We start from the raw sequence: 144,179 nt of genomic DNA, 5'->3' as shown, positions 1-144,179 counted from the left end.
AGAGGGTTGAAAAAACAGATCTATCTTGGTACCCTGCATGAGAATACAGGAGCAACTACCCACCAGATGGGCCCTCGCAAAGTCAGATCCCTGCTAGGGTTCACAGGTGCCCCATAATCTATGGTATCAAAGGCTTCTGCCACCTAAAAGGGAGGGCCATGAAGTATATGACGCTATCTAGAGTAGGCATGTTTCACCTACACACAGAAAAGCTCTAGGAGAAATTCTGCCCCCAAAACTAAATCACTCCCCCCCGAGTTTTCCCTGGGAGTGCAGCTCTGCACTGCCCCTTAATGGGACTAACTTAATGGGATAACTGAGCAATATGAATGATACAAGGACAGATACAGTTGTATACGTCAATCAGTTTGGATAGTGTGGCATTCTTGGTGGTATAGTTGATTGTGGCTGCCATGTGAGTAATAGCCAAGATTGCCAGTATAAAGTACTGCACCAGTAATGGGTTTCAGTTAAATAGAGATGGGTTTGAATATCATTTTTGTCATGGATCTTAATTTTGAACAGGTAGAGTTTAAGGAAGTTGAAATTAAATTCTAGAATTGCAGTAAGTGAGTACATCACCATCTTGAACTCAATTGTGATAGTAGTTGTGGGAGCTCTTAAATAGCCACTGTCACAGCAATAAATTGGCCAACTTTGTGACAGTTTATGAAAATGCAGCCTGAAAAAGTACAGGTTTTAAATGTCTTTTGACCTTTTATCCAATTATAAATCAAAAGATCTTCACAATAGAAATAAGAATTAATTACCCAGGTTTCCCTCTTCTCAGGTTGGCAAAGCTATCATCTTCTCTCCTTGACATACTCTTTGTGTCAGAGCCAAGGATAGCAAGCCACTATAAAGCAGAGAAAGTAAACATTTGCATCTTCCCTCTTATTTCCAGGTTATCTTAACCAAGTTCCAGCAGATTCCCACTTTATACAGCCCGACTCCTTCCTCATCTAAAGGAAATTGCCTCCATTCCTGGCAGCAGGAATAACTTTTTTGGGGAGGAAAAAGTTTCCACTCCTCACACCTGGAACGATTTTAATCCTCTTGTTGCTTTGCAGGGTTCATGCACTACATCACACGCTGCCACAATAGCCTGTAGCCACTATTAGTTTGATCTGTAACTCAGAAACGCAAGGAATTGATCTTCCTGCTGCAGGGTTTTCTTGGCTATATGTACAGCTCTCTTAGTCTCTCCACTTCTGAGTAACGTGAGCTGCTAGTAATATGATCAAACCCATATTTTGTTCAGAATGACTTAATTCTATTGCAGTGCATTATGGTCCGTTCTTCACCAGTTGTTCTGGAATACCAAAATGAGCAAAACTGTACTTCTGTTTCTTGATAAGTAACGTTATGTCTTTCAAATATTTTGTTTCTATATACCTAGAAAAATAATCCACAATGATGAGCTAATGTCCTCTGAATGTACATAAATCTGCAGCTAGTCTCTTCCAAGATCTCTTTCGTAGGGGTGTTTTGTACGCTGTATGGTTCAACATTGTCTCTTGAGTTGACTTGTACTTGATCTCCTTTCAACAGACCAATATCATCAAATCCTCCAAGTTTTTCTACCTTTCTCACAAGGCCTGTCATAGCTGCCAGACTGTGGCTGAGAGAGCTGTTGGTCTGTGGCCATGATCACATGCACTCTGAATGCATAACTTCACCTTGAATGGTCCCTTACAATATGTGCTAACTATTTAAGCTAAATTATCTGTTCCACCTTATATTTAGCTGTGATACTCTGAGTACATTTCCCAGACATGAAGAAGAGCTCTGTATAGCTCTAAAGCTTGTCTCTCTCACCAACAGAAGTTGGTCCAATAAAGCTTGTCTCTCTAGCTTTTGTCTTCGTAAGTTTTTTCTGTGCTGAATTGGTCCATGCAGTTCAGAATACCTCCAGGGATAGACAGAGCTGTGTCAGGTGACTCCAAGCCCCCTATGTCTGGGAGGGTTTGAAGGTGATTGTAGGTCTCTTCCGAGACTACTGTGATGTCAGCTCCTGAGTCAATTTTAAAATCAATATAGTCTTGCCGTGAATATTCAGTTTCACCCTCCAAGCAGGCTCTATGTCATCACAAATGACGGATCTGAGAAACAATGGCTCTTGATTGTCTGTAATATGAGTCAGCTTCCTGACCGCTTTGGTGCGGCAAACAGTTGCAAAATGTCCATGTTTCATGCATATATTACACCGTGTGCCTCTAGCTGGACATGCATCATATCTTGGAGTATAACTTTTTCCACACCTTGTAAATGTAGGCTGGAATTTGTCTGTCTTAGTCTGGGAGTTCTCTCCTTGCCTCAGGGGTTTTATGATGACTTTTAATACTCAAGTGTCTGTTTATAGCTTCTAAGCTAGTTTCAGGTTTTTCAAGTTGCTCCTGCCTTTTGTTCTGTTTGACTAATTCTGGCTACTTTGGTATCTGTATAGCTGTGGTTAAGGTTAAATCTTTCTTCAATTGTAGCTTCTGGGAAAGGTTTTTATCTGTTAGACCAGGGTGAGAAACCTTTTTTCTATCACCGGCAGGGGGGAATTAACCTTTTGTGGGCCGGCGCCAAACATATTTGTGGTCCCCATGGAGGCAATGGAGCATGGCGAGGGGCCAGCCAGAGGCAATGGGGCATGGCATGAAAGAGGCGGCCCTGCTCCGCCCAATGTGGGGGCACTATTTACAAACTGGCAGTTGCCAGACGCACAGTGGCCTGCCCAGCCCTGTGCTGCCAGCGTGCCTCTTCCTCTTGGGGACAGGCCCATGCCACATCACACAGCCCCCCTGCCCAACACCCCCGGACTCCCTATGGCCAGAGGCCCCCCCGGACCCACTATGCCCAGCACCTCCCCCAGACCTACCCACAAATGCACAGCGCCCTGCACACCCCTGCCCACAGCCCCACCACAATTGTCCAGCACCCCCCACAGAACCCCCACTCCCTAGTGCCCTAACACACACACATCCTTCCAGTCCCTTCACAGCCCAGCACCCTCCCCACCATACTTCCCACAGACCCACTCCCCCCAAGCCTTGCCTCCTGGCTGCACTCACTGGCCCTGCTGAGAGGCGACTGTGTCTACAAGGCTGAGCTGGCAGCGCAGCCAGGGCTGGTCCTTGGGCCGGGAATCACTCCGGCCCCTCGGGAGTGGCACGATCAGCTAGGCCAGGGCCTGCTCCAGCCTGGGTCCCTCAAGACGCACTTCCCTGGAGGGGCCCAGCCAAGCCCTCCACACTGTTTCCCCCCCCCACGCACCTGGCTGAGACTGGCCAGGCTTCTGCACCCGTCCCAAGCAGCTCAGCTCCAGGGAGACAGGTGGGGCCTCACAGGTAGTGTGAAGCAGAGACTGCCCAGAGCCAGAGGTGCACTGGGGTCTGGCCAGGAGACTGAGAGGAGCAGGGGGTGGGACCAGGGGGCAAAGAGGATCTCTCGGCCAGCCAGCAGGCAGGCCGAGAGGAGCAAGTGGTGAGCAGGGGGAGCCAGGGGGTCTCAGGGCGCAGTGCAAACGGGGCAGGCCGAGGCCCCTCTGAGCATGGGCCCGGCTCCATGGAGCCACTGGAGCCATTGTAAACCCGGCACTGATCACCAGCGATTGACCCACAGAAAAAAAATCAATCGCGGGCCACACGTAAGTAAAAAGCAATTTGATTTAGGGTTTTTTTTTTTTAAGAGCGAGAACTATAAAACGTTTAACTCATCTGCTTTTTTAGTGTGACAGCTGAGGTTGCTTTTCCTTGGTGAGTCTTGTTATAGCTGCTGGCACTGAAGATGTTGCTACTTGCAACTGGTTTTCCAAATTCACATCTGGCGTGCAGGCAGCTCTTCGCAAGAGAAAGCTTTGAAAAGAACTGCTCACAACAGTATGTAGTACCAAATAGCGATACTATTTTCAGCGCATCTCCTCAAGTTTGGAAATTCAACGGCACCTACAGAGAGTCTGTAAAATTCCAGCAGAGGCAGGTTGTTGTATTTAGCCATAAATTCACTGTTGCTTTGCAGTTCTATGACATCCTGTTGAAAGTTTTCAGGTACATCGACTACTTCAACATTGAACGGTGTGGCAAAAATGTTTAATTCCAGTCCTTTCACTTTTAGGTCTTGAAATTGCTCACAAAATTTCTGAAGTAAATTTGCGCACTCCCTGGCATACTCTACTGTCAATGCAGGTTTTTCTCCCTGAAGGGTTGGAAAACGTGCCATGTTGCCCTTTTCCAGATGCATTTGCCACAGCTTTAACTTAGCTTTGAATGATTTTATGTTTGAAGGAAGAGAAGTAAGAAGCTGGTTAGACTCTTGCAATTTGACATTTAGGTCAGACAAGTATTGAGTAATGTCGACCATGAATACCAGATCATACAGCCACTTGGGATCACTCAGCTCAGCCACCAGTTTTCCTTTCATCTCCATGAAAAGTTTCACTTCATCCCGCAATTCATAAAACCGCATCAGCATACTCCCTCAGCTCAGCCATCGCACTTCACAATAATAAACTAAATCACCATACTCTGATTTAAAGTCTTTCAATAGCTTTTTAAACTGGAGGCTGTTTAATCCTCTACTTTTCATGAAGTTAATGCTTGATATTGCTATTGACATTACATTGTTCAGTGTCACAGATTCTCTTGATGAATGATGCAATGACACACAATCAACTTAGTTGGATCAAGGATGAGATGATCCATTTCTTTCTTGATTAGGGCAACTAATCCCATCTGAGATCCAACCACAGCTGGAGCATCATCAGTAGTAGGACCACTCAATTTTTCAAATGATAAAAGAAGTCTGTTTACTGCCGACATAACCTTCTCAAAAATATCTTCACCTTTCATGATGTCATGCATTGATACTAAAAGCAAGTCTTCTCAAATCTCAAAATCCGGTGTGATTCCATGCAGAAATATAGCCAGCTGGGCTGTACTCATTATGTCTTGTCTCATCAATAGCCAGAATAGAACTCAAAATCAGCCACAGAATCTTTGAGACATTTCAATATCCTCAGTCTTATCATTAATTAGATTTGACACTGTTCTGCGAGATAAGTTCACACACTCAGATAATTTAAATTTCTCTGGAGCCAATAAAGCTGCAGTCACAAGGATGCACTCCTTTACAAACTCTCCTTCTGAATGAGGCCGAAGTTTTTTTGCGATAAGTTCACCCACCACACAATGGGCTTACCTAGCACTGTCCATCTCCTTTCTTGGTCTTGTGAAAATTGCTTGCTGAGCATTCAGATTCTTTTTAAGTGCTTTAATTATGTCCACATGCAGCTGTCCTTCAAATTCTTTATATTTGATATGCTTCATGTTGTAGTGTCTTTCTAGGTTTGATTTTTTTTTTCATGACAGAAATTGCTCCTCCACAAATCAGGCAAATGGGCTTACATTTCACCTCCACAAAAAATAATCATTTGTCCATTTTTCATTAAAAACATGACACTCCACATCTACTTTTCTTCTTGTTTGCAGTAGCCATTTTAAACACCCACCCCAGTGTTAGACCAATAACTAGCCTGTCTCTGATATTTTCGTGTTTTGCATTCCCCAAATCATAATTTTCAGCTAATATATGCAGAACTTTTATAAAAAATTCAACATTCTCCCCCCATCTTTTTTTTTTAATTATCTGGTGAGAACATGCTCTTTCATAAACCACATTTCTCTGAGGTATAAAGTAGGCATCAAATATAACCAGAACCGTTTCATAGTCATCTTTGTGATTGTCTTCAGTAAAGTCACAGGATTGGAGAGATGCTCTGCCTGCTTCACGATAGCATAAATTAGAGACGATACCTGTATATTTCCAGTTTCTTTGTGGAGTTTGTTTGCAATTTGAGTTCATGGAAAATACTCCTTCCAGGATGTCCACTATGAAGGTTTGCCAAAGCTGATGTTCTCTGGAGCATTGAAGAGTGGCATGTCGATGAGAAACTGCAACAGTTGTTGCCGGTTTCCTTCTGTGTCTGTTCTTAGTTTTACTCCTGACACCATGTCATGTTCTTCTATTCCAGATATGGACTGCTCACAGTGCTTGCTTATGAACACCAGATGTGTTCATCATAAGATACTTTAGTGTTTTGCCAGATTGACTAACCTTTGTTTAAATAAGGCATCTTACACACAGTGCCACCTAATGGCTGAACAGTGTAATACAATTTAGCATTCCATTACAAGTTGCGCCTCTCAAATTTTTGTTTCATTTTCCAATTTAACTCCAGTAGAACCTCAGAGTTATGAACACCTCTGGAATGGAAGTTGTTTGTAACTCTGAAATGTTCATAACTCTGAATAAAACCTTATGGTTGTTCTTTCAAAAGTTTACAGCTGAATGTTGACTTAATACAGCTATGAAACTTTACTATGCAGAAGAAAAATGCTGTTTTTAACCATCTTAATTTAAATGAAACAAGCACAGAAACAGTTTCCTTACTTCGTCAAATCTTTTTTTAAAACGTTCCCTTTATTTTTTTTTTTAGTAGTTTACATTTAACACAGTACTGTATTGTATTTGCATTTTGTTGTTGTTGTTTTTGATCTCTGCTGCTGCCTGATTGTGTATTTCTGGCTCCAAATGAGGTGTGTGGTTTGTAACTCTGGTGTTCATAACTCTGAGGTTCTCTGAGCATATAACTTAGTGCTGCCTATGAATTGATATGGTTAACCTGAGGATAATTGCTTTGTTGCATAATTAAATGTTTTTGTTTGTTCAGCAATTTCAGCCTAGATCTACCTCTCTGAGTTTCAGGTAGTTATAGGCCTACAGCTTACTTTCAAAGAAGACAACAGATTACATCAGTCTTCCATTGTTTAGTGGGGATCTAGATAACATTTCTTGAAATTTACAAAAAGGAGTACTTGTGGCACCTTAGAGACTAACAAATTTATTAGAGCATAAGCTTTCGTGAGCTACAGCTCCCTTCATCGGATGCATCCGATGAAGGGAGCTGTAGCTCACGAAAGTTTATGCTCTAATAAATTTGTTAGTCTCTAAGGTGCCACAAGTACTCCTTTTCTTTTTGTGAATACAGACTAACACGGCTGCTACTCTGAAACTTGAAATTTACAGTAATCTCAACAAAATAAACAATTATTAGTTCCCTTGGCGTGAATGAGGTATCCTCTAGCACTTTCCAGGAGTGCTAGAAATATAGGCAATAGAAAAACAGAATTCTTTCTTGCTGAATTTCCAGCACTCATGATATAGTGCTTTCTTTTATTCTGCTTCTTCTGGGATTGGTTGAATAGGATGCCTCCTATCCTCCTTCAGCCAGAAAATGATTTCTTCGTTAATTTATTATTTGACTTGCTATTCTAGATATAATAGTTATTCCTGGAGTTTGTCCATTCTTTGTCAACTCCCTGCCCCCGCCTTCCAAATAGGCTCCATTCATTGTTTTGTGTAATTTTGCTATCTAGACCTCTCAAACGCTCAATTCTACAAAACCTTATTTCTATGAATAATCCTTAATCACCGGAGTCATTTCCCTTCCAAATAGGCTCCATTCATTGTTTTGTGTAATTTTGCTATCTAGACCTCTCAAAGGCTCAATTCTACAAAACCTTATTTCTATGAATAATCCTTAATCACCGGAGTAGTCCATGTAGCTTCAGTAAGATTGCTCATTTGAGTAAGGACTACTCTTTCTGTGTCTCTTTCATTCTAATAACCTAAGTTCAAGCTGGTCAAAAAGTAAATATGATGATGATGATGATGATTTATTTGCAATAAAAATCAGCTTATAAAGTTGTCAATCTAAAAATTCAAAATTTCAATAAGAAGATTGTCCCAGAACTTCAAGAAAATTTCACAAATGCTTCTACATATTTTTGGACCAATTCTAGCTATGGTATTCTAAAGTGCATTTATTAGAAAGTTGCTGTACTTGTACAGTACGTACTCTTATAAGTCTTGTAATATCATACTCTTAATTTGGTTTTAGGAAAGATGCTAAGTCTGAAGCATGTACTTGTCTATTGAGAGTACCATCATACTTTACGACTTCTCGCAATTGTCCAAGGATGGATTTTTATGCGGTTGTCTTTCTCCAGTCACAGGAAGCTTTTTCAAAAGCTGTAATAAGATTTCTGTCTCTAAAGGACCCACTGGGTTCTGTAGCTAGCAACTCTAAATCAAGTTGTTAATACATACTTGAAGGAAGCATGTTCCAAGAAAATGGTACTCTTCACTCTGATGTAAAACAATAGCTCACCAATATAGAATAACTAGTCACTACAGATGTTCAGGGATCACTGCTAATTATAAGAAAAGCTGGCAATCACTAGATTCTAAGCACCATATGTTGTTTCTCAGAAAAGTTAGGCTGCTCCCATCCAAGAGGCTGCCACCACTGTCAAGAAGCTAATACAAGAGTTAAGTGTCTCAGTGGACCTGCACTGGAGTCAAAGATATAACTTTGAAGCTGCCACTTTACAGACATATTCTAATGTTTGTGTGCCTAAGACCTAGACATGAGTACAGCAGCCCAAGTCAAAACCGTAGTGGGAGTTATTTATCATATTACTTATGACAGCAGTCTCACTAATGAGTATCTGTGATAAACTATCTACTGTGGGAAAATAAATAACACAGGTAACCCAAAACTGCTTATTATTAATACATATATTCTGTTTTTTTCCCTACACTTACAGTTTAACCTTAAAAGTGTTTTTAATTTGGGTGACACCATTTTTGACTAGCAGAAATTTCAGGTATGTTGCAACAGACGAATTTGAGATTGAGAAATACAACAATTTGTTACTACAACAATATGACCATCTTGTTCAGTGGCTTGTTTGTGTTCATGTCTTGTACTGCCTTGACCTTTCCATTGCATTTTTTATTAATTTATTTAGTTCACAAGCATAGAAATGTCCTGTCTGCAGATTACGCAGTCAGTCAAGGCTCTTTGACAACTATTTCTTCTTTATAAATTCATCTATATTCTATCTGCAGGAATAAGGGGCCAATTAGATTAGTCAGCGGCAAAATTCCCATTTACTTCCATGGGTGTAGGATTGGTCCCAGGAGAGATGCAAAAACAGGCCCATGAGTACAAGGTCTTATAGCCTTACAGCTAACGATATGCCAAACATATTACAAAGTATAATTATATTGAAGATTTCAAAAGGTCTGGTGGTAAGTGTCTAATGTAGTATAGAAACTCTGTACAATATATGCTTATACAATAGCCATTTCTATTGTAGCTTCGATGTTCTATCCAGCCTGTACTCAATATTTTTTCCTTATGTGAGATACCGTGTTTAAAAGCAAATGATAGTGCTCAACTATAACAATTTCAGTGAAGAATAAACTTAAATAAAAGAAGTAAATATAGGCCAGGGATTTTTAAAATGATGCCTAATGCACCTAAATACATGGTCTAATTTCCCCTTTCCTTGCAGTCCATGGGACAGCTGGGTGCACGGAAGATCTGGAAATAAAGTAACTTATTTAGATGCCTGTGTAAGGACACAGATGCCTAACTTTAGACACCCAGTTTTGAAAATGTTGGCCTGTTTTTAATCATATTTGTAATTCCCCTTTAACTTAAAAATGAATGTATTAATCTCATTCGGAAGGAAATGTTTTTGCTAGATTTAAAATAGAAAAAAATTATGAACAGCACTGACTAAATACAATAGAAACACTTACCCAACTCCGATCCTAAATATCAAGAAAAATAATAGGACAACATAGAAAGTTACAATAATAAATACAGTCACTAAGTCTCATCAAACAACATGGAATTTAGCACATCAAAAGTAAAACCTTTACCTATTATTAATTATGACAGTAATTTCTATCTCACAACATTTCACATAGCAACTGTTACCAAGAAGATCTGCATTTTGTGCTAAAGGTGCATCATCTCATGTGCTCGAGCTGAAGCAGCAGTTGCTACAGTTGCACCTTCATCAGACGCTTAAAACTGTAATGCTCACTGTTCTGGTTACACATTTAAGATTTAAAAAGTTTTAACTGTTAAATATCACATATTATGCCTCCCTTAGAAAACAACTCCTTTGTGCATATCTACCATATATTTTTATGATGGAATTCATTAGTAAGTAGTGCAATCAATGTTTGAGCTTCATTGTTCCTCCATTACTGATATTCACAACAGTGATGTCTTGAAGCATCTTTATTTCAAGATAGGTTTCAGAATAGCAGCCGTATTAGTCTGTATTCACAAAAAGAAGAGGAGTATTAGTGGCACCTTAGAGACTAACAAATTTATTAGAGCATAAGCTTTCTTGAGCTACAGCTCACTTCATCGGATGCATTTATTTCAAGAGTTGGAGAACATGTACTGCCATGAGACCATCTAATTCCATAGGATAGTCAGTGTCAAAATCAGGTGTAAGATGATGCAAGTTAGACTTCATGAAAGTTAGGCTCTCTTACACTCAATTTGAACCCCTTAGTAAATGGGTGAAAATAGGTCTGACAGTGTGAGAGCTGATATGTAAGGTACTCCAAAGGAGGTGAAAACAGGGGGTTATCTGCTTCAACTGACACCTTCTTACACACTTCTGTTAGTTGCTTTTCTTGCTAAACTTCTCTTTTCTGGCCTCATGTTGTGAGTTAAAGCAAATTAGACCAAATTCAGCATTGATGAATAAGGACTTTTTAAGTTGGTAAGCAGGAGACAGTGGACTTGAGTCTCAGTAAATAAGTAAATCTAGAGGGAGTCAGCGTTGGTGTAACACTGAGCAAACATCAAAACACTTAATGTATTTATGCTTGTGAGGCACTCGGATAGTATGGTGACAGGGCCTCAAATGTACCTAGCTAGACAAACAGACATGATGAAAAGCCAGAAGAAGGTGTAAGTTACTCCAGTTTAGATGGATACCAACTCTCTAAATTTGGGCCTCAGTTCATGCAGATAAATAACTATTGGAATATATGTTTATGCAGTTAAATTCTATTAGGCTTGTATTTTAAAATGTCATTGTTACTTTTTTTTTTTTAAATGAAATTCCTGAGAGAATTTTTCTGGTTGTTAAGCAGTAACATAGCTGTTTGTTACTATAGGCTTGTTTTCTGCTATGTGCACACCTCACATTATCTCTGTAGAATCTGGGTCTCTTTAGTTTTTCCCCTTATGCTTCCTTTAGACATACACACAACCAGAGGACTTGACCCTCCCGTGTAAGTGTCATTCCTCTGAAATCAATGGAATATTCAGCGCAACATTGATTTACACAGGTCAAAGTTGAAATGTTGTTGTTGGCTATATATGTAGTCCTGTTTTAAGGTTGTGTGTGATGAGAGTAACCTGTGAATGGGTGCACAGTCGCTTTGCATTTGAGTTACATTGCATACCCTAAGACAGCTTCTCTTTATTTAGAGATGTTTCAACTACCTGGTTTTTCCACTAATTAGGCAGTTAAACAAAGCTTAAAGGAAATGCTACAACTTTTTTTGTTTTTACTTAAATTTTTATTGTTGTTTTGCATGTTTGACAACAAGCCATCCATAATGCATACATAGTAACAGGATAAGTAATATTCCCAACAGTGCTAAGTTTGTCAGAAAAATAGTCTCCAAGGCTGATGTCAAAGCATTTACATAGACCAAAGAAAGATCTGCTACCTGCACAACTTTTGCAGAGTTCTCTAATAAAGCCCTCCTTAAAACAGGTTTCAGGTAGCAGCCGTGTTAGTCTGTATCCGCAAAAAGAAAAGGAGGACTTGTGGCACTTTAGAGACTAACAAATTTATTTGAGCATAAGCTTTCGTGAGCAGTCTCTTGGGGAAATTCTGCAGTGCTTATTCAGTCCTCTCTCTCAATCTAAACTCCCACTGGAAGGTTATTTGAAAATCAGATCTAACTTTATTTAGGTGCATAGCTATGAATTTAGGTGCCTAACATTTAGATACCATGTTTGAAAATGCTGATCTTCACACACGAGGATCAAAGAGAGAGACACTGATGATAGAAAAGACCTATTTAGATCTTTTTATCCAATCTTCTGCAAATGCCAAATTGTTAATAGCCTCATAAGAAGTTGTTAAGGAAACTATTAGCTAGTCATGGGTAGAAAGACAAAGTTCTGTCATGAATTAGAAACCACTTAAGTGATAGAAAACAAAATGTAGAAATAGCCAATTTTCAATATGGAAGGAAGTGAATATGACTGAATTTATCATAAGTAAGTTCAAGGTGATGTGCACTGGAAGGAATAGTTTAAACTATTCCTACATATTGCTGGGTTGTAGCCAATAAGGAAGAAATATCTAAGCATCATTGTGAACAAAATGTTCTATGCATCCGATGAAGTGAGCTGTAGCTCACGAAAGCTTATGCTCTAATAAATTTGTTAGTCTCTAAGGTGCCACAAGTACTCCTTTTCTTTTTGCAAAATGTTCTATGATTAGAGATGATGGAATACCAGAAAAAATGACTTGTTGAACAATTGATAAGTAACAGCAAATGTAGTCAAATTAATGTGATGAATAGTATTGGGCCAACTGTAACTACAGAGGTTTTACTACCTTAGACTTCAGACTATCTTACTCTAGTCCTGGCCGCTACTGGAGATGGGCTAATGGAGTAGACCAGTAGTCTGATACAGTATGGCAATTTCTGTATCACTCTGTTCTCTATTGTATGTCGTTTAATGCCTTCATGAAGTCCAGTTTTCAATTATTTCAGTAATGGAGATTTCCTTGGGAGCCTCTTCCATAGTCAAATAGATCTCACCGTTAGGAAACATTTCATGACATTCAGGCTAGATTTAGTTAAACTACCTAAATCTCTTGAAACATCCATAACGTAAGTAGAAATCTCTCTAGGACATTCTTGTGTGATTTCTGTATTTCCTGCTTCTTTCTGAGCCCAAATCATTCTGAAGGCAGCCTTCCTCAGGGTGTCTTGGCAATTCTGCTTTACCCAGTTAGAGACTGATTTTTGTACAGCAACTAAGTGGTGAGAAGGAAATGTGTCAGGGAGTAATCACAGGGGCCTGCTGAATAACAGCTTTCCCTTTCAGTCTGACTGTACCATTATAGGCAGTGTCCTGAACTGGAGACGTTGTGGAGCCCCCTATCCCAGTGTGGGATCAGGAGACATTGCAATCATATACATTTTCTCCTGCAGCTTCTTGGCATGCAATGTACCTACTGTATTTGGCAGCTTATGCTTCCAAAGCACATCAGCATGTTCTGGAGCATAGAGTTTTTAAAGTACAACACTAGCCCCAAATGTCCCCTTTGAAAAAAGTGAGGGTCAAGTTAAGTAATCCTTGGATTTTAAGAACATAAGATCAGCCATACTGGGTCAGATCCGTGGTCCATCTAGCCCAGTGTCCTATCTTCCAACAGTGGCCAATGCCAAGGGCTTCAGAGGGAATGAACAGAATAGGTAATCATCAAGTGATCCATCAACTATCGCCCATTCCCAGTTTCTGGCAAACAGAAGCTAGGGAAACATCAGAGCATGGTTTTGCATCCCTGCCCATTCTGGCTAATAGCCATTGGTGGACCTGTCCTTCATGAACTTATCTAGTTCTTTTTTGAACCCTGTTATAGTCTTGGCCTTCAAACTCTGGCAAAGAGTTCCACAGGTTGACCGTGAGTTGTTTGAAGAAATACTTCCTGTTGTTTGTTTTAAACCTGCTGCCTATTAATTTCATTTGGTGATCCCTAGTTCTTGTGTTTTGAGAAGGAATAAATAACATTTCCTTATTCACTTTCTCCACAGCAGTCATGATTTTATAGACCTCTATCATATCCCCCCATAGTTGTTTCTTTTCCAAGCTGAAAAGTCCCAGTCATTAAATTTCAAAAGTACTTGCTTATGAATGTTGAGTGGTTAGAGCTGACGGGTACCTTTTGGTTTCCTTCTGATTCCAGGTGGAGTTCTCCATGATTTGAGCCAACTGCAGCTGCCTGAATAGAAGGGAAAGGGCTACTGCTCCAAAGGACCTCAGGACTCTGCTGGGCTATGTACCTTCCAGTTGCAAGCCCATGTGCCCTCTGGGTCACCAGGTGGTCTGGCAGCCATTTTCAAATTCCACACTGTCCTCTAGGGCTAGCCAAGGCTCCATCTTCAAAGTTTGCAGCCATTTGTCTGTCAGCCACTATAAATTTGACACTAATACCTGAGGCAATTAGTACTCTTACAAACCAATGGTGAACTGCAGTTATAAACTGAGTTTAATATGTGCTGGGCACTGCTGCTATGAAATGTAAATGTAAAATGTTAAGGTTTATAACAGCAATATTTTAGTGAATAGGGAAGGGAAATGGACTCTCTCTGCAGCTGAGTAGCTTGCATTATGGTTGAAAGAAAAGGAGGGCTCTGGATTTTTATGTTTTCTTGTTTTTGTTCTTTTTCTCTGTGGTACTGGAAGATCAATTTCTTGGCCAGACGGAATACAGGAGAGAAGCTCACACTTTTGTAATTCTCTTTCACAGACAGTGAGTTTGTAAAAGAATTATGGGTTTCTGTAAATTAGGATAAATAACCTCTCTGAACTACACTAGTTACATACAAAACCATAACATGTCCTACAGCAATCTCTTTGCAGAGCTCTGGCCTACCTTGGAACTGCCAGTGATTGACTGAATGCTGTCACCTCTCAGAAGCATGGAAATAAATAGAAATACTTGTGAAATCTTCTAACAACAAAAAAAGTTCATGACATTTCCCCCCATCCAATTCCTGACATACTTATCCTTCAAAAATACATTTGAAAAATATGGGAGTGAATGCTCTGCATTCTGTATACTATAGATTTTGTGCAGTTATGCTGTCATGTAAATTACAGCAGTCTGTACAGCCTCCTGTCCTCTTTCTCTTTCAAGGAGACCTAATGACTGATGCCTCAGCAGGAAGTTGTGGTGATGGTGATTCTGTAGGTGGCACTTTCCTTTCTGAGTTCATCCTGAACCAATGCCCCAGGGCCTGAATGTTTGATTCTATAGACATGTACTGGGAAATGGTGTGGGGCTGCAGTGGGAGAGCAAGCAGGTTTTGTTCTTTAAGTCTACACCATGTCTACGTGAGCTCCCGGCCACACAGAGTTTGGTGCAGCCACAGCTGGTGCTGGTAGTTGACAGCCTGTACATAGAGCAAAGCAACACTACTCAATAGAACATGAAGACAGTCTGACCCTGCTGAAATGACAAAAGATTTTTAGGAAGGCAAAATATACACTGTGACAAAGCTCTGTCCTTGCCACTGTGGGTCCCACGTTTCCTGGCGGATTTCACTAGCCTCAGAGGCTCACTGTGACCCTGCACGTAACCCTTCTCTCTCTAGAGACAAGGGTCACAGTCTACTGAGCCATTTTCATCATAAGCCACCGAGGGAGGTGAGGAGAAGTTATCCTTCTTTGCATGGTCTCTGTTATCTCCCAGTCTCAGTGATTAATCAGGGGGCAAAAGGCAGGGGGAGCCTGGGCCCACCTTCTACTCCGGGCTCCAGCCCAGGGACCCTAATAATATCAGCTATGGTAGCTGACCTTTTAGAAACATGACATGTACAATTCCCTGGGCTACTTCCCCCACAGCAGCGCTCACTTCCTCAAGCTCCACTTCACCCTTACCTCAGGGCCTCCTTCCTTGTGCCTGATATGGTGTGTACTACTCAGCCTCTCCAACTGCGCAACTTCCTCCCACAGCTCCTGACATGCACACCCACCTGACTAACTGGGAGACTTTTAACTAGTTTCAGTCAGGCTCTGATTGGCTTCAGGTGTCCCAATCAACCTAGCCTTCTCCCTACCTTCTGGAAAGTTCTTAATTGGCCCCAGGGGTCTTAATTGACCTGGAGCAGATGGCATTTCACTTATCCTGGTACCAGGGATTTGTTTAGCCTGGAGCTAATATATCTATCTCCCACTACTTTTCCATAGCCATCTGGCCTTGCCCCATCACAACACTCAATATCCACAGAAGGCTCCCAAGGCACGTTACAGACTATGCCCTCATCCTGCAACTGGATCCACCTCTGGCCAAGTGTAGGATGGACCTGTCTATCAAGTACATTTCACCCAAACTTTATCTCCTGCAGCCATAGATGTCTTGCTCACTGTGGGGCACAGGGGCATCATTTGCTATGGAGAAGTGGGAGACAGTTACCATCCCCTGACTTTACGCCTCCTTGCCTGCTGGTGCTGCAATGTCTTCAGACCTGGAGGGGCTACTGTGGGGCAAGCTGGTCTGGGGCTCCTAACTGCTGCATTGTCAGTGCTGGTCCCCGCTCCACAGTGGCAGACAGGAAGCAGTGGCGTTGGCCTGGAGCTGAGTGCAGAGTGAGCAGGGTCCCAATCCCTGCCCCAGGCTGGCCATTGGTAAGACACTCCTGCTGGCCTTCTTTATTCCCTGGGAGAACACTGGCCTGCCACCTCTCTACCCTCCTCTGGGCTGGGATTGTCCTGCTTACCCCCATCGGAGCAGCCATGGCCCCCAGGAGGGAGGTGGAAGTGGGGATGCTCAAACAACTTTGCCCCTCCCCCTGAATTTTTCTGAAATGATGCCCCATTTATTATCAGATGTTCCCATTACTTTGGGGTATGCTCATTTATTAGAGTTACTCTTTGGGGGGGGAGGTCCTGTAATTCTATTAATGTACTGCTTATGTCAGTTGTGTGTTCATATGGAGTTCTACTCCTTCTATCTGCAAGTTCCCTCCCAATGGAGCTATCCTGCAGTATGTAGGTTCCCTAGGGCTTGGTTCCTCCAGCCTTAGAACTAGATAAACACACACTAACAGAGCAAGTCTGAGTGGACTGGGTCACTCACCACTCTTAAGCTGATCCCCTTATATGTCCCTGTACTCAATGGGCTGGGTTAAGCAGCACTTTCAAGCTGTCACCCTTATGTGCCCCTGGCCTCAATAGGCTGGGCTGAGCAGCACTTTCAGCTGCCCCCCCCATATGCCACAGGTTTAACACGTCCTTATCCCACCTTCACATCACAATTGTACTGGTAGTAACTTACTTGATGAGCAAACCCCACAGTATTTTTGGGCACTACAGGAATCTTTAGCTTAGGTAAAAGAAGTGTTGCTGCAGAGTAAATGGGGGAAGCTAAAAACACAAAAGAGTAAAGTTCAGAGAGAGAGAGAAGCAACCAGTTTAACCATAAAAGTTATTTATTGAATAATAGTGATAACAACACAAGGAGAGCTAAACCAACATAACATACACATAACTACACAAGAAGAGCTAAACCAACATACATTATTAAAGGTTAATACCTGAGATAGAAAGGAAAACAGAGAGAGAGAGAAAGAAGGGGATCTCACCCACTCCATGAGGCTTGAACTGGTCGGGGTTCCCAGATGATGGTGGTAGTTCAGGGTCCTGAGGGCAGGAGACAGGCATAGGCCCAGCACGATCAGTCAGGAGAAGATGGAGTCCCAGTGGAACTGATGCATAGTTTGGATCTAAGCATTAGAACACTGACTGGAGGGTGAGTAGGGATTTTTTGTAGAGAAAATACAATGGTTTAAGGGAGAACACTAGATTTGTTTATGGCTAAACTGATGACTCAAGGGTTTTCTTTAGGCTAGACAATAGGAGCTGATCACTCGTGGCTATGGGTGGTGTTCTCTTCCAGGGAACTCACAATGCAACTAGGCTGCTTCAGTATTTTGAATATCAATCAAAAATGTATTACTCGAATTGGTCTGATAATTGCTGAGCTGGGTGTGTGCAGGCATAGGTTCATTAACATCTGGAGCAGAGATTCCCATGGTGCAGTGCCTCTCTGCTTTTCTGATCCCAGAGTTCAGTGCAGTTCTCTGTTCTCCATTCTGTATGCAAATTGAGATGTCTCCCTGTCCCATCTTTCATGCAGATGAGGCGAGGGGAGTTGTGTCTGTTTTCCATTCTGTATGCTAATAGAGATGTCTTAATCTTGTCACCCTTGTCAGGAGGGTTCTAGGTGTGTCTCCCATCCTGCCTTCATTGCTCTCTGGAAGCCTTTTCTCTGATCGACTCATGAAAGATACCCCCCTCACCACCCGTCTCTTCTTGAACCAAAACCAGACAGGCTAGATACTCTGCCCTGGTTCCCCAAAAACACAGAGCTGACTGGTATCACTGTTGGGGTGCCTTGTGTCCTTGGGGTACTCAGGAGAACTTGTGGAGCACAACTGTGCCTGGACCCTGTCATGAGAGGGTAAGGAAGGGGAAGAATAGAGGGAAATGAGCAAGGCGGGAGTAGACTGTTCCTAGAGACTAAACCGCTCCTGCAAGCTCCAATCTCAGCCCACCCTGAAATGCTGAAGGTGGATGGAGATGCTGTCACTTGAAGAAGATGTAAAATAACGGTCCTGACCACAAGCGTTTTCATGACCATAACTTAGCCATGGCTTCCTGGTTAAATTCCAACTGGTAATTATACTTTTACTCAGCTAGGAAACTCTTCAGGGAAGGGGCCATCTTGCTGTTATAGATTTAATCTTATTTCTATTAATCCTGGAGACCCTTTCTTAACGCCATTGCATCTTATCAACATTCTTCCTGTGACTTTTTCCATTTAGGGCTTGTGTTCATAACACTGTCTTATAGTACATGTGCTCTGTAATAAAACTCTAATATTGTGGGCAGATTAGCTGTAGAATAATAAGCTTCATTACAGCTGGCCGTGATGCCAGCCTTTTGCTTTTATCAATGCATTAAAAGCTCTTCATCGGCAGTTATTACTTAAAGAGGGCACAGCAGCAATACTATCAGGTTGAGAAGGCACTTCCATTTATAATAAGCCTGTTCCTTTACATGTTCTGTGATTCAGTCATTGCAGAGCTCACTGCAGAATCTGCCCCATTCACACAGGACTGTGCGCCGTAACCAAAGCTTTTGTTTTTAAAAATCACATAATTCCAGCCTTTCTTTTTGTAAAGAGCCTATTAAAAATGGTAATCCAATGTAAAGCAATGCACTGATGTCTGCAGACAGCTAGAAACAGTGTTGGGCCTGATTCAGTTACTCAGTTCCTGGACTCAAGATAAGGAGGGGGGTCATAAGAGAGCCATTCAACCCCTTGTGGTAGGCCCTCTGCATTGTTCTCGATGTTCTCAACAATGGAGCTCGCATCTGCTGCCTTAAAGCAGCTTTAAGTCCACATTGTGCTGCTGGACTTACCAATGGCTGAGGATCTAACCCAGGATCTAACCTCTGTAAGCACCCTTTTCCCAGGTGCTTTTATTTTTCTTATAACTTTGCTATCTTTCAGTTCTCTGTTGAAGATCAGAGCTTTTAAAATGATCCTTTATGTCAATATTTCTCATGGATTTGAAACCATTTGGGGGCTAGTGGACCATTTGGGGATGTTTGACTGTGAGTAAGGGGTGGTTTTTGTTTTGTTTTTGTTTCGTTTTAAACCAGTGACCAATTTTTTCATGTGTTTTTAAAACCAGCTGAAAGTTGACTTTTTAAAAGTCACTTCAAAGTTGCTATAAATGTAAGCCCTACTGGAAAGCCCATTGAAGTCAATGAAAGTCTGAGTTGGTATCATGCCCTGATCACTCAATGCTTAGTGCTTTTGGAGAAATTTGGAATAGAATTAACAAACTTATAACAATTAGAAAACTGCACCTCTGAAGCAGCTAATATGAACCATTGTAGGGAGCCCAAAGGCTCATTACAAAGATTTCCCAACCTGCTCTTAAAATCCTGGTTATGAGCCTAAATCTGATGCTAATTAGAATGATTGTATTTCTTTCATCTTGTCTTTTATTTCTGGGTCAAACAGTGTTGTCGTCACTTCTGGCAACAAACACTTTTCTTTCCAGAACACGTCTCTTATCCTGCAGTCGTTGGACAGCCTGAGAGCTGTGCCTTGTGCCAGTGTTACTGAAGCAAGATGCCCTTCATTTTTCAACCAGAGTTTGAGCATATGCCAGTGTTACATGCACAAATCTGATTTATGGCTTTAGCTAACTGAGTGCACGTGTTTCCATCAGACTTGACTTCAAATAGGTGTACAGATTGCCTGCCAAACATATTGGTGGGTTCATCACCAGCCTTGCCTATCATCACATGAAAACTCCTCCTGTTCCAGAAGATGCTTGAGCTGGGAGTGAGTGGAGAGCCAATGGGATTGAACCACTGACTTCAGGAGGCTTAATGGCAGGTTGTTTTTCTTCTGCAGCTCACTAGAGGATTTGGTTGTTGACTGACAATCCTGTTCCAATACAGGGTAACAATCTCTGGGTTTTTAAGACTTCTCTCTTTTTCTCTCTCTTTCCCTCTCTCATTTGGTCAGTTCTGACACTTAAAATATACCGTGTTTTCTGAAAGATTTCTACCAGTATGAAAACAAGCCAGTGGCTCCAACTGGAAATTCCCCTACAATTAGTCATCTATCCCAAAATGGAAGAAACTTTCAAAGTGTAACATTTGGGGTGGGGATGTTGAGGGCATTGCTTGGGAGTGGTAGGTGACTGAATGGATGTAGAAGGGCAGGTGTCTAGGAGCAGGTATGAGAGTTTCTGACAGGAGCAAAAAACTTGGAGGAACTTATCCTGAGAGTAGAGGACTGTGGGGCACAGAGGAGTGGCATAAAACTGTGCTGTCTGGTCTCAGAATGGAAAGGATGTGTGAGGGGCAGGAAGAGAGGATGGATGGAGGCAGGAACTGGAGCTTGGATGAAGGGGACTTGGTACTACCTTTGGGCCCTCCTGATTCTGGACTGCTCCAGGGACTGGAACAGCCCCTGGTGTAGCATAGGGTGTCTGCACTGCAATGTAAATTCAGGGTACACGGGACTTGAGTCCACAGACTCAGTGTTTGTAAGCCTGGGTTTGAGCATGCACACTGAATAATGACATTAGGTTTAGAATTTCTGGACCTGTGCCTCAGACCTGTGCTCACACGTCCACAGTGCACTATGCAGACCTGAGTCACAAGCTTCTTAGTACCCTCGCCAGCTCTAGCAGTTCTAGCCCTTTGTTGATGGTGCACTGTGAGAAAACTTGACTCTCCATCAGCACTTTACAAGAAGTTGTCTCAGTTTGCCAGCTGAGCCATGTTTGGGGCTGCATGCTGCTGCCGGATGGAGTGAGGAACATGGATAAGGCACCTTTTTGAAGAACTTGTCCTGCTTGGGCTTTCACACTTATTTCAGGAAATGGGCAGAGCATCCATGAGATACTACTGAATGTTTTTGAGGCATTTTCGGATCTACTGAAGGCACCTCTCAGAGGCGGAGGAAGAGGAGGACAATGCAGACATGGCAGGCTGATGCTACTCTGAATATTTGTATAGTTGCTAATGTCCCCATCTAGCCTAGTGCTTCTGGAGCAGGGCCACAAGAACAGATTGGTGGGACCACAACTTCATGCAAACCTGGGATGAGCAGCTGTGGTTAAGGAACTTTCACATGAAGAAAGCTAGATTTCTGGAGCTTTGTGAGCAGCTTTCCCTGGCCCACCCGTGTCACAACACACAGATGAGGTTGGCCATGCCAGCCCAGAAGCAGGTTGTTAAAACCATCTTGAAGCTGGCTAGTCCTGACAGCTTACAGGTCCATTGCTAACCATTTTGGTGTTGGAAGGTCGACTGTTGTGACTGTGGCAGCAGAGGTTCCTGAGACAATCAGGAGTGATTTTATCCAAATATGGTGGGGATAAACAACAGCCCTGAAAAGACTGCTGGTTTCGAGAGAATGAGGTTTCCAAACTGTGCTGGAGCATTGATGGGACTTGTGTGCCTGTAGTTTGCCCTCCTCCAGAAGCACAAGAGTTTATAAATGGCAAGGTCACTACTCCATAGTTATGCCAGTGCTTGTGGACCACAGAGGCCCATTTATGGATGCCAATGTGGGTTGCATTGGAAAAGTTCATGATGCCAGGGTTTTCCACTGATTGGGAGTCTACTGGCCCTATTCCCACCAAACGTTAAACCGTGAAATCAGTGCAAACAAATTCCCTATGTTTTCATGTCACCTGCATCCCTGTTTCTGTGCCCTTTCTAGTGCATTTATCTTAGACTTGGTGCCACTGCAGGGAGTTGGAAGACTGCAGGGGGTACATTTAACCTGTTGAACTAGTATTCGGTTCCATTGCATGGACCACCTACCTGTGCTATTGTCTAATGCGTTTCTGGCCTGCAGTGCATGGGACTCAGTATGTGGTGCAGCAGTCTGAACTCTTGTTGCCATTAGTGCAAGCTGCCTCTCAAACAGGTCCTTCTGCTGCACTCTACCTTCCTCCTACAAGCAACATTCCTGCTCCAGAAATTGCAATGCAAGTCTCTCCTCATATGCTGTAATTCTCTCCGGGGGCTCTAAAAAAACCTCTCTGTGCCTTTCTACTGGCCAGGAATCCTTTTTCCATAGACAAGGGATGGTGGTTCTGTGCTGCTCTTTATGGCCTGTGGTTTCTCAATCTTTTCAGACATTCCACATTCTGGAGGTCACATCAATCCCGGAGGTTCCTGCATGGCAAAGGGACCTTCTAGTCCAAGCTAGCCATGGCAAGCCAGCTGTGTAGGGCAAGAGGTTTTCAAGCTTATGATGACTAAGCAACACACCTACTGGTGGAGTGGGCGGATGATCTACAGAGTGAGGCCTTAAAAATATGCCCTTCTCTGAAATGTGATTACTTATCTGGCGCTATCAGCACCTGGAATTGGGTCAAAATGCAAGGGGGAATCAAAAGGATGTTGCATTAACATCCACATGGATTACTCCCTCCCTATGGCTTACAAAACAGACTGAACTGCCTACATCTACCTAAGGACTACACACAAACACACTCCATAATATAGACTTGCAAAGAACTGCATAGCCTGAATCCTTTCCTCCCCCTTCCCCTCCTCCCCCCCAGCTTGTAATAAACATTGCATTGAGTCATAAGCCAAAAATTCCTCCCATTCATGTATTATTAACAACACACATGGAGCCAAACATTTAATCAGTTTCCAAGTATTTCTGCTTCTGTGTCTGCTGCTGGTTCTGTGGTGGGCTGCTCCTTCAGGGTGGGGTCATCCAGGATGTGCTGCAGCTGCTCCTGTGGCAAAATTTTCTCTGGGACAGGTGTGAGCACCAGAGTCATTTTGGCAGCCTGATCCGGTGCCTATCGGCTCCCCTCTGGTGCTGTACTAGATTCTGGGGTTAGACAGTCACCATCCTGACTGACCAGGCTATCATGAACCACTAGAGCCTCAGTGCTTGGCACAGTGCCCAGCACCCAGTCAAATGCTGTGTAAAAGAGATGGGATGACAAGGAGTTCCCATCCAGGGCATTCCGATGGTCGCTCTTGAGCTGCTTAATCCACTCCCTGTGCTCTTCCCTAATGCTGCCCGCTTGTCCACTAGTTCTTTTTACATGTTATTTCTAGTTCTTTTACTAATGTCAAACATCTTATTCGCCTTGCACCAGAGATTTGCCAGAATCTGACTGCTCCAGTAATCAAATATCTGCATGGTTGCCAAAGGACTTCTTTTTGTCAGTGCCCATGGGGCTAAAGCAGGAGACAATTTGGTCTGTGTGCAGGACAGTGGTCAGAATAAAATGGAAGGGTTAAAGGTAGAGCAGCAGTACTTGACTCAGGGCGGTTGATTCCATTTCCTGGGAGTTGATTTGCCACTCTTGGGATCGAAAGGATAGAATCACTAGGCCATGGGTCTGTGAGAGAGCATTGGTGGACTCTCAGGACCCAGGCCCAAGCTGCATCCATATTGCAACATGATGTATTTTGGCCCTGAGTCCCAGTGGGACTCAGGGTCTGACTCTCCCCCGCCCACCTCACCCCCCAGATGGGCCTTAGAGCCTGGATCCTGAGGATTTACTGGTCCAAATCAGACAGCTTTTTGTTTAAACAGAAATAGGTTTGGGGCTTGAGCCTGAGCCTGGGTTTACATTGCAGTGTAGACATACCCTTAGATATCTCTGGTGACCTAAGTTATGGCAGCCTCTCCAAGCTGCCTATGGGGAGCAGCACTGCACAGAACCTCTTCAGCACTGTGTGCTGTGGCCCCAACCCTGGCAAGTCCCCTATGCCAGGGCTTTTCAAGGGGCTTTCAAGAGATTTAAAGCTCTGTCTGCAATGCTTGCACTAGAAAATCCCACCCTCCCCCTTGATGGACACTGGGCTTTTAGGGATCCTTTACCACACTCTACTCTACTCCACTTTCATGTGGCATAAATAGGCTGGAGCAGAGTCAAGGACCATAGAATTGAATACAGGTGTATATGAAATTTATATAAATACAATTAGGAGAAAAAACCAGCAAAAATAAATGTGATGGACATGGCATAATAACATGTAATGGTAGAAAGGATGGTTACTAATCTATTCCACAGGTGAAGTCATCCTTAAAGACCCATTTCTCCCATGCTTCCAGCAGTGAATCTAATTAAACTTCTTAAGTTATCTCTGTCTGTTCCCCTCTTTCCCCTAAACACCATTTATCTTTCTGTCTGTCCTTAGACTCTGAGTTCTTGAGGGAAGATCCATCCCTTTTTGAACATGTGCAAGTTCTCGGCATATAATGGGAGCTGCCACAAACAAATACTAAATAATAATGACTGGGGCTGGTCCAATTTTTAGTGTTGAAAAAATTTCGGCTGAAAAAAATATGTTTTAAGTTTTTAAATTGAATTTTTTTGGTAGAAAAATGTCAGTTCCAATTAAAAAAATAAGTTTTTCAGCAGGAAATTTTGAAACCAAAAGTTGAAAACAATTTCCCCCATTCCGAAGCGCATGGAAAACAAAATTTTCCCAACAACAAAATTGAAAATGAAGGGTTTTTTTTTCTTTTTTTCAAAATTTCTCATTAGAAAAAGTTGGTTTTCTAAACCGCTGTAATCATGACTACTTTGTGCAAACCCCATTTTATCACCTGCCATGGATAATATGTAAACTTAATATTTGGAGCCAATATGAAGCCCAAGGTACAGAAAATTGGTCTCTGCAGCTTCTGGTGGCGTTGAGGAGGCAGAGAGCTAACCGATGGGAAGCTCTCCACTTCCCGGACACTCCTGCAACTCAGTGCCAAAGAATTAGTGGGGTCATAGCTTTGGCAGCAGGCTAGGTTTCTCTCTGGTTGAATCAGTCACACTGTTGAAGTGTCAGCATCTGTAGGCTTCCAGGGCAGTCGTGGCTTTTCTGGCCCCCAATATTTTGTGCTGGATTGGGACCATCGACTGAAGTCTGGGCATAAAATAGGAAGTTGTTTTGATCTGGCCTGGGACAATAGTTATCCATCGTACTGTCCATTGTACAGTCCATCCAAGTGCCAGTCACTATCTGTTTTATTAACTCCTATAAAGAACTTAGGTTTGGCTTCCTTTGAACTAAGCTGGGGTTTCATTTGATTTCAGCTGCATAGCCATCTCCGTGTAAAGATGAGGCAGGACTAGTTCCATGCCAAGAACCAGCCCACCCTTGCTGGAGACAAGAAAACAAACATTTTAACAGTATAATCAATCTTATGGAGCAGATGGATGTAGTAATTAGAGCAAAAACAATTTTGCCAAGACTATTAAAATTTCTCCAGTTTATCAGAAAGAGGGTGTTGCCACTGGTCAATAATTTTCTCATTATTGCAAAAACATTATTACTCGTTGACTAGTTTGTGGGAAATAGAAGAAACTATTTTTGGCTTTCTGACTTTGTTTACAACATGAGACTGAGAGTTGCAACCCAAAGGCTTAAAAAAAGCATGCATTTTTCTTGAATTCAAGGTGTCTTAAGACATAAAATAATGCAATATTGGTAGAGTGTGTTTTTTTCATTGTGCTCCTCCGCATGCTGTTTGGATGCATATTACAAAACTTAAAACAAACTGTTGCCAACCAGTCAGCTTCACACATTTTTCTCCCACTCATGTGCATTGATGAGATAAGTATCATAACTATGGGCCCAAATTTTTAAAAGGCCGGAAACCGCTTCTACTTAGAAGCTGATATACCAGCTGAATAATGAGCGGGCAAACCTTAATGAGACATGGGTGGAATTTTGGAATTAAAAAAATAAATTACACAAGGAAGAAAGATATATTAAGGCCCACAGTTATATAGGACTATTATAGATTCCAGATATCCATTTATTTTGTATCATAATGCCATTATATAAACCCATCGTAAGCTCAAACCTTGAATAGTGCACACAGGTATTATCACCCCATCTCAAAAACAATATATTAGAATTGGAAACAGTAATATTAAAATTGGAAAAAGTACAGAGAAGGGCAACAAAAATGATTAGGGGTATGGAACAGCTTCTATACTAGGAGAGATTAAATAGACTGAGACTGTTCATCTTAGAAAAGAGAGGACTGTGGGGGATATGAGAGAGGGCTATAAAATCATGAATAGTGTGGAGAAAATGAACCAGGAAGCATTGTTTACCCCTTCCCCTAACATAAAAGCCAGGGGTCACCCAATGAAATGAATAGGCATCAGATTTAAAACAAACAAAAGGAAGTACTTCTTCACACAACGCTCAGTCAACCTTGGAATTTGTTGCCAAGGAATGTTGTAAAGGCCAAAAATATAATTGGGTTAAAAAAAGAATTAGGTAAGTTCATGGGGGATAGGTCCATCAATGGCTATTAGCCAAGATGGTCAGGGATGCAACCCCATGCTCTGGGTGACCCTAAGCCTCCAACTGCCAGAAACTGTGACTGGACAACAGGGGATGTCTCACGCAATAATTGATTTTTTGTTCATTCCCTTTAAAGCATCTGGCATCGGCCACACTATCAGTAGACAGGATACTCAATGAGATGGATCATTGGTTTGACCTAGTGTTGCTGTTCTTATTTATTTATATTTTACTTTGTTTTTTCCCCTCCTCCTTACTTCATTCTGTTTCTTTTTCTGCTATCCTTCCAATTCCAATGAATTCCTTTCCATTTGTATGTGTTATTTCTATTGCGTTTTTGCTGTTTTATTATTGTATATTTCAATTTTTGTGCATGTATACACATGCAGTGGTACAAAGACATAAAGTTTATGTATAACAGCAACCATGTGGCACGTGTGTTTTCCTTGTAAAGGTGCTCATCCATGTACTGTAGTGTCCTTGAGGTAATTTTAAGTGTACATAGTGAGGGCAGCAATTTAAGATAACCTACCACAGTCCTCCCCTTCCTCAAACAATTTCCCACTCTACAGTTACAATTCCGCACACTTTCAAGTGCCTGGGGGGAAAAACAGATGAGCCCATTTATTTCTTGCATTGCAGCCTAACAAATCACCCAAGTGAGGCTCTGGCAGATCACAAGAAGGGGCAAATTCCAGACTGAGGGACCTCACCATTGGGAATTCCCTGCTGTCTAGTGCTAGGAGTTCAATGACAGTGGCAGAGAGCAAGAGTATGCAAATAAACAGCAACTGCTACAGTGGTCTGCAGAGGAAAGAGCAGGTGCTTCAACTAGCCAACCAATTCAGGGCTTTGTGTGTAGTGGATATATATGTATATGTACTGCATATTGTAAACAACCTATTACCAGTAATGAAAAAAATCAAATGCCATGGCTATGCCACAAGATGGCTATGACTTCAGAGCCATACAATATAATGCACCAGATTTACTGGTGCAGTGGGCTGTGCTTGGTGCAGAACCAGAGGGATTGGGGCAAAGTGGCCTCAAGGCATTTTTGCACAGCCTTGATCCCAGGGCCAGTTAAGGACTAGGCCAGTCCCCGGCCCGAGCTAGAACAGTGTGAAGGTTGCTCGAATTTTTCATGGGCTGCCCATGACCCTTAGTGGGGCTATTCCAGCTGCTAAGGATCAGCTGAATGCGGTAGTGTCCTGGCTGCTCCCCTTTTCCCTAGACACAACTCCTGTGTTGGGAGATTAGAGGTGGTGGCACAGTGCATATGGAACATGCATCCATCTTGAAAAAGGTGGAGAGATGTAGCTGAATCTTAATCCTTGTCAGTATAAGTACTAATTATTTGGATTACAGCAGCACATTTGCACCAGTGTTTTCTTTAAAGGTTTTATAACAGCTGAAAGTTTGCTTTGAGATGAAATATGGCATGCCAGGACTCAGAGCAGGTGCACAGTTCTGTTGCCATTCTTAGAAATGAATCATTTTGTCAATATTTTTTGTTGCTTTCAGAAAAAAATGCAGGTATGTAATTAAAATAGTTTCCAAAACAGAATGCAAAAAATACTTATTTACGCATTGAACAGTAACAGCTCTCTCTTTCAGGTAAACCACACATGGATTTATAGTTAGTACAAGGGACATATTTATTAAATTGTAGATAGATTGCAATTCTTCCAAAGGAGAGATATGGAATAGCACTAGCTTCTGCAGTGCAGGGCACCCTAGAAATATCTACAATAAACTGCAGTAGCCTATTATTTCTTATCCAATAGTCTGTATGTACTCATTTAATCATTTAAAAGACTACATTCAACTAATGTTAAAGTTATGACACAGGGACTGTCCAGGGCCCATTTTAAGAGGAAGAGAGAAAAATGTGGCAGCTCTAGAACTGGTCTGTTTCTCTGACAATTTTCAAGAAAAAAAAAAATCATTGTTTGAATTTGTTTTTCATTAACTAACTTAATGTTAGTTGTCAACAGGAAAGGGAAGGGACTACCCCCTCCTCCCCAAATTTAGTTTGTTTGGGTTTTGTGGGCCAAAAAAAAGGAAAATTTTAACAAAAACAAAAGTTTTCATTTCAGCCCAAAAGCTATTCTTTGATGAAAAAATTCAGCCAGTTGTAGGTGGGAGCAGGCTCTCTAGCAGGGTTAGGAGGGCAGTTTTGAAAGGTATTCCTACATTTTGGTTTGACTAGGAGCATTTGCAGTGAAGAGTTGTAGGAACTGAAGTTCTGCTGAACCTGCCTGTAGGAATGCAGGATTCTCTGTCCCAAAACCTCTTTGTGTGTGTGGAAAGAAGACTTGTTGGGTGTTGGAGTTGTCCTACATCTTACTTTGTACCGTACTGAGTGTACTTGTGTTCTAAAAATGTCCTTTCCCCTCACAGATGTACCATCTAGCTGTAGATACAGTCTCTCTATGCTTTGTAACCAAATAATTACTGTATATGGAACATGTCAGGAGCAGTGGTTGGTCAAATTCTTCTCAGTGATGCTGTACAGCATCTCACAGGATTACGCTAGTCTAAGAAACGCTGTACATTAGTAGTAGCCAACCTTTTTAGCCTGAGGGCCAAACATATTATTTCAACAGGTCAAGGGCCTGCAATCAATACTTAAGGAGATATTTTTGTATCCTGTTCTGCTCCATTTTCACAACTGCCAGCTGGTGCAACTTACAGCAGTCCTTACATGAGGTTGCACAAACTCATGCCGGGGTTGGGGCAAAGAATCAGGGAGCTGTAACTGGTTATTGGGTTTCAACCTTACCTCTTTTACCTTTCTGAGGCTGTCCTGGGAGTCTGGGAGGGAGGAGTGCCAGCTGGGTGAGTTTTAAGCAGGAGGCAGTGATAGACTCATATTCACAAGAGCAAGAAAACACAGAGTTAGAGCTCAAATCATTCTGTTATAATGTGATGATGTAACTAGACTTGGTCAGATATATAGTGTGGGAGATGGTGGAAGAGACAGTTTCCTCCCCAGCTTGAACTACTGAAAGGGCCTGGAACAATCTGCATTCATGCAATCAAAGACTGTGCAAAGCTGGTACCAGCCGATCCAAAAGAAATGGGGAAGGAGCAGGGCAAGCATAGGCCCCATTTCTGAGCCCCAGGTCCTAGAGCAGGCTGTAGCAGTGGTTGCACACTCCACAGCAGAGCTCTAGGAATGCGACAGCAGCCTGTGCGCTTGTCTACATACGGATGCTACATCAGATTAGTTTGTTTGCTCTAAGTGCAGTGAATTAACTGTAGCGAACTGAAGTACATCTACACCACTTTGTTACATTGGATTAAAGTACTTTCCTCATTATGCATTGTGTAGTCCAAATCACTTTTTCTAGATCAGCCACTACAGTAAACATGCCGGCCATGCAACATGTTTGAGCGTTAAACTCCCTAGTGCTGACGTCTTGAGCAAAGTGGGGGAAGATCCCTGGGGAAGAGGAAGAACAAGCTCTGGAAAGATGGTTTGGAGGTGGCAACCGTGGCTGATGGTTGTGGGATTTGATACTGCAGGGAAAGAAAACTTCATAGCCTTACATCGATGGTACAAACAGCACTTTGAGCATGCCAGAGGACAAGGAAGGGGGTTAAAAGCTGAGCAGGCAGAGAAGATCCTAGCTCCACTCAACATGGCAGCAGACAGTGGATACCTAGAAACAAGTGATTTAACCCCCCCTCCCCCCATACAGTTGTATTTAATACAGAACATAATCCTGATACAGCTCTGCGGTATTTTCAGGCTGGCTGCTGTAGCACTAACCTCCACTGCAGTTTCAGTATGGCTGTCCGCATAGGGTTCTTGTATAATCTCTGAATCGGGTGGGTCATACGGTTCTTGGCTGCCCAGAAAAACCTCCTTTTGTGTAGTCCCCATGGTATGTGGGCCAAGTTCGCTTTCCATGAGAGTCAAGGGGGCTCGCTGGAAAACTGTCACTTGCAAAAATGCAGTCCAGTTCCTCATAGTATGGGCCAGTACTGGGATCATTAGTGGAGGTTCTGTTCTCCTCCCATGTCTTCAGGTATTTCTGCCAGACCTCCTTTGCTTTGACTCTGCACAGGCATGGCTCAGGGAGGGATCCTCATCTTCATTTGCTCCGACAGGGTTTTGTAGATGTCTGCATTGCTATGACTCTTCTTGAGATGAGATTGGATGTGCAGTTCTCCAAAGAGGGCAGTCAAGTCCGGGTCCATGCAGAAGCAAAGTACGCCTATCTACTCTAATGGCTATGTGATTCCAGGTGTGTGAACTCATGGCTATGATTGATTGACTGCCAACACTTTATCAGAAATGTGACAAGAGCGCCCTGGAGCAGCTGAGACCACACAAGTATAGACAGGCTGATACAGATGTGAAATAGTGCAGTATGGGATAGTTGTAGTGTAGTTGCCTGCAGCGGAGTAATGAGGAATAGGTTCACACAAACTCTAAAGTGAACAAACTCCCTGCAAAGTTCCTGTTCCAAGGAAGATTACTGTCTGTGACCTAAGACACCAAATAACTGGCTTTAAAAAAAGGTTGGGGTTCATGCAAGTTACTTTAAGATGAACAACCTGAAGCTACCCTGATATAAAATCCCTGTTTAGAAAAGCCGTTAGTGTGTCTAGTCCAATGACCCTTCCACTATGGGCATGTGAGACATAGCATAATATTAAGTAAAATGATGCAGCGTAAAGTCTCTGCAATACTTGGATATACTAGGGTGTGTTGTATATGCTAAATAACCTTCAACACTTGATGATAGAGGTAGGACTTTCTTGGCACCTGATTTACAGTGACCGCTGTTAAGTGTGGGAATTTCATAGAAGAAAGGAAGATTGGTAGCAGTGTTTGATACTTGCCCAGTGCACAATCTTGGCATTAACTCAGAATTTCACTATCTAAATCAGGCTCTCCATGAGTTGGGAGCTTTCCTTTCCCTTTGTCATGCCCTCCTAGTTCAACAAAAATTCAGCAGAGAACCTTACTGAAAACCCCTTTTGTTTTTAATTATTTCCTGCATCTTCTCTCAAAACTTAAAAGAGCAGCTCTTCAAAACACAACTTTAAAAATCTCATATGATAAGAAAGGAGGGAGGCCTTAACTTGGTAATGAGCCTTCAGTATATGTGACTGTGAACACTGATTGACCAAAGCCATATTATTTGGAGCCTTTTTTGTTACATCACAGCCATATAGCAAGTCCAAGGGAATGCATACCTGGGACTATATCACAAACATGTAAATCCTACCATGTAGCATAGGGAAAAGTGGGGGAAAAGGCAGTAATAATATTCCATTTTCTGTCCTCCTTTTTATTGCGTTTTTTTTTTGTTTAAGTCAATGCTCAGCTTTTGTAGCTAAAGCTCTTAGTCTTATCAATCTCCCTTCTCTCCTGCCTACTGTGTTTTGCAGGCATTTGGTCTTCTTTACAGCTTAAATGTTAGTCACAATAAACATTTTTCTTAGTACATTTTAATGATACAACATCCGAGCCATAGTTGTATCATTGCTAAGCTTTAAAGATCAACTTTAGTTCCAAAGCCCAACTGGGACTGTTTTGGCGCTCCCAATTCAGTTTCTTAATAGTACTTTGACCTTAAAGCAGCTCAGTTATTTGAAAGATACATCAGCTGGGCTGGGGGGGGGGGGGGGGGAAGAAGAGGACCAAGGTAATGGGGAAAAGGCAGTGCAGTTGTGAACAAGCACTTACAAAAGCAGCATACAGAAAACCCAAAAGGAGAATTTATTCGCAATAGGAGGGAAAAGCAGTTTATAAACTTGATGGTATTTGCTCTTATGGTATTATGAGGTGTGGTATCTGCTGCCTAAACCAGGGCATTAGAAATACGTACATAGTAATTTATAGAGTGCCAGGATATATGTTCCATAAACAACTGCCCCTCCCATCCCAATCACACCACAACATTTTAAATTATGCAGCCATCACTGGTACACTTCACAGGCCGACGAAGGCAGCTGATGTCACCCTTCACACTAATATGCTCAGGACCTGATTCTCCTCAGACTAAGTCAAGTCCATTGATTTAGCTAGTTATTCCTGATTTACACCAGTGAAAGGCCCTATCCACACTAGGGATTTGAACCAGTAAAGCTTGCCCCTCCTTGAAACCTGGGGGAGCTCCACTGGTGCAAACAGTGGCTTCCTCGGTCTGCACGAATGCAGCTAGACTGATTGCTGGCTGCCAGTTGCTATTATGGCAGCCACTCCCCTCAGTGATAGCAGAATCAGGACCCTAAAGAGAGCACCAGGAGACCAGGAATGCACACATTCTTGTGTCTGACTCATTTTAAGCATGCAGAGCAAAAAAACCCTGTTTTGCTATCTACCCTGTCTCTCCTTAAAGAATCTAATATTGTTATGGGGGAAATTTTCACAGACACAAATGACTGACTGCCAGTTGTAGCTTGGCAAATTATAATGGGGAAGATTTCCCAAGTTTTAGTTATTCTAGAATGATTACATTGAGTTTGCAAACTCATGTTAAAAATGGAACTCACTGGGGTTTTTGGACTTTTTGTTTTGTTAGGCTAATGAACAATATGTAGTATTGTTCTTCAACTGTAGCATTTGATTTCGCCTCCCCAGTACAGATCGTACAAGCCTAGGCATGAATTCAATGGCTATTAGTTATTACGGCTCTAACAACCACCTTATTAATGATCATTAAAACTGCTTTTGCCTAGTAAGGGATTGTTGTACACAAAGGCCACTTTTCCTATTTATTTTGTGACTATTTAATGTTTATACCTTAGTGTAAGGAACAGTGTTAGCATAATTCAAGTACTATAAAATAAAACCAGCTGCATCCATTATACGTGCATTACTGCCAGGAATTGTACATATGTTTTTGTCTGATAGCCTCTTGACTCAATAATATCCTGCTATCTCTGCTGGGCAGGCAAGTTTTTAACCAAGAAAAGACAGGTTATGATTTTCACAGTCAGACTGTTTCTTTTTGAAGTATGTTATCCAAATTCCAATTTTAACAAGGTCATCTTAAAAAAAGTGTTTGTGATTTTAACAATTGAAAACATCTTCTAAGTGGCGGCAAGAAGATACAACATGCACTTAGAACAGAGATATTTCTTTAGGATATACACATAAGCAGACAAACCCTGCCATATCATACCATACAAACAATTTTAATTGTGTAGTTACAGTCAATAACCACTCCTAGTCAGAACATTTCTGCATGAAGAAAATTGTGATACACTTATAAAAACAGCCAGCTGTAACAAAATAACTGGTGTTTTCATAGCAATAAACTCATAAAAAAGAAATACACCTTTATACAGAAAATTTATACAGCTATAGCTTTAAAATTGATTGTAAACCAAAGGAAGACACATTGCAAACATCAATTATTTTCACATTAATTGCATAAGTTTCTAAGGTGATCTATTAGTTTTATTTACCTAAGCTTATTTGCATGATAGTAAAAATTGCATACAACAATAAGAGTGAAGCTTATAGTATGAATTGCTTGAATAACATAGAGCACTTTTTATAGGCAACTGTGTAAAGCACATTTTCTCTATTTAAAACTTTTAAGACACTTTGTTTTACTGCCCATCAAAATACATTTATAAATAGAAAAAAAATCAGTATGATAACAAGAGAAGCAATATTACATTTAACGGAAACTTCCCAAAAAATTAATTACAACATGACGCTGCAGGATCTACAAATAAATAATGAGGACTAAATTGTGTTTCACATTTTTTCATTTTTTTAAAATCATATAACAATGAGAATAGAAAAAAAATACAGTGACCTTTATTTCCAAAACAAAAACAAATCTGAATTACGGCAGTGCCATATAATACAAGGCATTTGTTGGCATATGTTATCTTTAAACTGCATTCCACAGTCTATAGTTCTTTTGTAACATACAATAGATTAAGAGTAACAAACTCTTTTCTTTTTTTTAAATAAACGTGAGTTTCCAAAGACCAAGTGTGGAGTGTTACAGTAATAATTAAAAAAAAATCAAATCACAAAAGTTGTAATGCTTGTCTGAAGGCTCCGGAATCAAAATCACTGGTATCATGCTTATTGGGTACACCACAGTGTAGCCAGTGAACACAAATTAATATCAAACAATCCTCAACGCTTCATCTGTAGCTGCAAAGCAGTTTGTAAAACAGAGTAAAACATCTAGTGCAGTCTGCATTATTCTTTTTTTTCCCCCCAACTTTTGTGCAAGTTTTGGAAGATTCATTGACCAAACAATGAATAAGAGAGGTTTCTGACACAATGCAAGATGGAATTTTCGTTTCATTATTAAATACCAGTGGCACTGTTGAATGAAAATAATACTTTTTAGATCAGTCTTTCAATTCAGCATTAATCTCTGTGTTCCCTTCTACTGATAATTCTTCTTCTAATTTCACTGAAAAAAGTGTGTTTGCATTTTTGTCTTGGATGCTATCTTCTAAATCCTTAAGCAACTCTTCCTCCTTGTATTCTGCAACATCCACCTCCAACCCGGAATTGTCCTTCAGCTTCCCATGGTGCTTGAGATAATATCGCTGGTTCTGAAAGAACTTGATGATGGTGTACTTGGGTAGGTCAAGCTGAGCCGAGAGAGTCTGGATTGCTTCTTCGTCTGGATATAGGCCTACATCTTGTATGAAGCTCTGTAGGATTCCCAGGGCTTCAACAGAAATCTTTGTTCGTGGTCGGGGTTTCTGACGATTTTCATCCTCAGATTCAGCTGGTGATGCCACTGTTGGTTGCCTTGGTGGTAGTCTGGGACCTGGCTGCTGTTGCTGCTGCTGTTGCTGGAAGACAAAGTAAATCATTTGGTAAATGTATTTTTGCTGCTATTTTTATCCTACCCCCAAAATCCAGATATCGAAATATAATTTGTCAAGTTAAAAATAAAGGCTCTGGAGATTTGAAAAAAAAGACTTACTACTACCCAATGAGTCAGAATTAAAATGCAAATTAGTTCCCCTCTCTGTGAACGGGTGGCAGGAGAAGGGGAGGAATATTGGTAAAACACTCAGGTCTTGTCTAGATTACGATTTGACGATATGGTGGTAGGACATGTTAGGTAACATGTTTCGAACTAACATTTTAAGAGTTAAGTGCAGACGAGGCACGCTAACTTGCATGTGTGTTAAACTGGCAGAGTTAAAGCCTAGAGGTGGGACTAGGATTTAACATGTTCGAGTCTACACTAGGCTTGAAAATGTGTAAACTAATATATTCTATCTTATTCTGACATAGCATTTTAAAATCCTCGTCTAGACAAGGACAAAAAAATAAAAAAAAATATTCAGGAGCTTGGAACTCCTCATTTCTAATCATTACCCTGACAGTACCTTTTTGTGTGACCCTGGGAAGGTCTCTTAACCTGCCTGTGTTCCAATATCTCAACATACAAACTGGGAATAAACACATACTTACCTCAATTAAGTTAATATTTATACAGTGCTAAGATACAAAATGCTAAATAAGTTGCATTATTATTACTAGAACTGAACATCCAGCATTCCAAAATGTCAAGCAATAAAGTGACCCAGGATGCATATCACAGAGGAAGATGACAAAGCAAATCATGATGTAAATAATTAACAAGAGTTTAAAATGAAGATCTGGAAGCAAAGAATTCAAAGACATTTTAAAAAGGTGATGCACTGAGCCTTAGGGACAGAAATGTTTTTCTTATCACCGGCTGGAGCACAGCACATTATAAGATCATGTTTAAATCAAAAGTGAATCTGTTAGCTGCTGCTTTAGTTGAGAATTATGTTCCTTTACAGCACAAAAAGAATTGTTTAATAAAATATTTTGGATCAGCAAATTTCTTGTCATATGGTGCAATTTAGATGAAGTAACAAGTAATACTTATTGTTTTAAAAAATGAACACTAGACAGATCTACATTTTCTCTAATAGAATATTTTAATTGTTCTTATATAATGGTAAATTTAGAAACAATGGTGAGCTGGAGCCAGCTCTCACAAACCGTTGTTAAATTTTGAAGCTGTTTTAGAACCAGTTGTTAATCCGCTTCCCTGCAGGGGGCGCTGAGGCTTTGATGGGCTCCAGCCGAGAAGTGACATAATTCCTCCTCCGGCCACCGGGGGCGCTGCGCTGAGGGAACCATGTGGGCTGCCGCCTGGCCCTGTATACAAGCCCTGTTGCTGCTGCTGCTCCCCTGACCACTGGCCCTGGGGCTCCCGCTGCTGCCTGGTGGGTCCCCGGCTGCTCTGCTGGGCCTGGGCTGAGTCCGGCTGCTCAGGCTGCTCTGAGCCTCTCTCCCCGTGAGCACCCACCACCCTGCCCGCAGCCAGCCCCTGCTGCCCTGTATCCAGCCAACCCCCGTCTCCAGCCACCCCTGCACCCCCTGCCCGCAGCCAGCCCCTGCCACACGCACCCCCTGCCCTGCCCACCGCCAGGCCCTGCCGCATGCACCCACCCTGCCACACCCCCTGACATCTCCAGCCAACCCCTGCCACACCCCCCTGCCCAAAGCTAGCCAGCCCCTCGCCCCCCGTCTCCAGCCAACCCATGCCGAACCCCCCTGCAGCCCTGCCCGAAGCCAGCCAGCCCCACACCCCCATGCCCTGCCTGCAGCCAGCCCCTACCTCCAGCCAGCCCCGCACCCTCCTGTCTCCAGTCAGCTCTATACCCCCTGCCTCCAGCTAGCCCTGGCCCATGCCCGTCTGCAGCTGGTCCCACGTCCACTGGTGCCCTGCAGTTCCCAGGGCAGAAACCTGCACAACTGCTTCTATGAGGAGGGCAGGGAGCAGCTGGGACCCACACATGTGCATACTCTGGGGTGACCAGACAGCAAGTGTGAAAAATCAGGACGGGGGGGGTAATAGGAGCCTATATAAGAAAAAAACCCCACAAAATCAGGACATCTGGTCACCCTAGCACACCCCCATGGAGTGGCGGGGACCCACACATGTGAAACGGAGCTCATTTCTAGTTTTAAAAAAGAACTTTAGGTAGGGTTAACATACACCCGTATTTTCCTGGACATGTCCGGCTTTTTGGTTCTTAAATCGCTGTCTGGGAGAAATTTTTAAATTTTAAAAATTCCTCCCAGGAAAATACTGACATATGGTAACCCTAGTGGTACAAAAATACATACTGTGGCACATCCCTTAAATCAGAATTTTTTTTATAAGGAACCAGTTGATTTTGGCAGCTCATCACTGGATACAGATACTATAATTATGGCCCCAGTCCTGCTAATATTTATGCACATACTTATCTTTATGCACTGCAAGTAGTCCCATTCTTGACTTAAGTCCCAAATAGACGTATGCCCCTACTCAAAGTGCTTAACTTTATGCATGTGTTTAAGCCTTTGCAGGATCAGGGCCTTTGCAGGATTAGGGCATTTCAGAGTTAGCACATATATTAATTACACAATTGATGCATCTACAAACAATTACAGTATATAAAAAATTCCTTACCATATTGTAAATACAAATACAAAATACCCAATCTTGCAACCCTTATTCACACAAGTAGTCAGATTGATATAGTATAATGCAACTACTCATGTGAGTAACATTTGGAAGATGGACATAATTTTTATCAACAAAGCAAGCCACTCTGAAAAAGCAGCGTAATATTATAATATTTATACTGTGCATAAGCTTTTCCTTTTATTCCCCTAAGAAGTAATGTTATTAAAAACAATGTACATTTTCAAACAAATGCTGCTTTACTACTTAATACAGATATTTCTCTTTTTTTTGCTAAATCAAACAATAAATTTCCAGGCTTTCACAATTATTTTAGTACTCAATATCCTAAGGGATTGTCTTGTTCAGTTTGTTTTATCTTTAATACACACTCATGTTGTTTCTGGCTGCTGGATAACTCCATTCTTTGTAGATTTGTAAATATTTTTCCATATTGGTAATACAAGTGATCCACTAAGCCTCAGTGGAGGTTGGGAACTCTGAATGCTATGGGTAATTTCTTTGGGGCAGCAGTTAAAGGCCGACCTCAGATCTTTGAACTGATGAAGCTATTTAATTCGTTTTTGTTAAACAGACACATAATGGAACTATTCTACTACGTTTTGTGTGATAGCCTATCTGGTTCATGTGAGGAGCAGAGGGAAAACTACTTCCCCAGGTGAATATTGAGGCCTACCATGGCTAGTTCAATGAGCGTATCTTTTCTAAGTATATAGATAAGCTGTTTCTCTGTTATCTGGGAGTGGGTCCTGAAACCCCCTCCCTGACCCATTTAACTCGTGCCAGCTCACCTGAGGAGCAGCACCCAACCAAGGTCCAGTGGTCAGCAGGCCTGGTAAGAAAGCGCCTCTATGCTCTCCTCTCACAAGGGTGGTAGGAGAGGGGCTCTAAAGGAAAAACAAACAAACATTGACTCATCCCAAGTTTCAACTGGGAGTAAATGGGATGAGGAATTAGGTCTGGTCCCCCTCCCTCCATTTCTGCTTGAAGTGAACCATTGCTGTTGAGTATTTGAGTCTACGGTACTTGGATTTTAAAAGACACCACTTAAAAATATCAGTTCCTTCCACTTTGTAGGTTATGTAAGTATCACAACTGAACAGAGAGTAATGCCATCTTTCTAATCCTGACCTCTAACGAAACTACGTGAAACTAGCTATTGATGTCCAAGGTAAGTAATCAATTATTCCTCCTCCAATCAGATACATTTGACCCATCAGGTCTAAGTAAGTAAGTTTGTATATGTTCACACTCTCCTTTTAATTGTGAAGGAAGATAGCAGTGCACTATTATCTTTTACTGAGAAACCTCTGTTTAGTCTGGCAGGAAGAAAAGAAACACTAATTTCCTTTGCTGCCTTTAAAGCTTTATTTACTTAGTGCTATATTGGATTGGCCAAGGTAAACTAACCTGAATCTGCTCTGCTGGAACATGGATAATGTGGGAAGGTCTGTCACCATGGTGATGAACTGCATTGCTTTCTTGTTCATAAATGGCATCTCGTTCAGGCTGAGGAAGACTGAGGAACCTTCGGATCATTGAAAGATTCTCCCATAGAGTCCTGTTTTCTGGTGAGGGATCTTCCTTCCAACGTAACAGTTCACAAAGCCACCCCTTGAAGATAACATCAAAGCATCATTTAATAAGGGATAGATTCTGCTCTCATTTACACTTCCTTTGGAGTGAATGGGGTTTTACAGGGACCAGCAAGGGCTGAATTTGTACTTCAACATTGCCTCATTTCCCTACCTGCCACTTTTCTTTGTCAGAAATTACTTTCATTTTAAATTCTGGAGTCCTCTCCTGAAATCTAAAGTAAATACTAAATGTGTCAAGAGTCTTATGTTATTTTACAATCACAAAATAGGAATTTTTTGCATAACATGTTTTCAGTAGTTTCACATACTTGCTATATATTAACAAACAAACAAATTGATCAAGGCAGTATCCCTAACATACTCCAAATATATAGTTCGTGTTCTGTTTCATCTAACTCCAGTATGTTCTTTCTTCTGTTTATTTTCTTTTATGTAAGCCAATATCCATCTCAGAGTATTAAGAATGTATTTTAGTAGCTAGTAGATGATGTCTTCTGACTGCTGCTTCTTATTTCTTCCTCCCCTGCCCCCCCCGAATTCTAGTATGATAATTTTTCTTACGCAGAGTAAAAATACTTCAAAAATATCTCGTCTGTAGTTCTGCCTCATGTAAATTGTTATGATAAAGGAGTTCCATAATGTTCTTTTAAAAGAAAAGAATCCTTTGAGTAGACATTGAGAAGTTACATTTTCTTCCTCATTGCTACGTACAGAGGTGGCTTTGCAGGTGAACTTACCCCATATGATAAAGTTATCTATTTCAGACCCTTTCCCTTTAAAACAGACTTTAAAATCAGATTCACAAGTTTATGTTTGATATTGTGGACTTAAAAGGGGATATGTTCATAGATATGTACAGGAACATGCCCATTACACCATTTTCAGATTATAGCAAATTATCTAAGAATGCACCCACTCCAACTCAGACATGTTCTAGGCAAACAGACTAAATGTATGTCAACAGACTGTCCCATGAGAAATGTAGCAATTGCTAATTTGCTTCAAAAACAGACATACAGTTTTATCTTGAACATTTAGCAACTGGTTTCTGATGGTACCTTAAAATTAAATCTGGGGTACTTTCTATTTGTACTTTGCGCTATTCCTTTCAAACATTAAATACAGACACAAACAGGCTAATATAGTGTGCAGAAACTCTGCATTTCTTTGCAAAATGTGAAAACAATTAAAGACAAAACATTACAAGTACACCGGACCCTCGCTAGAATGCGCGTCTATATAGTGCAAATTCGCATATAACGCGGTCGCGGCCATGGATCCCAAATTTAATTACTTTAATTGGAATTCATTTTAACGCGGTACCGCATATGGATCCCAAATCCAGTGTTCTAGCGAAGGTCTGGTGTATACAACATTCACAATTCTTTTTTTAGCTCAAGGACTTTTTTTTAAACTAGCTCTATAAAATTTTATTTCTTAATGCTGTAAGTAAGATAATGTGATATTTTACTGGACCAACAAATACATTCAGAAGCCTTTAGACCCCTTCTTCACATACTCATGGTTTATCCAGTTTACTATATTTTCTGTAGATACACTAACAAACGGAAATTTAGATGTTCTTGATGCCATACATACTTTGCCCAGAAGCTAATTTCAAAGTGTAGTTTTTAAAAAACCATTAAAGAAGAGAACAGTAGAAGTAATTTAATTCATCCTGTGTTATTTGGAGGGCTGAAAATTTAAAATATATGGTCTTGGTCACAGGTGGCAGATTAAACAATGGATATGGAGGAAAACATATGGAAATAATGAAAAAGAAATGCTTAAATAAATATGGTGGTAGCACAGTTGAGAAACCGAAAACTTAAATAGGGCCAAATCCAGATTTGTGGTGAACAGGTACTCTGGATAGAGAAGATAATATATTAGAAAACTTTTGTGGAAAAAAATCGGATAGAAATCCAACCTATTGCTCAAAAGTGTGCTAGTGAGAGAGAATGGCTACTGTGGTGTCCCATGTAACATAGGCTAAGAGGTCTAGTCTAGGAATCCGATTAGGAAATGTAGCCAGCTCCTTAGCACATATGCCATGATGTCCACCACATGCTAGATGGAGTTGAACACATTTCCTTTTTAAAGCAGCCGCAAAGTGCACCTAGCTGTACATTTCTCCTGCCTGCCTTAAGGCATCAAGCTGTATGACGGTAAGTTAGTGCATGGACCACACATGCACTCAGCATGATGCTGCTCCTTCCAGTCTTCTGTGTATTTCATAGGCAGAGGGACAGTATTCTGCATTTTTTTAATTATACAGCATCAGTTAAATTGATGGATAATGTAGGTTTTTGTTTAAAAAATTTCAAAACCCAATATTAATAAAAAATACTGTGAAATTTAATTAAAAACAGTGAAAATGGTCTTTCAAATATTTGCAGCCTGCTATGCTTCCCACCCAAAATGTGTGGCACTGTGCTAGTGATCCTGAAATGGAAAATGAAACTGACAAGTCTATTTATATCATAGGAAGCAAAAAAGAAAAATAAACAAACTGCAGTTATCTAAGGTATAAGTAACAAAAGCAAGGTCATTTGTTTTTTAGCCTGACAGTGTCCATTAGAACTTGGGCATATGGGGACCACAGATGTTCTTTAGGAAAGATTCATCACAATTATGCTGGTTTAACAAATATTTCAGAAAGAGAGCTTTGATTCACATAAAATATTTTTCCTCATATTGTCACTTCAGTGTTTCTATACATACTAGATTGATCCTTATTTTTATTAATTGCCCATGACTAACATAACATTTCCGGTAGTTTGCTATTAACCTTTGCCCTGAACTAATACTTCTAATTCCTTATCTAAAAATCATTTGATGAATTGTAAGTTGAAGCATGTCTCCTTAGCTTTCCAAGGAAATGCAGTGATTTTAAGAGACTGAAATCACATGTTTCTTACAAAACATTTCAACCTGCATCCATAGACTGCTATTCTACCAAAAGTGTCTATTTTTCCATTTTGTTCTTCATGTATTTTAAAAGGAGCAGATAGACATTTTGTTGCAACATCTATGTGGCAATATGGAAATATCCAATTTGTTTCTTCTAAAATTACAAGGGTAAAAAAAAATTTACTGCACTGATCTCTACTATGTATTTCTGAATACTTTTATAAAGCCTGATTTTATTAAGGTTTAAATGATGCAGGGGGTGAATGGGCACCAACAGAAGTTTGTAGGATCCAATTTCCACAGGGGACCAAAATCACTGTTCCAACATCAGTTCTTTTAGACTAAAAAGTCATTAATATTTTATATATCTCCAGGTTCAGTGTTCTGTACCAGATAAATGCCTCAATCACAAAATGCAACACACAGAGAGGATGTGAGAAATGATTTTATAATATTTAGAAATACAATTGGAAGGACTTTCAAAACCATGATATGTTTTGTTTTGAATCTGTTTTTACTTGGAGCAAAACATGAACATGTAGTTAATGTAGCTTTTAAATTTAGAAATGAACCCAACAGGACCAAAGTCTGCCCTTCTATGATAGTATAAATCTGGAGTAATTTTACTGACTTTAATCAGGTTATTTCTTAATTTACACCAGTATAACTGAGGGCAGAATTTGATTCACAGTTCTCATGTTTTTTAGCTTCTCAAAATTATAGGACTATAAGATAATAGGCAAAAGACTTGCCACTCAAATCAGATCACAACTGTTCTTTAGTGCATAAAAAGCACAGTGAAGAAGCAGCCTTTAAAAAATTAGGCCAATTCAAAAACAGCAAGCCTAAAAAACTAAAACGTCCTTGGGAACAACCTAAACTTTAAACATAGTATGTTTGCCAGGCAATATTACACTGAATATAAAGAAGGTATAAGACAAAATATGAACATTTAGCTACATATAAATACATCTGTAGAACATTCAGGATGTTACTACTTTCAACCTGACAAAGTTTAATGTAACACCTTCTGTTCTAAAATCTTTGTTTCTATTCAAAATCACGCCTTTAGCTACTATCAATCACTATGCTCTCCCTATTACTTAAAATACTAACATGGGCCCTGGATAAGCTGAAAATGCCATGCAGATGAATTCTGAGATAATATGTTCAAACCTGTTGTATACAACACAAATCCTGTAAAGTTATGTATTGTAAACCTACATTTATTGAGAACTAAGTCTTAAATCCATCTGCCACAAAGGAAATACTGTTACACGCACTTTAGAGTAACCAAGAACCATCTGCAAAGGTCTTGCTACAGTAAGCAAAAAATTAAAGATGCTAAACCTAAATATTATTAAAAAAATAAGTCTTCTGACTGACTTTTTGTTAGGATTTCATTAAAGAAACATAAGACATTAGAAAGCAGAGAAACTGACAAACTATTACAGGAAAAAAGGAAAACAAACACAAAAAGATAATGACAAATGTTATAGTCCACAACATACACCATTGTATGCTTATTTTAAAGAAAAATTCAGAAGTTCTAATCTCAATAGCCCAGTGATATATTTTTCTGAAAATTTTAATTGTATCTGATTTAAATACAAATCCTGATCCTCACCCTTACTTTCACCTCCCACTTCCTAGCAAGACAATTTCTGGTTTCCTTAGCACTTTCTTTTTTGAAGAAGTTGACACAAGTCAATTAAACATGGATGGGTAAGCACCAATTCTTATTAAAATCAAGAAGGATTGCCTTTCTGCAACCAATCAACATTTGCTATGCAATTCCCTCCAGATCTGTGGCAGTGCTAGGAGGCTCACCTTATTTTTGACTGTGCCAAACATAACCAGTCTAGAAGGAAAGGAATTCAGTAAAGAGCAACTAAACTTCTTTGTTTGGTAAATCTGTTAATGGTAAAAGGAATAAAATGACAAATACTTCTTACTGTATTAACTAGCAAGGAATCAAATATATATTTAAAAAAAGATTAGCTCTAACTTGAACTCTAAATGGCAAAACATTTTATATCATGTATGCTAAGATATGAAGAAGGTTCTTTCATATATTACATGCAGGAATATTTTGTTGCAATCTCTGGGGTATATACTATAAAATATATGGTATTAGAAGAAATCAGCCTAAATAGGGAGGTATTTGATACAAAACATTTTAGTGGAAAGCATGAATTACATTTCTGCATCCAGTATGAACAAAGATTAAGTACATTATCCATTAAACAGTACTTCTAAACTCAAAAAATTCAGTATTGTAGACTAAACTAGAGTAGGCATTTTGAATGAGCACATTTTCAGCAATAACTATAAAGCTAGCAATTTATCATTCAACAAATAATTTTCTACTTTTAAAAGAATCTGTAAATCTTACTTATGCTAATGAAGACCATTTTTAATCTGCCCACAAACATGCTAATAGAGGGCAATTTTTTTTCATTTACAAAGCTGAAGGCACTCAAGTGTAATTTCATATCAATGTTCTATAAACTGGGTAAAATGGGCTCTTAATCGTCTGAGCCACCAAAATCCTTCAACTTTAACACAAAGGCTTAAAGACAGAACAATAGATGCAAACTGATGAACTAAACTTCTAAAACTGACTTTCTCCCTTCAAAATCATTCAACTTGCTTTAGAAATCTTATCTTTGTTAAAATGGCTTTGTTCATTGCCACTGATACTTCCGTTACTTTTGGAGCTAAGAAGGCAGAACCCATGTATAGGAAGGAAGAAATACAGGGTGGAAAGCACTATCACAGTGAATGTATGTTTTCCTCAGGCTTTAACTTGTGAGCTCTTCATTGTGCAGGAAGGTTCCTTTTGGAAAAAAGTCATAATACTTTGAACAATGAGATACATAATGGTGGCAAAGGAGTACTGAAAGCATTTTAAATTATTTACTATGTTAAAAGGGTGAAATGGTACTTTAAATACATCAAATTTCATCATCTGGGCCATTTTTTGGTGGCAAAGTGGTATTGATCTTTCCAAATGCTTAAAATTAACTATTTCCAGAAGGTCATTATTTGATTAAAGACATTAAAGTTGAGGGCAAGAAATGATGCACTTTGTCTTCTTTCCCATTCAAATAATCATGTAATTTAATCAGAACTATCCCTTCATGTCCTGTAATAAAAATGTTTGTCTTAAGATATTGTTCTTTACCTAACATATTAACCTTTAAATGTTACAAAATTCTTAAGAATAATCTTTGCTAGAGAAGATTCTTCCATAATGTAATGAGAGAATCCCCAACATTTAAATTAATAAAGATAAATTTCCTCTGTACATTGATTAGAAAAATGCATTAAACCCTTCAACTATGATTTCTCAGTGTTCAACAGAACCTAGAAATTCAGAGTTCTGAATAGCCAAATTTTACATACAGTACTTTGAAGCAAAAACGTGCCAACTATTAAATATATTTCTCCAACGTTAATAAACATAGTAAAATGGAACTATAAACTTGAGGGAAAGTTATATAAAAACATTTCAGTTTGCATTAATTTTGTATTTGAGAAATATGATATTCTATTTTTACTAAAGAACAAGTAGTAGTCAAAACTTAAGGTTCATCACAAATTCATTTTTGGGCTGAGATCATTTAAATTTTACTTGTTACTGGGTGAAATCCTATGGGTTTATTCAGGAGGTCACACTAGATGATCACACATGTTCCCTTATGGCCCTAAAATGCATGAATCTACTTTTGGAATTTCCTAACATCTGAAAGCCTATTTTCAGACAGAGGCAGGCCTGGCTGTAGTCCTATTGATGGTTTGAGTGGAAGGAGAAGTCAGACCCAGTCGTCCCTTACCTAGGCTTTTCTCTGGTGTTCAGATCTAGGTTTTACTCCTCAAATAAGAGTTACCTTTCTCTGGCAACTTTGTAGTGAGCAGGACTGGGAAAGAGCTCCTTCTCTTGAGATGGCTAGTTGGCTATGCTGGAGTAAGGAACACATGCTTGTCTTGTCTGTGTTGTCAGATATCACTTTATCGAGCTTCCTTCCACACAAGATTCCATCTAAGAATTTCAGGTGCAGAGGATTTAATTTGAATAACTAACTGCTGACCAAGCCTGTTTAAGCCTGGCCATTGAGTTAACTGCCCTGGCTTTCATTGCCAATCTACCCATCACTAACACAGTAGGGATGTTTTCTTTACTATTGACTTGTATTCACCCTGGTTTCCACTCCTCCTTAATGTTTCTTTGACGGAGGAGTGGAAAATTGTTTTAGTTTTGGATGGGAGATATTTTGTATTTATCCTGCTCATTCTTTTACAGATGCATCATGTTTCTGGCCATCACCTTCTTCTCTCTAGTTTCAGACACGTTTTTGAGGGTTCTCAGAAAGGGTTATTGTTATCCAAAGCTGACAGTTTCTCTTCTGCAAAGGACTGAGCTAGAGCTTGCGGAAGGAGAATTTGGAGGGATTTTTACTTTTGCCCTTTGGGGGATGGTAGGTGTCCCCATCAGAAGAGAGGTCACCTTTTTGCATTTTGGGGGGCTTAGACAAGGAGCTGGGGGCAGACAGGGTCCATCTGTGTGCTTTTTACTCTCCAAACTAAGTTGAGAGGAAGTGCAGATGAAATTCAAGAAACTGGGATGGCAAACTGGGATTTCTATTTATAGAGGTGAATTGTACTAAAGGAAAGGCGGACTTTTGGACCAGCCTTGGAGACTCCTACTTGGTGAAGATGTTAATATTTGCAGTCTTGAGAGCAGAGGAAAACAGACCTTCCGTTGTGGAGGTATCTCTGGAAGAGTCCTAGCTAGTGTCGGGGGATAGAGAAGCCACAATAACCTGTAATCACGGCAAACCTCTTCCCTCGGCAAAGTGAAAGTCCACGAGCTGGAAGCCATCATGACAGAGCTCCCCTCCTGTGTCTCCTTAGAAGGTCTCCTCATAGACACAGCACATCTTGACTTTGGTTTGCTCGATTTGGCCTGCTCCGATAATTGGGGAACTAGGAGAGGAGCCTGGCAAGTAGTCCCTGTTTGAGAAATAAAGCCCCTGAAACTTTGGCTCCCAGAGAAAAAGCGTAGCAAAAATGGATTTTGTTTGCTGTGACCCACATTCAGCTTTAGAAGATAGACAAAGTGCAAGAGGCAGAAAAATCTGCTGTGAGGGCGGAAGGGGCGGGACCAAGTCCTGGAAACTCATGGACAAGCCTAAACTAGTATAGCACTTAAGGAAGCGTAATGTAACCAAAGTACCTCAGTTGGGGAGTGTGGTCAGATTCCAGAAATGCTCTGAAAAACAGGAATATGTGGCTGCACAAGTACATAACCAGTAACACGAAGGGTTCATAATTTTAAAAAACTGATTAAAACAAGTTTTCTTCCAACTTGGCTTTCTGTTTAAATGTCTCAATGAGATCTAAAAAACAAAGTTTGAAATTTCTAGGATCTTCAGTATATGAGTTATCCAAATTTGAACTACTATATTTTAGTTATCTATTCTCTCATACTATATATTACTGTCTGTACAGTCACTCCCTTCTTTCCTGTTCTACATACCGTTGCAGCATTTGTTCCAGCACTGAATTTTTCAATTAGAACTGTACCAAAAAATTTTTTTTTGCAATGCCAGCCTGTTAGGAAAATGATAAGTCATACCTCATGTTTTAGGCCTTTGTCGAAACAAAATACATTTCACCTGCTGTTCAGCATGATTTACAAAGTTTGTTTAATGTAATAAAGCATATATATGATCTTGTTGACTGTCTGTGTTTGCCTTATGAACCCACTACAACCACATCCTCCCTACTATACTATATTTCTGGGTCACTTTTAATAGTATGTGTGGACAGGAGATGAGAATCCTTTTAGGGAGCATATAATATTGTCCTGGTCCCCTTTACAGGGGGATGCATTGTAAAGGCTGTCAAAGTTCTGTGTGAACTTGAATTAGATTTATTTTTTAGCTCTTATAAGAATAGATGAATAGGCATAAAATGCTTTCTAGAGAAACTAAGGTCTATTACATGAAGGGCAATGGGCTACTTGATTTTTTGGAAAATGGAAATAGGCAAACAGCTTTCATGACCAAAGTTTCCTAATACTGCACCAACGTGTTTTTGCCAGTTAGAGCCTTTTTAATGAGTTTATTATTATTTTCTTTTTTTCAAAGTTTATGAAATTGGTTTGTGGGTGTCTGCAAAATTCACAATTTATTCATTTCTGACCCAACAGTATTGCTGTTCTGTCATTCAGTAAATAGAGATTGCTCTTCAGTATATTATATGACCTCTATTGATCTAGCTGAACAAGAACTTCACACTTCCTCTTGAGGGTAGGCCTTCAATATAGCAGGGATGAGAGGTGTCACCACAAGATCATCTTACAAATACAATGTTAATAGAGACAACCTGAGGATTTCTTCTCTGCTCTTTCGATTTTCTCCAGTCCAAAAAAGAGGACTAACGCTGTTTCTTTGTTACATAAACTGACCGATTCCTTTGCATCAGCTACTGGGATTTCCCCAACCCTAAATCAGGAAATTTGAAACTGCTCGTATGGAAGTGTTAATGGCATCTATGCACTTATTTTACAGTTTAACGGAATCACTAGAACACGGATTGGTTACTTATTCATTATTAACTCTTCAGTTGCACCAACCCAGAGTTTTCATGTTTAAAAAAAAAATCCTAAAAGGATCACTCCTGATAGTTCTGCCAAAAAGGTTGGTTTCTTTATTTATTATATTGGCTTTTGTTGCCAGAGGATCAGCAAAAAGGGTGAGCCTGGATGTGATCAGCTGTGATTAAATAAATAAATCTGTAGCTGTCAGTACAACAGATGGGAATTAGTATAAAAGAACTTATAGGTCTTGTCGGAAGAGAGGTAAACTTCAAAGATAAGGGATTCATTTTTTTTCAGCTAGGGAAGGATGAAGAAATTGATGTTCCTGTTTCCCGAGGTATCATATTTAATCCATTAACCAGTCACATCATCTTGCAGTTCTAATCTGTTACTGCACCCTTCCTTTGATGTGAAAAAACCCAGCTAATAGTGGTACATAATGGTATTCTGTGTACACTTTTTCCTGGCATACTTCAAAATAAAAATTTCCCCTCCAATCCCACGTGTGCATCTTTAACACCGGTCCACCAGAAACTTACAAAAATGCCACCACCTGCAATTCATATTTGCATTTTTTTAAAATAAAAATGTATAATTTTTAACAAAATAAGGAAATGGAATATTAAAGTAGAAAATTCATTTACAGCTAGCAGGTGAGAAAGAAAAGAAACAAACTGCATATAATTAGCTAGCTGGCTATTGTCCTGATCCTGCAAGCTACTTTGTGCAGGCAGACCCCTGTGCTTACTTGAATCCACGATGAAATCAGGGTGAGCGATACCGGGGGCAAGGATCCAGCCTCATGGAGCAGGATCAAGGCCTAAAACTGTATCAGATATGTACCCTGCATGTACACATGCACTTAGGCACAGAATTTTTTCTCCCATAACTAAAAATGTAATTATTCAACTCGTTTTGTACTCAGCTATAAAAGTAATCTAAATTAAGAGCTGCCCCCAAACTTAGTTCCCTATCTCTCAGCCACTTTTCTTTTCCAACTATATTTTTCTTCACTTCAATACAAATAGCAATGATAGGCACAAGCCCTAATCAAAAATATAATAAGCATTCTTTTGCAAATCTTATATAAAATGCCACTATATTCATATGTAAAAAGACAAAGAAAAAAAGGAAAAATAATAATGGATTGTTAAAAAAGTAGGTGATGCTTTATTCTCCTTTTTTTTCATCATTCTTTCTTCCACACATACAATACAAACGGCACTGTAAGCACAAACTACACTAAACAAAAATCTGTTTAAATATCAAAACAAGAAAAAACAACTGCCAATTAGTTAATAAAGTCAGTTTTAGTCTGGTACATTACCCTTTACACTGTAGGGCTATAAAATGGGTCACTGGGTTTCACAGAGGGTGACTGGAAAATACAACCCCACATCCTTTACACATACTGAAGAGAAGTTACATGTAAATGGGCCTGATTTCACTGCAATAGCATGGCTTCCCTCCATATAACTGAAAAAAAACTACCAATATGCTTAGTGGCCCCTATATTTATTTTTTAAATGTGCAATGAATTTTTCTTTGGCTGCTATACCTACAGTTGAGTTAAGCAGGAGTCTTTAACAGAAGGGGTCTGGCGATTTTTTTCAAACCTTTTTACCACTAACAACTTACAAGCTAACAGCAAATGTTTATTATTAAGTTACTTATAGAGGTTGAACATTTGCTTCTTTGGAAAGACCTTTGGTAAACAGACCTTGGGGACAGAAGAGCCGCTTTCAAAATAACTCAAACGTTCTTCTTAAAAAAGGAAAAAACATGCACAAAAAGCCCTAAAACAAAAAAAGGTTCATAATCCTTCTTTCTAGAAATTCATTCTTTTCTCATAGAAAAATGAATTAAAAATCGAAGAATGAGTCCAGATCCCTACAATTTTCAAAAACATTTTAAAAAACTACAACGTTCAGATTGACTGAGGTAATTTTCCAGTAAGTTACATCACCCCACAAAAAGTGCATATCCCAAAACATATTTCCTTTCACCATTTGCCATATTTTTGACCCAAGTCTCAATTTTTTAATAGCTCCATATATGCATATTTAAATTAGATATTTAAATATTCCTGAACAAATTCCTTCTATATTCCCTTTTGGAACAGGGTATATTCAGTGGTTTTCAGTTTCTGAATAAATGGCACTTAATGCTATTAAAATATGACAACACCACAGTTAAGATGATGAGGGTAAAAGCTGCAAGTAAGAAAATGTTTCTCCAACTTCTCCTCCAGGTTCTGCTGATGCAGACCTTTTACTACAGCCAAGGTCAGAGAACTTAGCCATGCCAGCTGTCTCAAGGCCACTTAGAACCTCTTTAAAATGAACATCTTAGGAGATGGTGAAGCTCCAAACAGACGAGAAGGCGACAGTGATGAGACCATATCCCACATATGACAAGGAAAAGGCCCCTGCTTATCACATGGTGCCTGGGAGAGTGGTAAGCTGGGTCAAAAGTGAAATAAGGGGAACAGTCTGTTCTCCTTCCTCCTGACTGGCCAAGGCAGGGAAAGCCTATGGGAACTGTCCCCCAGTGTTTTCAAGTACTTTGCTTCTGTTTTGTGAACTCTAATAAAAGCCTGGAGGAAAGGCCCTTAAAAAGACTAATGCTTGGATCTTTATTTCCCTTCCCTAGCTAATGAAACTGCCTACCAGCTCACACCATCACTTCTGGATGTCTTCACAAATGCATCTTCCTCTAAGATTTCCTCCACTGAGTCACTCGTCTGGAAGTACTAAGCCAGGCAAATTTCGTTCCTTATATTTATTTCCACCCAATGGCATTTATTTGGAGTTTCATGCAAAAGCAAATAGTTCCAGTGATGTCTGGTAATAAATCTTAAAATCAGTAGCAACTAGGTGCCACTTGAAGCCGAACTAGGTGAATCTCTTTTCTTAGGCCAACTCCCTTCTCATATTAAATCAGGGTAGCAAATCATTAATTAAAGGTGAACCAAAAATGAAGTTACATTTGAGCCTTTCACAGCCTGTTTGTTTTTGTGTTTAATATAGTTGGAGGAAATTCCTGTATCTACAAAATTCCCCATTACATACCAGACACATTAATATCTTGATTCAGTAAGGTACTCAAGCATTTGCCTAACTCTAAGCATGTGAATAATGACACTGAAGTTACTGATGTTTAAATACCTTGCTGAATTGGAGCCTAAAGCTTTAGAGAATTCTACTGAGGACCATTTAAGGTCCCATTGATTTTTAATTTGCCTCTCAAATAGCACCCTGATGTAACCTGAGAAGTGACAGAACATTATACTATATAGAATAAAGATGAGTTGATCACTGAATATCAATTTGGATAAATATTTGTGAACTGGGATTCCCCCTACACCTGCTGTGTCACTTGTATTAGTCTATCTACTGGAACAGTTTGGATATGCTATATCCAAATTCTGAACTATGGGCAAGTTAAATTTGGAGGATAGCAAAAATATGCAATATGAAAATCTATTTAATTTAATTCAATTGAATTCAGATCAACAAAATTTTGTCTCCTTTCTCATTATGACTAAGAATCCTACAATATTCTTTTCAGTGCTAACAGCTTTTAGCTATACAACTTATAAAGGACAGAAAATACAGATCTATACTCTCCAACCTCTGTTCGCTTTAATTTGGATCTGTCAGTCCTCTATTAAATTGCTTCTCTAACTGCCATATAAAGGCCAAGCAAACATATTATCACTTTCACAGAAATTCCTTCTTTGTATTAATACATTTGTACAATCAAATGTCTCAGTCTCAGAAATAAAATTCTCCTTGATCACTATTTTCCTCTCAAACGGTATAGAAAACAACAAGAGTTGGACAAATGCTCAGTTAATCTAGTACTTAGTCTAGCCCATTTCCAGGCATTATTGATTAGGATCACTAATGCCTTAACTTCTTTGCAGAATCTTTAACTATATTTGCATCTGACCTCATTGTACCATTAATACTAGCTCATGAAGGCTTTTTCTGTTTTTTACCTTTTTCTGTTACAATAATATACTGTCTGCTTATTAACCTTTTTTTTTCCATGTCTACTACATGAAGGCCAAAAATCATTGATGCATGGTGAAAAGGGAGGTAATGAAACGGAGTGATCCAGAACACAGATACTCTTTCTGAAGGGAAGTGGCAGATTGCTCCGTCTTGCTTCTCACCTCTGATATGGATGCAGCACCAACCTGTCCGATTATAAAATCGGTAGTGTCTCTGACTAGGGCTGTTCTCTCTCAACTGCCCTATGCATGTGTGTCTAGCAGAATAGTAAGCAGAATGCCAATCGGAGGCATTTTAGGAGGAGAGCTTCTACCCTGCTGAAATGGGGGAAGATTGTGTGAGTGCCAGCTAGAACAGAGGATGCTTGTACAAAAGGATTGTGTGTATGCACCTTGGCTAGGATGACTATTTTACAGGCAGGCTCATGCATAGAGGTGGCAACGGCAGCAGAGAGAGAGAAAGAAAGAGTTGGTGGCAAGGATGTGTGTGGAAGAGAAACAGGGGACATAGTAATGTGAAGAGGTAAGGGAGGGATAAAAGGACAGACATAACCAGGGGAATTAGTCAAGGATGACAACAGGGAAACAAAACAGAAGGTGAGGTTGCAGAAAAAGAGGAAGAAAATCTCTCCTGCCAGAAACAGCACCTTTTGTCAGACAGCAGGTGCTGCCTCGGGAAGAGCTGATTTACGCATCTGGAAGTGTAGGAGCCAAAACACTTTACCTAAATAGGAAAAAATTAAAAATAAAACAACTGAAAAAGGAGGGGGAAAGGGTGTCACCCTCATTTTTTGGCATTAACAGACTTCCAGATTGCATTAATTTGTCATATGGTTTTCTGAGAATGAGAGGAGGATCTCTGGACCTTTTGTATAAACCTTAACCAGGAAAGAAATTGAATTTTTTATCTCTTCTCAGCTGAATCCTCTCTTACCCTCCCGTTTACCCCACCACCAACTGAATTCTGAATTAGCTATAGGGCCAGAACCTACAATAGTTCTTCTTTGGGGCTCTTCAGATGGATCTACTGGGCCAGATTCTTCATTGGTGCAGCCATTCTACATCACCCTCCTTAGGGTATTCTAGTCATAGAGATGATAGATCCAGCCCTATGAGGATCATTCCACAGCTAAGAGATCTTCCAGTGACATAGAGCCAGCATACAAGCTCCTTTGTCACTGCCCTTTCTTGCTATCAAGATGGGGAGCATGTTTGAAGAAAGGGGACATTGCTGAGATACCCACTGATTCCTAGCTATAGTTTCAGCCCTCCTGCTGCCATGAACAGCCTATATACATTAGAGCAGCCCTCCAGCTGTTCTAACTCAGCACAGAAGGACTTGCCATGCATGCAGTGCCCTGTGTTATGTGCACCTTGGCTGGCCCTAAGATTCTGGCTCATTGTGCCTCCAAGAAGTTCTCCTCCTCCACCTACCAATTTAGCTCATTTTGAATATTTTACTATTCGTACCACAGCTCCCAAACTACCAAAATAACCACTCCACCACTAAAATGACCGACAAAGGATATAGGATAAATGAACTTTTAATTCAGAAAAAATGTTCACCTACCATAGAAGCAGTGTCTAAATGAGAATAGACTTCATGCAAATGGTATTGTGTATAATACTGCTCATCTTAGGAGAACATGCCCATACATCTACCAGTCACAACTACCCAACGAGCCTACTCAATTCCACTCCGGTCCATTACATAATTTTTCTTGTTACAAGAATTGTTTCGACCCTTATAAATAAAAACTTCTCAAAATTACATAACAGGAATCCTAAATGGAAAAAAAATGCCAACAAAGTGATCTAGTTATAAGTAGACAGTTTAAAACTAATCTAACAATGATGAAACTTTATGTCAAAAAAATTGACTGGAAAATTGGGTTATCGACAAAAAAATTTCTGCAGGCAGTTTTTGATTTCCTTGAAAATATTTGAGTTTTTTTCCATTTGAGCAGTTTTTGGCCAAAAAAATATTAAGTTCCCAGTTGCCAATGAACAATATTTTAATTTTTTGCATTTTTGGATAAAAATTAGAATTTTATTTTTATCAAAATTATGTTTTCTGACCAGCTCTATTTTTAGTCCACCTCAAAATCAAAACTAGAAATTTCCTAGCACATCATTTTTAAAACAGCACGTTAGTAGGAAATTGTTTAAAAAAAAAAAGTGAGCAGAGATAAAAAGTAAGAAAAAGAACGAGAGATGAAAAGCAGTGCAAGCATATTCTTGTTTCATTTTTTTGTGTAAGCAAGAAGGATTTCCAATAAAAGTCCTGAGCAAATGACCTTCAGTAAAACAGTCTTGAAAAATTAGACAAAATGCCTCTATTTTCCTATATGGACTTTGATTTCGCCTTCTTTACAGTGAAAATCACACCTTAAAAAAAGGGGGGGGGGGAGAAGAGGGAAGGAAACAACAACAAACAACAACAAAGAGGCCTGAAATTTTAGTTACACCACATGTGGCTTTCATTTGTAAAAAATGAACAAGCTGTTTGTGGTTAAACTGTCTAATCTGCTGTTATCAATCTAGCGCTGCATTCAAGATTTACAGGATACATCAGCTTCTGTGCCACATTAGCTGTAAAAGGGAGAGGGGTGGGAGGAAAAAGGAGGAGGAGAGAGTTTATCCTGAGGAATAATATTTCCAATGCAGCCACACTCACACTACATCTGGTTGTGCTGGTAGCGGCAGTTAAATTGAAATATTTCACAGCGTGTGTCAGAAACATGCAGAATGGTAATTATGACAGATCTGATTAAGCCTGAGTGCCACTAGCTCCCTGGCCAGCTCCGGTTGTGCAGGTGTGACCTTGTGCGTGCCTGCGTGTGTAAATAAAATTAATTACAAGCGAGAGGGCGAAGGCTTCAGTGACATCACAAAGCGGAGAAACTCCCAAGGGGGAGACCTAATGGAATATTTTCCCTCAGTCTAATAATACAGTTCATATTGACTTGAGGTAATTAGTGGGATCATTAAAGCAGTTTTCCCGGCGTATTTGGCTGCCTGATCAGATTAGTGAAAATGTTCTTCAGAACAAGCCCTGTGTGGTCTGCCAAAGGAGGAGGAAATAAAAAGCAACAAAGCATATTTTAGAATGATAAGCGGTGCTGGACTTTCAGTCCTGCAAAATGCTGTACTGTTCTCTGGAGTCTAGAAATCCTACTGTCTTGACCATTTCAATTCTTCCATACAACTAGCGCATGATCCTGCTTCATATGGGCTAATTTCCACAAACATCTTCACTGTTTAAAACTGGATAAAAGGCATCTTCACTGATGGTTTTAAAATGACTAGGTTCAATAATTGGAAGGGGGAGGAACCACGAAAAACAAATAAACAGAGCTTGATAAAAAATAAATTACATTGGTTTCAAAATTGGTAACATCTTGATGTCATAATAGGCTTAGCATAGCAAAAAAGTTTTAAAAAATAGGTCTTCCATTTTAACAGAACATAGAGCCCTGAACAAGAAATGGATCATTTAAAAACACTCTATTGAGCATGCTCTGTCTTGCAAATGGAATATGCCAAGCTCTGTCACAGATGGCAGGCTTTGACAGTTCCCATCCGTAGCGTCGATACTCGACAGTTCAGCACAAGATCAGTGACATTCTGTCTCATTAGAGCCACGCTAATTATCACAGCTAGTTTCAGGGGAAACCATGTGTTGCAATGGTCAATTTGAAGGAGTCTGTGCATCAACAAACTGGTAATAAGGATCAGACACCTTATTATATGACAGCATGCTGCCTATGATCTGATTTACTGAATCAGAGGTAGTGAGGCAACAGTGAAGCCTGATGGGTTGTGGAACAGCGTGTACACAATGCATGTCTAAAACATGCTTATAAAAAAGAAATTACACAGAAATATTACACATAAAGATTCCAAAACTGTGAAGTTATAATAATTAAGACTTTTTTTCCCTTTATCATGAAACCCTACTGAGATGGTTAAAATACTGTCAATTGACCTGATGTCTGTAGTCAAATAAAATCAATTACTAAAAATTAGAACAATAAAATTATGGACTGTGCTAAACTATATTTCATCTTATACTTTGGTTTCTTCAATTGCAATAACTATGATGAACATTTCAGTGTCAGGAAACACTGCTCAATTTTTGGATAGGACTTTAGATTCTGCAAAATGTTGTCCACACATGACAATTTCTCTGTATACATCCACAGACCTTTTTCAGACCTGATTTTCAGACAAGGATTCCCTCCCCCCCCAGTACAGAGTCATTCAACTAGCCATTGTGCTTTGCTGCTGCTATTTTCATGGCAGTCTGCAAAAGGCTAATGGAGGGTTTTATCCTGTCAGGTGTGGAGTGCCTTCAACTCCCACAGATCTCTATGGATCTCTTGCAGGACTTGGCTATGAAGGTGTTAAAGATTAACTCAGGAATAATGTATGACAGGTGTGCAACCCATTCCTCTAGAGAAGCTCTTCTTAGATCTTGTACATAATGTTTTCTGAAACAGGTGTAGATACTTAAAATTGGTTCAGGCTAATGTATTAGGATATTCAGTGGGATAGCTATTTTATAACACTATTTAAAATACTTATTGCCTCATCCACACTGGACAGGTTTGTGTCGTTAACATGAATCAGCTGTAAGCCACGTGTACAAGTTCAGAAAACAGTTTTAGCCTGTGCATAGATAAGGGCAGAGTCTTTTCATCTTCTTTATTTGTTGAAGGTATTGAGTGGTCCATAAAGAGCTATGGGGTGGTTAATCTAGTATTGAAATGCTTTCCATTCTCACTTTATACATTTTCTTTGACATAAAAAAGTCAGTGTTGTTTGGTTCATTTTATTTATAAAGCTTTTCTAGGGCAACCAGCACCACAGTATCAGAGCACCTCAAACATTAAGGAGTTTATCCTCGCAATATCCCTGTGATGCGAGGAATATTATCCCCATTTTATAGATGGGAATCGAAGCACTGAAACAGCAAATGACTTGCCCAAGGTCCCAAACATCCTGTGCTACAGCCAGGAACAGAACCAAAACCCCAGTTTAAAAGACAGTCAAATTATTGCCCCATTTTGCTATTGCCTACAGTCTCTCCAGAAATGTTTTTTTTTTTTTAAAAGACCAGTCATTTCCTGAAGTGCTTACTCTTACTTCTAAGAAGAAAGATAGTGAAAGTTAGAGAATATGGGCAGAGGTAAAGTCTTGGGGACGTTTAGTACTATCTTTTGCTTCTGCTGTCAAACATAGAAATTTCACTCTCCATGACCTCTTTTAGAAAGAACTCTACGACTTGCAATGTGATATTTTGTGAAAAACAAATTGGCATTATCTGCCAAGTTTCACAGTTTCACTGAATGACACACGGTGTTATGGAGCAATTCTTGATCCCAGACAGAAGCCAATCACTCTTTCCCAGTTTGCACTTTCCCCCTCCATTCCTGTTGATACTTGATCCTGTCCTGACTCCTGCTGCTCATGGAAACCGTCAGAGAAACTACACTAGGGCAGTCCAAAAAAGGAGACCCATTATATGAGGTGTTTATATTGCTAACATTTTCTACCTATAGAAGCAAAGATTTGAATGGAAACTTGAAATGAAGAAAGATGTAACAGTACATTTTATTTTTATCTAGCATCTTGTATATGCAATATCCCTACGCACCATCGAGAATCCATTGTAAGCTTAAGAAGAAAAAAAGTTCTTAAGCCAAGATTTAAAAACAGGAAATGGCAGTCACTCTGAAGGAGACAAAGAAGAGAATAAATTCCAGATAGATGGGATATGATGATTAAAAGATCAAATCCCACTCTGGAGACTCATTGTCTGCCCAAATCGGAGACCAAGGTTTAGCTGGGCAGAATGTGAATGGTGAAGGGACGGTGTCTCTTAATATATACTCAAAGAGCCCCCTCCTCCCCTTGCTCCCATACTATAACAAGGATGTCTCCAGATAATAAAAGGTTACCTTCCTATTAGAAAGTATTTAAATAGATCATTACATATGTGGTAATGGCATTCCCTTGCCAGATCTACAATATATAATACTTGTTCAATGAGGGAAACTGTTTAAAAACGACTTTATTTGAGAATATAGCTTAGATTTTGTGTGGGAAAGAGAACAGATCAAACATATAGCATTTATAAAACTGCTGGTTAAAAAAAGTGAGATAAACATCGGTGTTTCACTATAAATCACTAGGTTTACAACAACATTAAAATTTCCAGTAAAAGCAAGGTTTTATATATACCTGAACTCTAATGGCCTATTCTGAAAATATTTATGTCAGGAAAAGCATGGTATTTGCATGCCAAAAGAAATTTTAGTGCCATTGTTTAGCATTCTCTTCTCAAATTAACTCTTTCCAAATCCATGTGTCAAAACCTAAAATTCGGTGTCTAATTCTATTTTTACCTTATACCATGTTCTTTGATATGCATAGGTTAAAAACAGAGGGAGCTCTGAGCTGTCAAAGGGAAAAGTTGGACACTTCTGAAGAAATGCCACAGTACAAAATAATCACATTAGCAGGCAAGAATAGAATTTATAGTGTGTCCCTAACCACTGATTCACCTCAACGCTTATGCATGCAAACCTGTCCATTTCAAAGAGGCTAACTGCCTAACCAACTAGAATGACAAACATAGACGGACAGGAAATTAGGCAACACAGTATAACATACTGCAAAAGAAATGGGTCAAAATGATATCCGACTATATCTGATTTTTAGAAGTACAGTACTCTTACTTCCATTCCAAAATTAAATCTCTGAAATTAGAGCTCAACTCCCACCAATTTCAAGAGCAAGGTATTATTCAGTGGGAGCTTCTCAAAAGGAATGCCCAGAACCCTGCAGGATTGAGCCACAGAACATTATCTCCCCATTTATATTTATTCTTCCAGTAGTAAGGCATCAGATTTAGGAAGAACTAGGCAGACTAACAGCATTAAATTATGATATATTAGGCATTTACAGTAACAAAGCAATACTCAAAATACAGTACTCATGTTACTCAGGTTTTCATAGTGTGTTTGCTGAATGCAAAAATCCCCTCTGAACGTGAGCTGATTTTCACCAGACTGTTTTCCTCGCCATTTGACTTCAACATGTGCAGGTTACACCTTTTCAGACAAGCCCATGTAACACCTCAAAATACAACAAACATTATGGAGGGCTACTAATGTCTCTTTGCTTGACATACAGCTTAAGTCTCAGAGTTTTCAAGGGGGTCTGTGTGGAATAAAATTAGATTTCAACATCTGCCATCATAAGAAAAAAAATTCATCTCTGGTTCCCATATGAAAACATTGTAACCAACGAACAGTTACTGAACCATGTTACCTTACCCAAATTATTATTACCCAAATCAACATTTTTTGAAACAATGAAATTAAAAATTGTGCTTTCATAATTATTTGAATCAGATTATCATATTACAATTTTAATAAAATCTCAAAATGATTAAATTGGAAAAGTACTATGTAGAGTGAAAATATATATGCAGGGGTTTATTTTGTGTTTTGTTCTGACCTATTTTGGAGCTGGTTTGTTTAAATTTTAGCAAACACACACCTTGGTTAACCTCGCAAAAAGAACACAAATAGGCATATATCACGTGTTCAAAATGTTTCTTATATTTGCATAGTGTTTTCTAAAGCTCTGCTTTTAGATCAGATTTTATTATTGGGTAGTCTACTTAAAGTTTATTAGCCAGTCCAAACAATATAAAAAATTAACAGTTTTTAACTTTGATGTGCTTTTTTCAGTTGGTTACAATTCAAAGAAATACAGGAAAGTTGCTATGACAGAGTTACAAAATTCTAAATCATTTAGATCCTCAGTATAAATGCACTAAGTTTTTTTCTAAATAAATAGTGTACATTTTTAAATCTAATATTCACTGTTTAGATAATGCATTGATGGGTGCTAGAGAAAATTCTAAGATAAACAGAAGATATTGAAGTAAAATCTCAAAAATAAGGGGGGGGGGGGGGAAAGGACACCCATCTCTACCTCCCTCCCAAATGTCTGATCATTTAATCTTACAAGCCATATAGACCCATTTCCTCCAGGAGGCTTATGGACAGTCAAAAAAAACCCACCAAATAATCAATGTTAAGAAATGAATATCACTCCTCTAAGCAACAGCAACGATATTACTATTATCACCCTAATCTCTCCCCCGCTCCCTTACTTTCTTGACTTAGTTTATATTGTAAAATTCTGCTGAACTGGGATTCAATCTTCATCTGTTTTGTAAACTGGCAGGCCCATGTACGGTCCTATATTTCCAGATTCTCTAATACAATAGACTAGATATTCAGTTTTTACTTTAACCCTGCCTAAATACAGACTTCCTTAGTTTCTCCTTTAATAGGCACTTTGTTCTCCAGTGCTCTATTCAGCAGAAATATATCTACAGTCTTCTAGGCCATGCAAGTCCCACAGCCTTGTGGATACCTGCTACTCAACAACCTAAGCTCATGAGGAGAAAGATTAGCTTGTTACAAAGGTCCCTCCACTAAAGAATTGTCCTTACCTTTTTGTGGAACTGCTTGGAGGAGAGGTCATGTAAATGAGATCCTCACCACCTGTACTGAGCGTCCCTATCTTACACAGTGAAATTACTCCAGCTTGCGTACAGCATCAAGAGGTCAGAGAAAAGAACAAGTTCTGACCTTTGGCCATTTAACACCCCCCAACTAAACAAATACGTAATTTGCAAGTAGGATGGGAGAAGGAGAAAGTGTTCTTGCCCAATCCAGTCCACTGGAGAGTGATGGTCAAGTGGTATCCTACCCTAGCTCTAAAGAAAAGAATGGAACCCAAATATTCTTGGTGATGCTGGAGCAATGGAGCTCCTCACCAATACCACCAGTCACTTTTTGCTTAGAGATGAGGGAGGATTTCGGTCTCAATAAGTCCCTGTCCTTTGCATAAAGAAAAGGAGTATCCATGGCACCTTAGAGACTAACAAATTTATTAGAGCATAAGCTTTCGTGAGCTACAGCTCACTTCATCGGATGCATTTGGTGGAAAAAGCAGAGGAGAGATTTATATATATATATATACACACACACACACACACACACACACACACACACAGAGAACATGAAACAACATGAACATGTTTCATGTTTGTGTGTGTGTGTGTATAAATCTCTCCTCTGCTTTTTCCACCAAATGCATCCGATGAAGTGAGCTGTAGCTTACGAAAGCTTATGCTCTAATAAATTTTTTAGTCTCTAAGGTGCCACGGGTACTCCTTTTCTTTTTGCGAATACAGACTAACACGGCTGCTACTCTGAAACCTCTCCTTTGCATAGTGGTCAAGCTTCATAATACAACTATAAGCTTAGAAGCTGTAGGCTTGATAACACATTTTAATGGAGTTACGTGTAACAGGATGACTAACAGTCAACCAACTATGGAAGACCCACCTTTCAAGCTTCCTCAGTGCATCTCTGGATATTGCCATGATCCAATGTTTTACCATATTGGCAGTCCAGCTGGATAGAGCCTGTGACTCTGTCGCTGGAAGGAATTATCTTGAGAGGCTGTTGTATATCTAAATTAACTTTATGCAGTCTGAAACAGGTGGGAAGTAACCCCCAAGAAAAAGAAGCAACCTCCACAGTGGAAGGGGAAGAAGTTCAGGGCCACTATCTCTGGTATATTTTGTACAAGTCTCAATTTTAAAGTAATGCAAACAAAATAATACTGTCTTTTTTGGTATCTACTGTTATTTCCTCTGGCCATCTGTGCATTTTTAAAGCAAACATTGGAAGGACTATCCTTCCTGAGTAGTTTGGAATATACAGATTTAAGCAAAAATACATGTAAATGTGAAAAGGTAAAAACAGACAAAAACAAACAAAAAAATCACACAGGCTTGTATATGAGAATCACACCACAATTCTGCTTATAATGCCAAAGAAGGTAGAGAGGTGAACAAAATGGACATTTCTCTTTAACACACAGTTTTGACATGTAAATAAAGACATCTGAAGCAGCACACAGGTTTGAAGCTGTTGTAACATTCTGTCATAATTAGAAATGTTTCAAGAGCCCTATAATTTCCAATCAAAAATTACAGTTATTTCCGATATACCAGCCATGATTCATGACAGAATTTTACATTCCATGGGAGATTATAGTGGCCTGATGTATGACATACTGAGTACAGTGCTAACATAAACAATTCCATTTAATGTTTAAACAGCACTTGATGTTTAGAATCCCACAATAAAAGAAACATATTATTGTAGAAATTATCACTTTGACTGCGATTTGAAGGGTAGGCAGGCATGTGGCCTATAAAGCTCGCTCTATCTGTCTATCTATCTATTTTTTAACAGTCCACAGCTTGAGTTTAATCATTTTGATATAACATTTCCAAAATATCCCTTGAAGTAATTCTTTACAGCATATAAAACTTAAAGAACATCCATTCTCTACAATGAAATGGAACAAACCCAAAAGGCAAATATTTCCAAAGTAAAAGTTTAAAAATTCTAAAAGGAAAAAAAAATGCATACTACAACACTGAAGGTCCACAAACATTCATAAACCTGATCACATTTTAATTAGCAGCTTAATGGGCACCGAAAGACAGCAACTTTCTCTCAGAAGCAGTTTTGGGCAGTTAGAGAATACTTAATAATTTAGCAGACTTAAATAAATTGGCAACCAGTGGAGCCTCTATTTCTTCTGTCAACGTTTATTCCAGTGTTGGTGTTAATATGGTCGTCTTCTTTCCCATTTTACGTCTGACCGCCCTGCACTCTACTTGAGACTTGAGCACATTCTCACTTGAGTCTTGCTTTTGAGCACACTGATGAGCTTTCTTAACATATGTTACTTAGAATCATCATGCAGCAATCATCTGAGACAAACATACTGACAAGAGTATCTTATTCACTGGTTTTCCTTCCCTTGCATAAAAGTAACATAGCTCCCCTGCACTAAACTTGATATTTTATTCAATTTTTAAGAACTTGTTATAGAAACACCTAATAGCGGAGGGTTAAAATTGAACACATTTTTGTGTGTGTGCAAGTACTATGTTTCATCAAGGTTATAATTTATGTCTATCCAAGATTAAATTTACATGGCTAGATATGTTACCCTTATTTCTTTTAAATTTGTAAATAATATTTCATAAAATAATTTGCCTTTTGGTTTGGAATTGTGGACTTCTGAAGCTCTACGTTGACCATCTGTCCCATTTTGGTCGGGACAGTCTCTTTTTTAAGCCTTGTTCCGGCCATCCCAACTTTTCTGCAAAAGTTGGCAAGAGCAAACAGGACAAATGCACACTTTTGTCAAAAAAGTGGGGTGTGGAAAAAGATGGGGGGGAGGGGGCGCGTGCAAGTGGAGTTGCCAGCCCCGTGCAGGGGTGGGTAGGCAGGGCTCAGGGGAGCAGCGACACCAGCCCCGCATGGGGAAGGGAGGCTAGGCTCAGGTCAGTGGTGCGGATCAGCCCTATGCAGAGAGAGAGAGAGAGAGGCTCAGGCAAGCAGCTCGGGCCAGCCACATTCGGTGTCCTGTTTTCTCTTTGGGAAATATGGTCACCCTATTGTTTTGCTAAACAAGCAGAACAAATGTATCTACATCCATACAGCTCCATTGTGTCCCTATTTCCTCAAAGGGCACTTCTGACACTTCTCTAGCTGATCCAATAGCTGCACTAACCACCCCCACAAAATCAAAACATCAAACTCTCTAGTTATAACACCTGTTATTGCCAAAACTAGTCACCTGATCAACACTGCAGCAGCATAGAGCCTAGAGCATTTACTCATTCACAGTCACTATGAATTTAAGAAGTTGACAATCTTGGCTCTCCAGGATCTAACCTTTGGGCAGACAACAAACCTATCTTACTGTTAGGGGCAACGTCTTAGTCTGCTTTTTTTCAATTCTGGCAAACAAAAGGTATCCTTTAGTTACATTTATTGCTGAGTCCTAAAGTAAGTAGCTGTATTACTACATGATGCTAACCCAACAAATAATTTAATTAATATAAAAAACCAATCACAAAGACAGCAAAAATCATATATAAAATGTAATTTGTTGATAACTGGTGAGTCCCTACCTGGCTTTTGGTTGCTGCAACCTTTGCAAATAATGCTTGAGACACTTTAGCTCTCTTCATTTCCTGCTGAATCTCATCATATATGGAAGCATTAATGTTCATGGTATTATTTTCTGGTTTTCCATTCCTCTCCGTTGCAACAGTAGCTGTTTTTACCTAGAAAATATTTTATGAGATTGTCATTTTTCCATTATGAATGAGTGACTTTTCTCCTCAAGTAGTGTCTTCCTCCCTTGTATGCTTTTATTCAGTCCTACTCAGATTTCCTTTCATGATTCTTTCTTTTCAACCTTTCAGTAGTTTAATATTATGAATTATCCATGGTTCAGGAAAATGGGCATTAAGAAAATCTTGCACACTGTTACAGGTGAATGTACCCAAAATAAAATAGTCAGTATTTTAGTCAGTGTAGCTGACCACTACAAATTACATAATCAAATAAGTTGGTTGGAAATAGCCTCACAGAGACTTTCAAATCCTGAAATGAGTCTTTCCCCCACCTCTAAACAATTAAAAATTATAACTGCAGTGTAAAAGGATCACCAATGAAATCAAAATGCAGACAGATATATATTGATTGGTGACAGTACAGTCAGTTGCATCATACAAATGTAATACAGTTGTCACTTTAGATTTAATCTTTGTATGTTATGTTTATTTTTGTATCTTCTATGAAAAATCAGTTTACAATGCTGCACATTGAAATTCTCTGCTCATCCATGAAATGGGGATAGGGAGGGCCTTCTCTAACTACCATAATGTCTAGTTAGTTGTACTTTACTTATGTACACCTAAACTGTTTTTCACACCATACCATACCCCATCAAGGATACAGCACAGTGTGCACCATACCTCTGCAGAACAGGCGATGGGGATGGCACTTCTAACCTGCAGATGTTCGGAGAAATGTGGGGGAAAATCTGGCCTCAGGACAGCATAGTTCCCTGAGGAGGTATGATGGTAATGCTTTTCTCCCAGTTGGTGGCCATAGCATAATGGGGTCACGAGCATTCATAGATTCATAGATAGATACTAAGGTCAGAAGGGACCATTCTGATCATCTAGTCCGACCTCCTGCACAGTGCAGGCCACAGAATCTCACCCACCCACTCCTATGAAAAACCTCACCTATGTCTGAGCTATTGAAGTCCTCAAATCATAGTTTAAAGACTTCAAGGAGCAGAGAAGCCTCCCTCAAGTCAACCATGCCCCATGCTACAGAGGAAGGCGAAAAACCTCCAGGGCCTCTCCAATCTGCCCTGGAGGAAAATTCCTTCCCGACCCAATTCAATTGAGGCCCTGAACCTGCCAGGTGATACATGCAGGCAAGGTGGACCTTTAGACCCCACAAAATCCCACTGAAGGTCCACATAGCCACAAGGGGTCTGCTCAGATGAATCAACTTGCAGGGTCAGGACCAGAGTCTACATTATCTTGGGCTTTAAATTCCCCAAGGATGTGAAGGGAGGAGATGATGGGATGATGAATAACTATAGCTCTAACCCCACTTTGCATGAGCTCTAAACAACTGCAGAGCCCCAAAAGTATGAGTCAAAGGGTTGGGATAAGAGGGGGAATGCAGTTTAGTTAACCCCTTGCCCTCTGAACAAAAAAGACCAATTTTGTGGGTAATCCATACTATACACCCTCCAGAATAGTCCTAGTATGTTCAAATATGGTCCATAAATTAAGAGTGCACATCAGCTCCACTGAGGATACGCCTATGAGGCTTCTCAGCAGCAGTGCAAGTATGCACACAAGCTGCAACTAGAGATGCCATTGCTAAACATCATGAGCCTTCATAACAGAAAAGCATGAATGTGGTTGTATTTGCCTTCTACTGTGAGGCATGAGTGTCTGATATTAGTATGGATGCACAACTGAAAAAAAGAAAATATGCTAAAAATGCAACCATCCCCCACCCCTTTACATATATTGTGCACATTTTTATCACTAGAATTTAACTTGCACCTACAGGGTGACAGACTGAGATGCTAAGTGGGACACAAAGCTTGTGCTGACCTCACGTACAGTGATGATTTTCACCTAGTGACTTTAAGGCAACTGCTGATCAGGCTGTGCTAATAACTGCTAAGAAACACTTGAGATGCAATGGGCAGCGTAAGCAGTAGCATTAACATTTATGCCTCATACTGCAGCATGAGAAAACCCATACCTTGTTCTCCCTGGGAGACATTCCCACTGAACTCGAACTGGGCAGAAAGAGTATAGGTATATTCTGAGTAGCATGCAGTAAAGTTATGTGCACACTATGGACTCTCTAACCTTTATAATTTTGAAATGTACTGAAAGGCTATCTACTACTGTGATCATGTTAAATGCATTATTGTAAGTAGCTGTCAAACTCATGCAAAAATCAGACTGAATTTTGAGACAAGAAAGCTAAAAGTGGACGGCTTTGTAGTCTAAGCATCTACACTGAAATACTGGGATTCCCTGGGACCATCAGTTCAAATCTTATCAAGGTTGTCATCATACTTCTGAGGCATGCAAAAATTCATGGGAGCGGTTGTGGAACAAAATAAATAAGACCCTGCCTACTCTGCATGGACATTAACGCTTCCATGGCATGGTTTTGTATGAGGACCAGTTTGCCTCTGTGGCCTTGGTCACAATTTCCGCTGTTCTGCAGCGTGCTGGCTGGCTGCCACTCTAAAGGTGGCTACATAGTGCATTGGTGCTTTAGGATATTACCGCAGACACTACTCAAATCAGAGGAGCGTACTGCCACAAAAGAACCCCCAGCAAAATCTGAGGGAAATATAGGATGTAGATGGATACATGAATTAGTAAGGGTAAATGCTCAATACTACAGTGACAGGAGCTACTGAAAACCCTAATGCTAACAGATAGACTTTATGTTGGTCCAGCACAATACTGACTATGGGCCTGATCCAAAGCCCACTGAAGTCAACGGAAAGACTTCCGTTGACTCCAGTGGACTTTATTCTCTATTATTCAGCACTTGATTCGTTGACAGATAAGTAAAATATTATATGAGCCCACATTAATGTCAGGAGAAAGCAAACACGATACTTCTGGGTATAAAATGATCGATCTTTGGGGCTGGAGGGAAATTTTATCCCCCAACAACCCTCACACCTCCAAACTTGCATAATGGGTCAAGTGCAAAAAATGTTCCCCTGTCTCCCTAACAATTTCTCTTGAAACATCAGATGTAGACTATGGCTGGATTAGATAGACCACTGGTCTGACGAATACCAAGTAACACTGCCAATTAACTTTTGGAAGATATTCATATAGAAAAATTATTTCATAATGTATATAGCAACCTTCTAGTCTAATCCTGAAGTGTGACATTCTATAAATCTATTCAGAAGAGAAAGGTTTCATTAGATTCATCTCTTTTTTGAGATAAGCTTTTGTGTTGGAGTTGGACCTGAACTCAAGGCACAAACATTTTCATTCTGGGGGAGAAAATGTGACGTGTTGGGGAAGGGGGAAGAGGATCTCCTTTGGAATAAGCTTTTATAAACTAACCACAACTTCCACTTAAAAAAAAACAAACAAAACCAAGATCAATTGAATGTCACTAAATATCAGCTAATCATTTTAAAATGGTAACCAAATTATGCTTACACTTGAGGGTGAAAAATATTTTACTACAATGTTTAATATCATAAGACTATTCTTCTTCTCCCCCCACATTAATCATTTCAAAAATATTTGGAAAAAAACTTCATCCTTCCCAACTAGTCTGCCCAGATAGATATCTCATCACATGAGATTGATTACAGTCATGAGAAGTTGTGGAATCATTCACTTTTCCCAAACAAAGCACAAGGTGTTGATGGAGTAACCACTCTGAACAGGTTTTCACAAATTATGAAGTCTTTTCTCCCCCCCTCTTAGGCAAAAATTGAAACAAAAATCTTCTATAAACACATTCTCAGAAGTACTGTTTTAGCTTAGGGAAAAAACCCTTCTTTAATCCTGGTTTAGCTTTTAATATTACATCGTACATTAAAATTCATGAAGTAGTTCATTCCAGGCAAAACAAACTACTTTTCAGGTCTGCTCTGGAAATAGCACAGGAGGTATAATAAATGCAGTTGCTTTCAGAACTGCTTTTATCAGGACAAGGTTTACTACATCATTATTATAGTGGCGCCTAGAAGCAGAGTCCTAGTTAAGTGTCCGGGTTTCCATTAATTCTCTTCCATGGTGGTTTTCGTTGGGGTAGAGGGTTTCATTTAATATTTTGTTCATTTTGATTTTAAGAAAAATGAAACTTGGCACAAAGATTATCAAAAATGTAAATCAGACCATTTTTTATTTAAAGATGGGCCAAAAAGTGTAAGTTTCACCAATCGTTAAACGTGGCCTGATTTTTTTCTGGCATGCTTAGCACCCACAGGATGCACTGAAATTAATGGAAGTAGAAAGTATCCCGTGCCTCCTGAAATGCAGGTCCAGCTTTCTCTAACAACCAGAAAACCTGTGTCCTTTTCAGCCTTTCAAGTTTAAAGAGTGGGCTCAGAGAGACAAGGTGGGTGAGGTAATATCTTTTATTGGACCAACTTCTGCTGGTGGAAGAGACAAGCTTTAGAGTCTCACAGAGCTGCTCTTTGGGTCTGGAGAAGGAAACCAGAGTGTTCAAGGTAAGTACATGGTGGGACAGATTAAGCGTAAAACAATAGATGGCTAGTAGGCAGCAGAGTGTGTCACAAGTTGCTGTAATGGACCATAAACCCAGTGTCCCTGTTAAGTCCATGATTTTTAGTGTGCAGTAGAGTTGTGAATTTAAGTTCTTAGGCTGGTCTTTTGAAGGCCCTGCAGGTTTTCTTTGAGGACAAGTTCTGTGAGAGGTCAGAGATTGACTGATCACTTTGTGAAAAGTGTTCGTTAACCGGTCACAGAGCGTTTTAGTCTTTTTTGTGCGCGTTCATTAAAGAGCATAGTGATTGTCTGGGTTCACCCCATAGGGCTTGTCTACACTGGCAATTAACAGCGCTGCAACTTTCTCACCTCGGGGGGGGGGGTGACAAAACACCCCCGAAGTGCAGCAAGTTGCAGCGTTGTAAAGTGCTAGTGTAAACAATGCCCCAACGCTGGGAGCTCTGCTCCCAGCGCTGGGAGCTATGCCCTTCATGGAGGTAGTCTTTTTAAAGCGCTGAGAGAGCTCTCTTCCAGCGCTGTGCTGTGACCACACAAAGCACGTTAAAGTGCTGTCGCAGTTGCCAGTGTAAACTATCCCATAGTTGTTATTGGGGCATTTGATGCAAGCCTGGGAACTTAAATTCACAACTCAGTTGGACACTAAACACCATGGATTTAACAAGTTTCAGAGTAGCAGCCGTGATAGTCTGTATTCGCAAAAAGAAAAGGAGTATTTGTGGCACCTTAGAGACTAACAAATTTATTAGAGCATAAGCTTTCGTGAGCTACAGCTCACTTCGTCGGATGCATTTGGTGGAAAAAACAGAGGGGTGAGCTGTAGCTCACGAAAGCTTATGCTCTAATAAATTTGTTAGTCTCTAAGGTGCCACAAGTACTCCTTTTCTTTTCATGGATTTAACAGAGACACTGGTTTTATGGCCCATTGCAACAACTTGTAACACACCCTTCTGCCTGCTAACTCTCCATTGTTTTACCACTGCAGAGGTGTTAACGGCCCACTTCTTTTTAAATGGTCTCCTACAACATGTGAACCCCTTATGCTTAATCTGTCCCACCTTGTATTTAGTTTGAACACAGTTTTCCTTCTCCAGACATGAACTCTGTGAATCTGGAAAGCTTGCCTCTTTTAACAAAAGAAGTTTTTCCAATAAAAAAAAAAACAAAAACAAAAAAAAAAACAAAACACCTCATCAACTGTCTCTCTCGTATATCCCGAGACCAAAACAGCTACAACAATACTACAAACAAGAGCGGCCTTAGATTTTTGGTGCTCAAAATTGAGACAGCTTTTGGCCTGATTTTCACAAGTATGAAGGAATCGTAACTTCAGCTGAAATCCATAGGACCTGGGAGTGCTCATTACTTCAGGGGTGGGGGGGGAGGAAGAGAAGAGGGGGAATTAAATACAAAGGTTTCTCACGTTAAGCACCCAAAACATGGAGTCACAAATTCTGTGGGCGTTTTTGAAAATGCTGGCCTTGTAGATTATACTTTGTCCTTGATCTGTACACACTCTGTTTCACACATGCTGATGGGAGGGCAGTGTCCGGCCAAAAAGGATCCCACCTGATTGACTGGAGGTTTTTTGGGCTCCCTGCAGCGACAGAGATTATTCAGTTTTGAGAGGGAAGTACCCACTCCCTAATGACTGCAGGGTGGCTCAAACAAACATTCTGCAAAGGAAAACCTGCAGTTCAGAACAGGCAAGCATGTAGACACATCACAGTCAGCTGGGGTAGAAACTTATAGAGATTCTGGCCTGAAATTATCATGCTCCCACTCTTGCAGGCTGGTTCCCGTTTGGAAGCCAGCCTGTAAGAGGTAACAAAAAGGTCCTGAATCCTAGAGATCATTCTTTTACAGGCACTAGGGAACAGGAATGAGGCAGCCACTCAAGAAGCTCCAGTTTAAGGAAGGAACATGCCCCTACACACCATGACACTGATCAGGATGGAGAGTTCCTCCTCAGCAAATCAGCAGTGAATGAAGTATATCTACTGAAAATAATTAACAATGGCTATTTGTTGTCGCCCTTCCATGCCCCCATGGCAACTTATTTCTTATTAGATGCTTATCCCTTAGGCTTGGATTAGAAATGCCGATCCCCCACATCTGAGATGGTGCAAGGTTGTTTCTTCCACTGCTTCTTTACAGCATTGCAACTTTCTTGCTCAGGAGTGTGAAAAAACACCCCCCCCCCCCGAGTGCTGCAAGTTTCAGCACTTTACCCAATGGGGTTGCACTCTCAGTGGGGCTTACTAAGTGACACTGTTATAGGAGAATATTAATTAATATCACCACCTGTATGAGCACAAGCTTCCACCCCAGGATGTGGGGCAAGTTGAACAACTCTCCGGTGCAAGCTCATACATGTGGTTTGCCTCCTTTGGTTCAGTCAGCCTACATGGCAGATAGCATCTGTAGCTTAAGCCCCAGGTAATCTGCAAGCGTCCGATGTTGAGTAGTGGGAGATTTATTTATTGGAGGAGGAAGAGCAGGGGTAAGGGGCAGAAGAGCGCCTTACAGGTTTTCAAGGAAGAGGTGGAAACAATCCAGATACATTAGCTCAGTAGTAACTAGTGAGCACGCTGTCTGAGTGAGAAACTCAGCACAGCTCTTCCTAGCTCAGGGATCAGGGTTTGAACTTGGTGAGCTGCCGCATTACCATTAGAACATCAGGGTCCCGACTGGATTTTTGCATGCAATTTTATGCACGATTCACACACCCAATGAGGCTGGCCACTAATGGTTAAGTCTGCTCTACTGTCTGCCTGCCAGTTGGCAATACAAGAGATCCTTTTCAGGATGTTTATTTTCACATCCGTCCCAAACAGATAAACTTTCAATTGCAAAATAAACCTTCCTGTGTGGCATATTAGATCCCAATCTCATGGTTTCATATCTTAATTGTTTCAAATCTTACTGGTCTTAAAATTTAGTATCAAAATATGTTTGCTGTTGTGCAAGTCATGCTAAATGGTCTGTTTTGTCTTTAAACAATAATCCAAGATGTCCATTGCTGAATGAGCAAAATATTAATTTTCTCATTGTATAGTGAATTTTGTTTTGCTAGACTACAACTTCTTATAAATATGCAATAGGTAGGATGTTACTAATTTCAGTGGGTTTTATTTAGTGAAATAAAAACTGGACAAAAATTCTTCTGATGATAAATATTGAGGCCTCTGCTATGATCCATCTAATAGAGGCATCATAATTCAAGCATTTATACTACTATGAATCATTTCCCCCTACACTTTATAGGATTTATACTATTTTCCAGTGTAACTAACAAAGAGGAAATATATGTACTGATTATTTAGGACTTTTCATTTTTGAAGTTAGGATTCAGGACATCCCCATATGGCTATGTATACTTACAGATGGGCAAACTGAGGCAGAGAAAGAAAGTTACCCAAGAGAGAGTCAGTAGGAGCCAGAATCATAACTCAGACATTTCTGTCTTGATCACTAGACCACGTGTGCATCTCAGGTAAAATCCTAGCATATTTTGTGTACAACAAACAAAAATACTGCATTTAGGAAACAAACAAACCGTCTTCTGATCAGTTTTACAGGACACAAAATATTAATCTGGGGGAGCAGCCTTACATTTATTTTTATTTTTTTTAAACTGTGTGCTACTTCTACTTTGAACTGGCTGTTTTTAAATGATTTTTTTTCCCTATGGGAATCAATGATGCACATAACATGCTAGTATACTCAATAACTTACTAAGCAGAGATACTAAATATGGTTATAAGAATAACTTGGCCATTAATAGTATGTGGTGTCTTCACATAACCATATATCTTAACTTTTTGAAAGATAAAAAATGCAAAATAACTGCTTTAGAATGCATTAGGTTGCTTATGTGAGTTTAAATCAGAAAGCAAAATTCAGAGTTAAGGCTGACCCTTTCTTTGACTTAACATTCTGCCTGTCAGTATTGCAGTTAACCCGATTTCTTAGATCACCAAATGGTCAAGACCACTGGAGACAGTGTGGTATAAGGGGATAAGTTAAGGCAGGCTCTTCCTTCTTAACTGTTAATTAATTGGTTTCTGGGGGCAGGCAGGACTATTAAATCAAACTCAGATGTTATTTTAACAGTTAGCTGTATTTAACTATTCTTCCACTAAAACATTACTATATAAATAGTGACCCTCATCCTTTATCTTTAATGGTATCTATAGGGGCCTTCACAGACTAAACTTCATAAATAGATCATTTGCACAGTCTGTTCTGGTACAGAAATTTCCCTTTTTCATGCAATGCATTACAGCAGATCAGAAGCTACCTCCGCTCCATCCTTTTCTACAAATAATATGTTATTAATCAGCATTTTTAGTATTCATTAGCTAAAGTTCTTACAAAAATATTCATTAAGTGTATTATATTCAAAATGTGTACAGCACATAGCAATCAGTGTGTGTATGATCCTGATCAGTATTGTTACCCTTCAATAGTCATCTACTCAAACAGAATTCTCAGGACCCAAAGCCCAATTCAATACAATTATTTTGGTTTATGTATACAGCATACGTTTCCCACAGATACTTTTACAATAGTGCACATTTTTTTGTGTGTGGCTATTCTAGCAGTGGTACAACTTTGAGCCAGAGCAACACAAAACCTTTCAGCAGAGATGCAATATTTCTTAATAATCTTTCAATACAAAGACAGTTTTTCTTTTGAAGAGAAACCAGCACATTCCTATGGCCCAATCCTGTACTCCCCAAAACTACCATCGATTCCGTTTGACAGTTACTGAGAATTCAAAATTAGGTCTCTATTGACTAGTCTGACAGACCCTCACATGAGGAGTACTTATTTGAGCAAGTGGTCCCACTGGATTTTAGCGAAATGAATAGCAGTTTTACTTGACTGAGGGTTGAGTAAAGACTTACGGATGTTGCCCTAGAGCCCCAATCCTTCAAAAAGATCCACGGGGGAAAGACCCTTATGTCTACCTGGGAGTCACTGAAGGGACTCCATGTGGACATAAAGGTTAACAATGGTACAAATCATTAGAAAACTGGAAAAATGTAAAAATGTTGATGTGAAGAGAAAGTTTCAGGAATGTTTTAAGGAAATTTCCCCCCATTTTTCAGCTACTTGAACCGATCTCTGTGTTAAGGACATCTAAGCAGGTTCTTAATGAGGCAACACTACCTGCTCAGTGGTAGCACAGGAGCCATGGGTCTGCTCCTGCTCCCACTGAAGTCAGTAAGACCAGGAGTGGACCCTAAATCGTTATAGTACCTATTTAAGTGGTTACATTTAATGCAGACCAATAGTTACAAAAGAAATAGACAGCTGCAGCAGCACAGGAGCCAGCAAACAGAGCTGTAAACAGGGGAGTTTGAGTGGGAGTTCTGTTGGAGGAGGAGAACTTAAGTGAGAAGGCAATGACAGATACAGAGGCAGCAGTGGTAGTGACCCAAGCAGTGGAAGACACAGTGAAGATGACTGGATGTGGAAGCTGCGGCACGTACATGATACTGGAGGGGGTACCTGAAAAGAGTTTCGTCTGCATGAAGTGCCGCCTGATAGAAGAAAAGATCCAAGGATTGGAGATGCAGGTGGAAACTCTGGTTGAGTTTAGAAGGGTGTTCAAGCAGGTGATGGAGCAAAGACATGAGGAGGCTGAAGGGAAAAGTTCAGATTTGCAGATGGAAGCAGGGCCAAATAACTCTGAGGGGATACTGCTGGGGGAGAAAAGTGGACAGTGGAGGCATGTGACCAAGAGAACTAGGCAGAGGAAAAGATGAGCTAGTGAAGGAGAAACAGAGCTCAGGAACAGGTTTTCAGAGTTGGAAAATGAAGAAGGTTCACTGAAGGTGAGAGGGCAAGGAAGAAGAGAAGAGCAGCTAGTCCTCTAAGAAGAGGGGAAAGAGTCAACGGAGAGAACATCACCAAATATGAGCCCCAGGAGGCTATGGGATGGGTTGAAGAAGATTGCAAGGGACAGTAGGAATCAAGAGGACTTGCAGCCAGAGGGAACAGGGGATAGACCGGAGAATTGCACCATCACCAGGTCTAAGTGATTGGGGACTCCTTACTGAGAAGGATAGACAGGCCTGTAACCAGAGCGGATCGAGAGAACAGAAGGGTGTGCTGTCTCCCGGGTGCTAAGATACAGGATATGGACCTGAAGCTAAAGAGTATCCTAACGGGAGCAGGAAAGAATCCATTGATTATCCTTCACGTGGGAACAAATGATATGGCTAGATTCTTGCTGGAACGTATCAAGGGACACTATGCCAGGCTGGGGAAGACGCTAAAGGAAATCGAGGCTCAGGTGATCTTCAGTGGGATTCTGGTCCTAGAGAAGGGCAAGAAAGGTGTGACAAGATTATGATGATTAACAGATGGCTCAGGCAGTGGTGCTATAAGGAGGACTTTGGGATGTATGGCCACTGGGAAGCATTCATGGACAGAGGACTGTTCTTCTCGGGATGGATTTCACCTGAGTAGGGAGGGAAATAGACTTCTAGGATGGAGGCTGGCACAACTGATCAAGAGAGCTTTAAACTAGGAATCTGGGGAAGATGACCAGATAATCTCCACGCCAGATTTTAACATTGAGAGGGAAGAAAACCAAGAAAGAAAGGATACAGCTGTGGATAGTAGAATGGACATAAGGAGGAAGGGTAGTGTACATATCAGTCTAATAGGTGATACTGGCAGTAGAATGTCTGTGCCTAATCTGGTAAAGAATGTGAGAGAAGCCAATCAGCAAAAATTAAGATATTTGTACACTAATGCGAGAAGCCTAGGTAACAAAATGGAGGAACTTGAGCTATTGGTGCAGGAAGTGAAACCAAATATTATAGGGATAACAGAAACATGGTGGAACAGTAGTCATGACTGAAGTACAGGTATTGAAGGGTATGTGCTGTTTAGGAAAGACAGAAATAAAGGCAAAGATGGTAGAGTAGCATTGTATAATCAATGATGAGGTAGACTGTAAAGAAATAAGTGATGGAATGGATAAGAGAGTCTGTCTGGGCAAAATTCACATTGGGGAAGAAAGCTACTAGAGCCTGCCTGGGATAGTGCTTGGGGTGTGCTATAGACTGCCGGGATCTGATTTGGGTAAGGACAGAGACCTCTTTAATGTTTTCAGTGAAGTAAATACTAATGGGAACTGCGTGATCATGGGAGACTTTAACTTCCCAGATATAGACTGGAGGACAAGTGCTAGTAATAATAATAGGGCTCAGATTTTCCTGGATGCGATAGCTGATGGATTCCTTCACCAAGTAATTGCTGAACCAACAAGAGGGGATGCCATTTTAGATTTAATTTTGGTGAGTAGTGAGGACCTCATAGAAGAAATGGTTGTAAGGGACAACCTTGGTTCGAGCGATCATGAGCTAATTCAGTTTAAACTAAATGGAATGATAAACAAAAACAGATCTGTGACTAGGGTTTTTGATTTCAAAAGGGCTAACTTTAAAACATTAAGGAAATTAGTTAGGGTAGTGGATTGGACTGAAGAACTTGTGGATCTAAAGGTGGAGGAGGCTTGGAATTACTTCAAGTCAACGTTGCAGAACCTATCAAAAGCCTGCATCCCAAGAAAGGGGAAAAAACCTCACAGGCAGGATGTAGACCAAACATCTCAGAGAGGTGATTAAGAAAAAGCAGAAAGCCTACAAGGAGTGGAAGATGGGAGGGATCAGCAAGGAAAGCTACCTTATTGAGATCAGAACATGTAGGGATAAAGTGAGAAAGGCCAAAAGTCATGAAGAGTTGAACCTTGCAAAGGGAATGAAAACCAATACTAAAAGGTTCTACGGTCATATAAAAGAAGAAGAAAACAAAGAAAGAAGTGGGACCGATAAACACTGACGATGGAGTGGAAGTTAAGGATAATTTAGGTATGGCCCAATATCTAAAATACTTTGCCTCAGTCTTTAATGAGGCTTATGAGGAGCTTAGGGATAATGGTAGGATGACAAATGGGAATGAGGATATGAAGGTTGATATTACCACATCTGAGGAAGAAGCCAAACTCTAACAGCTTAACATAGTTCACATTTTTCCCCCCCTTTCTTAAAAATAATATCTGGGTAACTACAGGCCTGTTGGTTTGACATCTGTAGTATACAAGGTCTTGGAAAAAATTTTGAAGGAGAAAGTAGTTAAGGACATTGAGGTCAATGGTAATAGGAACAAACTACAACATCATTTTACAAAAGGTAGATCGTGCCAAACCAACCTGATCTCCTCCTTTGAGACGGTAACAGATTTTTTAAACCAAGAAAATGCAGTGGATCTAATTTACCTTGATTTCAATAAGGAATTTGATACGGTTCCACATGGGGAATTATTAGCTAAATTGGAAAAGATGGGGAAATATATGAAAATTGAAAGGTGGATAAGGAACTGGTTAAAGGGGAGAATACAACACGTCATACTGAAAGGAGGTTACTAGCGGAGTTCCTCAGGGATTGGTTTTATTTAATTCTTTAATCTTTTTATTACTGACCTTGGCACAAAAAGTGAGAATATGCTAATAAAGTTAGCGGATGACACAAAGCTGGGAGATACTGCCAATACAGAAAGGGACCGGGATATCATACAGGAAGATCTGGGTGACCTTGTAAACTGGAGTAATAGTAATAGGATGAAATTTAATAGTGAAAAGTGCAAGGTCATGCATTTAGGGATTAACAACAAGAATTTTTGTTATAAATTGGGGACACAGAACTTGGAAGTAACAGAGGAGGAGAAGGACCTTGGAGTACTGGTTGATCACAGGATGACTATGAGCGGCCAATGTGATATGGCCGTGAAAAAAGCTAATGCGGTTTTGGGATGCATCAGGAGAGGTATTTCCAGTAGAGATAAGGTGGTGTTAGTACAGTTATACAAGGCACTGGTGAGACCTCATTTGGAATAGTGTGTGCAGTTCTCGTCTCCCATATTTAAGAAGGATGAATTCAAACTGGAACAGGTACAGAGAAAGGCTACTAGGATGATCCAAGGAATGGAAAACCTGTCTTATGAAAGGAAACTCAAAGAGCTTGGCTTATTTAGCCTAATCTAAAGAAGGCTGAGGGGAGATATGATTGCTCTCTATAAATATATCAGAGGGATAAATATAGGAGAGGGAGAGGAATTATTTAAGCTCAGCACCAATGTGGACACAAGAAAACTGGCCATCAGGAAGTTTAGACTTGAAATTAGACTAAGGTTTCTAACCATAGAGGAGTGAAGTTCTGGAATAGCCTGCCAAGGGGAGCAGTGGGGGCAAAAGACATATCTGGCTTCAAGACTAAGCTTGATAAGTTTCTGGAGGGGATGGTATGATGGGATAGCCTAATTTTGGCAATTAATTGATCTTTGACTATTAGCAGTAAATATGCTCTATGGCATGTGATGGGACGCTAGATAGGGCGGGATCTGAGTTACTACAGAGAATTCTTTCCTGGGTGTCTGGCTGGTGAGTCTTGCCTATATGCTCAGGGTTTAGCTGATCACCATATTTGGGGTCGGGAAGGAATTTTCCTCCAGGGCAGATTGGCAGAGGCCCTGGGGGTTTTCGCCTTCCACTGCAGCGTGGGGCACGGGTCACTTGCTGGAGGATTCTCTGCACCACAAGTTAAACCACAAGTTGAGGACTTCAATAGCTCAGACATAGGTCAGGGATTTGTTACAGGAGTGGATAGGTGAGATTCTGTGGTGCAGGAGGTCAGACTAGATGATCATAATGGTCCCTTCTCACCTTAAAGTCTATGAGTCAGAGTCTAAATGGACCAAATCAAATCCATGATTCATAACTGGTACCACAAAAGTTAGTAATATATTCATAGCCAAAGAGTAACACTACATTATTTTAAAGTTAGAGGAAAATATACTATTTCTGCTGTGATAAGTAAAGATTTAACAAATAATAGAGTATTGTATTTTTCCTAAATTTAATTTGTGGTGTGCACTGAAGTTAATGATTTGACTAGGATTTTAACATAATTATATTGAGAAGCTTTTTACTTTTTTAAAAATAGAAGTTGTCAGGGGGACATTAAGGTGGCACAACAAGCAGATCTGAAAGACTGAGAAAGTAGTTTACCTGTGGAGGACGGCTAGGCGGTGTGCTTATTAGAGGTGCTGGGCCCATAGCAGAGGCTGCATTCAAGCTCCTTTCCCTTTCGTCCTGGTAAATTCGATCTCGTTCGGCTTCTGGCAGCTGCAAGAAGTTCTGCATAGCCCGAAGGTTTACCAGTAAAGACTGTGAGGCGGTCTTGGGGTCCTCTTCCTTTCGGAGGATTTCTGAGAGCAAGCCCTGTAGCAAAAAAGAATGCTGAAAAGTTAGGTTGTGCAATCTTTTGTAAAACATGCTCTGCAAATCCTTTGCGAATCATTCCTTTTTCTTCTCCACTATGTTTAGAACATGAACAGTCAAAAACATTCACACTGCATAGGAATATATTAATGACAATGTAGGTAGTGGAGAAGAGAGCCTCAATTGTATTCTTAATTTTATTAAGCATCTGCTTTACATACAACATAAACTGAATCTGCCTAATTGGTCTCCTTCCTTTTACTGGCTTAACTCACCATGAAATCTTTCACAGTCAGACAATTGCAAGAAGTTAAGAATAAATGAAATCCACATAGTACAGCAGCACTAGACTGTGTAGTTCTCTTGCCAGGTAGACAAAGACTGCACTGAAGCATCAGTTCAATCTGTACTAATGGAAAGCCATTTCTAGAAACTCAAGCAACACTTTGAAAATAAGTGATATTTGAAAACTAATCTGAGTGGATTAACAGATAACACTCCTAAAGCACTACTTCATTGATTAAGGCCCATATTTATTACGTCAGCATTCGCTCGCCCCGTCCCCCAAATACCTGAAGGAATAATCATAATCAATACTAAATGGAACACGAAGGCAATTACACTGACAAAATGCAGTTTGGGATAGGCAGAGAGTGTGTAGAAACAGTCTGGTGCAGAGAATGTCTGTGCGCCTCTATAGTTGTCTGACTCTTGGTTGCATCCTCCATTATTCACAGGAACTGGTAGCCAAACCCCCAATTATCTGGGATAGGGAAAGAGGCAAATGCAAACTACACTTAGAGCCCCAACCCCAAGGAATAATTTGGAGGACAAACCTCATGGAATTTTCTTCATCCCTACCCCACTTCTCCTGTGGGCTTTCTTGCAAGTGGTGATGAGCCAGTGCATAATTTTGTAGTTTCTACTCAAGAAGTGAACCAGTATAAAATAGCCGAGTTACAGGCAGAGGTCTTATGGGGAGGGTTGGAAATTAGTATTTTTTAAAAATGGTTGGAGTCAAAATACACTTACTTTCGGCAATAATTTTCAACAATCATACTTATTTACTAGATCTCTGGATGCTAGAAAAAATGACCCAGTGCTAAAAATATTAGTTAGCAATGGGTCCCTCTAATTTTCCAGCAACTGTTCAGAAAGGTTTAACTGCTATTTGTAGAGTAGACAAAGCCATTTTCAGCACAGTTATAGAAAGCGTGTTTGAGATGTGCTTTTTTGTAGCAGTGCTGAAAGGAGTACACACAGGATAAAAAGCAACGCATTTATAACACCAGTTAATTAACCGGGGGGCCAGAAGAGAGAGCCACTGCTGACAACCATTATCAACAAGGGGTCATTTGACTGGAGAAGATGAACTTATGACGAGATATGGATGACAAAATAGCAAGTCTTAGACTTGGTCTATAATAGGAAAGGTTTCTCGGTCTAGCTATAAATCAGCAAACTCTCCCAATGCAGACAACTTAATGGCAAAAAAAGAATGATTTTGTTAGTATAACTTATACCAGTTCCCTGAACAAAATAAACTATAAGCTGGTAAAAAAACGAGGAGTACTTGTGGCACCTTAGATAAATTTGTTAGTCTGTAAGGTGCCACAAGTACTCCTAGTTTTTTTTTTTGCCGATACAGACCAACATGGCTACCACTCAGACCTATAAGCTGGTGTAAACTCTAGGGCTTTTGTTGGTTAGAAAAAACAACACCCCAAAATCAACATTATTATATTCACAAAAGTTTTAAGTGTATACCTGGCCTTTACCATAAACTATGAAAACACTGAGTTGACATGAGTGGGAGGGTTCTAATGAATTGAGCCGAAAGTTCCAGTACATACTGGAATACAGGTGACTACACAAGGTACATTAACCGAATTGGGAAGTACTATAGCAGTACCTGCCTGCAATACATTGCTTTAGCTGGTACTGCTAGTCCTTCACTTTTCTAAGCACTAAAATTCAGCTAAAAATTGTATGACAAAATATAAACAGGTAAAGCCCAATGAGCATACTGTACATCAAACCTAGCACCCTGTCGGACACTGACAGATTTACCATCCACTTATAACCAGATTTACAGTGATTTGCCAAGATACAATTTGTAGTGTGCTCTCCTGACATTAGTCTTCATGCAGCCTGAAGTATAAATGCAGTTTTGCATGTTCAGCTTCAATCTGTCAGCCTGAAAGTCCCATTTCCCCCTCCAGTGGAAATGAATTTTCTTAAGACACCACCAAGCCTCATTTTAAAAAGAAGTTTACAAGTCATCACAAGTATAATTCATTAGTAATTGCACAAAAATGTTCAATAAATATTATCAGTGCTTTCAAAGCTAATTATGAATTCTTTAAAATGGGAGATAAATGAAAGTGTCTGCCAATATGAACAAAAACATTGCCTGTCTGGCCCCCAGTTCGTCTCCTCTTTGAACGTAATCACTGATTCAAATAGATTTTATCAGCCTTATGGAACTTCAAAGCTCCCAGAAGAAAAATGTGATTTGTTGAAACCTCCCCAAAATATGCAGAACATCCTTGAGTGCTATCTGTTTCCATTACATGGTGCTTAAATCACATGTCCAGGTGGAAGATTATTTGCAAGCTCCACCCACAAGTTTGGATTCCTGCCAAGTAAGTTATAAGCAGACACATTTATCTATGTCGCTTAGTAGCAAGAGGAGAGCTATCATGATAGTGTAATAGCACCTTTTTTACCTTTTACTCAATAGTGATATGGATAGTGCGCTTTTTCTTAAATTACACTATGAAGAATTATACGAACATAGTGGCAATTTCGGTTATACTTAAGCAGGCAAATTTTCCTCCACCATATAATTTACAGAACTCAAATTCAATAAAACATTACATGATGGTCCATTACTGTTATCAATTTTGAATAATCCATCTTCATTCTTCATTTTACTGGAAAATAAAGTGTACCAAAGCCAAAAGGAAAAAAGGAAAAAAAGCCTAGCAAGGTGATTGGTGTAAACTTCAGATTTTCTTTTAAAATGACAATCTGCACTTTACTGCACCTAAATGTTTTTCCTTTAAAAACAGTAATTGCCCAGAATTAGTAGGTGCATAGTCTTAAATATCCATAAACTTTCACATATTTTTGGTTGTACTCTATCATTTAAAAACTAAAAAGGAATGAATGGCACAATAAAAGTGATATTTTAAACAAAATATACATGGATTGAATGGAGGGGAGTAAGAGACGGTATCCATCAAAAACATTCAGATATGTTCAGAAATCAAAAAATATTTTCTTTTTCTGAACAGAAAGTGACAATCTACATTCAGACATAGCAAAAGCAGCAAACCAAGGCTCTCTTTAGGCAAAGAGCTTTTGTAGGTGAGAACAATGTGCTTTGCCGTCACCTTGGTACAACAAAACCAGAGTTTATGTTATGGTAAAGTGTAAACAAACAAAAAGGCAATCTAAAGTTATGGTTTGAACCATAAGCATGACTAATAGCTTCTTGCTTGAAATGTATATAGTACTGATTGCTGTACTATATACATGGTTCAACCTATACCTTAAAGCGAAATGTGTCAGGCTTGTTTATGGGAACCTAACCTTTGACTTGATCAACTTGTGTGTGTATAGCACTGCAAATCTGCATTTTCTACAGTATATTTTAAATAAGACTATTGAAATGATTGTGCACTACTCTTCACATCAACTACATGTGATTGGCTCTGGGTGGATACACTTTTCAAAAGGAAAAAGCAGGGCAGACAGCCTCCCATCCATATACACATGGTGTAACATCTGTGCAGCTACCCTATGCCATTCCTTCTCCTTGCCCCCCCAACATAAAGGGTATGGCCAAAGTGCACTGCACTCCAGCAACCTCTAGCAAGTATGCAGCCCCTTGACTGTTATAGATCCGAGACGTCTCTAAAGTACTCTACCCTTGCAAGGTTCAGGGAACCACAACTGGCTGGCTCCTCTTCATCTCACCCTCCTCATCTGTGCCCAGTGAGGGACTGGACTCTGCCTATGTATTTCAGTGGGATATTCTCACTATACAGATGTGTGTTATCAGCATGATGCATTGAATTTAGATGAAAAAAAGTCTGAATACAATCTATTCATTCATTTACAGCTCATAACTGAAACACAGCTTGGTTTATTTTAGTGTGGCTATCCATGTGCATATATCTGGATAGCCACATTTGGGGTGAAATTCACACAAATTTTGGCTAAATGAACTTAGCATGGGGCATCACAAAGAGGGGCCAAGGGGATGTAATCTACGTCTCTCTCAGCCACTGGGCTAGAATGGCAACCGCTTCTTTTCACATTCCCTTCACAGGGGTTCCTAGCAGCAAAATCACTAGAACCTTAGGCTCACTGTGCACTGAAGCCCACCTTAGAGGACAATTGGGAACGTTCAGCAACAAACTGGGGGTTCCACTCTCCTACACTACTTTAAATCAGAAAGGCAAATGATGAACTACATATGCAAAGTATGCCAATTTTCACTCCGTTATAGCTTTCTCAGCTATTCTCTTTTTACACTTGGCCAAACATGTATTCCTAACTGAGAACTACATATGTACCAATACTGAAGTTTGAAAAAGTTGATTATCCAAAAGAAAATTAAAAGCATCTTGTCAATTTCTGTATGTCAAAAAACCGCAACACTATATTTTAAAAATAATGTTCAGATAGATAGTTTAAAAAAACCTAGCAGATGTAATTTTACCAAATTCCTCTCTCCTATGGACTGGGACCTAGCACAAGCAGTTCTAATCTAAGAAGAATTTTTTCCTGAAAGAAAAATCCCCAGAAAAATGGAGCCAAGTGTTGACCAACCATTCAAGTAATTAGGAATTTCTTCTTTCCTAAAGCATATTTATACCCAGTATCACAATGTAATACTGACAGAATTAAAGTCTGTAAGATAAGAAGTGCTAACACCTACATCAGCATGTTTAACCAAAACTGAAGCCCATCTTGAACACCAGACTGTTATGCTACATTACTCTCAGTGTATGTGTCATTTCCTTTAACTTCTATACTGAAAATCAAGTTTCTTCTCTCATCTGGGGCCATATCAGACCATCAGTTTTTACACAGAACTCCTAACTGATTTTGGTGAAGTCTTCTACTTAAAAACTGATGGCATAATATGGTCCCTGCACTGTTTCAGAGAAAGGCTCAAAATATACCTATGACAGTTTTTAAACATGTCACAGTTAAGCCTGGGTTAGTTTTTAACTCAGAATTTAGTAGCCGGATTTAAACAAACATTTTCACTTTGCACTATTGAAAAATAAAAATAACTATTACATGTACATACACTGTATTCAGAAATAACCTCTGAAAGATGTAATGCATCAAAGTTCTTCCCCTAAGTCTGGTTAAAGGAGATATATTCTGAACACACCGATTAAAAATAAATATGCTTATCTATAAAATACGGGTTTATATATACAATGTAGACCTTAAATGCAGCAGCAACCCTTAAACTTGTCTTTTTTACCTAAGATAACAAGCTAAGGCCCCAATCTTGCAAACTGTGTGTATGTGTGAAGAACCATTAACTTCAATTGAGCTTTGCAGGGGCACAAGGTAAGGCTTGCGTATCTCTCTGCAAGATTTGGGTCTAAGGTTCCCTCAGCATCTGCATTATTTCTATCTTGTTCCCTACCTTTTCTATATCCAATACCACGCAATATTGTAAATACACAGGTAACATAACGGCAAGTATTTAATTAATTAGCTAAGGCAATTTGTAAGATTCCAAGGGCAATTACTGTTTGTTCACTCAAGCAAAGCTAGATGAATTTTTTGGGGGGTGAGGGGGGGGGAAGATTCCACCTCTTCTCATTTGATTTTTTAAAACAAGTTCACTTTGTTGGTGTTTTCTCCCATTTTGGACCATTTTTTGAGTATATCCTAATGGAGTTTATTGGCAACAATATTCCTGGAAACAGTAAATTTTAAACAAATTCCTAATTTGTGTGAGTATTTGCACTGAAAACCTAATTCTAAGATTACGCAAATCCAATCACAAAATAAAAATATACTGTACTATATGAGCTAGGTGTTCAATCAAAATTAACCAATTCCAATTTGAATTTCAAATATCAAATACTAAGAATGCATTTGTATACAATCTACAGACTAAAAATTGTGTGCAAAAATTAGCTAGCAAATTTTGGAAACACAAATAAACTATTTTTGAGGGGTGGAGGTCTCAAGCTGCTCATGCACAATTCAAACAGAAAGATGCAAAAACTACTAAATAAATTATTCTCTGAATTATTTGCTCAGATTTACTTGTAGGCAAGATGGCAGCCCCAGGCCATCATAACTTGAAGCTATTTATTTCAATCGGAAATAGTGCCAATAATCAGAAATGTTAAATACTGCAAGCGTGTTAAGTAAAAGCACAACCAAAACCCATACATGCATATTTATTCACATACCTCAACTGACATATAGCCTGATCCTACTCAGATACACTAGTCCCACTGAAATAATGTGTAAAAGACCCAATCCTAAAAACCTCAACTACTGCTAAGGATCTAAGGATTCATGTTTCAGAAAAACTACAACCTTATACAGAAATCACAACATACAACACAAACTATATTTTATCTCAGCTAAAGGAGTTCCTTTTCCTAATTTATAATGGTGGGAAATGGTGCATTGATATAAACCTAATATATTAGTGAATTTAAAGTGTACTTTCTTTTTCTTTCTTAAATTATACAAGGAAAGTTAAATCAAAAAAGTTTCAAGAAATGTACTTTACTCAGAACATAATTGTTAAATTACACACTGGTCAGATACCTTCCCACTAAGTTTTAAATTTTCAAAATTCCAAGCCAGTTTTTTTTCTTAAGAATAATATTTTACCCTGGAAAAATTAAAATTTGTTTTTTTATGCTTATTAGATATATTGTCATTTCTTTCATAGTGCGTCTTCATTAAATTTCATGTGGCATGGCATTAAGTTAAAATCCTGTAGAAGAAGTTATAGCAGCATTAGCTTCTAAATCAAGTGTAAAAAGCTAACACATTAATGTTGCATCAGCTTTGCTAGAGCTAAAGTTTTTACTGCATTTGACAGCTGCAGTATACACTTTGGTCTGAACACTGGTACTCAGAAAAATTAATGTTTTAATATGAAATTTAATTTTAAAAGTAGACACATGGAAAAAGTAGGAGATCTAAAAATTAAAAGCCAAATTGATATAGAATAAAAAATTCTATATCTTTTAGTCGAGGTGTGTTTAAAAATTTGGTAGTAGTCTCAGAACAAATCTGATCAGGAAAAGAAAATAGTAACAGCCAGTTGGGTGCTGTGGAGGCTAAGTATAGCTAATGATAAAACAGAGTTTGAGAATACATTTGGGATATGGAGCAGCACAGTCTGCAGTGTGTTGCAGTTAGTTTTTTCAGCATACACATATGCATGATGCGAAACAGAGACAGCATTAATTACACAGCTGCATCTTTACAACATAGAAAGGGATTCGGTGAGTGGCTTTGAGCTTGGCTCTGGGTAGAGCTGTGAGGTTTCTCTCCTTTTTGGAAATTACTACACATCCAAGAATAGCAGCTAGAACAAGAGAGGAAAAATAAAAGCTGTTTAAGAATGGTGAGAATTTCCACACACTGTGGATAACTTAACGTTTATCTACCACATCAACTTAGACACAGATGTACTAGCACATGCAGTACTGATGGCTCTTTCATAGGAGGAAAGTGGGGAGGAAATGAACAAGGTGAGAGATGGAAATGATGGCAAATACTGAAAAGAACAGAATTTTGCATTAAAACAAACAAACAAACAAGTCTGACCTGAGTTCTGTTAAAAGCCACACGTGCAAATACTGCCTGTGAAATTCCTGCTCGTTTCAATTCATCACGCACCCACTGGTAGATTTCGGAAGACACCTCTGTGTTGGTTGACACCTGCTGCTCCAACGGCTTGTTCATGGATCTACTGACGGGAGGAGGGTGGTTCAAGTACTGTTGGTTTAAGGACTGCTGGGCTAGAAGTCTGTTCACTGCATACTGCTGGTTCAGCAACTGGGCCATTACCAGCTGCTGATTTACCAACTGAGGGCTAATAGGAGTTGATACAAGTCCAGGGTGCAGGTTTGGGAGTGGGGTCCGAACAGATGGCTGACTGCTATGAGAAAGCTGAACAGGGGATGGAGGCTGTTCAGCTGTGTTCCCTGGGACTGGTTGCTGACCGAAGTTGACATGGTTGGCACCTTGTTGGGATAGTTCAGAAAGACTATCCATTTCAACTAGAGTGGAAAAGAAACATTAAGTTAGACAAAATACCAGTATAAATTAACTGAAAATAGTATACTTGATGCTCTTCAGAAGACTTGCTATAATAAAACTCTCTTTAGAAGAAGGCCTCTTAATTTAGGTTCTGGCTTACTGTATTGTAAGTCTCATAAGAAGTTTAATAGCAACACTATTCCTGTGTAACCTTACATTTCTGGCTTTCAAAGGATGGTGCAGTGAATTAAAAAGAAAAACGAACACACATGCATGGAACACACAGACAGTGTCTAGAATGAATTAGTGGAGGTTCAGTAAAACCTTGTCTCATCTGGTCTAAGTATGGCAAAGGAGGATCCTTTCCTGAAGGTATAGACAAGGGGAACGTAAAAGCCACCAAATTAAAAAACAAACAAACAACAACAACAAAAACCATGTTTGCAGTGAGGATGCACTGTCATATGGGTCTAAAGAAAGGGTGGGGAACCTACCCTGGCCTGCAGGTTGGATGTGGCCAGTTGCTTAATTTCATCCAGCTCGCCCCGCCCCCTGCAGGGTGGGAAGCGCCGGCTCGCCCCACCCCGCCGGGAACAGATGAGTTGAACATTTTACATTTCTCTAAAATAACCCTGTACATTAAAAAGAAAAGGAGTACTTGTGGCACCTTAGAGACTAACAAATTTATTTGAGCATAAGCTTTTGTGAGCTACAGCTCACTCCATCAGATGCAACTCTGAAACCTGTAAATTAAGTTGCTTTTTACTTGTGCGTGGCCTGCGATTGATTTTTTCTGTGGGTCAACAGCCCGTGATAGAAGAAAAGGTTCCCCACTCCTGGTCTAACACATTGTCAATAACCAAGGGCCCAAAAAATCAGGAAGCAAAAACTAGATAAAGGGAAGAGATGAAGTACAGAAGAGGGAATGGTGAGCAGTGCTACCCACCTCTAAAGGAATTCAGGGTGGCTCCTCCATATGCAGGTGTGCGCACAACTCTCGGTGCAGACATGCAAAGCCTAGTAGTGGCTGTTACTGGGAAGCAGCCTCACTCTGGCATATGGACCCACTGGTTGCTTGTGTTGCACCCATGAACTTTAACTCCTGCAGAATTTTCCCTACTATAGCTACAGTTCCCAGATGGGATGAAGAAGGACAAACAATCTAGACATCCCTGTACCCTGTTAATTCCTCATTGCTGTATCAATCCTATGGCCTGTTAGAAACCAGAATAATTTATGTTAAATTATGCTGTTGGACTGTACTGGCATGCAGCATCAGGAGTGGACAAAGGCCACCTTTACCTTTCTCATTCCTGAGCTACTCTTCAGCCATGCTCAAGGATCTGGATGTGAGAGAGACTGGGGTAGGGAAGGAGGACAGGCTGCTTTATCTTATAGCCTCCCATGTATCATTGTTTCAGTGCTTGAAGCACAGCTAAACTTTTTTTTTTTTTTTACTGGCACCTTCCCCAGACACTCCCTCTGAACTAATCACACCTTTTATTCTAACTTCCAGTGCCTCTGTAGACAATTTAGACTCCCTTACAGCTGGCAGAGTGCATACGTAGCACTGGAACAGTCCAGGTTATATTAAAACTCCTTTAGATTTTATTAAGAGGCCCCTTGCCCGCATCAAACTTTTGGCCACCTTTGGTCTGACAGGGCTCCTTTAAACCAGATTTATTTGGAATAGATCTTTGTTCAAAATTTGTTTCATTTACTGGCAATATTTCTAAAAGGGCAAAAAAATAGTGTAAAGAACAAATCCCAGTTTATGAGAAGGGAGAAAAACATAAGATTTTCACAGTAATTAATATTCCTCATTAATTATTCAGCAGATCACCCTCCTGCCAGAGGGGAGTCTGTAGAAAGAAATCTGTCCATGGATTCCCTCACACAGATTCCCTTCACACTGTCCTGTCAAGCGCGCAGGAAAGACAGGGGTTCTTCTACAAAGAAGCCCCATGCCTCCAAACTCTGGAGAGGACCCACAGCTTACTGTCATCATGGAGCCCCTCTCTAGTTTCACCAGCTACTAGGATTTTTGAGGAGATGTAGTGTGGACTTCATGGCTGTATTCCCATTACCCCTGGCTTGCATACTCTGTGGAGATGGCTAAACCCCCTTCTGTGCAGTGGGGAAATTGGCACAAGGATCAGGCCCATTGGCATCAGTGTAAGTCTTCCACAGATCTCAGTGGGCTTTGGATCAAGCCTTAACACAGACCTCAGAGGGGCAATACAGTTTTAGGCTCTAAACTTACAGAAAAATCTGACATTGCTGAAGTTAACATTACACAGAAGTGACAAACAAGTTTAAGGAAAGCAACCTTCTGTTTTCACTAACTGAAAGCAGAGATCAACCCAAGTGTGCCATTCACTTGGAACAGTAATTCAAGCAATTACCACAAAAGTGATGCATTGTCTTCATTACTGCCTGAAGCTATAAAAAGGCAAGGAACCCGTTTTGGTAGATGAATGGTTTTGCTTTAAATACTAAAGGCCAGAACATACTCAAAATTCAAACCAAATTAGACTCCATTTTCTTCATTCCAAAAACCGTTTGAAAATTATTATGTAGAAGCTGATGTAAAATGCCCACATTTATATTAATTGATCTAAAAAACAAACCGTGAAGGACATTTATAAACACATTAAAGAATTAATATACTTCACCAACTAATTTATTATAATCCTATAATATACATATACACTATAGCCTTACTGTAGTCAGCAAAAACTTGTCCCAATAGCTACAACAAGGCCCTTGTCATAATGGACTGAAGTTGCGTCCCCAGAAGTTACAGCAAGATGTAATTCATAAGTTTCTTGTAGGAGGAGAGTGATGGAGACCAGACTAGAATTTGTTACAGTAACTACAGACTGTTTCTTTAAAATATAACTTTACTATTTTAGAAAAAAAAAATCCACAAATTCACAATCTTCCACAGTTCTACATAAAGCTTTTTAAAAAATGAAAATAAATAAATTATTCTAAGCCGTGGTAAGTTTCAGATTTACAAAATGACAACTTTATATCTTATTCCAATTTCCTGCATGTCAGACAAGCCAAGTCAGTTTGGCTGGTTTAATAACAAATATTTATTGAAATTAATTCTCTCATTATATACATACTCCCCGCACCCTCATTAAAAAAAAAGCATACTACATTCATCTTGAAGAGCTCTAGCTTCTTATAGGACTAAGACAGACCTTGACACATGTGTAATGGTATATAGCCAACACTACCACAACTTTTTTGCTTACCCATCATATCTTTTGCCTTCTTGAAATGTTTATACCACCTTCCAAATTCCTGACATTTTGCTGCTGAGACATTTGCATAGTAAGTGCTGTTCACAATGGAAGAAATCATACTCTGCATGAAAAGGGGGGGGGGAAAATCATCTGTAACACACAGCAGCACAAATTGAGAAAGAGAAATTATTTCAATTGTTGAAACCATAATATTTTTAGAGTCTGAACACCATACTGCATTTTTAATCCTGTTGCTCAGAGCTTTAGTTTCTTTAAATCCATTAATCAAGCTTAAAATCATATATAACAAATACATTGTAAATTAGAACAAAAAAGAAATCCACTGAGAAAATACTAAAGTTATCAACTCTAAGAATCTTAGACCACTAGAGATGAGGTATGGTTTCAACAGATTAAAAATTAAAATCCTAAAAACTCAGAAAGTGTCATTTATTAGTACTTCTACTGCTTTCAATTGAAATTGACCCATCCTAGGTCCACACAACACTGCTATGGATATGCCCATTCCCTTCATGTCACCTGTGTGCGGCCCAGAACCCAGAGAATCATGGGGGGAAATTTAATCCAGAATGAGGTCTTCTGGGCTGCAGAAGAGTGGTTTAAGGCAATGCTGCACAAGAGTGGATGCACTCTTCTTAACCAAACAAACTGTTCATAAGGAACAACTTTGAGAAACACTCTCATTGTCAGCTTCAACTCTAGGTACTGTGCCATTAAGTGCTTAATTGTAGGACTGCAGATTAATCATAAAATACACTAAAGAATTCCCAGACATTTTACAATTATTAAACTTAAGGATATCTTTAGAAAGAAGTTGGATAGATAGAAAGAGGTGCCAAATTTTAACCAAATAATTTATAAAAACCTCTCAATCAAGTGCTGTCTCACAAATCAATCAAGATTGTTTTGCATACTGATGCACTATTGCAAGTTAAAAATTACACTCCAAGATAGACAATATATTTTTGTGATAAGACATGTGATCAAAAAAAAAAATCGGTGAGTGCAATTCCAATAGACTGATGAATTTCAATAGTATTTAATGCGGAAAATATCTACTACTAGCATAACTAAAGGAATTGTCCAGCATATTTAGAACACGACTCTCAAGAAGACAAAGCCCTGATTATTAAGTTTCCTTTGCTAGCCTGCATATAACATTTCATTATATTTGTGCTATGGTGAAATCAACGTACAGCATGGGGCCTTTGTTATATGAATTGTAATAACCACTAGCAAAGCCAGTTTGGGGACAAAGGCAGTAAATATTCCTCTAAGTCTGTCTATTACAAACTATTCCTGATCTAACACACACTGTTATCTTGATTATTGATTCTACTGGAGTCCATTATAAGCATTCATTTTATAACATGCTGTCCAGTAATATGTGAATTTCTTAGATCCCAAAACAGTTATGCTGACATGTTAATAAGGCAAAATATGGAAACCCTACTATAGAAGTCCTGTAACGAATGTATCAGACAATTACTACTTTATAGCCATCTTCACGTTTTTTCCATAAACCACCAAAAATATATAGTCTTTAAGTGCTTACTATTCCTTTACATTAACCCAGTGTTTTTCAAGTGAACTAGAAATCTAACAAACAGTATAAGGAAATCTTGACAAATCATTATCTACAGCCTGAATCATCTAAAACTAACCTTAACTGAATCCAATTTCTATTTCCAGCACAATGTCAATATCATTGATGTCTGATACTACTAAAATTGTGGTTTTAGGTTCCCTTACAGATCTGACCACTCCCCATGGGGACAGCTGCTGCACATGACAACATAAAAAAAAATCATGAGTCGCATCTGCAATACATATGAATAAATTAACTGGTTATTGTGCATGTAAAACCTGCCTCTGTACATGCAAAATCGGCAACTGCACTGCCCACTTTGTCCACACAATTAACTATTGTTGTGTACACGTGCATATTTTACAGGTGAAATTTAGGTTTTAATTTTTGAAAATCTGGCTCATCTCTGATCTCGTTTCATCTCTCTTTTGCTATGATACAATAAATTTAATAATACTTTCAGTGTGCCTCCTGCTGTTAAAGATGTCTGCCTAAGACTTGCTATCCTCATCTCCACTTACATGTCATTCAACTTCATCTCACAATGAAGTTATAATCCTGTGTTTATGACATCACAGGATGTTACCAAAGAAATAGGATATCATCAGTTCAGCAGTGTGACCTCATGGTAGGACCAAACAGAAAGAACTGATAGACTGAGTTGTGTAAACAACATGGGTAAAATTCTAGTCCCTTTGAAGTTAATGGTAAAACTCCCATTGACTTCAGTGGGACCACAATTTCACCCCACAATCTAAGAATTAGCAAGATTGGCAAGGGAAACAGTGAAAGACACGAACAATGTAGTTGTATCTGAAGTATTCCCAGTCTGAAAGTCCCTCTAACAGTGGGCTCTTCAAGAACATTTCACACAAATATGCAAACTACTGTGGTTCATTTGCTAATTCACTTAAGGCAACAGTTTTACAAGTCTAGTAAAATGTTCATATCTTGTTAATCCACCAAGTACCTTCACCAGATCTTTTCTTCACTATTTTCATTCTTAATCGGCCTGTACCATTGTTTTCAGAAGCTCATGGTGTCTTTCTCCGACTTGGAGGATATTCCCAACATTCTTGAGGGAACCAGAATCTTGATCTTAGGCATACGGAGGTTTCTCTCTCTCAACCACAGGCTACACTACATGCAAAAAGCCCTCAAACGCTTTGTTGGTGCCTCGTATTCCTCCATGATCAAACAGTCCGCAAGCGTTAAACTTGATTGTCTCATGGTCCATGACTGGACCATTTAAATTCCTTATCCAGATATATCCTATGTACAGCCTATAGCTGTAGATGCTTCCCAAGAACATGGAAGATGAGCTAGCACAACGTGCAGCCTGAAAGAATCTCAGACATATTCAAATGCATCACAGTACTCACCCATGATCTGGCCACAGCTTTCACACTTTCTGTGAAAGAAAATTGATAAACTGTATAAGTTGGCCATAGATCTCAAAATCTTAGAGAACCTCCCACAACCTTATCCTTTGGACCAAGTTGCTTTAGGATCCAAAGTGTCACACACACAGGTACACCACACACACATCCTACAAGTACGTGGCAGTTCTGTTTTGAGAGTCTGATGAAGAGCCGATCTGAAATGGTGCCACCTTCACAGAATCATAGAATATCAGGTTCGGAAGGGACCTCAGGAGGTCATCTAGTCCAACCCCCTGCTCAAAGCAGGACCAATCCCCAATTTTTGCCCCATATCCCTAAATGGCCCTCTCAAGGATTGAACTTACTACCCTGGCTTTAGCAGGCCAAAGCTCAAATCACTGAGCTATCCCTCCCCCGCCAAGCCCCACTACTCTGGAAGGATACCATCTGTTGCAGCCGGAGTTTTCTTTTTCAGACAGATACATTGTTTACAATTAGGTCTACCGTAATTGTGGTGGAATAGAGCTAGAATTGGTTCTCAAGTTCAGCTTAGGTTTCCTTAGAACGTAGTTTTTAAAACTGAATCTCATCCCCTCAAAAGGTTAAGTATCATAGATATGATAAATAGGCATGAGGTGCTCTCCAAGAAGTTTCAAGCACTCTCTAGAAAGTAAGTCGTTTTTTATATGTCCATTGCTTTAAAAAAAAAAAAGCAGCCAGTGTCAGCCACCTTTTACATTATGATTTTGGAAGCCAATATATGATGCGTTTCACTAGGCAAGAGAAGGAATTTTATGTTTGATTCTCTCTGGTCATTTCAGCTGCCACTGTAGGTACTTTCTGTGAAGTATTCCGTCACTGTTTCCTATAAGGCTGCTCACTAACCAGGTAAAAAACTGGTCAGTTATGACTAAAAATGTATTATTGTCCTTTTTGCAAAACAACAAAAACAACGTTAATCAGGTTAATTCAATCATCCAAACCAAAACTGTTCATGCTTTCCTGCCAAATCAACCAACCACAGCAAAATCTGTTATCAGTGATTGCTCAGCTCCCAGTCAAAAACACTTAAGCCCCACAGTCCCAAAACTTCCCCAATAATAACCTTAAAATTACTCTTACATAACAAGACTGAAGCACAGAAGAAAACCTCATCAAAGGGTATTTGGGATGCAGTATTTGCACAGAACAAATGCATGCTAACAGACTTAGTAGAGGGTACCAGAGACAACAGTTCCCTTACAGGACTCTGAGCTAGATACTAAGGATTTTTTGGTATGAAATTTCCCCATCAAAGTGGTATCATAATCAAAACTTATTTAGGCCTTTCTGATTGTTTAACGGAAGGGGGGGGGCTGGGTGGAGAGAAGCATTTATGAAACTGGTTCATTGGTTTTTAAAGCTTTCAAGCTCTATCAGTGGAGGGGGCAAGGGCTGTAACAAGTTATTTACACAATTATCTAAATACGATTAAACAGCTGATGGACAAATATTAAACTGGAAAATGTAGTCATTTCAGCTTAATGTAATCCTCTTTCTGTAAACACCCAAGATGATTTTTTCCCAACCAGAACAGTCCTGACACCTCATAAGCCTAAGGGTGAATAGCAAGAGATTGTTTTTGATAGTTATAAATATTCAAAAGACATGCAGACCATCTGCTTTCATAATACAGGTAAAGCAAGACTGAAATGGTGACTGCTGTATAAAAATGGTTCTTTTAACAAAGTCTTCCTCTCCTCGCAAACTATAAAGACAGATGTCAAAAACTGTTTATATAGGGTAATCAGGAGCGTGCAAAATGTAATATTCCTTTTACACACAGTGCTTGCTAAAGAGATTTTTTTTCTTTTTCTTCCCATCTGTGTGTTGCAACACATTTCTACAAGTTAAAAACATTTTTTCAAACAGATCCCATGAATACCCAAAAACATGCTATCTGGTTTCTGAATGCTAATTAATTTCAACTAAGGAATCTGCATTTTTTCTGTAGGAAGGAATGTATGCTTTTGAAATAGAGTACTGTAGCGATAGCAGACACTGCAGACTGAACACTAAACTTCAAGTCTGCACTGTTTTGACACTGGCTATTTTCACAACCTTGTCTTGCATGTAATCTGCATCTGTTAAATTTGGTTTAGCATAAATGGAGCACGTATAATTCTCTCCCTTTTCAACAGAGTTTTATTTATGTTTTGCCATTTATCAAGCTCTTAATATAAAGCCTTATAACAATGTAATGATTGTGTCAAGTGGAAAGTAAGATGTCTTATCTTCCAAGCAGAATATGAACAGAGCTGCCCATAAACCCCTACAGTCAATTTTCAGAATTGAAACACTAATCTTGACAGTAACCTTTTAATGTATTATATTAATGGCACAGAAGCTTTAAGCACCTTTTTTATAATTCTCAATAAAACGAACATTTACAGAACAATCTGTCAAAGGCTGGCCTCCAATTTTTTTTAAACCAAACTTTTAGAGTTCTATCTATTTTCACTTCCATAAACTCATCACTTTAGATACCTAGATATTTGGCAAGGCAGGATACTTTGCTACCACCACTATAATCTCCCTAACAAATATCCAAACCGTGAATCTCTGTTTCAGTTCCTAGATAAAAGTTTAAATGGTGCTGAATTTAAGAACAGAGTACAGCTCTAGATGGGGGGGGAGGGCAGGAATTAGAGGACGAACCGTGCATATCTCAATGTAGAATATACACTTTACCCAAAGGAACTTTATCATAAACAAAAGCCACCAACAGTGGAGGACAGTAAGGAAGCTGCTCGGATCAATAAAATAATAGTGGTAGAAATCTCAAACAACATAGACTGAGTGCAGACTGAGATCTCAGAAATTACTTTAAGCTCCTGTTTAAATATTATTTAATTAAAACTACAGTTGTGCATATAGGCCCCAATCAAGTAAATACATAGTCAGAGACAGTCCATGGCCCGAAGAGTTTACACATCATTTGAGATTATGCCATTCCACGCACTTGGAAGATGCAATCTGGTGCCTGATATACTGACATACAGATAGGTTTCAGAGTAGCAGCTGTGTTAGTCTGTATTCGCAAAAAGAAAAGGAGTACTTGTGGCACCTTAGAGACTAACAAATTTATTAGAGCATAAGCTTTCGTGAGCTACAACTCACTTCATCGGATGCATCCGATGAAGTGAGCTGTAGCTCACGAAAGCTTATGCTCTAATAAATTTGTTAGTCTCTAAGATGCCACAAGTACTCCTTTTCTTTTTGCGAATACAGATAATTCTCTGACACTTGAACTAAAACCAGAATTACAAATGCAAAATATCTAGACACCACGAGTTGTTTTTAGGACATGGAATGTTAAAATGTTAACACACACACACCCCTTTAAGACACTTTATTACCTTGAAATATGAGTGACATAGGAATTTGCTTTGTCATGCCCACTATAAATATGTTGAAGAAAAAAATTAGATGGACAGAAATACATTCCTGATGGTGACAAGACTGTCTGTGCCTTTGTCAGTGCATATGGATGAAGATTTGACCCTGTACTGTTGCCAAGGTCATAAGAACTATGATGATCTGTAAAGCAAGTGCTGGTCATATAAATTAAAATTACATAAAGACAGTCCTAAAAATGATTAAAATGAGGCTTTCCAAAAACTAAAATATCACCCTTGCCCTCCGTATACCTTCTACATCATATAAGTAATTTAATTTAGACTAGCTCCTCCCCTTTCCCACTGCCTCTAAAGGCTTTGTCTCGGTACAGAGAGAACTGAAAATTGCCTCCATTATAATGAGGACTGCCACAACCTCTTATTTTGGTAAAAAAAAGAATCTGAAGTGTAGAATGAAAAATAAGAATGAACTATAGATTCTTGCATTGCTCTGTCATCTTGTAATGTGAAGATTGGAAATTTACATGACAGAGAATCAATCTCCCACTCTCCTGATGGATATAAATAAAGCAGAAAAAAAAAGTTTGCTTTCCAAGATACCAGTCTCATATCCACAGTCTAAAGGCTCAACAATAAAATAAATCATTACAAAATAAAAGGGTAGGTAGGAAATGCTAATTCACAAGAAATGGGGAAACTGGAAATGGCAGAAATCCAAAGGACATTCACAACTGTTTTCATGATTTTTGATGTCTTAGTTTTTGGGTGCCTAACTTGAGCCCCTTAAAGAAAGCTGATTTTCAAAAAGTGGTGAGCACCCATCCTTTGAAATTCACCCCTTTCCTTTTAAAATGTCTCAAGTTGAGCACCCATAAATGGAGACACCAAAAGATCAGGAGTCAATCTTGAAATTACTGTCCACTACCTAAAGTCTGTAGAAAGGCTTCCAGCAGCAAAGGCTTGAGATTTAAGTGTGCTGATGACTAGACCCTTCCTGAAATCAACTTGGATAAAGTCTGAAAATGACAAATAGTGGCAATAGAAAACAGGTTCCTAGCTTTATCTCACTGAATGAAAATGGCCTTGTGTTTTTAGAAGTAGAGTCTACATTACTTCATCTGAATACTTGACTTCAGCGTGCACCTTCCAGTGACTGTAACTTAAACTTTTGAGTCTCTGGGCTGGCTTCCAGCAGGGCAACCCACAAAAAAAAAAAAAAAAAAAAAGGGAGGATATGGATAGGGAAAGGTGCTTGAGCTACTATCCATTCAGATCAACAACCTTGGTTCTCAAAGGCAACTTGGTTAAGCAATTAAGATTAAATTTGCTGTTTGCCTACATGGTGCTCTCAGGAATAAGAGGAAAAGAAGGGAACAAACAAAACTGCAGGTGAAGGGTACTGAGAATATATCTATTGCTAGAGCTAGCACACACTTGTACAAGCAGAAGACATGGGATTCCAGACTCTGATATCAGGTGTCTCCAAAGACTGTTCTGTTAAGACACTGAAAAAACTGAGCATTCCTTATCGTTAGTCTTTGCCTTATCCAATTCTCTTTTCCATTCCTATCCTCTTCTAGATGAACTGCATTTACTTGTGACAGTTCTATTTTAGGAGAGTAGGTTACCTCTGACTCCCTAAGTAGACATTTCAAATTCCTGGTTCCATCGTTTTTTTTTCCCTCCAGGTATGACATGGCTAAGGTTTTATTGGTACAAATGATTGTCAGAAAGGAGAGTCCTTTTGCTATTAGTTAATTAAAGACCGCTTTGGTAGCCAAACTATATATTCCTTTCTCAGAAAGATTTACTTCTCCTTCTACAGATGTTGAGAACACACGAGCCCTGACCACTGCTGTGGTAATCTCCAATTTGGTTCCAGTAAAGGGTCTCCTGAAAGTTGCACAATATTGTCCACCAAATTAGGGATATTTCCTGCTAGGGATTATGACATGCTTTTTCAGCAAGTCTCTTCTCTGGTTCCACTGTTCTGCTAGGCAAAGCATCAGTTGTTTGGCATGAAGCTGAGCCCTAAGGCACAATGTCCAGACAAGAAGTCAGACTCAGTATCATTAATGATGGTCTTGCAAAATACATTTTGGTGGTCAGGATCAAATCTTTCTTTGATCTACTCTATGTAAATAGAATAGATTTTTAAAAGCCAGAAGGGGCCATTATGATCATCTAATCTGGCTTCCAACATAAAGCTGTTCATAGAATTTCACTCAGCGATTTCTGAATCTATCCCAGCAACTTGTGGTTAAACTACAGCATATTTCTTTCTAACTTTCAGAAAGACCTCCAATTTTAATATTAAGACTTCAAGACATGGAAAATGTACAGCATCTCTTAATAATCTGATCCACTGGTTAACTAGCCTTACTGTTAAAAATCTGTCTGCTTTCCCAGTTTGAACTTTGCTGACTTCAACTTTCAGCCACTGGATATGGTTATGTCTTTGATGGCTAGGAAAAAAAAAAGCCTTCTAGTATCCTATCTTCTCCCTGTGAAGTTACAGAGACTAAGTCACCTCTCAACTTTCTCTTCAAAAATCTAAAATAGATGCAATAAGAGATTAAAGGACCTCATCCAAGAAATGTTTACCAGACCACCAATCCATTTTGCAGCTCTTCTCTCAACTATTTCCAATTTTTCACATCCTTTTAAAAGTATGCACACCAGAAGTAGACACAATATTCCAGTAGCGGTCTAACTGGTATCGTATGAAAGGTAACTTTACCTCCTTACTCCTGTAAGTAACTTGCTTGTTGATACATCCAAGCAGTCAAAGCAGGGACTACTGCACTGGGTGTGTGTATAAAATGGGACCCCCTTTCCCTTCAGCACCTTTTTGGATCCAGAACTGTGAGGGGGAGACCCTCCCCCATATTCTGGGGGCACTCAGACCCAGCTGGTTGCTTCTCCCAGTCACATGGCCTTGCAGAAAATCTGTGGGGAGGAACCAGCCAGAGACTCCAGCCCATAGGAACAGTTGTAGAAGCAGCTGCAGAAGCAGGGACCTTTGGACATCCAGAGAAGTTTCTACAGAACTTTCTTTTCCCTGCCCTGATGGGCTATTTCCCCCAACTCTCCCTCTCTCAGTCTCCATCTCAATTTCACTCATCTTCCCCTCAGACTCTCTTCCCCACTGCCCTATCGCCTGCCCACCCTTCCCTTCCATGTCCCCTCTCCTTTCAACTTTCTTTCCATTTAGCTTAGCCGCTCTTAACTAAACCCACCTAGGGAAAAAAAGGTGGAACATGCCACTTACCACCATCACACAGCTGATTCTGCTTGTGGCTTACACTCTTCCTGTTCTCCACCCTGTGTGTCTGTCTTGTCAATTTAGAGTGTAAGCTCTGGGAAGGCAGGGATCATCTGCTATTCTGTGTTGGTACAGCGCCTAGCAAAATAGGGGCCCCACTCGTGGCTGGATTTTTTTTTGTCACTACCCACAATAAACCTGATTATTGATCATGACAGACAGATAAAGTGTGTCAGGTAATATCTTAGGCTGGTGAGAAGGACAAGCTTCCAATGTTACCCGGAGCTCTTCTTCAAGTCTCTTCTCTGGGCGAGCTTGAAAGTTTGTTGCTCTCACCAACAGAAGTAGGTCCAATAAAAGACACTACCTCACTCACCTTGACTGTACTGTCCTGGAACCAACATGGCTACAACAGCACTGCATACAATAATCATATTAGGCTTTTTTCCACAGCACCACATAAGAAGTTAGTGTTCAGTTTATCCATAGTGACCCTAAATCAGACAATGCCCATTCATCAAGTATATTTAGCTCTATTAAGGAAGAATGGGATGAATGACTCTGCCTTTCTGCCAAAAAGTGGACTCTAAAGTGCACTAGGTCTGAACAAGAGGAATCAAGCCCTTTTTGAAGTTTTCAAAGAATCTGAGACTAAAATGTTTAAAGCTCATTATCAAGTGCTAACTGATTTTGATGAATAAAATGAAGATTTCATTAAGCAGTTCTCTAGTAGAGCAAGTTGCACGTGGTCACTCCCCATGATGCTAGCCTTAACAATGAGAGTTTTCAAAAACAAGTCCAGCTACATTGGAAAGATCCAATATCCTGTCCGGTTTTGTAAACATTAAAGACAAATCTCATTGATTTTTGATAACTGCTTGTCATAGTGATATGCATATTGATGATCTGTTGATTTAAAGAAATCCCTTGGCTCTGCTGCAACAATTACTTCCTGAAGAAAATCTACATTTTTAATTCCTTGTATACCATTAACTGATGGTATGGGTTTCATCACACGTGGCTCCTTTTGTTTTTGTTGAACAAAGAATGGGGAATATACCCCAGAAAACTTCTGGAGTTCCTGGTACTGGAAAAAGACATTTGAATTCACTACAATACATTCAGAAAACGTACCTGAGAACAAAGCCATGTTTGGCCCATCTACTTTTAGAGGATATTTGGATACATGGGAACACACAGTTTTGGGAGAGGGATATAGTATTTTAAAAGTATATCCTAACTAGACATACTTTTCCATAGCAAGCACTAGCCAGGTTGAGAGAGAGAGATTGATTGATTTATTCCTCCTCGCCCCAGAACAGATGTTAGTAGTGAGGGTCTTAGCAGAAGTCTCACTGTCCTTTCTTATCATTGAGTCCATTTTTTCTATTGATAATCTCCTTCAGAGCCACAAAATATTTTAAAGAGATGGATCCTTTTTAGCAAACTAGGTCATATCAAGATCACACAAAAGCACACTACTCCACTCTGAGAAATAACTCTTCTCAAGCTTGTAATGTTTTGAGACTCTGGATATATTATGTTTAGAGTTAGGGAACTTGTCAGAATTAAGTATTCTCTAGACTCTCATATATGAGGAGAGCCTTTTATGTCTTCTCACCCTTGGGGAAGATACATTTCTTTAGCTTATTTATTCCAAGATTTGGAGAGAGGCAGGTCTCAGGCTGCTGCCACGTGTTTGAGGTTTACTTACTGTGCTCAGGACTGAAAAACCTGTCCTCCGATAAATGCTGCAAGGCATCAAAGGAATTTGACACTTATTTTTCCATTGAGAAGTCATCCAAGGAAGCAGACAGAGACCTCACCCTTCCCCTAGCATTTATTTTGAGGGGACAAGGTGGGAAGTGAAGAGGAAACTATACATCACTTTTTTTTTAAATGAAGCTTTGTAAGAGTTTGCTTGTAGGTTTCAGAACCTTTAAAAAAATTCCCGCTCATCCTCTCAAATAATCCTCAGTGAGCATTCAAGTCAGAGTTGAGGTCAATCTGACAAGGAACGAAGTATTTGGTCTGTCAAAGCCAGAAGTGCTCATCTCTCTGTGTAGCCACTCAAGAAGTGGGTCTCACTGTGCTTTCATTCCTGTCAGGTGTAAAAGATTATTGTGAGTCCAATTCCTTTTCTTCAAAACAAGACTGTCACAACTTAGACCACCATCACAGAAGTCTGCATAAAGAGCAGAGGATGCAGTTAATACAGAGCACCTTTCTTCTATATGCTGGTAGCATTTCTTAGGGGGGAAAAATCAGAAAAATGTGTCACAAACTGAGAAAAAACAACCATGTCTACTTGAAGTCAGGGCAGAATGGACACTGTTAGTGCAGCAAGAGAAAAGAAACATCTGATGAGTCAGATTCATCTGTCCACTTGCCTTTTAAAGAGGACTTAGGTTGGCTGTCCAGATAAGAGCTCTTTAATGGACAGAAATTAACTTCATTTTAATTCCTAAACTGACACTTCACAATACACAAGTTTACCACATAATTTGGAAAAATTCTTTGCCACTGGCAACATCCTGAGGAAAAGCAACATGAGGACCAGAAAGGCATTAGTGTGGCAGGTGTAATTGACCTGCACAGGCAAAGAGAACGAGCAAGTCACACTGCTTGGCTCTAATCAGTGCTAGAATGTTTTTATATAAAAAAAAAATTGAGACATATACATAAGTAACTTAAATGAATCAGAAACCATATATTTCTTCATTGTTAACAAAATTCAGTTAAAAGGGTAGGAAGTGATAAAAAATACTGTTAGTAATGCGTTTTATATAAGAACACAATATAGAAAGGGAAGTGCAATTAAATCTTAATGTGGACATTTTTTATTTTTAGTTTATCATCTGGTTTACATTTTGAGCACCTTCACAGTAAATTATGCTGGCATTTCTTAGGGAATAACTGCCACGTTAATTTAGTTTAACAAAATAACTGACATAGAAAAGGAGGGAAAACAAGCAAGAAGAGAGTCCCAACCCCCACTCCTTATCTTTAGCTAAGTATTCAAATGCTTTCTATATGAATTGTCCGTGGTCCAACTCCAGCGCCATGTAGTAATACAATACATTACAACACAATACAATACAATCTTGGATTTGTAGCGCCCTTCATGAGAGCATCCCAGGGTGCTTTACAATCATTACGAGTTAAATTAAAACTGAAGCACATACAATTCCTAATAGAATCATTTTAAGAATGCTAAACAGACACAAATAACTTTTAAGTCTAGATTTAAAAGTCCCAACTGTCAGCGTTCCTTACTTCAATTGGCAATGAGTTCCAAAGCCAGAGAGCAAAGCGACTAAAGGCTCTCTTATGTTATGTTAAAGGATCTCTTATGTTGTTTATACTCTTATAGTACTCTACAATCAACCAGTTTCCAATACAATTTTTCTTTTATGTCTTATTTGCAAATCTTGTTTTAAAAGAAAACTTGGGAGTAGCTGGGGAATAACCCTTTAGCGTACGTTAAAGAAAATCAGGGTTCACACTCAGACACATCTATAGACATAAAATGTCTTAAGTGGTGCATTAAGAAATGAAATAAAGCATTTATAATAAACATGCAATTCCTGAGCAGTATATTATTTACTGGCACTAAAATATTATATATATATATATATATATATATATATATATATATATATATATATATATATAAAGGACACTTTAAACACTAGTTATTGTATACGGCTTCTGTCAAGATCATCATTGCAGTGGAAAGTGAAATAAAACAGAGTTCAGTTTTATAATGTATACAAGGCATCTTTTTTCTGAAATTAGCACCGTGTTCCTTGTTTTACTCCTGCCACTTCCCTAAAACTTCAAGGCCATATTATGCAGACACGCTTCACGTGAGTACAGACTGAAAACCACACAAGTACAGACCAGAATTGGCCAGTACATGGAGAATGGGAAGGAGAAGCACAGAAACATCATCATCTGCCTGCAATCCACAGAACCTCCTCCTCTGAGTTTAGGGCTCTGCAGTGTTGGGGCCAGAGGTGAATAAAAGGCAGCTGCCTAGAATCTCAGCATTTATCTTCTGAGAGTCGGTTGCACAAAGTATCATGCATTAGTTTGCACAAAAACATCCTTCCAAGATAGGAATCCTTAGCCCGCGCTGGAAGCAGATGCACGTGGGGGCCCCATGACAGTAGGTCCCTTCATTGCTGTACTAACAGGGCCCTCTTAGGTCAGAGCCTATATTGATTTGGTAAGGGACACATGCCATCCCCAATCAGTCAGTGAGTAAACTCAGGAAAAGAAACGGATTCTTCTAGCCCAGTTCATGAATTTCCCTCCTGGAGAGGATATTTTGAGCCTTAGTTATAATGTTTCAGGTATAAATATCTTTCTACCTCTTCACAGTAATTCTATTTTCCTTCTCTTAAATTTTCAGGTCAGGAAATTGTTTTATTATGTACAGAAACATCTATACATGTTTTAAATCTTCAAAAATAATATCTAAACAATGTTGAGAGTCTGATTTAAACTGGGGGGGGGTAGAAAAACCCTGAGAAATTTTAATTAGAGAGGAGACTCTTTGTCCTCTACTTAAGTTGTGAAAGAGGCACCACAGCAGCAAAAGTTAAGGATGAAGTTAGCCTTAACACTGGAATTTTCTGGCATTTCTTAGTGAATGGTTGTGCCCCCCCCCCGGCGTGCCAATGCTCATAGAAGATGCCAGATGGAAAGTACCAGAGACTGAAGATTATTTAAAAGTACCCACAGAAAAGGTATAGCAGCATAGGGAATAGCAAGAAAAGCTTCAAGCCATATCATGGATATTCTTAACTAATTACTTGTAAGAGTCACCTTGAGGAAAGTTCAGCCTCCATCCCCGTCCAGTCCAGAGATACCAACCTTGGTCTGAGGCTTTTCATGATGTTTATCAAAAAAACATTAGGGAGGTTGCTTGGACTTCTCGCCCTGAACCCAGAAACTGGGACCTCTCCCTCCCTTCGAGGTACCTCTCCTCTAACCATACCGAACAGTACCTCTCGCCATCTTTCTCATCTTTAGCCAAGGGACAGAGAAGCCTGCGTCCTCAGGCCCCCATCCCTCATTGCACCACTGACTCCCACCCCCAAACAGGGAGAAGGAGAGGACTGTCCCCAGGGAAGTGCCCTCTTATACTGCTTACAGTCCTCAATTACCTTGGCCAGTTCCAGGCCTGGACCTCCTTCCCAGGATGATCATTCTGTTGCATCCACTCAACTGACACCGCCTTCCCCGCAGACTTCAAAGTGAGAGTCTGATACGAGGCAAGCTGGAGTGATTGGCAGTAGGGCTTACGATGCTGGATTCATTGCCTAAACAGGATGCTATGTGTTGGTGTTTTAATAGTCCCAAGTGGATCCTCCTGGCTTGCTCTAAGTATCTCCAGCACATTAACGTAGATCAGCAGGGTGTACGCGGGGCAGCTACAGTGCAACACGCAGCCTGTGATTTAGGCAGTTAATTCAGCAGTGCCCCAACCCATTCAAATTTGTCACAGCTTGCCTCCTCTCAGACCATCACTGTGCTGTCTGTGCACGTGCTGCAGGGATGGTGATGAACACACTGTCTCTCTCACTCTCCCCCCCATGGCATTATTTGCTGTGTTATTTGGACCCAAATGGTTGTGAGTGACGCATACATTTTATACAAGTGTGTGCGCGCATGCGTGCTTGGAAAATTAGGAGATTTAAGCCTAGATTATGTAAAAATCAGGGGGACTATGAAAAATTAGGGATGGTCAGCATCTCTGCCAGGCCCTTGCCTCTCTGCAAAGGTTGTCACAGGAGTGCCATTCATGATGATGGCTTCTGTCACTCTGACACCTGTCCACTAAGAACTAGACTAAGAGCAGTACTCATTTCACCTAAGATACTGTATGCTGGTGCGTTGGTATTTGCAGTGTTGTTGTAGCTGTGTTGGTCCCAGGATATTAGAGACAAGGCAGGTGAGATAATAGCTTTTATTGGACCAATTTCTATTGGTGAAAGAGACAAGCTTTTGAGCTACACAGAGCTGCTCTTCTAACTTTCAGGCATTACTGTCCTTGAAGCAAAAGGCTCTGTATCCCATTAAAAATACCTGAGCCATATAGATTAGTGTTTTTCAAACCGTGGGTCACGACCCAGTACTGGGTAGCGGCATGTAAGGTAGTGGGTTGCCTTGCTCTGGTCAGCACCGCCGACCGGGACGTTAGAAGTCCCGTTGGCGGTGCTGCCCAGCTAAGGCAGGCTAGGGCCTACCTGTTCTGACACCATGCTGCACCCTGGAAGTGGCCAGCAGCAGGACCGGTTACTAGGCAGGGGGACCACGGGGGTCCGCGTGCTGCCCCTGCCCCAAGCACTGGCTCTGCACTTACGCTGGCTGGAAACCGGCCAATGGGAGCTGGAGGGGGTGGTGCCTGTGGTGCTGACCAGAAGCTGCCGGAGGAAAGGCCGCACTCCAATCCCCTGCCCCAGCCCTGAGCCCCCCCAAACCTAGAACCCCTTCCAGCACCCCAGAGCCTTCACCCCCAGTCCAGACCCCTCATTCGCTGCACCCCAAACCCCGCATCCCAACCCCCTGCCCCAGCCCAGAGCCCCCTTCCACATCCTGAACCCCACAGCCCAGCCCTCCGCCCCCACACACCCCAAACCCTCAGCCCCCAGCTCCATTGGGTCGCAGGCAAACAAACAATTTCCTTCAACTAGATCCCCAGAAAAAAGGTTTGAAAACCACCGATATAGATGACAGAAAAGGTTATATCAATTAAAAAAAAACAACCCAAACATTTAGCAACGTTAACTTTCAAGGTAAAATGAAATAAACACTTTAAAATTTTTTAACAAAAAAACCAAAACACAGATACCAAGTCAACATATATAAATACACTTAAATTGTTCTAAAAGTCAGTTTTTCCTTCACTAACCTGCCAAAACCTGTGTCCAGCCCTCAAGGTTCTGTTTTTCCCCTGCAATAAGGGAGGGCATCTTTAAAAAAAATCTAGAGCAATGTAAAGAATGCGGCTCCCTGTTCTGCTTTAGATATTAGTGATACCATTACCTGTTGCAAAAGAAACAGAAATCTGAAGACCCAAGCTCAGATCTAGGCAGGTAAAATTAAAAGAGGGGGAACCCACCTTTTAGTTCATTATTAAAAAGAATTTTAATGTACGCAAACACGCATTATGGTAAACCGAAATCCTGGTCCCATTGAAGTCAAAAGCAAAACTTCACAATTGTTCAGTGGTCCAGAATATAGTGGTTAATTATTTACGAAGTTTTTCAACTGGAAAAAAAAAATAAAGTTCTGTGTTCACTTTTAGTTTAATACAAAAGGGACCTTAATATGGACTACTGTTTACCAAGACGGACAGAACGTCTACCAGTTTAAGATACTCAATTCCCGTTCCTACTGAACGTAATATCTTTGTAGCTACACAATAATTTGGTAGCTGAATATTGTTGGGCAACGTTCTGCTGCCAGGTATTTGAGTAAAAGAACTCTTAAGGAAGAGCTGCTTAGCTCTCTTGGTCTTCCTAAGGGAAGGAAGAAAAGAAGTTGCTTCCTTTCTTCCTCCACACCCCAGCCTTGACAGCAGCTGGATTCCACTGCTCCAGCCCCTTCAATGGAGAGGGGGATAGGAACCTGCAGCTCTGCCCCCTCTTGCCTGGTCTGCTGCAGGGCATGAGAGAGATAAGATCCCTGGGTGAATCTGGAGGCAGGCTTATTGGATATCCCTCTGAAGGCTGGAGATAAAAGGGAGAGGATCAGCTAGCCACAACCTGAAATTGTCAGGCATTGAGATGGACGGTGAAGTCATCCAGAAAACCACAAGAGAAGAAAGTTGACCAGAGAACTTCTAAGTTCTGATTAGAACTCAGTGCAATCCTTTCTCCCCAAAAGTAACAAACTGTAAACATTTTGCCATACTATATATATTTGGGTTGAGAATAACATGGAGGCAGCACAATAATACACTGCTGGTTCGTGAAAATCAGAATTCTGAAGTGAGCAAGATGTGGGGCATTTGCTAATCTAAGAAAAGACTATTTAACGCATTTCCTAGTCATTGCAGTCCCAGATCCTTCAAAATGATCTGGGTAAGCAGAGCTTGGCACCTATGCCAAGCCCCGCTAACCCTGCATGGACACAGGGGTCTGCCCACATGGAACAGTCTGCAGGTTCTGGGCCCGATATTTGAACAAAAGGGAAATGTGTGTTTATATACACATATTATGTTTGTGTAAAGTATATACAATATGTATAGGCACAATACAGGACAGTGATATAGTAGAAAGGTTTGATGAAAATGCATTTGGGACAACTGCATTAATCCCAGTAGTGAAGCTATTAAAACCCTTTGTACCATTCTGCATATGCCACATATTTTACAATATACAACTTTGGAAATGCTTCCGAATTTGTGTGCCTTTGTTTTTTACTTTGTTTGTTTTTGTTTCCTTGCACCTAAAAAAGGAAGTCAGTTTCAGTTCCAGGAGAGAAACTAGAACGGCTTCTGTAGGAACCCCCCCCCCCAAAAAAAAACAAAAAAACCCCACTGATAAGGGTTTATAAACAATACACATCCCAAATAATATTACTATGCATAAAAATATCATGACACATGAAGAGATCCCAGATGCTTCTAGAGCTAGAAGCAAGTGCAACTTGTTCACTGCAAAACTGGTAATCCCCTTTTTCTAATGATATAAAGCTCCTTTATTAAAACCCTGAAAGGCTGTGAAATATCAGGCCTTAAATCTAACACGGATACCAGGACTGGATATTGCCTATCTTGATCTGTAGACCAGTGTAATCTGAAGGTCTGGGAAATAGAGAAGACAATTCCATGTTTGGAGAAAACAGAAGCACTCTCTTTTTTCCCCAACTATTTCTATAGCAGATTGATAGAACAACATAATTCAAAAGGGCAACTGTTGGTGACTGTTTGAATCATTGCAGAGGTTTAAAATGCTAGTAGTAGTCCTAGAGGAAACTGATTAGTTGGCAGGGCTCAGGTGAGGTGATCGGGGTGCATGACAAATGTCCTTTGTCACATAGCCATTGCTGCTATGGAGGGGTGCATTTGCACAGAAACATTTTCAAAGTCATGTTCAAATACTAATCACTATAAACACCTCTATTGGGTAGGAAATTAGTTAGTTATCCCCATCACACAAAAGGGAAACTAAACTAAATGTAAGTGACATGCCCAAATTCCTAACAACACAAAGAGAGCTGCAAAACTATTGAGAACGCTCAGGAGTTCTTGTTTCCCAGCCCTAGACTCAGGCCACTAGCCCATGCTGCCACTCTAATATATCACCTTATATGAGAAAGAAAAACAGGGGTGGCAAGTAAAAAAAATTATGAAAGCCTGGTAAGTCAAACATGAAAAGTTTCTTGCATAGCATCTACATAGTCTGCTAGTCTGTGGTAATTAGAGAGATGAGGTGACTGAGCTAACATCTTTAATTGGACCAGCCTCTGTTGGTGAAAGACTACCTTTCAAGCTTACACAGAGCTCTTCTTCAAGCTTGTCTGTCTCACCAACAAAAGCTGGTCCAATAAAAAAAAAAAAAAATTACCTCACCCACCTTGCCTTCTTAGCATCTTGGGATCAACACAGCTACAACAACTCTGGGTAGTCTATGGTAATGACATTCACTAACCTAGGGAACAGCATGCAAATATCCAGTGGCTTCCAATTCACCACCTGAAATTAGTAGCTGTTCTTTTCACTTGCCTGCTTGAGGCCAGAATTTGAGAACAATCTCTGAACTCTTACGTTTTTAATTGAATGGTAATTTAGGCTCACATACTAGCTCCAATCCACCCACAGGACATGATTTATGTCAATGAAAATTCCTTACAAATCAAGGCCAGCATAGTAAGTGAAACTTGGCCTACGGGAACTGGGGAAAAACAGGAGTAAGTCACAACATTCTCAAAAACAGGACAATTACAGTAACCTTGGAAGAGATGTGCATTCCACCCTTTTCACTAAAACAGCAGTGTTACAATGGCATTTTGCTATAGAAATGCAGGAGGAAGGTATGAAGAAACAAGAAGGCAACAAGTTATACCTAGATGCCAGAAGACACCAATTATAGCAAATGATGAAGAAAATCAATGGCAAAATAGAAAGATAGTAAGAGAGAGGAGGAAAAGAGTCAGAAATAGAGCCTAATAACTTGGGGTCAAACTGCATCACAAATACAGTTTACATTTGCTTACAGATCATCAACAGTCCATAACTACATCAGCATTTTCTACAAAATATAGTTGGTTTGTTTTTGCAGCAGAGAACTGTTAGTATTCTGAATGAAATTATATGCAAACACTCAAGATCAACTGAAGTAAAGAAGTTTTAGTTAGGGACATCACTCTTTGTAGCTTTCCGCTCTCAAACGATACATTGGCAATGCTGCACATACACAAAACCATTTTACATACTGTATGAAAAACACTTCCATACCGATGCAAAAAGGGTATAGGTAAGGATAGTTTGACAGACAAAAATCTGACTATCCTTTGGTTATTTTTCTGTTTTTCATAAACTAGATGATTGTGTTAATAAGTTATAGTTAGGTGTCTGTATCTAGTTGATCCCAGGAGAGAGGATGTCTCTAAGCTTTTTAACGCACTCTTATTTCTCATCTCTAGACTGCAAAGGCATCTGTTTCGGAGCACTCCCAATTAATTTAAGAAACACAGTTAATGTCCCAATATTGCTCATAAACCAGTGTCTCCCACATGAGACTAATATACAATTAATTATATCTGTCTGAACGTTTAAACCATTTTTTGATAATTTAAGGAGAGATGGGAAGGTCAAAGTTTTTAGGTACCATGATCCAAACTTGCTCAAAAAAATGGAAAGATGCACACGGAATTTAAAGGGCTGATCCAAACTCCATTAAAGCTGATTTTTTTTTCCAAGATTATACATTCATATTTTTAAACTTTATAATGGAATCAAAAATGGATTGTTTTCAATCTTGCAACCCAAACATTGCAGCACTGGGCTTGAGCAAGGAGGTAATAAAATAAAATCTGCTATAAAACAAAAAAAAAAACGTAAAAGCAGACATCTTTCCCCAAGCTGAAAGAAATGCAAACACTAAAAGATCATAAGGAAAGTTAAAGTTTTGCAATCCTTTGTTTTAATAATTCCAACTGTTATTGTTGTGGACTTATATTTTAAATATGATTTGTTTATACATGGCATTATCCCTTTAAATCGCTGTTACTCAGGGACACTGAATTTGCTACATTATTTAGTTGAAGGAAGTATTATATACAGTTTTCCACCAAATGTTAATGTTGAATCTAAAGATATTCCTTTCTAAGTCTGCTTACTCTACATTATATTGTTGCATCATATGCACATATGTGGACAAGTTGCAACAAGACAATATGCCAAAATGTAAATTAAATATTGTCTCCAGATAATTTACTTGCTTTCTATCGGTATCAAATAAAAATAAAGCTGGGTGAACCAAAGTGGAGCGAATCCTAAATTATCTGCAGTCTCCATGAGCCAGCAGTGCAAGAACGCGCATGCTTGTACAGTAGGTATGTACAAGACAGCTTTGCAAACATATTACTAGAATGGGTTTGCACCAGTGAAGATAATTTTGATTATGTCCACTCTGAAAATTTCTGTATCAGAACCATATCATTGAAGACAATCTAACCACAGGAAAAATAGTGATGGGAAAACAGTCTTAGCTAATATGTATATCTAGCAGATATATAATATCTTGTCTAAATAAACTAAGGGCCCTGCTTCTGAAAAAGACTCCAGTATTCTGAGAAAGGGAAGTAAAATACTTTAAAAATATCTGACTTCCTTTCTCCCCCACCATGACCAGTATCACTGATTTATGAACAGAATTTCTGTCTGAAGTCAACTGCAGCACAGCACAATACATTTGAAAAATTTAAAGGGAGAAATAAATCCGTTGTTCCTACCTCATCATCACTGGGCACAATACAGTAAAGAAAAATAAATTCTCCTTCAAGACAATTTAAATCAATGACAAAAGAACAATGTAAAGCAGCAGTTCAGTGTTTAGCAATGAGTAATAAGATTTCATCCTTGTTAGATGTATTTTGATTAGTTCTAATAAATGACTTGATTTTCTTTTGGTTGTTTGTAATGACAACACATCATCTAAGGAGCTTTATTCTTTTTTTCCCCCTCCACTCATACAGTACGGTAAATAGACTGTCTAGTTTTATGAATTAGCATTTAAAACTAGTGTAGGTTATGCAACAAGCATTCAATTTCAGTAGTACTTTTGACAGCAGTAAGTAAAGAGCCTTTTAATAACTTCAACACGTGCCTGAAAAAAGTAGTTACATCAAATCAGTTCAAAGACTGAAGACAAAAACCAGTAAAAATCCAGTTTGGTATGAGACAATTCTAGTGCACCTAGTGCAGTGTAAACAGCCTTTCACATTTTCCCCAAGGGCAAATACCGTAAGACTATATCTGAAATGAATCAAGCATATTTAAAAAGATCACAAATTGGTGAAATGAATGTGTATTTTTGGCAGATTCACTTCAGATACTACTTGCTACAGTCTATAGAAATCTCTAATCTCACATCAGTGTCACCTATAGTGCTTCATTATATATTACATGTGATGCTGAGTACCTGTGAAAGGGGACATTCCTTGGCCAATGAACTCTGGTTCATATCCTTCAGTAAGTCCTTGAGAGCATTTCTTACTGTTGTGTGAGACCACTGTTCAGGAGGCAAGTCTTCTAGTTTAGGACAACTATTTGAGACAGATTAGAAAAGGGATTATTACAAGATTGCATCCTGCTACAGAACATTTCTTTAAGACAGACAGATTTCATTTTGCGCATCAAGCAGATGCATCTGGAGATTGCTCTCGGTCTCCTGATTGTTCCGATTAGTTAATTACTTTATACAACACATCTGCTGTATTGATGCATGAATTATACATCAGCTGCATGTGGCGACTATTTTTTCATGTTACTTCTACCTTCCCGCTCTGATGCGCTTGGTAAAACAATTTAAGGTGTAATGTTTTCTCACAACTGATCATGAAAAGCATTAATATATTAACCAACCATTTTTTCCTTTTTTTGTTACTGTGAAATTTAAGAACCTAGACAGCAACAATAAGTGTGAGCAAGTCATTCTTTTACAAAATGCACACAGATGGTACTGTTCATGATATGCAAAAATATTTTTCTCTTAAGTAAACTTTATGTAAAATGCCTTCTTGTAATGCATCATTTAATTGACTAAAATGCAATATACTTTTAATGAGATATACAGAGAAAAATCTATGTATCAGAGCTATACACAGGAAAGTTTTCTACAACAGCATGTTGTAGCTTAAAATTATAATAATCAAAAAGGAATGTAGATAAGCTTTTGTACTTTGAGCACACAGCACAGTGGGAATCAAATACAAGCTACATTATTAACCCTAACAGTGGACAAATAGCAGTCCATGTCCTATGACTGGTATGTGTGACTCACCTGTGTAACTGGATTTTCAGTGTGACCACATGATACACATCTTGCAGCATGTCTGCTACTGTAGCATCAGGGGCATCTGTCACATAGGAGAGTGGAACTGGATTCCACTTCCCAACCTGGATTAGCCCTGTGCCAGACAGAGAAATTATTTAATAAATGTACCTTACAAGGCTTTGAAAAATACCTGTGATTTTAAGCAGTGCCACCGTCCTGGATTCCATGCTCATTTATTTAAATACCAGCATAAAAAAAACCCTTCAAGTTAGCTCTCCATGCTATGAAATTATGTAAATGCATTACAGTAAATGATTAAAAATACCTTCCGAATATACTCTTAAATTTCTCAGAGTTCAATAAGACAATCATACACATTATATAGGATTTTATAATGCAAGACCTCAGTACTAAAAATACTTCACAATCCACAAAACCCATCAGTAACAGAATAAAAGAAACAGAGCTAGATATTTAGTCATAAACGCAAGTTGACTCTCAACAGTCCATCTGCTCAAATATGCTTTACACTTCCTTGTGGATTCTCAGTGGAGCAGATTATTAAGGTCAATAAGCATACTAATGATTCAGTTGAAGTCATTTTTTTTAAATTATAATCTACCTCAACATTCCATGAGCAAAGCATATGTTAACTAAATAAAAATACATTAAGCAAAAATTTAAAAGAAACAACAATTGCACTGCATTCCTGAAAAATGTTCTACATTTTCCCACATAAAACAAACAGTACAGTTTAGCAATCATATTTACCTTTTGCTTGGGCAGCAGAGCTATGAGAATATCCAAGTGATAGCAATGCCATTTCAATCAGTTGGTTGAATAGCATGTCCTTCCTTACCAACACAAATTCTGCATGCTCCTCCTTACAGTCATACTCAATGGAATTTTCATAATGTTCCACTACACAAAAAACTGGAAGCATAGTTCCTATTAAAAAAAGTAAAATATACAGTATTAACTGGTGTTATTGTAGGGATAAGGAAGAAATCTACAGCGTTACATGACTAAAAGCTCTATAAATTGGCAGATGAATATCTAGGGGTATTCTGTATTTGTGAAAAACATCACTCCCTCCCCACCCAAAAAGAGTTATTATAATAAATATTTCCATAAAAAATATGAATGCAAATATATCCCTACTACTCCTTCATCTGCTACAGAACAGAGAATTACCTGCCTGCAGAAATAAATAATAAGGCTGACAGGAGAGAAATAAGTTGGTGTCTCTGTCCTGTCTGATTTGTTGTGAGTAGCATGCAGCGTGAGAACCTAAATACATACTGCAGATGTCTTCAGAGTAAGCCATTTTAATGGCATCTACATAATTTTGTTCATTAACGTTAAAACTTTCCTAATTGTGCCAAAAATATTCAATTATCTTTGATTTAAAAATTTCACCTTTGGTCTTTTGTTAAACCTCCATGCTAATAAACTGTACAAAGAAACAAAGCAAAACTTACTGCTAACTGATGCTGCATTCATTTTCTGGATGTAACCAGACCACTACTAAACTGCAATTCCAAGACTTGTATCTTTAAGAAATAGTAATAATAATTTTAATCCAGTTTCAAATTTACCTGCAGTTGACACATTTTTTGGCATATGTATTTTGCTACTTCACACCATATATGTCTAATCTTACTGTAGATATGATTTGTATGTCCAAAAGTCATTTTCTTGTTTTTGTTACTAATTTTTTTGGGGGGGGGGGAGGAATTTGAAGACAAAATGTTTCCCCACACTTTTTGCTTAATTCAGTGCAATCTACTAGACCATGACCAGAAGATTAACAGAAAGCCCAGCAACACTTACTGCTGGGAAGAAGCATTCTTCTGGAAGTCAGAATTGTGGATTTCTTTAAAACTGTATTTATTTTATACAAAATAGCAGGGTACTACAAAAAGACCTTGGAACTGCAGCCTCAATCCTGTTCTTAGTGAAGTCAATAGCAAAACTCCCATTGACTTGAGACGTGCAGAATCAGGCTCCTTAATGACAGGAAGCAAAAGGGTTAAAAAGCAGATGCAGAAGAACTGGCTTGTGGCAGATTGCCAGAGGAGTATCATTTTTAGTATAAATGATGACAAGGGTTACTTTAACAGGGCACCCAGGATCTCCAATTAGTCCTGCAATGTTAATGCCTCTGTGAGCACTGCCCTCTAGACTTATAGGGTATGTCTACACTGCAATTAAACAACCATGGCTGGCCCATGTCAGCTGGCTTTCTAACCTGCAAAGGTGCAGAAAAGATACTATAATTGAAAAAAATAATTTATTGCTGATATATGCTTTAAAGCCCCTTTGTTCATTTGTACTCCTGTCTATAACAAAAGATAGTATGTTTAAAAGGTATTTTACACACACACACACACACACACACACACACACACCTCTGCAATAAGCTGTTCACCAGAGAGTCAGTCTCTGGGAAACAAATCCCTTGAGGCTCATTTGGAAAAAGCTCACAAACTCAGTCCAGTTTGCCCAATAGGCTCAGCATGAAAGACAAGAGCAAATGCTTGCCAATATTTATGTAGTTGGGGGCGGGGGGGAAGGGGTTCTGTTGTTCTTGTTTTTAAATCACAGAATAAGACAAGTCAGGAAGACCAGAGCAAAAAATAGCATATGTAAACTGGCAATTTCTTCACTGGTTTTAATTGCGCTTTGGAAAGATTTCCAAAAACAGAAAAACCCCACACAAACTTCACTTGGGAGTGGGTTTTCCCCAGCTCTCACAGTTCAAGTTTGACCTGATACAAAGTTTCACTGTTAAATATCTGAAGGCAAAATCTATATCAAGCTTTATTTTCATATGAAATACATAACTCTGTTTCAAAAACAACAAAGGCGGGAGTGAAATACTGCATTTGGTTTGTTAATTTCCCCGTCTCCTCCTACCTCCAGTAGGCTACAAAAATTAGACTATAAACACACATGCACCGATATTTCATTTTATGTACAAATGTCCCATAAGTTACAGCATTCCTAAAAATGTGCTACTTGAAACAAAACAGTAGGACCTCTTGACCAGATTTTGATGCAAGCTGTAGATATCAAAGGTGTATCCTGGTAGTGTGACACAGGTATCTGAATACAAATCAAGCTGCTATACTTTCTAGCGACTGTCACTTGTGTCCTTCTGCTAATTGAAAAACATTATGCAGAAGAGTACAATCTTAGCTGGCTGATCACTCTTGCTAGTATTTGGCAAGAAATTCAAGTGCAGCAACTTTATAACCTTCTAGTATTAGAGGGGAGAGCACTGGTCAGTGCTAAAAATACAACATGATTTAGACCTGAAGGCAGTGTTAGAGCTTTTGCTGAAGGTTTATGAGTCTGTGTAAACAGCACGTCTGCCCTAAGGAGCAGTGAAGTCTGTAGAATCCTTGTCTAAAACTGTCCTGGCATTAAAGTTTGCTGTGCAAATATCACATAATACCAGAGACAGCTGAAATCTCCTATTTAGGAATTTATGGAACTTATGTTTGCAGGCGTCAGAAAGTCCTTTTTATATAGCCCCAGTGCTTCACAGTACAATATTAATGCACTCTGTTTGAAAAGCCATAATAAATTATATTTTTAATGCTCTTACCCTGGCTTTCTTAAGATGCATACATTCTTGGCAAACAATCAATAAATAGGGTAATCATGAGCAGAGGCCAAAGAATTTGCTGAAGTGCTGTTTTTTCCATTTTTAATAGATAAGATCTAACAATACGGACTGCTGTGTCTGTTCATTTCAGGATCAATATATTCTTTGTTTTCGCCAAACCGAGGAAAAAATAAATGATTGTATGATAAATGTTATGCATCAGACACAATGAAATTCCACTGCCTTCTAACTTTACGTGTTTAATGGTCTTGGCTGCATTTTACACTTTGCTTAGCAAATGCAAGAAAAATCTGAATTATAAACATATAGCAATTATACTGAGAAAAAAAGAGGTCATTTTAAAACAAATGCCAAACACATACAGCATGTTTTGATTTAAATTAGCAAGTCTGTAGTATACAGACAAAAAAGATATATTTTGATATACAAAATTAATATAGTTTGGTGAATTTTGAAGCATTTTAATTCAAACAAAAGCCACACACACACACACACACACACACAATGATTCTAAATGTGCCTTTTCCTTGTGAGAATGCCTAATTACAGCAAACCAACCACTGAAAAATATGATACCCAAGATGTTCATTGTTCAATAATGAATTGTACTTAAGAAAATAAACTGTAAAGATTGACATCATAAATGGACTTTTCCAGTGTGATACCTAAAAATTAAAAAAACAAACCAACAAACCAACCAAACTTTCTTCTTCAAACTACTTGCAACTGTTAATGAAATCCTGTTGACTTTTCCAAGCTTGGATTATCACTAAGAGCAAAGGCAAGAATTAGGTTTTTAGGATTTTGTGCATCCTTTTACATATTTCACTGCTGCTTCGCAAAACAAACTAACCAGAGAGTTAGTTTATTACATTAACTGTCTTTCAGTGAAGAAACTGGTCTAATGAAGACAACTAAAATTAAGAAAGTCTTTACCTTAACAAAAATAAGACTCCACCCTGGAAAGCAAGATGCTCCACCCAAACATGAAGCATACATTTCCCAAATGTGATTTACATCAGAACTGGGAATAAAATATTTTTAGACTGGTGATTCAGCACTGAAATATAAATGAAGTCTGTGAAAAGTATGTTTCCTCATCTAAATGGGAATGCATATATTAATATAATTAATATTTCTCTGATGCAGAATTATTAAAAAAGTGTTACCTTTTCTAATATTTGTTTTCATCAGGTGTCCAGAGTGTTTTAAAGGTACTCCTTGCATTTTAGTTCCTGTACTTCCAAGTCTTCCTCTTCCTAATGGGCTCCCATTCTGTTCCAAGCGCGCAATTTTGGCTGGTGGACCCTTCGGATCGCTTACATTGTTAGACATTTCTGAATGTTCTTTCCCCTGAGTTGCCTCGTTCAAATGATCCATACTCAGTCCCGCCTCTAAAGATCACCTGCCATGATTTAAAAATATGTATATATATAGTACAAGTATGCGTATGTATATGTAGATAGTTAACATATGTACAGAGATACATATGTATTGTAAACTCACAATTAAGAAGTAAATGACTATTTTAAAATAAGAGAAGATGACTTAAAAAAAGTAATACATTTATCCTCAGAAAATGTTCCCATTCTCCAAAAATTGAATGCTTTGATGAAAAAAATGCCACCTACAGAACACAAACAATGATGTGCAGCCTAGGTAGTCATATTCTATCTTGAATTCTTAAGAATGAGAATTAAATAGGTGAAGGTGATTACTAAGTTACATACTCCAATCTATCCATTGATACAAACCTCCCAAGTGTTTGTTGTAAATCATGAATGCTTTTATTTAAACACCACCACGAAAGTGCTTTCTCTCTGCTAGTTAATAAATGCAACTACAACAATGAAACTTTAGGTAAACATACAACAGATTTATTAGCAACATGAAATATTGTGCATTTAGATCTTTTTCCTAGAAATATGAACAACCTCAATTGCCTTATAATTTCTGATCAGGTGGGATTTTGTTTGTTTGTTTTTGCATTCTTCCAGGCTGTTTTACATTACGAATTATCAACTTTTGAAAACTTAAAATATGCAGATGAAAATTTTAAGATGTAATCACGTTTTAAATGTTAGGTCAAATATGGGATCTTTTAAAAGTTAAAAATGAAAAGAAGGTGGAAACATCTCTAAATATCACAAGGGTCTCATGTTGAAAAACCATAATTCCTGTGGAACTTCAGAAACCCTCCCAACACAGACACCCCTGCCAGCGTAAAATTGTGTTGATACAGGTATCTGAAGTAAAAAAAATAGAAGTAATTTCAACAATACCAAATTAAGAAAGTGGGTATTTTAGCATGTTTGTATTTCTAAAAACTTGTTTTTTAAAACATATTCCAGCTAACTGATTGGATCATTAAAATCCCTAGACTAAAATACAGAGTAAGTTTGTGATTTTAGTTATATATAGATATATAGATAGATACACATACACACACACACATATATATACACACACACACACACACACACACACACACACACACACAAACCTATTTTATCAACTATAAAACAATCAGTTACGGAAAATAAATACTTATCTGGTAGTGATTTTATTCTGAATTACTATTCTAGTTATATTAGGGTCTACCACCTTTTTCTGACTGAGAAAGGTATGGTCACACTGTCAATTATATTATGTATATAATATAATCACAAAGAACAGGTGACTAGACATTCATTTATGAACTAGTATTTACATTACTGAGTACAAACACTAACACTAGGGGAGTCATATTTAGAAAGACTTGCATGAATCTGATAATTGCTTCTTTATTTCAGTTACCTAGTAATTCAACGCATTTTGTACATTTTCATTGAAAAGCTATTTAGGTCTGGATTTCTTGGGAGACACCATATATTCCAAAGATAATTCTGTAAACAATTTATCCTGTTTGAACACAAGCTGCTTCATCCTACATAGCCAAGAAAAAGAATCTGCGTTAATCTGGATGTTTACTAGCAACCTAAAGAATGCCGACTGAATAACTGTAAAGTTTAGAAAATAATGGTTATTTATCCTTAAGCTGTAGGGTGACATGCTGAGAACTGATGGTTTACCATTGATCGTGGTCCCATCTGTTTTTGGTTACGAGTCTCATTAAACAATAAATGTGACTATTTTAACCACTTTTTTTTTAAAAATAAAGATTACTTTATCATTACATTAAATGCAGTCTAACCAAAAACTGCAGACTCAAATCATTGACATCTAGCAATGTTTCCTTACAATGCTGCTTTATTATAAAGCTGCTATTCTGAAACTAAATTCTTGAGAATAAGAGGATTCACTTAAAGCTTTTTTTTTTTTTTTTTTTTTTAAAAAACGAAGAAAATCCCTGTCAGTTCTGGCACAACTTAAAAAGTACACTACAACTCCAAGATTCTTGCTACAAAAAAGTATCCAGTCATCATGAATAGAATAGTACATCATATACAATGAATAAAAATGATAGATCATAATTTAGTGTATTGATTGCTACCAAAACACCAAATAGGTCATTCTAATTTGGCCTTAGAATACCCACCCATAGGCATCCTTTAATCACTTAGTCATCTTGTAAAAAGCTTTACATTACAAAGCAAAATTACATGCACATAAAACACCTAATTTACTCATTTCAACTCCATGCCCAAGGCTAAAGTTCCCTGAAACCTCAGTTTGGAATAGCGATGAGCAACAATCAGCATGGCCTGCCCAGAATGACAGCACTATGGAGTAACTATTATCTTTACAGATGCAGGCAGAGAGTTTATTCGGGTTTCATATTTAGATCTCCTTTACACTAGCTACAAGTTTCCAACCTAGACATTATACAAGGTCGCAGTTTCAACGTACAGTTTTGAAACTAATTTCTGAATTAATTCACTGCAATAGTCCCTATTCCTGAAATAAGGGGAAGTCAGAATTATTTCATTTCTTTAACTCCTCATGAATTAGCCCCCTCCCCTTTTCATCTTCCCTCCTCTTCCCGCTCCCCAATAAAACCCCATAATCACATTTGAAACAGGCGCTGCTCTTATCCATTCCATATGGCTGTCACAATCCAGGCCAAGCTTTCACTCTGACCTTTTAAAGAGACAAAGAAGCAAAGTACTATCCAGAAACAGAAACACTGCAGTTTTCTGAGTGAAATTAGCAAAACCGACCCGAAACTCACCACTTCAAAACTTGACAGCATATAAACAACAAAAACAAAAGAAGGTTTCCTTTCCAGCCCGAGCTTTTGAAGAGGAAGAAGTTCAAGACTGATGTTGCCTGGGTCCTTAAAACAAAACAAAACACACCAACCCCCCCCCCAAACAAAACAAAACAAAAACCACCTACACTCCCCTCCCCTCCAAAAGCCAGCAGCCCTGAAGGCTACTTCCCCTGAAATTCTATTATTTTCCTTTTTTTTTTTTTTTGGTTTTGTTTTGTTATTTTCCTCTATGCAGGGGAGGGGCAAAAATAAATGGCGAGAAACAGAGTAGCCATTAGCAAAACCGGCAACGGACAAAAATATTAAATATCTTTTAGGAAAGCAGTTTTCAAGGTTTGGAAAGGGAAGAAGGAAGTTAAGCTCAAAATTGAACAGGTAAGTGTAATGCTAAAAATAAATTTGAAAAACGAAAGTAGTAGATTTAAATGGAGGGGGTGACTTGAGTCTAGCTATTCTTTCAAAAATAATATCAATGCGGACAAGAGCAAGTGGGGGGGGGGTGGAAAGAGAGGAAGCTTTTCTATCCAGGGTGCAGAGCAGGAAGTCTACTTCTAGGCTGTCAACTATTATTCTCCAACAAGCATACAGAAGAACCGTGCGCACACAAAAATCAATCTGCTCCTCTCCCCCCAAACCACTAACAGCCCCCAAACTTTCTGTATGAATTTGTAGTGGGGGTAGGGGGGAGTGTCGAGAAAACAGCAGGAAAAGGCACTAAAATGCCACTTTTAATTTCGCCTTCCCGGTCCGTTAAAAGAAAACGCACAACAAAATAGAGAGAGAGGACCTGTCTCTTCTCATTTACCCGGGGCTGTTGTGAGAGAAAGAGGAGGAGGAGGAAGGACACGCACACACAACAAGACAGCACCACCACCACCAAAAGTAGAGAGATTTCACTCCCACCGAGTCCACCAACGGGTGTGTGTGTGTGATTACTTCAAAATAAAAATGAACAAAAAAGAGTGATTAAAAAAAAAAAAAAACCCAGACAACTCCACGGAGAGTTACTGCAAATGGCAAAGGAAAAATTGGAAAAACAAAGGTTGCAAAGAAAAAAAAAAAATCAAAAAATCCTGGCTTTGATGCTTGTTTCCCCCGGGCCGGCTGGCTGGCTATTTATTTAGGCCGGTTTGGTGGCTGTGGCTGGATGTTACGTGTGTGTGTGTGTGTGTGTGTGTGTCTGTCCCCGGACGAAGCTGCTTCGCTTTGCTTTCCTCCCCCCCCCCGTGTTTCTGTCCCCATTAAATTATTAGTTGACTCATCACTCCTCCTCCTCCTCCTCCTGCTGCTGCCGCCGCCGTCCCCTGCTCAGAGCCTCCTCTCCTCCAGCGCTTTCTGCTGCTGCCGCCGCGGCGGCGGCGGCTTCTTCTTCCTCCTCCTCATTTTAATACCACCACCACCACCGAGGCCAGCCGGCTTTTTGCAGCCCGAGCCTAGGAGGGACGCAGCCTCCCTGCTGCTGCCCGGAGCCCTTCCCCGGCAGCCCCGGACCATCCGACGCGTCCTGGGAGAGAGAGAGAGAGAGAAAGTGGCAGAGGAGGAGGAGGAGGCAGCGGCGGCAGTGAAGGGAGGGAGAGAGGGAGGGCGAGCGGAGGAGGACGACAGCGAGCAGGGGTGGAAATGGGAACTGGAGCGAGAAGCGGGATGTGGGGGGGGAGGGGGGGGGTTTGGAAACCAGAGACCCACGGAGGTGAGTGGGGGAGAGGGTTGGGGAAGGGGGGGAGGGAAGGGGTGCGATTTCCGGCCTAGAGGCGCGCAGGAATTTGTAATCAGCTTGATGAGGGTGAGGCGGCTCTGCATTGATTATACACAATAGCCAGAATAAGAAGGAGCCGCGCGCGGCGCAGGCAGAGCGGAGCGGCCGCGCCTGCGAACCACCTTCTCGACGCCGCAGGAAGGACGCGGAGCTGGGGGGGGGGTTGAACAATATCCAGGCACCCTGCCAAGATGTGCGTAATAATCCAACACCCCCCGCCCCCTCCGCTGCCCTGGTGCCAAGTAGCCAACCCGGGGCGAGGGACGGGAACCCCAGGGAGAGGGGACGGGGTGGTGCCAAGCCGGACAGCCCCAGGGGCCCCCGCCAGCGAAAGCGTGCGGCGGGGCTGGAGCGTTGAGCAGACCGAGGGGCGGTAAAGAGGCAGGGTGGAGAGCTGCAGCCTGGAAAGCAGGTGCATGGTGCCCACAAGGAGCCGGCAGATAACAGACCAGAGACAACACAGAGTCCAGCCTGGGTGACTCCTTAGAGGCGGGCGGACCCTTAGTTCCCTGCTAGCTCGACTGAGAGAGCTTTTGTTCCTAACAAGAGCCATGGAACAAATGGTAAATAATAATAAAGTTACTGGCTCTATAGTTATGAGTGCACTCAAGTTACCAGGAGAGTAAATGGGAATGCTCTGTCTGCGACTTCTAATACTGCTTCACTTTACTCAAGGTTTTCCCAACCCCTGGAAAAATCAACAAGAAATATGCTCCTCCCAGAAGTAGTTGCAGTTGGAAGCATACCACAGAAGAAACAGAACTCACGTACCAAGTCATCTAACAATGCAAATGGAAAGAAAGACTTTTATATTATGCCAGATGAAAGAGATGGACAAGGCACACTTTAAAAGACCACAGTACAGAGACAGGAGGTGGGACTAAACAGAGTACCTATTCAAGTTGTACATGGAACCACAGTCACTTGCATGATAACCTACTGTACAGTTTTACAGCAAGGATGATGGTGATGGATATATGTAACAAAATAAGAAATACACATAATTAAACAACCCCCTATCATAGATATTATAATAAAATCACACTACATTGAAATAATAACCCTGATCAAAAAGCAATGCAATAAGTTGTAGCTATCTACAGTCTATAAAATAGGGTCCAAAGCCCACGCAGTGAAATTCAAAGAATAGCAAACTACTGAAACTGTAAAAGTATTCACAAAATAAATGAGTATATGTAAAGCTAAATAGATAACTTTTTCCCATGATTCATTGGGGGAAAGACTATACTGACTTGATAGACTTGAAAGCAACAAGTTTGCACAAACTATGAGAGAACAGGAAAATTAAACTCATATATTGATAAAGTGCACAAGTTTAGACATACTGTAAATGAAAGAAAAGCTATATTAGAAGCAGAAGAAAAAGTTTAATTGATGCATGAAAATAATGTACCCGAATTGGAGAAACAGTACTTCAGATAACAAATTGGGGGAAAAAATGTATTAAAAAAGGGGCAGAGAAGCTGTAATAACTTTTCTAAGTTTACTTTTTAAAGTAGGCAACAGGGAGCGAATAATTATAACATATAAAATGCAAACTACAATAATATAATTTCTGAACAAAGAAAATACAAATCGATAAATGCTGTGAACGTAAACATATACATTACTATAACAGAAGCAGAGCATCAAAAGTAGGCAAGCTGACATCTACCGAAATAAGTGCAAGCAACATACAGGGCATGAAGGGAAAAGAAAATGATAATAGGGTGAAATGCATAAAATATTTATCATTCAGCAATGCACAAAAATAGATTATAATCACAGAAGCAGAGAAATGCAATGCTTGAAAATGAATGTATTATATAATATTCAAAGATGTGAAAGTGGAATACTTGTGAAACACAGTTGTAAACATTGTATGCGTTTCATAAGGTTATTAAAATTATTACTGAGTGCATACTGGAAAAAAAAGGAAAACAACAAGAATCATGCTTTACAAAGAAAAAAAGAGAAAATGTAGATGACACTTTCTATAATAGATGATCAAGGGATAACTATCTTTAAGGTTGTTTATTTAGAAACTGATCTTTTCCCACCAGATCGTTTGCATTTTATTTAATCATTCAAAGATGAAATCTTTACCCAAAACATTCTAACACTTTAAAAATCTGATTTAAATAGTTGAACCTAAACTTTGTGGAAATAGTGGAGAACGTCTACACTGGATTAGTTCTCACCTTTTCAAAATAGCCTTTGAGGCACTAAAGTTTAGGAGATGAAAAAAGACTGACCACTGGAGTAGACTAAAGAAAAGAGGAAGATGCTGAAAAATGAGAACTTCAAGCGACATCACATGTACCTGTTGCTTGCAGTATGATCAAGAATAAGGAAAGTGCAGCACTTAGGGAAAGAGAGGTGCAGTTTAACAAACAGCTATTAAAAATCCTTGCAACAAGGATTATGGCTATAACACCTTGAAAATTGATCACCAGATAATATTAAGACAAAATTAAAATCTGTGTTTTACATTTGCCTCACTATTACAATACATATGTGAAAAAGAATTTAAAATGCTCAAGTTAAAAAACAAAAAAAAATGATTCATCCTAAAGCACCAAGAGTAAATTAAAAGATTGGAGAGATAAAAATCTGATAATATTTGAGCACAGAGGCCTAAATGATATTGTTATGGACACTTACCAAACTCTGACAAATACTCTGTTGATTATATGATCATGCATATGCGTCTTGGGCTTGAGATAAATGGTTATGAAAAATAACTGCTCTGAAATTGCATATATGTCCATATACCCTATAAAGCCACACCACACTAATAAATTTCATTACTGAATATCACCTACCCCTGTTAATGTACTTATTGCAGGCTCTGAACATTGACTAGTGTAAAACTTTGCTTAGAATGGAAAGCAAAAATTGAGACAGTTATTCCTATATTTGCATATCAGAATAATTAAACTTCTCATCAATAATAGCAAACTCGGTTGAAATTTCATTTGACTGGTTTATGATACTGATATCAGATTTTTGTAGTGAAAGGCAAAAAATGCTAACATTTTGTAAAAGTGTGTAATTGTAGACTGACCATTATGCCAATAGATGCTCAAGTATACCAACTTTTTAATATTATAATGTCCCGGTGGAAGATGTTTTTTTTTATTTATTAAAAGGAAAGAGATGTATAGATAAAGAAACAGAAGCTATGTAAATACCCTGGAATGTATGCAGTCATTAGTTTAAATATCTGATAACTGCACTTTTCAAATTAGTTGTATGTCAAGTGAAGCCAAATACTTATATTAAAGCTGCTTCATTATAGTAATCAGAAATAAATATTTTGAATTAGAATGTGTCTTCTGAAAACTGTGTATGGACACAAAGAAAGTTTGTATCCAGTTTTTGAACTCTGGGATGAGGTGACTCTCACTAGATCAGTCAGTGCCTCTGTCAGTACCTGGGTTACAGAATGAATGCCTTTAGGGTGAAGCATTGCCACAGTGCTAAAGACTCTATTCTGATCTTCTCTTGTTCAGAGTAAGTTTGTATATCTCTGGACATTGTGGGTCAAAACTGTGAAGTTGGTAGGATGGTTGGCGTTTAAAACAAACAGGGAAAGACCTGGAAGCATCACAAAACTGGCACTAGAGACTGCACATTTAGTTTCATCAGATTTTTGTCCAGATCTGGCTGTGGCTGGATTTTCCACATTTGCATTTCTGACAACTATGAGGCTACTAGTGTGACTCAAGTAATGGCTTGTGTTGGAGGTGGTGCAGAGAGGCTGCACTGCAGCAGGCATCTGTAGGGAAATTCTGGCTGGTTCCCAAAGTGTTACATCAGAATGGCAGCTCCTCTGTTTCAAAAGGTGAAGTGTGCACTCTTCCATGCTTGGTCAGTTCTGCTGCTCAGTGTGGGAAGTGAGAATACTAAATCCTGGCTTTCAGGAAGCTAGCAGTGGCTCCCCTCTTGCAGAAGCTTGTACTTAATGCTGCTCAGAGGTAAAGGGAGCATGGGGTGGGAAGGTCTTTGTACTTCCCTTCACACTGCCCCTTGTGCCCCTGTGCAGAGCTGGGCAACAGTCAAATCTATGCGTATTTTATACCTTTAATATGTGCCTATGTCTGGCGGTTTAATGCCGTATGGACTTTCTAGTTACTTCTCCACTGGATGTAACGCTGAATTACATATTAGAAATGATCACTCACTATCTGAAAGTACAGTCCAGACAGCTTACCTAACCTGACTGCCACAAGCACAAATTACGTATCATAGTGTGGTCAATACATATGGCAACATTTTGGAGTTAGAGTTGCAGCATTTGGTGACATCTCTCTCAATGAAGTGAAAAGTGTATACTAAGCTTGCATTTTGATCAAAATCCGTCCCAGTCTGGGCAGTGTGTCTGTCAAAAAGTAAGAGCGCTATGGGTTTCGTTTCACTGAGAAGCATACCACAAAGCGCTGCTGTCCCATCTCATTTTTATGTGTTCTTTCACATGATGGTCTGAAAGTTAAATAAAATGAATATTTAACTACAGTTTGATACAGACTAATGTAATTGCTTATTAATTGAAGTAAATTATCCTTATCATATCTGTCGGAGGTAAAACTACATATGATGCACTCATTAGTTTATGGACTCAGAATCCCCTAGAAAATATCAGGTATCTACATAATGTCCCACAGTGCTGTATTTTACATTTGGATGTCTCAGTTAGCTTACAGTGTAGAAAATCACATACAGGCAGACATCTCCCTATCGACTACATATCTAAGGAGGCTCGTGTTTATTCCTGCAAATGTTTTCTGCAATATATTTCATTGAAGAGATGTTCTTTTGATAAAATGGATAAGATTATGCAAATGCAGTTTAGGGCTAAAACAAGCTCTTTTTAGTCATACCATCACATCCCTTTCCAAATATGCATTAGATAGGTATGTTTCTGTTTTGATTGTGATAATTGTATGATTGGGGAAAACACATACTTTAGTTGATGTGACCTGGCTGGTCATTTAGGTTTACCTCTATCTGCCACAAGTCACATCGAGGCAAATTACTGGGAGAAAATTATGGCACAAGTACAACAAAAATATTACATTTTGGTATTATTAAGAGTGGGGATTGAATGGCTAAAGAGATTGATAATGATAATATAGTGTCTTTCACCTTTAGGTTGCCAATGCAAATCCAAGTTGGTTGCAATGTTAATGGACAGGTGTCCACATCACAACAATTAGTATTAATGGGCAGTCTTAAGCAGAGAAATCTTGGACTGAATGGGGACATGGAAACTACACACCTTAAAAGTGGTCCCACAAGGAGATGAGGCTCTTTGTTGGAGCAATGTGGGAAAGCTTACCCTGCTGCTGCCCAATCTATACCCGTTGTGTAGACAAATAGAGTTAATTCCCTAAGTCAGTATAGCTACTTTCACAAACACTAATATATATATGAATGTTTTTATGGCACTGGGTTTGCAAAGGGTGAACCACATTTTAAAAGACAGCCCCATAGATTATCTCTTCTCTCATTCATGATTGCACAGACCACCTTCCCACCAATTCACACTCATAACTTCCCTGTGGCAACTATAGTAATTGCTTACATGGAAATTTGTAATAAGAAATTATTTAATATATTCTTTTAATGCAATTTAGAAGCTGGAAGCAAAGAGAAAAGCCAACATCATATGATCTGCCAGATCTTCTACCTCACAAACAAGTGTTCCACAGATCACCAGTAGCCCTCAGGTCACAGTTTGAAAGGCTCTGGTTTAAGGTAGCATTTTCAAAATACATCTGTGGGAAAAATACTTAACATTGAGGGATGCTCTCTGTTAAAATTCTGATTTTCCCAGACACTAGATAATTAGTAGGCAAGGGATGGGGGTGGAGGGTTGGAATTGCAAACAATTATGTCAAAGGACTTGGCTAATAAGCAGTGTTATTTTAGGGACATGTTCAAACCGCACCTGTATTCATTTTTGGAGCTTGTTGGGATGCTGAAAACATTGTACTGAATATTATAGAAGAGCTTAATATTACAGATGTAAACGACTAACGCCAAACAAAAAAATTAAGATCTTTTTATTTACTGAAGTCAGAGTTAAACTGATATTTCCAAACTATTTTGCAACACAGTCAAGTGTTGTTTTTTCAGACAAACTACTAAATTTCTTTCTTGATCTTAAGTAAACATTGAGCTAATAAAGAAAGAGGCTTCCAAGCAACACAGAAGTTTAATCCAACACTTTTGAGTAGGAATGAGATTTTCACACAGTCCAAGCAAAACTGCATATTACAATGCAAAACAGCCCCTGCCACTGCAGTTATCACTACACAAGGACCATTCAAGTACTATTAGCAAGACTTTTGATGCTTGCTCTGATGAGTTCCAACAGCAGAAATTTGGTATGCAATAGCCTGCTTCATCAACAGGACAAAACAATAATTCTTTTTCCAGCTCTTACAGTACTAATAATTCACTTCCTCAAAAATCTACTGATAATTCTTGTGGGCTGGAAACAGGGAAGAGTTTAGGTTTAAGAAAATGGTTAGAACTGATTGATGACTTGAACTATGTCAAACTTTCATTATGAAACCCAAAACCACAAGCAATGTCCTGGTTTCAAATTTCATTAACTCACAACTCTGCCCAGGTTCTGCCACACTTTTTCTAAGGTTCAAAAAACTTAAGTGAAACAGTGTACCTAATTTTGACCCAAATGTGGACACGGTCAATATTGGATTGGATCTAAAAACCTGGCAAAAATATGTGGTTTTGGAGCAAACAAAGTGAAACTTGGGGGGTTGTGCTGAATTTGCTTTGAATTTTGGAGTTTGCTCCAATCCAGAGCTCAGAAGATCCCACAAAAACAAAATTTGAAGAAAAAAGTTCACAGAAAATGAAATAGTTTTGCAAAGCTCCATTGGCAAACAATGACCACACACCATATCTAGCAATATGGATGCGCTAAAATAAAGGGTATTCTAGCATATCCAGTGCCACTATAATACATTTCATTTGTAGAAACACACAGGAACATGATACAAAAGCAATCAAGCAACTTAACACTAAAGCAAAAAAACCTCAAAATGTTTCTTTCTATCCCTGTTAACTTCCAGAACACACTGGAATATTTGACTTAGTTGAATAAAAACCCGAAAGAATAACTATAATAATGGAATCAGAATACTAGGTCAATAATCAAAGAAACAAGGTTTTAGAATACTTTTAATGTTTTACCTCACCAATTTAGTGCTTCCTAGTTCCTGGTAACAATTATAGCATAGCCTTTGTTGAGTAATTAATTCAGGTAATGAATACCTTACCTGAACAGAAATTCATCTGAGTGAGTAATTAGAGATCGGATCCCACCAAAAAATGGGTAATTTTTAGGATCCTAGGTTAGAAGTCAGGTAGTAGATGGGACAGTTTATATGTACTTAAGGCCTCAGCACAAGAAAAGATATGAATAAAACATATCCCCCTAAGTGTAGTACAATACAATACAATACAATACAGTAATATAATATTTTTGGGGAAATGAGTTTATATTTTAGTTGATATCTTTACAGTTCTTTGAAGAATTATGTGGGGTAAGCTGCTGTGTGTGCATGAACTTTTGCCATCAAGCATCATTGTTATAAAATGAATATTCATTTTATTATTTATTTATTTTCAGTGTCAATGTTCAAGTCCTTCTATAGTACACAGTGATATATAGCATTTGTTTTCTGTTCAGTTTTTTAAAATCTTCATGATTTTTCCCACTTATAAAGATAATTAGCACCTTCATTAGAAGTTGTGAAATATGTTACTCAAGAAAGATACAGAAGGTACTTTTTGTATTATCTTCCAGTTCATTATAATTTTGTAAGTATATAGATGTGGAATTTCCTTGTGCCATACCTGAGAGATGTGCAGTTTCAAATGTGGGTGGGACCAGGTAAGGAAAGACGCTTTTTCATTTGGACATAACCTTTCAAACAATATAAGATTGGTGTAAATTACTGCAATCACAGAGAAATAACTTCAGTACCAAGTTACCCCTGTTTTACATAGCTATTTATTAGGATATGGGAGGAATACGACTTCTGTGTCACCCAGTACATTGCACAAGTGTAGAATATAGAATATTTGTTTCTGAAATACAGATCTTCATATACAAGCACACACCAATGTACTACCATCAGTAAATTGTGCTTTAAAACAATCGTCACTCAACACCAAAATTTAAGTTTCCTTTTATATCATTTTTTGTTAAAAATAGCTTTTAGGGGAAAAGCACACCATATTTTTCCATTCTTTCAATTGCTACCATTTTGTTGCCATTGTCAGAGAGCAGTAAAGGGTTATGTCTTTTCTGTTTTATTTAGGTGTGTGTAAATCTTTCCATGCACAAGAGGAATGTTACCTCCAGTCCACATTAGACTTTTGAAAATAAGGAATAAAAAGAATCTGCTGTACTATCAAATGAGTGAAAGAAATGTAACACCTCTGAAGTGTATGCCTATTTAATCATAACAATATGCGTGTATATATGTATATGTATATATAAATACACAAACACAGCCAGATTCTGTCCTGTTGAACCAATGCCACCTTACTGAAGGCCATGGGTATAGCTGAAGGCAGAATTTGGCTCATTCAATTTAACATATCATGTTGCCACACAATTTTAAGATTAAAATGACATTGTGTAATTTATTACTATTTAAAATGCTAGTTTCATGAGAGGATAATTTAACCCCAGAGTCAGTGCAGAAACCCCTGCAGTCAAACAAATTAAGAACAATAAGTTAAGAACAGGAAAAAATGAGTTTATGCTAAGAAAAAATACAAAGATGCATGAAAAGCAGTATGCTATGTTAGATGTTTAACTATACATAAGAGACAGTTGTCACAAAAACAAACAAAAAAAAATCATGAAGTCAACAGAAACTTTAACTCACCAGTTTCCATCTGTTAAATCTGAATCTATGCATAATTGATTATCCATGACTGGTAAGTTCTTCTTTTCCTAGCCTAGCATTCCATTAAAGTAAATAGTTTTTGAAAAACAGTAAGGACAGAATAAAGATTTTTTTAAATGAAAAATTACGTATCAGTTAATAATATAGCTGACCTGTGTTTGAGAATTTTAATCATGTGAATATTAAATATTAATAACCTAATATGTTATTGTTACAGTATGGTTAAAAGCTTCTCCATGCTTAAGGAAAGAGGAAAAAGTAGGAATATGTAATGGGGGGGGGCAGAGGGGGAAGAGAAGATACAGAAAGATGAGAAGCAGAGACATAAGAAAAATGTGTCAACAATAAACAAGAGGAAATGAGAAAGAAGGAAAAGATGAAGGTGGAAACTAATCTCTGTGTGTCATTATGACTGCCAGAGTACTGGCAAAGCAGCAGCATCCTTTTATTTCAATTTTAATCATTTCTGAATTTTAATACCCTGTTCCTTTTGTAATTCTCCTGGCATTCCCCATATGCATCCATCCCAGCCAAAACACCAGTGTAAATTAAATGGCACACAACCACACTACTCATGTAGCTTTCCCAAAAGAACCAATCGGGTGACCAAAAGCAGAAAAGGTACGTCTACCTTGTGTCCCTGTGGATGGCTAGCCAATTAATTGACTTAATGTTCCCCACTTTCTTTAATTTTGAAAAGAAGTGCAGTGGTTAAGTAACCTAGTAATACAGAATCATTGAATAAATAAATAAATAAAGCAAGCCAGTAGTAATACAATAATCAGTGACCATCAGGGCCTGGAAAAATGAGTTTGCTCTCACTGGCACTAAGGAGCATCACATGATTATTTAATTACAGCTCTAATTTTTGTCTCGTGGATGGCAACATATCAACAATTAATAGGGCAAATAGAGGAGACTGCATTTTTAAAGAGACAGAACCTATAAAATACTGCTTGGAAATTCAATATGTCAAACAGTAAAATGCTGCTTGAGGAATGTCTGTGTGTCACACAAATAGCTGTTTAACTATGTAACAAATATATTAAAAATATCAACTCTGCTAGTATAACTTTATTAGGTTGTATCTGAAAGCATTTTTCAGAATAGTCACAAATAATAAGCCTGTTTCTCACAGGATAAATCACCCAAATATAGCATTTAATAGAATCACAAGTCCAATAAATGAAAATATTGTTATAAAATGAACACATCCTTTATTTTAAAAAAGTACTACAGTATTCTGCAGTAATTATAGTCAGGATTACAGTCTTCTGTAAGCCAAATTGACTTTGTCATTGACAGAATGACTTCAATAGGAGAATTTCTTACATAGAGTACTGAATTAGGTTCAATAGCAATACTGCCGGGGCTGGGTCTATTCATGAAAAATGCTGTACCGTTGGTCTTGTTTTAATCATAAAAAACATATCTGTTATCACTTTTGCTCTCAGTTACACATGTGCAGTTCCCATTATGCCTGATCCTGTAAGTAATCTCAGTGCAAAACAACCACTGGCAACTATGCTGAGTGCTGCGTATGGAACACTTACATTATTGGGATCACAGTAATCAGTGTAACCTGGACACACACTAGAGGGGGAAAACTGGCACTAGGTAAATATATTATTTTCCTTACGATAGTCATTTTCTGGCAGTCCAAATCACTGGTCACAAATATTTATTATATAGAACGTATTTCAGACAATAATAGTATTTAAGAGCTCATGCTGGAAAAGAAGATTCTAAATGTCATGTCATATACGTTAAAAAAACAAAAAACCACCCACCATACTAGAATTAGATTATTTTTTATACACTGGCTACTCAATATGCAATGAAAATATATACATATTTTTAAGTTCTAAAAAAATGCCTGTAAGGATATTTGATTTGAATGGGCTAAGATATATATGAATTGTTTCCATGTACAAGACTGGGAAAGAAAATAATAATTTTGGTAAAAATGATTTTTAAGTATTACTTAAATAAAAAAGTTTCATAAAAAGAAATGAAATGACCTATTCCTACAGAAAAATTTGTGAAGTTGAGTTGTTGAAGTCTTGAAAATTCTGGATTGAAGATCTGAATCTATAATCTTAAAAAGAAGGTTGGCAAGCAAGAGCCTGCATTTAAGAGTATCTATCATTCACTTTATGTGATATGTAATATACAGATAACATGTCTCAAAGACTGTAATTTAATTAAATGTCTAGTGCACTAGTAATGCCAATAAGCATACAGTATTTATATTGCAATGAATCCTTAAACTAAAACTGTCATTTTAAAACTTTTAAGATAATTTTTAATTGTTCTTGGAACCTTTTATACCAATCAAGAAAAACCCACCTATGAACAAAAACATTCATAGTTAAAATAAACTTTCTACTATTATTCCCCATATGAAAATCTATTGGTTTAAATTTTAATTATAAACCTTTTAAACTCAAGTTGAAATTTCACTTGTTTTTGTTTGCTGTTGCTATTTGCTGCATATGTGTGTGTGTGTGTGTGTATAGATACATACACTAGTACTGCACGTAATACTATATAGATATATAGAATTTGAAATATTGAAATGTATTCTGTTCAAAACTTATTTTTCATTGTAAGTGGTTTCATTTATCTGGCCATCAAGAACAGACAAATTCAACATACACTAGTTACTGATGGGCATATGAAAGATACTCTAAATTGCAAATAAAATCTTTCAGTTTGGGTCCCAGAACAACATTACTGCTTTGCACTTATATAGTCTAATGTTTTTCATCCAAATATATCAGACTGCTATGCAAACAGAAACAAAGTAACTAAGTAAGCCTTACAACACCTGTCGGACAGGTAGGGAAAATAAGGCAGATACGCAGTAAGAACCTTATTTGGAAAAATGCTGAGCACCTGCAGTTTCCAGTGATTTCAGCTGAAGTTGTGAGCACTCAGTTCACGTGAAAATCAGGCCCTAATAGTGGCATTTTCAAAAGCACCTAAGTACCTAACTCCCATTGTCTAGGCACTGTAAGTGATTTGTCCAAGGACACGCTTTGAGTCAGTAGCAGAGATGTGAACAGAACCCAGGAATCTTGACATCCATTCTGCTACTCTGTCTACCAGGAAAGGATTAAGGGGTATTCCTTAAAATATGGTCCCCATAATCAGATATGTCCCCACTGCTGCAGTGACACAATACACAAGTGATTATTGATAGTCAGCTACTTGTTGCCAAAGCAAGCGCCTGAGTGAAGTAGATGTACTCTGGGTTTAAAGGCCCTCCCTGAGTGCCTCAGGTCATGTCAAAATATGAGCAAAGGGGAAAGTCCATCTCAGCTGGTGTATGGTACATACTGCTGTCTGTCTGAGAGGAACAATTTTTGTGGTTTATGTCCACATAATCTTAATCCACCTATGCATTTAATGAAAGAATCATTGACACAGATGAAGAGGGCTTATTTCATGAACCAGTGTTATCAAAGCAGAGTTGCTACAAAACAACTGAAAGGGTATAAATAGGCCAATATAAAAAAGAAATGTTACACTATCATATCTCACCCTGAATATTTATATGTAGACAGATAATCTGTATCAGAATAACTGATCTCAGAAAAAGTATTTTTAAAACAAACAGTAAAAGGTACAGTTGCCATACATTCTATAATACTAAACAATGTGTGTTAATATTTTGTTCACACCGTATACATTAGACCTGATAGTGATCTCTTACCAGTTATATACAAATGTAGCACCATTGCTTTCAACAGAGTTACTCCTGATTTTCATCAACATGAGTGAGAGGAGAATTAAGTCCAGCAAGTTTAAAGAGAGATATTTACTATTCAGAAAAGCACTTAAGAATGAGAGGTATGTTATCATACTAGACTAATTTTAAGGGGAATCACTTGTATAACTTATCTGATTGATATGCTATATATGGCCATAACCTATCCTTAAATCTTTGTTCAGAACTTCATCTAATGTTACGGAGATCTGTACACCCTGATGGAGGGCTTGTACAACCATTAAAAAGTCAACATTTGCCAACCGTAAACGGGTATTACTTTTATCCGATATGAAAGGACAGTAACTGTTGGTAAACACCTACTTTTTAAAAATGACTTGCATCCTTTTTGTTGTAACAGTTACAAAATGTGGTACAATGTTGGTGAGAATTAGAGTTATTAGTACCATACATATGGAAGAGGACGTATACCTTAAATTTACTACATTTAATATTAAATTAATAACTTATTTTGAACAAAGGGGACCTCAGTGGCAAAGATTAGATGCAGAACATCCCGATAGTTAATTTAATGGTATTCTCTTCAAAGTGTAAGCTGTTTTTACTAATGTTATTTACAGGTTAGCAGTCAAGTAATGAAACAAAGATTAAAAATAAGATAATGGGATTCTCTGAGGTAGGAAACAAACTTTTTAAGAAGTTGCAAAATTTAAGAAGAAGTACTACAAGCTCTTATTTTACAATGAAACTGGAATATAGGTTGTTTTGATTTTTTTAAATAACGTACAGCAACTTTGTAACAACTAAAGTTTAAAAATGCATTAGATTGCATAGTGAAAGAGCTGCACAACATTTTTCATCATACACACATCTGTGTTTTCAGTTATTAATAAAATGCTTCTGCCCTTATTTGCAGTTGCCTGAATATACAATCTAAGTGGCTCGATAGGCATATATTCTTAAGGAATGATGTTTTCACTGTTTGAAACACAACCCAAGAACGCTAGACAAAACTGAATACTGTGTCTTTAAAACGGGCTTCTGCATGCCACAGAAAGCAATATGAAATCATCTTTCTTTAAAGTTCTTTGTGGTGTGGAATGATAACAAAACTTTTCTTTTTCAAACAAGGAAGAGTCAGCTGCTATGGATAACATCGCAGGTAGATATTAAAATGGAGACAGAACCATTATTTAGTGGCAACAGGAATATAAATACATGCACTAACCTATAAACTGGTATTTACTTCTGGAAAGTAAGTAATATTTTCCCTCTGATTGCTGTGCTGTCAGTTTAATGCAGCGTAAATAAACAGTAGGTGCATGATAGCTTTAAGTAGAAAGTGTTCACTCCACAAGAGGAGCTGATTACTAAAGCCTGATGCCCATAATGGCAAAAACAGAACTTCCATTTAACCAGAAAAATATGTTCTCTCATACTAAATGATTAGTAGTGTTCCCATTAAATCAGGTTTCAGAGTAGCAGCCGTCTTAGTCTGTATCCGCAAAAAGAAAAGGAGTACTTGTGGCACCTTAGAGACTAATAAATTTATTTGAGCATAAGCTTTCGTGAGCTACAGCTCACTTTTTGTCAAAATACTATGAAAAATGCTATGCAAACAACTTTACCAAAAACATTCATTTTAGGAGCCCTAAATTGGAATAATTAAAAAAGTAAAAAACGCTTTCCTGTAATTTTATCATCCCGCTCTAAATGACAACTTCATATCATCATCATCCTAGTATAACAAAAAAAATTAAAATGATATATGGAACTGTCTATACTTTCAGTTTTTTTTCTCCTTGTATTCCCTGACTGAAAAAATCAAAGTTTCCTCTTTGGAAAAGCAATGATTTCTAAGGAGATTGTATATACACTCTACACCCATTAACATAAATTAAAGAGAACTAAAATGTTCCACTTATGTTTATAACTTTTCTAAAAGGAAAGTTTGTGGGTTTACTAGATACTTAATAAATATATCTAGAGAAAGTAATGGCACGTATGCATAAAAGGGTTATAAAACTCTGCAGTAGTATCTATGCTAAAATAGAATACTCCCTAGAAACATGACTGAAATATATATATTTTTTTTTAAAAATCACATTTCTCCCATTTTTAATAGAGAGATTTAAGTAGTCCGGAATATTGTGTTATCTTGAATAACAATTTCTCTGTAGTCTAGATGCAAAATGTTAATATTTTTATCAATCTGTTAAACAGATTACTAAATGTTATTAATTTGTCTCCCTCCCCCAATACAACTAGAAAACATAACAAGGATTTCAAATTAATTTTATGGTATTCAGTTAAAAAAAATCTGGCAAACAGCTGTATTTCAACAAATGTATTCCTTGACTGTAATAAAATTTTCCTCTAATTTAAATCAAATTAGATTTTTTTTAAAAAGAATGCAGAACTTTAATTGAAGACTGCAAAAATTGAAGTCATATGCATTTAATCCCTTCTCCAACCAAAAACATTAATGTAATGTAAGTTGTAGTTATCCATGACTTGACTACATGAAAGAGAGACAGTTCTGTGATTTGAAAGGGCACACCTGCCTACATCCCTTTGGGATTTTATATTAGAGAATTACTATTGGGAACTTTGAAGACAGTACACTGTATTTAGTTTAGTACTATTTGTAACCAAAGGATCTCTATAATAAGGGACAGGTGTTTATCAGCTGACCTTATGGGCCTACATTGCAAACCATAACCTGTTAAAATAAAAATGATTACTACAAGCTTTGGCTAAATTGGGAGATTCTCTCTTTCTTCCTATTCTGCATATCAACATGTACCATTAATGAATCACAGGCTGATTTTACCTGCTTTATATTTCTTTCTCAGAAATAAGCAGTATCTAAGTAAATTTGTTAGTCTCTAAGGTGCCACAAGTACTCCTTTTCTTATCCTTAGGTAAGTCTTGTTGAAAGAACAGGAGAAGAGAAGGAGGAACTCTTTTGGTAGTTACTTTGCTATTTAATGATTCAAGAACAAAGAACTAACTTTTAAAAAAATGCATGAACAAAAAGCATTCCACTTAAATATTTTTGTCCCAGTAAACTCATTTTGCATACAAAGAACTATTATTTATTACACATTTGCACTTGTAGGGAAAAGGAGGAATGCACTGATTCCAGAAAAAAAAAAAAAAAAAACTATACAGGCTTTTTGGAGACTTCCCTCTATGTTCTTGTTTTTCTTAGATTACTGTTTTTTCCAGGGGAAAGATGAATTCCTGGGAGTCAGTTGTTTCTTTTTCATTAGCTGTTTGTACTGAAGAGTGGGTACAACTGTAGACAATGATTTTATTTTTGTTATAGAGCTTTATAATGTATGTGGGCTATCCATTTACATGTATATATACAAACATGTATGCATACATATGCTGTCTTTTTATGTTCACTTTTTACTACACATGATTACATATTTTTGTGTATAAAATATTATTTCCACTTGATAAGTGAGATATTAATAAAATCTGAAACAGGAAATGAGTGTATATATAAAGTGTATAAATAATATACACACTGCAAGTGTTTATGATACAAATTATAGATACTGTACTGTATTCAAGCCTTTACACAGTACACAGTTTCAACTTTCTTTTTTAAATAATGCACCAGAGTTAATGTCTTTACATCTGATGACTGCTTTAAACACTTGGAGATAGGGAACTATCCAATTCTTGTATTAACTAACGTTGCAATTTTACACTATTTGTAACCTTTTCTAACAATGTGAGAAAAACAGAGTAAATATATTAAATTTGTTTCACAACAGATGCTTAGGTTGTTAATATTTAAGATGCTTATTCATGCTATTCCTGTCTGCACATTTGTCAAAAATGTAAGCTTGAATGCTAATGTTTGCCAGCAGACTGGATCAGACAGATATATACCAAATGATATACCAATGTACTATACCAAGATGATATAAAGTAGAAATAAAGGACTACTGCTAAATCATATCCCCAATTAACATCTGTTACTAGATCATATGCCTTAACCTTAAGAGTTCTTGAATCTGAAATTATGAATTATTTTCATAGGAAAATAACACTAGGTTTGACTGTATAAAACTGATTGTTGGTGTTTGTTGGTGATTTTTTTGACCCATTTTGGGTAAAAAACTGGTGTAAAATATTTTAGCAAAGTTTTCAATGCTCTAAGGGTTTCTCCCTCAGTAACACAAGCACTTTAAATTTCTGGGACTGGCAGAGCAAAACTTGGAAACTTGCAGGTGTCTGTCCGTAGTTCTTCTCACTGGAACTAATAAAAGATTTCGACAAAATTATGATTTTCTGTTTATCTTTTTAAAAAAAAAAAAAACATCCCAGGCATACGTTTGTATTTGAATTATTTTCCTTTGAACTAAATGCCCCTCGTACATCTTGGAAAATGACGTTTGAAAGGCGGCTCGGGGGGTCTTTTAAACAGTGGCTCTATCTTGGTGGGACGCTTTGGTTAATGTACTTATAACTATCAACGTATGAGGATTTTCCAAGTGCACGTTTGGATCGCTGCTTGGAAATAAATATTGTGCGTTGCCTTTTGGATCCTTCGCTGCTGCTTCAAGGACCCAGCCAGTTCAAAAGTGGAAAACGCCAGGGGAGGGACCTCCCGCGGAGAGGAGATAGCGTACCTGTGCTTACAGTGCCTCCTCACCCCTAAGGTCACAGGCACGCCAGCTGCCACGGGGCGTGCTGCGAGAAACGTTTCCCTCTCCGAGATCACTGCCAAAGTTGATCTCCTTCGCGTTTCTCTTCCCCCCACCCCATGCAGCCTCGCAAGACGAGCCTCAGCAACTTTGCGTTTCGGGTTAAACACGTCGGCCAAGTACCCCCCCCCCCCCCCTCCTCCCCTCCAGCCCAAACACGTTTAACAAACGCATCTTGTCCAGCGCTCCCAATCCAGGCAACCTGTCGCCAAGGCGGCTGGCCGGTGTTACACCGGCACCCTCCCGTGCTGAGCACGCCGGGGAGGGGGAGAAGTTTCCCAAACTTTCCGGGAACTTGCCTTTTTCAAGTGGCTGCCGCAGGGGCCAGCGGCTCCGGCTCTGCCCCTCGGCAGGGGTTCAGCAGCAGCAGCAGCCGGAGCCCAGGCGGGACAACCCCCCCCCGGGTCCATGGCAGGCAGCCCTGCCAAGGCGGCAGGTGCGTGGAGCGCCGGCGCTGCTCGGCGCGCTCCTGGCCTCCCCTTTTCCAACCCCACGCTGTGATTATTGATACAAGAACCGGGGCGCGCTAGAGACTGCGGGGGGGGGGGGGAGGAAAAAGAGACCGACTCACTCACGAGAGCGCAGCGGGCGACACCTTCAGCTTCCCAGGCGGCGGCGGCGGCGGCGAAGTTAATCGCGCTGAAGTTCAAGTTGTCTGTTCACCCATCGGGAGCGGGCGCCTGGAGGAAGGAGACGCGGAGGAGGCGGAGGGGGGGGGGGGAAGCAGGCTGCGCAGGAGGAGCCCGGGCGGACGGCAGGGCAGCAAGGTACCAACGCGGGGCCAGCGTGTGCCCGGCTCCCTCTCTGTGGCGGAGCCCTTGGGCGGGGAAGGACGCCGGGCGCCGGCTTCAGCGGGCGAGCCTCGGCCGGGGGTGGCTCGGCTGCACCCGTGCGCCGTGTCTCGCCGCCTCTCTCCCCCTGGCGGACGCTGCTGCGCGCCTGTGCCGGAGCCGAGCCGCCGCCGCCGCCGCGGCAGCTGCTGCTTTCCCCGGGTGCGCGGCGGCAGCAGCAGCAGCAGCAGCAGCAGAGCGGGGCTGGGGAGGGGGGAGGCTGAGCGCCGGCGTAGAGCGGGAGCCGCCGCCGCCGCCGCCGCGGGAGCCGGGTGTGCGTCTGGCGCTCGCTCTCCCCCCCCCCCTTCTGCTTGCCCTTGTTTTTGGGGCTGTTGGTGAGAGTGGTTTGTGTGCGCGCGTGTCTCGTGTCACCCCCCCCCCCCCGGCTCGCGGTGGAGGAGGAAGTCAGGTGAGAGACACACAATCCCCTCCCAGCCCTGGTGCGATGGGTAGGAGCTAATCACTGTTGTTGTTGGGCTGCTGCTGCTGGTGGTGGTTTTTAATGCTATTATCTTTCCTCCCCTCCCCTCCCGGAGAGCAGCGCCCCTCGCAGGAGCACCGGGCTGATAACCCCCCCCCCTCCCCCGCACGCAACTCTTGAACCTCCCCCGCTCTTTCCTCCCTCCCACCTCCACTTTCTCCCTCCCTCCGGCTCGTTTCTTTCAATATTTATACCCCACATGCTTGGCTGTCAGCTGCTGCCCGCTTCAAGCGAGTGAAAGGATGAGCGAGCAGGCCAGTTTCCGAAAGGGATCTAACAAAGGTGATCAATATTTTAAGGGTCAGATCGTCGAGCGGGGCCGGAGAAGAGTTAAAGGCACAGGGCTCCCTCTCTCTTTCCAGATGGGCCGCTGAGACCTTGGGGTGGGGAGAGAACAAGCTGGCGCAGATGAAGTTAATGCAAAGAGTGTGCATGGGGAAGTGGCTCTGAGATCTGTATTGAGCATGACAGCAGGCAGCCCGTATTTGCTTTAGATAAGGGGGCGCAGGGATGTGTTGGATTTTTTTGTTTGGTTTTTTGCAAGCATTCCACTTGTCAGGCTCATGCCGTGAACTGCACGCTGTCAGTTTGCAACTAGCCGTGTTGGAGTTACTCAGTGTGTGTTTTTTTAGACGCTGCCCTTAATTGTGTGGTCCTTTCATACGATGTTTTATGTCGCACAAAGTGCCTTTAAATCATTATATTTCTGATTTTTCTTCATTAGTGTTACTGCCGCTTGGAGAGACTTTTTAGATCTCCAATCCTTCCTTAGCTGATGCAGAGTTTGAAAGTAAAGTTCCTGGAAAGTGAATCTGGCAATGAATTCATTTTTTCCTGAAAGCTCAGATTGTTTCTTTTCCTCTAGGAGCTTGTGAAGAGAGAACACTGGGGATTCTGAATGCCAATCCAGTCACAATCTGTATTTTCAGTCTGTGGCAGATTTGATCTCTCAGCTCCTGGAACAA

The 144,179-nt window shown here is 39.3% G+C and overlaps 1 protein-coding gene and 1 long non-coding RNA gene across 39 annotated transcripts; one reads left to right on the top strand and one right to left on the bottom strand.

Annotated features, from left to right (window-relative positions):
• Positions 1 to 33,658: 33,658 nt before the first annotated feature.
• On the bottom strand, positions 33,659 to 143,207 carry SATB1 (SATB homeobox 1). 37 transcript variants are annotated; one of them, XM_043509051.1, is made up of 18 exons: positions 142,475 to 143,202; positions 122,689 to 124,234; positions 119,687 to 119,922; positions 115,655 to 115,831; positions 114,890 to 115,016; positions 114,029 to 114,152; positions 97,465 to 97,576; positions 94,704 to 94,732; positions 91,722 to 91,833; positions 88,021 to 88,475; positions 80,454 to 80,582; positions 79,966 to 80,178; positions 65,220 to 65,375; positions 44,331 to 44,414; positions 39,400 to 39,603; positions 38,781 to 38,876; positions 36,685 to 36,699; positions 33,659 to 35,314 (listed from the first exon to the last, which is right to left on the bottom strand). In XM_043509051.1, the coding sequence occupies exons 3-18, from the start codon at positions 119,895 to 119,897 to the stop codon at positions 34,865 to 34,867; spliced, it is 2,694 nt and encodes an 897-aa protein (XP_043364986.1). In that variant the 5' UTR covers positions 119,898 to 119,922; positions 122,689 to 124,234; positions 142,475 to 143,202; the 3' UTR covers positions 33,659 to 34,864. The 37 variants fall into 37 exon arrangements, with proteins under 37 accessions (XP_043364986.1, XP_043364987.1, XP_043364990.1 ...); XM_043509052.1 differs by having other exon boundaries at positions 142,479 to 143,202; XM_043509055.1 differs by lacking the exon at positions 122,689 to 124,234 and adding an exon at positions 132,380 to 132,449 and having other exon boundaries at positions 142,475 to 142,823.
• LOC119850996 lies at positions 124,562 to 127,810 on the top strand. 2 transcript variants are annotated; one of them, XR_006279331.1, is made up of 2 exons: positions 124,562 to 124,679; positions 125,162 to 127,810. It is a non-coding gene; the product is annotated as an uncharacterized LOC119850996 (long non-coding RNA). The 2 variants fall into 2 exon arrangements; XR_005291096.2 differs by lacking the exon at positions 124,562 to 124,679 and adding an exon at positions 124,710 to 125,049.
• Positions 143,208 to 144,179: the final 972 nt, after the last annotated feature.

The sequence above is a fragment of the Dermochelys coriacea genome, chromosome 2 (assembly GCF_009764565.3).
Source record: "Dermochelys coriacea isolate rDerCor1 chromosome 2, rDerCor1.pri.v4, whole genome shotgun sequence".
Lineage (NCBI taxonomy): Eukaryota > Metazoa > Chordata > Testudines > Dermochelyidae > Dermochelys > Dermochelys coriacea.
Note: the sequence above shows the minus strand (reverse complement) of the source record. Positions and strands in the feature narration are given on the sequence as shown.

Excerpts from the sequence above, each read along its gene's own strand:
- SATB1 (XM_043509049.1), bottom strand. The coding sequence starts at position 119,897 with ATGGATCATTTGAACGAGGCAACTCAGGGGAAAGAACATTCAGAAATG. Across the intron at positions 91,834-94,703 it reads AAGCTGTGGCCAGATCATGG|AGTATGATTTCTTCCATTGT; the intron begins GTGAGTACTGTG and ends CTTTTCATGCAG. Across the intron at positions 88,476-91,721 it reads GAAGGCAAAAGATATGATGG|TTGAAATGGATAGTCTTTCT; the intron begins GTAAGCAAAAAA and ends TTTCCACTCTAG.